The sequence below is a fragment of the Balaenoptera physalus genome, assembly GCF_965194825.1.
Source record: "Balaenoptera physalus genome assembly, chromosome: 11".
Classification (NCBI taxonomy): domain Eukaryota; kingdom Metazoa; phylum Chordata; class Mammalia; order Artiodactyla; family Balaenopteridae; genus Balaenoptera; species Balaenoptera physalus.
The window spans coordinates 97,883,440-98,027,618 of NC_138896.1; the positions used below are offsets into that span (position 1 = coordinate 97,883,440).

General features: G+C 41.9%; 4 protein-coding genes across 19 annotated transcripts in view; 2 read left to right on the forward strand and 2 right to left on the reverse strand.

Annotated features, from left to right (window-relative positions):
• Positions 1–384, forward strand: part of CNTN4 (contactin 4) — a 928,656-nt gene extending 928,272 nt beyond the window's left edge. Inside the window, exon 25 of the mRNA XM_082412135.1 lies at positions 1–384. This exon is cut by the window's left edge and continues 2,281 nt beyond it. The gene's annotated coding sequence lies outside the window, so the exon portion shown is untranslated.
• Positions 385–7,176: 6,792 nt separating this feature from the next.
• Positions 7,177–47,981, reverse strand: IL5RA (interleukin 5 receptor subunit alpha). The gene is made up of 12 exons (XM_082412354.1): positions 43,307–47,981; positions 39,243–39,327; positions 37,568–37,713; positions 36,128–36,266; positions 35,284–35,437; positions 35,022–35,209; positions 32,785–32,930; positions 29,334–29,472; positions 16,662–16,758; positions 15,316–15,400; positions 9,080–10,735; positions 7,177–8,978 (listed from the first exon to the last, which is right to left on the reverse strand). Exons 1-11 carry the CDS (start codon positions 43,367–43,369, stop codon positions 10,649–10,651), a joined length of 1,329 nt encoding a protein of 442 aa, XP_082268480.1. The 5' UTR covers positions 43,370–47,981; the 3' UTR covers positions 7,177–8,978; positions 9,080–10,648.
• Positions 47,982–63,634: 15,653 nt separating this feature from the next.
• Positions 63,635–84,776, forward strand: TRNT1 (tRNA nucleotidyl transferase 1). 9 transcript variants are annotated; one of them, XR_014250570.1, is made up of 10 exons: positions 63,776–64,193; positions 64,835–65,009; positions 70,328–70,521; positions 73,315–73,453; positions 77,324–77,450; positions 78,720–78,913; positions 79,561–79,814; positions 80,009–80,298; positions 81,249–81,427; positions 84,673–84,776. XR_014250570.1 is itself a non-coding variant. In XM_082412335.1 (9 exons), exons 2-8 carry the CDS (start codon positions 64,862–64,864, stop codon positions 80,255–80,257), a joined length of 1,305 nt encoding a protein of 434 aa, XP_082268461.1. In that variant the 5' UTR covers positions 63,776–64,193; positions 64,835–64,861; the 3' UTR covers positions 80,258–80,298; positions 81,249–81,448. The 9 variants fall into 9 exon arrangements, 8 of the variants coding, with proteins under 8 accessions (XP_082268458.1, XP_082268457.1, XP_082268460.1 ...); XM_082412335.1 differs by lacking the exon at positions 84,673–84,776 and having other exon boundaries at positions 81,249–81,448; XM_082412329.1 differs by lacking the exons at positions 81,249–81,427; positions 84,673–84,776 and adding an exon at positions 64,420–64,521 and having other exon boundaries at positions 80,009–81,242.
• CRBN (cereblon) lies at positions 79,898–111,523 on the reverse strand. 8 transcript variants are annotated; one of them, XM_082412292.1, is made up of 12 exons: positions 108,581–108,908; positions 103,500–103,612; positions 101,385–101,587; positions 100,392–100,541; positions 96,065–96,224; positions 88,194–88,256; positions 86,953–87,037; positions 86,158–86,273; positions 85,618–85,682; positions 84,708–84,839; positions 83,047–83,236; positions 79,898–80,147 (listed from the first exon to the last, which is right to left on the reverse strand). In XM_082412292.1, the coding sequence occupies exons 1-11, from the start codon at positions 108,891–108,893 to the stop codon at positions 83,056–83,058; spliced, it is 1,581 nt and encodes a 526-aa protein (XP_082268418.1). In that variant the 5' UTR covers positions 108,894–108,908; the 3' UTR covers positions 79,898–80,147; positions 83,047–83,055. The 8 variants fall into 8 exon arrangements, with proteins under 8 accessions (XP_082268418.1, XP_082268417.1, XP_082268421.1 ...); XM_082412291.1 differs by having other exon boundaries at positions 79,898–80,150; XM_082412295.1 differs by lacking the exon at positions 79,898–80,147 and adding an exon at positions 111,458–111,523 and having other exon boundaries at positions 81,597–83,236; positions 108,581–108,704.
• Positions 111,524–144,179: the final 32,656 nt, after the last annotated feature.

A 144,179-nucleotide genomic window follows, 5' to 3' on the forward strand; every position in this document is an offset into this window, starting at 1 on the left:
TGGGCATCTGGCTGCCCCTTCCTGAAATACCCCCCACTGTTCTTTATCACCTGAATCCCCACTGTCCTAGGGTAGGCTCGTCTGTGAAGCCTTCCCACACTCCAGTCCTCGGTGACATCCTTCCTCTGAATGAGCTGTAAGCCCTGTCGATACCCCTCATTTAGTAATTGATCAGGTACTACTTTTGGAAATCTCTTGTACTGTTATCTTGCATTTTAACTTAACTCCTGTATTGTTACCTAATTTTCCTTGTATGTATGCCTTGTCTTCCCAACTAGATTGTAAGCTCCTTGAGGGCAGGGACTTTGGTCTTATCTTCCATGTACTCTCCATAGTGCCTAGCACAGTGCCTTGCAATAAATAATCATTGATTAATTGATCAAAGGGGTCTTTGAAGTAGCATTTTGCATCAGTTGCCTACCTGTGTGCCCTAGTGAACCAATCAGAGGAGACTGTGTCAGTATTTTGCAAGGTGGCAGAAAGTGTCAGAAGGCCTGGCTTCTGACTTGATGCCTTGAAAAAGTCCTTTAATCTCTCAGCTTCATCATCTGATAAATGAGGCCCTGGATTAGCTGAGTCTGACCGAGCTCAAGATGATTTTTAAAAGTGCCCCATAGACACCTTCACCCAAACGTGTCTGATTTGTTGGTTTCCATGGTTGTTGCAGGTTAGCTCATTGGTTGCAAGCAACAGAAGCAACTCTGGATAACCTGAGCAAACAAAAAGGAATGACCCTGGTCCGATAACATGAGCCAAGGAGACACTGAATGCCCAAGCCTTGGCGAGAATAAGAAGCAGGCCACTCTGAGGATCAAGCCTGCAGGAACTTTGCAAAGTCTTTTTGGGGAGCTATTGTGGGGATGAATTGGCTCTGTTTCTGATTTTGATGCCACTCTGTTCAGTATCCAAATTCCTAGAAGAGTCTGATCGATCCAATTTGTGTCATACTGCCAGAGCATCTCGATCATGCACTCATAGGGGAGAGAGAGTTTGTTAAAGGAAAATTGAGATGATGTTTCTAGAAGATGGGATAATAAACGCTAAGAAGGTCTAAGCAGCACACTTTCTATGCTTAGCCCTCCAGGCAGGATTCCCCAGCCCCTAGTACCAGTTCATATGTGCAGGGGGAATGTATTACTGCTTGGGATTTTTGCACGGTGTCTCTGAAGGAGAAGCACTAGAAAAGTGCCTATTTGCTTTGCTTATTTAATCTTTCCCAGCACTTACTGTGATGCTCATTTTGTGTGTGGATAGTCCACCTGTGATTTAACTGTATAAAAGGAGATTCTCTTTTGCCAGATAAGTGGATTCTCTCAGCATTCCTGAGTTTTTATAAAGCCCGCAAACCCTGTGTACGAAACAGCATCTTTCCACGGGGGCAGAAGACCTGGGTGATAAATTTCATCTTCAGGTGAGCTCGGAATCCTTCCAGCCTGAGGTGGGAGCTGCCGTAAGCTTTTATCTTAAGATAATGATTGAGTTATTCCTACCGTCAGTTTTTTGGTTATTTACATCTGGGAAGCAGCCTTCAATCCTGATGAACCTTTTCCCAGTCTCTCCCACCAGCCGTGCCTTACTGCAAATATGCTGCAAAAATGCTGAATTCTAAAAAGTACATAAATAGTACATAATTAGCTACTAAAATGTCATGTAATTTTTAAAGTATTTTAATGTAATCAACCACCAGGTGATTTTTGCACACCATATCGGATTATCAGTGCTACCTCCATTAACACAGATAATCAAGAATTGGCTGTATTTTCTTTTTTTTTCATTTTTATTTTATATTGGAGTATAGTTGATTAACAATGATGTGTTAGTTACAGGTGTACAGCAGGGTGATTCAGTTATACCCATACATGTATCCATTCTTTTTAAAATTCTTTTCCCATTTAGGTTATTACAGAATATTGAGCTGAGTTCCCTGTGCTAAACAGTAGGTCCTTGTCAGTTATCTATTTTATTTTATTTTTTATTCAAACAGAAAGTCACAAAAATTATAATCATCCTCATCAGTTCACTCAGTCCCATGTAATTAATTTTTTTTTATCTTGATCTTTTGTTAGCACTTTTATGAGTTCATCAGTTTTCCATTAGAGTTCTGAAAATGCTTATTCATTCGGTTCAGCAGTATAGTCAGTTACCAGAAACCTGTACTTGTCAGAGTCTTTTCCACGAATAGTTATCTATTTTAAATATAGCAGTGTGTACATGTCAATCCCAAACTCCCAATCTACCCCTCCCACCAACCCCACGCTTTCCCCCTGGTAACCATAAATTCATTCTCGAAGTCTGTGAGTGTTTCTGTTTTGTAAATGAGTTCATTTGTATCATTTTTTTAGATTCTGCATATAAGTGATATCATATGATGTTTGTCTTTCTCTGTCTGATTATTTACTTCACTTAGTATGATAATCTCCAGGCCCATCCATGTTGCTGCAAATGGCCTTATTTCATTCTTTTTATTGGCTGAGTAATATTCCATTGTATATATGTATCACATCTTCTTTATCCATTCATCTGTCGATGGACATTTAGGCTGCTTCCATGTGTTGGCTATTGTAAGCAGCGCTGTAATGAACATTGGGATGCATGTATTTTTTCAAACCATTGTTTTCTCTGGATATATACCCAGGACCGGGATTGCTGGATCATATGTAGCTCTATTCTTAGTTTTTTAAGGAACCTCCATTCTGTTCTCCATAGTGGTTGTACCAGTTTACATTCCCACCAACAGTGTAGGAGGTTTCCCTTTTCTCCACACCCTCTCCAGCATTTATTGTTTTTAGACTTTTTATCATGGCCATTCTGACTGGTGTGAGGTGATATCTCATTGTAGTCTTGATTTAAGAATTGGCTGTATTTTCCTATGTGACAATTGAAGAATCCTCTGGCCACCCAGCCTAGTACAGTGGCTAAGAATATGAATGGAATCTGATCACCCGGGGTACATTCAGACAATTGCCACTTATTCGACAGGATAACGTTTGTGAAGTTCTAGAATCACAGCTCTCCAAATACTAGCAAATTATTCTATAAATCAGCCATTGTTCTTTTTCCCAAGTGACTTGAGACAGTCACAAAAAAACCAACATAGAATGTGGGTGCGTTCCATAACCAAAATGAGTTGAACTCACCTGACACATCCATTATCACCTTTTTCATAAGTATTTTCACTTAGTGTAAATATTAATATTTAATCATTTTAATAATAAAATTAATAAAATTAAAATATGTAATAATGTTAATAAAAGAAGTTAGGCAGTAGGGCCCTCAGTCAGATGCCAGGTTTTCCACAAAGCCTCTCTCAGTTTCCCTATCTGGCATTGACCTCTCGTCTCTGATTCCAGAGTGTGTCATGAATACTCATGATACCAGGCTCCTATGCCCCCATCTCTGACCCTAACAAAACTAGAAGGTGGAGAATCCATGGCACCATTTGGAGTGATTTCCCCAGGCTCTGCCCTCCTGCCAGGATATGATTACCATGTGCCAGTCAGACTGCCCATTCTGAAAGGAGGCCCCTTTCCCCTCGTGCTAAATGGGCCATGCAGAATAAATGTTCCAATTCCACAACTCAAGGATAAACTACAACACTCAACAGAGCTCACAATTTCAACAAAATCAGCCTCTGTTCTTTATCACCAACAGTCTGCTCCATTGTAGATGAGAAGCCCTCCAATAATATAGACCACATGGAGAGAAAGCACTTTTTAAAAAAGGTCAACCAAATGATAGAGCTGAATGTCTGGAAACGGCAAAGCCGAAGTAATTTAAATGTGATATTCCCAATCTCTGTAAATTGGACTTTCACTACATATTCTTACCTGTTGTTAGGAATAACAAAACCATCCCAGGAAGTGTGTATATCTTAGGATTTTAACTAACAAAGAGTTATAACTTGAATTTTTTTTATAGTGTTCAAAGTGCTCTTTAAGAAACAGGAGATGCAGGTTTTAGCCCTTTTTCACTTATGAAATGGAGGGAAAGAGGTGATACGATAAGCCCATGGTAACACAGACAATTAGAAAGTCAGGACAAGAATTTAGAACTCTCAATTCAGTGCATTTGAATGCCTAGAAACAAGGATTTACTGAGAGGAAGGACAAGAGAGGGTAAGAAGCTGGTCTCTTAAATTCAACCAGAGGGCAGTCAGGACACTGAGTCAGCAAGAAGACAGTGGTGAAGGGGGAGGGGAGGTGTGTGAGGTTGAGGTTGGGAGGTGGAGGGGTTCTGAACTAGGACCAGGCACAGGACAGCCATTCAGAGGAACCTGGTGCCCTCTGTGTACCAGGCCCTGTTCTAGGCACAGGGGAGTGGCTGGCAGTCAGGAAGGGGGACCCCACAAGGGCCACAGAATGGAGGAGATGGGGACACTCTAAGGCTGGTGTGAAATCACCTGGTTTGGAATGAGACTGGGTGGGGAAGGCAAGGGACCAGCCACGGCGTTTGTCACAATACAGAGAAATGCAATGATAATAATAATCGCGGACAACAATGATGCTCTTAGTATGTGCCAGTCTCTGCAAGTCAACCTGCTGGTTTAGTTCCCACATAGTATTCGTATTTGGTCCATGGGGGACCAAGGCTGGGAGGTTCGCAGGTTTGTTCCAGATCACACAGCTGACCAGGGAGGCCAGGAATTCAGATGCTGGTGGCTTGTGACTCCAGGCCTCTCTCCAAAAAGTTAGATATTTATACCAATGGGGAGGGAGGGAGGGAGGGAGATGATAGATAGATAGATAGGGATACCGGTTCCCGACAAGAAGGGTAGTGAGCTTCCTAGGAAGTTGTACACGGGGTTGTTGAAAAGTGACCAGGGGCACGGGCGGGGCTCCCAGGTGTAGGGTTCCTGCAGGGAGAACCCATACAGCTCAGGTGTGGTGAGTTCTTTGCTCCACGGCGGTCTAGCTCAGCTGCTTGGACTTCTTTAACTACAAAGGATGGTCTTTGCTTGTTTGTTTTACTTGGCTTCAGGTGTCTCAGAGTTGTTTTTCACACTCGGGCTATCCTACAAGATCAGGGTAGCCAGATAAAGTACGGGAGGCCCAGTTAAACTTGGATTTCAAAACTAGTACTTTTTTAGTATAAGCATGTGTCATGCAACATTTACCGGAAATTCAAATTTAACTGGGCCTCCTCTATTTTTATTTGCTAAATCTGGCAAGTTTATGCAGGGAAGAAGTTGCCTGCTCATTGAGGCAATTCATTTCTAGTGCAAAATTCCAGGGTCTTGCTGATGTGTGATCAGTTCTTTGAAGGTTGATGCCGCTGAGGGTGCCAGCACGAGTTTGCTGTTTTAAGCTCTCTTTGGTTTGCTGAACTCTCCCACCCCTTTCCGAGGATGGCGTGTGTGTGTATCCAGGGAGCTAGGGCCCGATGGCTCTCACAGCTGAAAAGGTTTACTATCGAGCCCTTTAAGAGGAAGCTGGCCGACCTTTGAACTATGACACCAGTTGCTTAAGTGTTGATTTCTTTCCCACAGTTTTCCCCCAGGCTTATGCATTCTTTCATTTTATCACCTGGCAGGGACAAATCTTGGGTTTTCATTTTAATAAATGAAAGAAAACGAATAATACACCTTCATGGGGAAAAGAGCCCACTGGAACTTTAACAAAAGGCACGTGAGTCACGTGAGTAGAAGGGGCGGTACGGGCTCCCGGAAGGTCGGTGGGCGGTAGAGGCTCCGGGAGCCCGGGTGCAGGCCGGCCGCTGAGGTCGAGGAAGGGAGAGCCGCGCCAACCGTGAGTTCTTGTAACTTCTTTGTTAAACTCTGGTGATATTTCTACTGTTCGCACACAGCGTTGATAAGTGAGCGCGCTGACTAGAGCTCGGTTCTATCTGAGATGAGTAGAGTTGTCTAGTCTGGCTTACACTTAAGAAACTGACTTTAATTTTTCATGGTCTAAGTTCACCCAGTTCCTACGCAGTTGTTGAGGGCGCAAAGATAAACACGGCCGCCTTCTCGATTTCGGAGTGTTTCCCCTTTAAAGGAGACCGAAAATTTTTAAATAATAAGTGATAAAATAGAATGCAACAGAAGGTACTTGGGGAACATAGACTTCCTGGTGGCAAAGAGCCGAGGTTTAGAAGCTAAACTGTCTACAAGATGGGGAAAAAAAAAAAAAAAAAGATTGAAAGAGCTTGTCCGTCAGAGAAAGCTTCAGGCGTGGCTTGGAGGGATGAGGGACATGGTGGTTGTGATACGAGGTGCTCCCCGGGGACGTGGCTGGAGCGCTACGGAGAAGCCAAGTCAGAGGGGACTTGGTTTTAAAAGGAGCTTGAACTTGAAGGTGCTGGAGTTATTTAAGGGTTTTGCGCAGGGGTGATCTAGGTAGATGTGCTTCTGCTGAGATGCTTCAAAGTAAAGGAAATACCGGCGGCCAGGATACTGAGAGGCTGCTGCATTGGTCCTAGCTGAGAGATAATGCAGACAGTAGTGTGGACAAAGAATGAGAATATTTGGGGGGGAAATGAGAAATGTGCTCCTGTTCAACGTGCAGACAATTCACTGTCAATTCTGTTCGGCGTTTCTCGTTCTGAGCTGCATTTACATTCGTATCTATTACCTAAAAGGGGGATACGGGGGAAAAAAACAAGGTTAATTTTTTAACAAGAAATAGTTTTTGAAAACTTGGTACCCTGGAACTTGGTCTGTAGGCTGTGGAAGCAGGAATAGCTGCACAGGGGTCGTCACAGAGACCCTTGGGCTGACACGAAGTCCTATTCTAATTAGGTTTTTCACCTTTAGTCGTGCCATCAAAGACTGTTTTCGGTTCTCCGTTCTCGCTTCCAGATATCTACTTTTTCTTTAACAAATTAGCGCCTAAGGATTATTAATTCCACCAGCAGATGGTCCTGACACAGACAAGCCTCCCCCATGAAAACGTTTGGGTTTTTAATCAGGATGTTCTCGGCCCACACGGAATTCCTCCCCAGCCTGCATCAGTAGCTCCAGGCCTTAAGGCATTTCAGTGAGGCTCAGGTGGCCGAGCTCTTGGCAAACTGCCCTTCCCCCTCTGGTCTCCCCGGCGCACTCAGCGCATCGCAAACACTGCATTTCAGGTGGGGCTGAAATCCTTATTGGAAAGGCTGTCGTTCAGAAGCACTGTTTGTTCTGAGCATGAAGGCTCTTGGGAGGGAGGTGGCCGTCCACCGTGTCCTGGTGGGAGATGGGAAGAGGTGGGTTGCCTACATCAACCTGCTGACGAGGGTATTTGCTGTGAAGCGTTCACACTGATTTGCCATGGCAGGGCAGTGAAAGCAGGACACACCACTCAAAACCCAAGTCCTTTTACATAGTGACTTACACATTGCAGCGTAGCCACAGCATCAGCAGAAAGAGACCCAGGCTACACCAGCCAGATGGCCAGGCACACATGAGCCTCCTGGTTATTTCCAATCATGTTCTCACTAGACACCCGTCTTCCTCTCCGTGCTTTCAATTTAGACCTTGATGATCTCTGCCAAATAGCATTCAGTTCCACTGTTTGCAAGGAGCTGTGCCGGGGTGAGAAGAGGGTTTAAGAGTGTCCAAGAAGCATTGATCCCTTCTAAGAGTCAGGGACTGTCCCAGAGGCTGCAGATAAAAATGCACTTCACATGAGCCCCATCGTCCTGGATGGCCCATCCTACAGGGCAGCTGCTCCAAGAAGGGGGCTGAGGCCCAGAACAAGGCCCCAGAGGCAGGATCAAGCAAACTCTGCTTTGGAAGGTTTCACGAAGGAGGAGGCGTGGGGTAAACGTTCCCAAAGACTGAGTGTCAGTTCCACAAGCCAGAAAAGGAAGGGCCTAACCCTCTGGGGAGACACGGGCTGCTCTGTGCTGCCCTGACACTCATATCCCCATATCAGGCGGTGGGTTGGGCTCAGTACCAGGGTGACGGCTGCTACTGAGGTGGAGGCAGGTGGGTGTGAAGCCAGCACCTCACCAAAGAGAAAGAACTGCCACACTGGGGATGGCTCTCTCCTTGTCGTCCAGCCTCCTAGGCAGAGGCAGTTTTCACAGTCCTAGGTTTCCGGGCCCCAGTTTGAAAGAGATCAGATGTGGAGTAATAAGTCGAAAAAGGGGTAGGGTTTTTGTTGGGTTTTTTTGGTTTTTTTGCAGGGCTTTTCCTGCAACAAAACAGTTGGTTCTCAAATTTTGATATTCACCAGAATCACCTGGAGCAGCTGTTCTCAAAGTGGGGTCAGGAGACCAGCATCAGCATCACCTGAGAGCTTAGGAGAAAGCAGATTCTCAGCCCCCCCGGACCTACTGAGTCACAAGCTCTGATCTGCTTTAATGAGCCCGCCAGGTGATTCTGATGCACTCAAGTTTGAGAATGCCTAACCTAAGACTCTTACAGATTCCTAAACACCGTTCACAGAGCTTCTAGATCAGGTGATCAGATACTTTGCCGGTCATTGCAGCCATGCCCTCCGGTCCCAATCCCTAAGCGGACTTCAGCTTGTTTCCTAGCCATCCCCTCCACATTTCCGGGGTCACTTGCGCCTGTGTTCAGCCCCTCACTGTCCATTTCATATCTAACGTGCTCTCTGAGCCACAGTGATTGCATCTGTCAAACAGGGGCAATAGTAGCATGTGGGCTTCTCAGGATTAGAGGTGATGTCTGGGAAGCGTCTGGTGCAGCTCCTGACACTTGGCATCTTAGCTCAGGCTGCTGTAACAAAGCACCACAGTCTGGGGGGCTTATAAACAACAGAAATTTATTTCTCACAGTTTTGGAGGCTGGAAGTCCCAGATCAAGGTGTCAGCATGCTGGGGTTCTGGTGAGAGTCCTTTTCCTGGGTTGCAGAAGGCCAACTTCTCATATCACACGTGGGAAGAACTCTTTGGGATCCCTTTGTAAGAGCACTAATCCCATTCATGAGCATTCCAACCTAGTCACCTGCCCAAGGCCCCACCTCCAAATACCATCACATTGGGGTGTAGAGTTTCAACACGTGAATGGGGGGTGGGGCGCATTCAGTCCATGACTCTTGGAAATAGGCAATAACTGACAGCTGCCAGACTGCTGTGCCTACTGTCCTGGGCCCAAGTCCTGCTATTTGCAGTGGATGGTTATCAGAAAAGCAACCCCTGGGGACTTCCCCAGTGGTTAAGAATCCACCTGCCAATGAAGGGGACACGGGTTCGAGCCCTGGTCCGGGAAGATTCCACATGCTGCGGAACTAAGTTGTGGCGCAACTAAGCCCGTGCACCACAACTACTGAGCCCTTGTGCCACAGCTACTGAAGCCCGTGCACCTAGAGCCCATGCTCCGCAATGAGAGAAGCCACCGCAGTGAGAAGCCTGCGCACTGCATTGAAGAGTAGCCCACACTCGTTGCAACTAGAGAAAAGCCCGTGTGCAGCAACGGGGACCCAACGCAACCAAAAAAGAAAAGAAACACAACCCCTGGAAGTATTTGGTAGTCAACATGCCCCATTCCTGGATCAAACTGACTAAATCAACTATGAAAAGCATGTAGAGTCTGCCACAGTAGAGGTTCGTTCTGAGCACTGTGACCTTTCCCTGTCCTAAGCTTCCTGCTCCAGGGCCGTGTACAATCAGCCCTGTTTGGATCCCTTCAAGTACCAAGTGTCCCTCCTACCCCCTCTCGGCCCAGGCCACACCTGTACTTGGTTCTACCTGTAGCCCATGGCCCATCACAAGGGCCACCGATCTAGTTGCAGACTCATACAGGAGGATGTTAGAGGAGGAATTCCTGTCTAGATTGGCATGTTTGTTGGGATACCTGTAGGACCCCTTGCAAACCTCCAAGGCTAGGGCTGATCCAGCACTACTTGACCAGATGCCCAACAAGTTGCTCTGAAGTCTTTGCAGGCAGACGTCTTTTCAGAAAACTCATTCTTAATTAAGTGATCCCCTTCCAACACAATTCCACCCAATGCCTTTCTCAGTATAATCCCAGAATATCAAGGCTGGCTTTGAGAATATAATCTTCAAACAAAATCCTGTCCCCTCCTTTGGTATGGACTGATACGTTAGCTTCTTATGTTTTGAAATTTGTTTGCCTCAAATGATGCTAACTTGATTGTGCCCATAGAACTTGAGATTCTCTCTCTCTCTCTCTCTCTCTCTCTGTCTCTCTGTCTCTCTCTGTCACACACACACACACACACACACACACACACACACACACACACACAACTTGAAAGAAAAAGTATTCCAGAACTCAGAATAAAAACACCATGGCTCCCACTTGCTATAGGGAAGATAGTCTTCAATCCAAGTTCACTATTCACTCCAGGATGGTGCAAAATGCCTTCTTCCTGAGATTTTAGCTGATCGTTACCAGTGGCAGCTGAACCAGTCAACCTGGCACTACCAGAGTAAACACAGTTGACGTTAGCCTTAATAACTGTCTCTCGCGCAGAAGTGTTTGAGGTGAGTGATGCAGATCAGGAGACTGGCAGGTGAGGAGGTGCTGCCCTGTGCAGAGATCAGACCTGGCAGGACAGTCAGATGAAACAATCAACCTGTGTGAGTTAGGAGACTGTGTTGAGGGATTTGTATGCGTGTTTTTCCCCTTGCAGCTAAATTGAGTGTCCGGTAAACTCCTCCTAGCCAAGAAACAGTTGTTCCCATTCTTATCACTGGGGCTCGTGAGCGTGAGTTGGTTTTGACACTGCTCCAGGGACAGTCAAAACACGGAGTCCTCCAGGGTCTCAGATCCATCCTCCTCCACATAGCTTATGACTTCAATTTCTGTTTCACCAGAACAGGTTTTCTGCAAAACAAACCATCCTTCCTTAGATGTCTTCTAGAGAACTTTTTGAGTCTTTGAATTTCTTTACAATTGGTTTCAAGTCAATTTTGCTTATGAAAATAGTAAATGGTCACTGAAGAAAATACGGAAAATGAAGTAGGAAAAAACCCAAAAAATACCAATGAACTTAACTCCCAAGCACAGCCCACTGTTTGTCTTCAGCCCTTTTTTCTAGATAGAAAGTTATCTTTACAGTTATATGAAGAGCTTTATAAGTGGATTTCTTTCTGCGTAGCATCACATCCTACTTTAAATTACATACAGCTAGCCCTCGGTATCCACAGGCTTCACCCTTTTACATAATGGACTCGAGCGTCTGTGGATGTTGGTGCCCGCTGGGTCTCCTGGAACCATGCTGCCTGCAGATGCTGAGGGATGACTGTATGTTCTTTGGCTGCCTCATTTTGAATAGTTCCATTGTTGACTATAGTCAACACAGTTGACTATAGTCTTCCCTTAAATAGGGGTATTATGGCCAATTTTGGCTATTATAAATAATGCTGATATTAATTACAAAATTCATGACCAAAAAAATACCTCCTGTAAGAGATTGTATTCCTTGACCCCCTTTACTCATTTGAGGTCACTTGACCTCACTTTACTCATTCAGCACATCTTTTTCATATTTTTTTAAGTGAAGTATAGTTGATTTACAGTGTTGTACTGGTCTCTGCTGGACAGCAAAGTGACTCAGTTCTACACATACATATTATTTTTTTTTACATTCTTTTCCATTATGGTTTGTCACAGGATATTGAATATAGTGTCCTGTGCTATACAGTAGGACCTTGTTGTTTATCCATCCTATATACAGTAGTTTACATCTACCATCCCCAAACTCCCAGCCCATCCCTCCCCCCAACCCACCCTTGACAGCCATAAGTCTGTTCTCTATGTCTATGAGTCTGTTTCTGTTTTGTAGATAGGTTCATTTGTGCCGTATTTTAGATTCCACATATAAGTGATATTACATGGTATTTGTCTTTCTGACTGACTTCACTTAATATGATAATCTCTAGTTGCATCCATGTTGCTGCCAATGGCATTATTTTATTCTTTATGGCTGAGTAGTATTCCATTGTACTGTATATACGAACCACATCTTCTTTATCCATTCATCTGTCGATGGACATTTAGGTTGTTTCCATGTCTTGGCTATTGTGAACAGTGCTGCTGTGAACATAGAGGTGCATGTATCTTTTTGAATTATAGTTTTGTCCAGGAGTGGGATTGCTCTATCATATGGTAATTCTATTTTTAGTTTTCTGAGGAACCTCCATACTGTTTTCCATAGTGGCTGCACCAACTTACATTCCCACCAACAGTGTAGGAATCATTCCACACTTTTGTTTTTTTGGCTGCACTGGGTCTTAGTTGCAGCCCATGGGATCTTTTTTAGTTGTGGCACATGGGCTCTCAGTTGCAGCATGCATGTGGGATCTAGTTCCCTGACCAGGGATTGGGCCCGGGTCCGCTGCCTTGGGAGCACGGAATCTTAACCACTGCACTGCCAGGGAAGTCCCAGAACATTTTTTGCACTGGACACCATGTGATGCGTTGAATACGCAGTGATGAACACGGCAACTGTGCTCTCTGCCTTATGTACTTTTAATAGGTTGTTGTCTACTTAATCTGGGAAGGAACCCTCTCCGGTTACCAGCGTAGAAACAAAGAATGGCTGGAAACCAGTTTGTACCAAATGGAAAGCTCAGAGTAAGAGTTTTTTCAGTGAGTCTTTTTGATCACTAAGCCAGCTCATCCCCCTCCTTCTTCCCTCCCTCTCCTCCCACCAGAACCTGTCTCTTGAGTGTTACAGAACAATTTCTAACTCAGGCCTGGACAAGCAAAAACATGCTTAACAGCCTCTCTGGGTTGGCAGCTACCCTCTGAATCCCAGGATGCTGGGTACCAACATCAAGCTGAGAGGTGTGAGCGGTGATGAAAAGCAGAGGGTTTCCTTTCCCGCCAGCGGGAGGCTTCCCGGCGGTTTGCCCATAACTCTAATGGACCCCCTCGTTGTCCTTGTAGCAAAGGCCCCAGAAGTGGGTTGCACAGGCTCTGCCTTTGAAGGTAGAGGCTGGGGCACTGCCACACGTGGCCCAGCTATGGTTAGCTCCGTACTGAGGCACCTACTCCTCCAGGTGGAGGTGGTAGAACTGAGAGCAGGAGGTGACACTTCATTTCCCCAATTCTCCCCACTCTCCCCCTCCACCCTGCAGGCCTCCTGCCCCGTCCCTCTCAGTGATCTGTTTTTCCTGACCCGCTGAAATGTGAGAGGAGGGTGTGTTGTCCAGAAGAGCTTGGCAGTGATGGGTTTTGACATGAATCCTTTGCTTATTCTGAAACCAGCCTGTCTACCCCAAGAGTTGTTTTGCACACATGACTTGATTTTTTTTTTTTTTTTTTTTTGATGTATCGGGTCTTAATTGTGTGGGCTTCTCTCTAGTTTTGGCATGTGGGTTTTCTCTTCTCTAGCTGTGGCCCGCAGGCTCCAGGGCGTGTGGGCTCTGTAGTTTGTGGCACATGGGCTCTCTAGTTGAGGCGCTGACCTCAGTAGTTGTGGCGCTGGCTTAGTTGCCCCGCGGCATGTGGGATCTTAGTCCCCCAACCAGGGATCAAAGCCACGTCCCCTGCACTGGAAGGCGATTCTTTACCACTGAACCACCAGGGAAATCCCCATGACTTGATTTTAATTAACAACAAACCGCAAACTTACACAGTAAGCTGTTAAGCCAGTTTCTTTTACCAACCTCAGAATGTGCAAGGAAATCTTTGGGGGCTGTGAAGGAAAATGAGATACCGGCACTAAGATGTGCTGTTAAGAAGCTGGGACAGATGACTTGAGTCTGCTGCTTAAACCACAGGTGCTTTCCAGGCATGAGTGTGCCAGATCCAGGAGGGATCCACAGCATGAATTCACAGGAAGCGAAACAAGTTTCACAGTGGGGCACACTTTCCTTCCAGAAAAGCTACGGGTTAACAGGAGCAAGCTGGCAGTCCCCCTGATAAAGGAGACCACAAGGGTGGAACTGAGGGTAGGGGTGACTATAGGGCTAGCCTCGATTCTCTGCTTCAGTAGGTCAGTAACTGTCATCCGCTAAATCATCCCAAACACCCGAACTGCAAACTCTAGAGAAAGGTCACCGCTTACTGCAGTGATCCATTTTGGTGAGTGAATGATCGACTCAAACGCCCCTACAACCAGGCACCAGTTGACTCCTCCTACCATGAGTAACTTTATCAGAGAGAAAATGAAATTTGTTAAGAAAATTGCTTGATGAGGGTCTGCAGTCTGCAGCCTGTGGGCTGAGTCTGGCTCGTTGCCTGATTTTGTAAATAAAGTTTTATTGGCCAGAGCCATTTGCATATTGTCTGTGGATGTTTTCCCACTACAGTGGCAGTGTGATAAAGCATTTGGCCCTTGAATGTTTACTATCTGGCTCTTTACAGAAAGTCGGCTGGCCCCTGATCTAAATAACCATTCAATTTAAGGACAGATTTGACAAGCAACATGCAATACACTGAACATCACAAGACCTTGCTGACAAAAATTAAAGAAAACCTGCAAAAATAAGGTGAGATGTCATGTTTACAGATCGGAAGACTCGTTATGTTTAAGATGTCACTTCTCCCCAAATGCACCTATAATACAAGACAATCCTGGTCAGGATCCCAGCAGCTTTTTTTGTTGAAATTGATAAACTGGCTCTAAAATTTATATGGAAATAAAAAGGACCTAGAATAACCAAAACAACTTTGAACAGTCATGTTTGGAAGCCTTACACTACCTGGTCTCCAAGTTTACAATAAAGCTCTAGTCATCAAGACAGTATTATATTAGCATAAAGATAGACAAATAGATCAATGAAACCTAATAGTCCAGAAGTAGACACAGATATACATGGACAACTTATTTTCAACAAAGATGTCAAGGCATTTCACTAGGGAAAGGATGACTTCTACCATGTGATGCTAGAACAATTGGATGCCATTGGTAAGTGAGCATTCAGTTAAGCCTGAGTGCTCTGAATGGTTAACAGCGCCTAAGAAAACATATTTGGGGAAATCATTTGCCTTTTCTATGGTTCTTTATACTAAGGAACTAGGGAAAATCCCTCTGAAAAACTTTACTGATTGGGGTACCCATGTGTAGAAACATTGATTGTTAGAATGTCAGAGCTAAACAGGTCATTGGACCATCTCATCTGTGCCCCTTACTGTGCAGAAATGGAAGTCAGGGCCCATGGGGTTGAAGGAATTGCCCAAGGTCACTTAAGAGCTGGGTGATAGAAAATAAAAATTCAAGTCTGACTGTTGAGATCACTCATAATTGAGTAGGACCTTTGCAATATTCAAAGACTGTAATGAACATATATTAAAACAATCAGCCAAAGAGCAGAATGACTAAAGCAACATGAAGGCACCTGGCCTCCTGGGTAAAGACCCTGCCTTGTAACCTGGAAAACGAATGACCCAGTGACAGATCCCTGGGGACCCAGCCCTGGGCAGATATGACATATCATAAGAACCTTCAATATTACCTCATAGTTGATGGTTACAAAGAATTCTTTAATATTACTCTTTGGTGCCGGAACAGGTGGAAACAACTTGGTCCATAAGTGGCATCTGAAAACAGAGTAAAGAAGGGAAATAGCTAAGCAAGAACAGCCTTTCTTGTCCTTAAATATCTACTCTAAAAATTGACCTAGTTAATCCCTGAACCTGCTGTTTTGTAAATTCAAAGTCTTCATTGACTAAGACTTCCAAATATCTACATTGTAATGATAGTTGAAGACCTCGGGGGTACTGCAAGACTCTGATGTGACTTCTGGATCATCCAAGAAAGACGAAATGGCAATTGCTTCATGTTGGTGCGTGTTGCCAGGCCTGATTTCTGAAAATGATGTACATCAAGTGCGTGGGGCCCCAGGGTTACCCACGATGCTGGTAGGCGGCCCCTCCCCCTAGGCGCCAGCTCTCAGGGTTTACTGTCTTTTTCCTCTCCTTTGAGCTGCCAACCGCCCCCCAGCCTATAGATGCCATCTGATGAGACATTTATAATAGTGAAGCTGTTTAAAATAAAAGTCACTTTCTAAATTGTGAAGAAGCTAAGATAGAACATGTTCTGCAGCCTCCTAAGTGGCACTTGGCCTTCCTGGACGCCAGAAGGGATGAGAAGTTCTTATGGGGCCATTTGCAAGCTCTAGGTTTGGCCACCAAATCTGCATGACACTTCTAGAATCTGCGTCTGACCTGGGAACGATCAGCCACTAAGGGACTGGATGACCGAAGGGCCAGGGTAGGAGTTGGTACCTCATAATTGGGGATCATAACACAGGTGGCACCATAGTGACTTCAGCATCCAATGGGATGCCTTCCTTTACCCAAGACGTAACAAGCATGCCCTGGGGGCTCAACAGAGGCAACCAAGTTTGGAGTGGAAGGCAGTCAAGGAATCAAAAAAACACAAATGTAAAAACCTTCATAGAGGGGCTTCCCTGGCATTCCTGTGGTTAAGAATCCACACTTCCACTGCAGGGAGCACGGGTTTGATGCCTGGTTGGGGAACTAAGATCCCACATGCCACGCTGTGCAGCCAAAAAAAAATCCTTCATGGAAATGAATAGACTGTTGGCAAATTCAGGAAGGGGGTATCTAATGCCTGAGGGCTGTGTTGTGCTCTGTGTCCAGTTTCTGCAAATCACCTCCTGTTTCCCAGTTTTTTATTTGGTCTACACTCATCTTGGAAAGGCTGTCCAGGAAGACACAAAAATGTCATAAATTCCACCTGATAACAAGAACCCTCCATCCGGTGGATGCATGGCAAGAAGGTAAAAATCCAATATTTCGATCCCAGTGAAAGCACCCAAATAAAAAGAATACCTACATTCTGCAGATGAGTGAGAAAATTAACAAGATAAAGCAGATGGTCGCCGTAACTGCAATAAGGAACCATTTTGTCCAGGGCTTCTGCTCATTGTTTCCTAATGAAAAAAAGAAGAAAAAAAGCAAAAGAAATCAGAACTCGAATCATCAGCAGAAAAGAGAGAGGACTGCACTAGGGCATCAGGGGGCTTGGGTCTGAGTTGAAGGTGCTGGGTGATGCTGGGAAAGTAGCTTAACCTCCCCGAGCTTTAGATTGTTCATCTGTAAAATGGGGCAGGGTGGGCAGGGAGCGTCCATCTCACAAAGTTGATACAAGGGTGAAATGAAATAACGGCAATGACGATGAGGCCACTTTTAATCTTGAGGCATTATTTAATCAGTGAGCAGATATTTATGGAGCATATTCTAGGTAATATGCCAGCTGGATCTTGGAGCTTAGCAGCTTTTGGTGAGTACTAAGGTTTTTGGATGAAAAAGGTACAAAAATGTAAGCCTACTCAGTAACCTAATTGCAGTACAATCAAAACATTTTACAAAGTTGGACTTTTAGAGGAAGTACAGTGTGGGATAATACTCATAGTTCACAACAAAGGTATCAGACTCGGTTGTAAGTTTACAATCTGAATTATCCTCACAACACCTCTTACGATTATACCTGTTTCACAGATGGGAACGTAGATGCTAACTTGATTCAGTACAGAAAGTATAAATATGCCACATGCTGCCCGACTATCTAGTTAAATTTGCTTCTAATCTATACTCAAGGATAGCTTCTTGTATGGGCTTTGATGATAGCTTTGGGGTGTGTGTGATTTTTTTTAAGGTACTGGAAATGCCTTCAAGAAAAACCCAAGGCCATTTACCAAATGGTGTTTAAAGGGTAACCCGCTTGCTAAACTGCCTGATTCATTTTTAGAGAAGAATGCAAATCTTGAGTTATCTCCCTGAATGCATGGGTCCTTTCTGTGTTCATTCATTCCGTTATTCACCCATTTAGCCAGTATTTATTGGGCTCCTATTATGTGTGGGACATTGTACATGTTGCTGGGAGATGGTTAAAAGAAAGCATGTGAACCCTCCCTTCCTGCAATTAAGGGAAGAAGTCGATAAGCCAAATAAAGACACAGGTAATTTAGTGACAGCAGCTCTAAGTACAGAGGTGAGATATACACCCGACACCAGGAGAAGCAGGTCCTAATCCTTGGTTTGCCATTAACGGTTTCTATTATAAAATGAGAAGTGAATGTAAATGGAATTTTCAAGCCCCTTGTAAATATCTTAAGACTTCCAAAAGCCCCAAAATACTTAAAACTCAAATCTTTCCAGGTATCAGGATGGAGAGATGTCTTGAGGATTTAATGCTAGTGATTCCAATGTTGCCTTTATCTCATGAACTTTTTTTTTTTTTTTTTTCCCTTTGGCCTCCTGAGACTCTTACTTGAGGTTTATCTTCTACCTCCCAAAAGCTTTAATCTCTCCTCCTCCATCTCTTCCTTTCTGCTTTCAAATATTCATAGAGTCCTTTATCTTGAATAAGCCATTACTTTGCTCTGCCATCTCTCCCAACTATCATCCAATACCTCCTTACTTTATTTCCCAGCCTCATTTCTTGAATAAGGGATTCAGGCAGCTTCATTTTCCCATCTCAGAAAGCACTTTAAAAAATTGCTGGTGGCTTCCTCCTGGTTGAAGCCAAAGGACGGTCAGTTTCTTTTTCCAACTGTATTTTTCCTGACCTCCCTCCTGAATTTCAAACTTGATGGTTGCACCCACCTGGAAACCAAGCCACTGGCTCCTTTACCCAAATATTCCTCTTCTTCAATATCATTTCCTTCCCCCCTTTTTAATTTCAACTGCCCCTCACCGCTCAGCCTTGACCCTCTGGTATTTTCCACTATGGTCTATTCTTTGAACTTTGCCAAGTTTGTTGAGCACAGCTTCGTCTTTCAATTCCATGGCATCCTCTCCCGAGTCTTTATCCCTGCCCAGCTCCCAGTCTGGATCTCAGACTGCCTGTAGGTGGAACCCACTGGGATGTGTCTCAAAGCTGACAACATTCAAAACCAAACTCACACCCTTCTTCACATCAAAACAACTTCCCTCATAACTTCCCCCTTCTGATCTCCCCTCTTCCAAGATCCCAAACTGGAATCCTTGGAAGGCACTTGGATTCTTCTCATTCTCTGCAGCCCCTCCCTCCTTTCCTCATCCACTTGGTTTACACCAGTACATCATACCCAACCATAAATGCAAGAGAACCAGCCACATGTATACACATATCCCCTCCCTTTTGGATTTCCCTCCCATCCACGTCACCACAGAGCACTGAGTACAGTTCCCCGTGCTATACAGCAGGCCCTCACTAGTTACCTATTTCATACCCAGTGGCGTATATATGTCCATTCCAACCTCCCAATTCATCCCACCCCCCTTTCTCCCCACCCCCGGTGTCCACACGTTTGTTCTCTACATCTGTGTCTCTATTTCTGCTTTGCAAATAGGTTCATCTGTACTATCATAAATGCAAGATATGCATGCTTTTGTCTCATGACTTTGCCTAGTCTGGAAACCTGGGTTCTATTCCTAGCTTGTTGTGAAGGTGGCCGTTCTGGGCCTCAGTTTCCTCATCTGCAAAAATGAGGAAGTTCAACTCTGACCCTTAAGAACGCTCTCAATCCAGCACATTTTTTAGTACCCCTGACCCAATCCAGGGCATTGTCATTTGGTGTATACTGACCTCTCACAAAATTGACTTTAGTATATTTTCATTGGCGAAAGTTGGAAATTTGTAGAAAAGAACAAAAAATAAAAGTTATCAGAAACCAGCAGTCACCAATAGCTTATCTTCTATACATGTTTTGACATTCCCTTTTCAGGTACCAGGCACTCCGCGAAGTGCTCACCTTGCAATCTCACTTGAATTCTCACAGCAGTGCTTCAGGGTGGGCGCTGCTGTCCTAGTTTGATGGATGGGGGAGCTGTCGCAGAGAAGGGCGGAGGGGGTCAGCTGAGGACCACGGCTAGTAGCTGGGGGTGAAGCCCAGGACGTGCTGAGCGGCCGTGCTCTTAACCACGGTGCAGGGACCCCATCCCACTGCCCACCACCCCCAAACCCAGGACCCACTGCGTGGGCGGGCGCTTCACGGAACACCCCCCCCGAGTGTCCTCTTCCCGGCTGGATACCGCTTCCTTCCAAGGCAGCCCTGTCTTGTTGTTGTGTCTCAGCTGCTGGACGTGGCTGGGTTCGCAGGCTGTGTCTCCAGGAGAAGGGGGCTGCCTTGTAAGCGACCCCTCCTCCTGATGCTCCCTAGGCTCTAGCCAGGACTGAATCACTTTATTTAAAACCTCTGACCATGGCGTTGAAAACGAAGTTTCATGTATTTATAGCTATTTTACAAACAGGTGGTGGCCACACTTTGGCTCTCTGAGGCTCTGCTTTTCATCATTTTACAAACCTTTTATTTTCCCAAATCCCATAGACACTCAGTGGTTCTAGGATTAGTATTCAGTTCTCTGGATTGTCACCGAGTGTCCCGTTACACCTAGTTTTTACTGCACTTGCACGTAGCTAATATAAAGAGCAACTGGGGCGAACTACTACCGTGAAATCAAATACCAGCTCGCTTTATTTGCCACTCTGACTTCCTGCATAAGGGATTCTGCCTGCCTCATTGCCCCATCTCTGAAACTCACTGTAGCACACTTTGAACCATTATGCAAGTCCCCTAACAAGTACATTCAGAAACTCTAGACTCATATACGTGGATTATAAATTTAGCAAGGGTTATGCCAGTAGCAAAATTATTCCTGTTTACAAGTAGGTTAAACAGGTGAAGCTTGAGTTCTGCAGAAAGAATGATGTTACCAGTATTATCAGGGTGGCACCCTGGGTCCCGTTGGTGTCTCAAATTGTGCAATTCTCTGCAGGCTGTTATGTCAGGTCCTGATAAAAGTGCCGTTCACTTCTGAGCGTGCTTACACAAATCTTTTCAGTTAAACCACTCTCTAGCTGTTCACTTGAGCGCTCACATTGATAAGTGAAGATTCTCTCTGAATTAACAAAACCTCTTTGGAGAGGCAACTGATTTTATTTCTTTCGATCAAAAAAAGTTAGCGGTGCATGCAAGGTACTATGTGGAAAGCAAAGTCACGGTCACTGCCTGGAGGGAGGGGCACATGAGTCATTTCTCCCCACCTGGCTTCTGCAGTGTCCCACCTTGCTTCAGAACTATTCCCCTACCGCCACCTGAGAACAGAGCTAAGCCCCCAGACAGCAGAGCCGAGGTCAGCTTTACTGCAAAGAAAACCTAAACTGGCAGGTAAATTCAGTGCAAGAAAAAGCTTTCACATGTTCACTACCAAATGGAAACTGCTTGGGGATTATCTACCGTTACGTTATTTACTAATGCAAAAACGAAGTTGAGAGTCAGTTATGTAAGTAAAATGAATTGAAGACAGCACCTCCTCTGATTTCACTGAAGGTAGAACAGGGGTGCAGTTCCCCCTGACAGTGTATATCCTTCCGGTCAAAATGGTTAAGAATTTTAATTCTGTAAAAGTTGGGAGGCCCCTCGGTACATCATTAATTTGAATTCTGGGGTCTCTGACTTTGGACATTTTCTTAAGAACAAGTGTTTCAAGGTAACTTGAATGTTTTCTCTGACTCAAGAATGACTTTTCTGCCGTCAAAACGGAAGCCACAGATGTTTCTTTTCAAGAAATTGATGGGCGCCACTGTTTGGTTATGCAGAGATGAGCTTTAGAAAGACGAAGTCGCAAAGCCTGTCCTGCCAAGGAGAAGAAGCCCTTCAGACTCTGCACCTCCTTCTAGGATGTTCTCCCAATATTGACAACTTGGAGCATTTGGGAGCTCAGCTGTCTGTTTTCTTGGTGACCTTGGCTTCCTCAGTTTCTGACGTCTCGACCATTTAACCTTGAGAATTAGCCAACTAATGACAATTCTGCTCGTGTTGTACGTCCTGGGAGTGTATGGTGGGAAAGGGACAGAGGGGGACGAATAGCATGGTGGTTAAAGAGAATCAGGCCCTGGACCTAGTCCCAGCTCTGCCTCTGGCTTCCCTCAGAGCTTTGTCAAATCATTTTCCTCCTGGTGCTGCAGTCCCACTTGTTCTAGAATTGTATGATCTTTGTAGTTCAGACTAATAACTCTTAGGAGGTCAATTTGGTTTGGAGGCTTGTTCCACCCTTAAGCTGTTCACACAAGTATGACTTTTAGGTATTCCATATTGCATTTGAATCTAATTTCAGACTCAACAGTAGGTTCTGCAGGAAAAGAGCTCATTAGTAAATTGATGGGGCTCTTCCAGTGAAGCAGCCCTACTCTGTTAAACCAGCAGGCGCTGGGAGGAGTTCTGAGGGCACTGACAGGGCTGGATAACTGAGAGGATGCAGGTGCATCAGTCTACAAAGCCTCCTGCACTTGTCTTTCATTAGAGGGGGAGGCCGCGGCATCGTCTGCGAAGGGACCCGCCAAGCTGGTCACAGGCTCACAATGCAAGCAGAAATCATAAGCAAGCCCTTTGGGGGGGTGAGCTTTGTAAGGCAGCTGTCAAGTGGATTGTGGGAGGTTTTTTTTAGGGGAAAAAAATCCCTTTACCTGATTTCGGGAGAGTGAAAGAGAGGGGTCGGCAAATGCAGCCTCAGTGGACCGAACATAGGTAGTCCAGGGTCCAGAGCAAAATGCACAAAACGTGTTCTGTGTTCATCTGGGGAAATTGGGCTCAATGACCCAAAATATGGAAAGGACATGGAGATGCTTGGGATGGGGGGGGGGGGTGTGTAGGTGTACCTTCACGCGCTCAGGATTCCCTAGAGAGATCACTGCCGTACTGTTGGTCTGCATTTGTCCCCAGTAGGACACGACTTGATGAAGCTAAATAGAGAACTCCTCTTTGCCATCTTCTTCTTTGCAGACTTCTGCACACAGCACCAAGAGGTGTGTGCCTTCTGGGGCCCTAAGCAACCCAGAACTTTCTTCCCTGTAAGGGGTTTCCTGGCCCTGTCCTACCAACCTGCTAAAGCAACTGAAAGCTGCAGAGGCTGCAGTCTTCACATAGAAGTAAGAAACAGGGGTGAAGCGCTTTCATCCTGGTTCTGCCACTTACAACAGAGGTGACCCTGAGCAGGGAGCCCTCAGGAGCTTCCATCACCTGCCTTGTTCAACGGGGATAAGAACTGGCTGAGTTATTCCTGTAAAGTGATTGGCCCGGTGCTAGTTCATAGTACGTGTTCAATGAATGTTATTATAACTGTGATTATGATTAAACACATCGTGTCAGCAGTAAGGCATCAAGATAATTTCCCTAAATCATCAAAGCCAGACTAAGATTGGAGCCCTTTCAGAATCCTCAGAAGGCAGAGTCATAAGCTCAGGCCTGGAGGGAAAGAAAACACCAAATATTCAAGATACTAGGGAGTAGGAAAGGGCATAGAGCATGATGGCCCTCACCCTCAAGGATGTTTGTATTAAAATGAACGCCATGGACAACTCCTAAGGGGATATTTAGAATAGAGTAGCCTGAAGAGGTCAATGCAAGTGTCCCCATTGCTTGGGCTCCATGGAGGCTGACCAGCTCATGAGCTGGCAAGGCAACCCTTTCACTGCCGCCAGTCTCCACAGCCAATCCTCCTGCCTCTGTCTCCCTGGCTGGCACTGTCACCCAAGGGGTGACAAAGCATCACAGAAAGAGCACGGCGTGGACCCAGTCCTGTGGCTGTGTTCTAGGTCCGGGTTCATCACTTCCTAGCTCTGTCACTTGGGGTAGTTCCTTAACCCCTCTGCGTCTCTTTGCTCATCTGTAAATTAGGAAAATCCTGTGTTTGTGAAGATACATAAAATAACGTAGGTGAACACGCCAAGCACAGTGCCTGCCCCAAGAGGGGAGTCCGACCTTCCTCCCATCATCTGGCGGGGCTGTCTCGAGGCAGAGGTCACGCGTGGAAGTCTGGTGTGGACACCACACCTCCAGGCGGCCGGGCCTGAAAGCACAGGGGAGCTCCCTGCTCCTGACATTTGGGGACAGAAGTTGAAAGCTCCCTGCTGGCCCTCCCTTAGGCCACGGGGCTGAGGCGGCCCTGCTTCCCCTGTTGGGAATGAGTAAGCGGTAGGGCTGCCAGGCGTGGGGCTACCAGGCTGGAAACCACAGGAGCCTGGGGAAAAGGAAACAGTGGGTCAAAGCGGCCACCACATTTACCAACCCGAAACCCCCCATTTACAAAGAAAACCCAGCATCGTCACATGTTATATCACCCTCAGGGAAGCCAGGTGGGTTTTTCAAGTTCCTGACTGGGTCAGCTTTTTGTTCCTCAATCAGTTTTTGTCACTAATGATCCAGAAGCCCGCCATTTCTTCATAAAAGCTTCTGAATTTGCAAAATTCATTTGGAAGACCCAGGGAAAGTGGATCTGAGCCCTCTGCAGTGTCTCCCCTTCACCTTTCTCCTTCCTGGTTTTCTCCCTGTTTCACGACAGTGTGAGGATGTAAAAAGAAAGATGGTGACGAAAGGAAAAGAAAAAGAGCACAGGCACAGAGTCTGAGGGTGGAGCCGGCAAGGTGTAAAATGTAGGAGGTGGGCTGGAGGATCTTGAAGGTGACACCAAGCCCTCCAGGTTTTGATTCCATGTGCCCTGGGGCCGGTGTGCCGGGTTTCCTCACTCATTCACAGCCCATGAATGTCACATCCGAGGAAAAAGGCACCAGAGTTTCCCTGTGGGAACCTTGCTTCCATCCCAGCCCCAGTTCTTACTTCCCTCCCTGATTTTCTGCTTCCAACTCTTTTCATGAAGACCTTACCGATTCTAGAATGTGTGATGTGACGCTAAGGCTCCCCCCACCCTAAACACACACACACACACACACACACACGCAAACAAACTGTGACAGAAAGCCACGGCCAGGATTTCCTGTGAATAACAGGTCTCGAGGAAGATGCCCCGAAAGGAAGCCGCCGCCCGTGTTGACCTTGACCGCACAGCTGAGCCATCTGAGAAATGCGGTGAACTTTCCCCTACTCCCCGGGGTGTAAGTGCTACACATCTCAAGCCTAAAGCAATGTTTTTTTTTTTTTGTAAATACATTTTAATTGGTACCTGGTACCATCGTCGAATAGATCCTGGCCTTCAGATACGGACTTCAGTGAGGTCAGGGCAAAACCCAGTGGTTTGTTTGAGGGGCAGGGCCTGTGCTGGGGGGGAAGACCCGTCACTGATACGCAGGACTCGGAGCCACTGAGCCTGACCGGCAGCACGGCTGGGTGGACACGTGTGTAACGCTCTTTTCCACGGGGAAGGGCGTTATTGTCGGAAACTTTGTTTTCATTATTGCTTGTTTCCTGCATGATACTTGAGCTTCCGGGAGGGGAGAGAGAAGAGAAGATGATGGACTTGAGAAAAGGAATATCTTCACTCAGACCAGAAACCACTCAGGAGACACCAGGTTTTAGTAAACAGGAGATGGCCCAGATAATAAGGGAACAGAAGAGTCCGGAAGTTAAGAAAGTTGCAAAAGGAGGAAGAAGTGTGAAAAGTGGAAAGTTCGCCCTTCAGATAAGGCAGAGAAACCAGCTGAGGAAGGGCAGCTGATAACGAGGGCTGATAAGATGAAACTGCTCCTTCCATCTGAGGAAAAAAAAAAAAAAGAAGTATTCCATGTTCTGGAAATCCCAGCACAGGAGGGCAGAGTTTCAGGGCAGGTGAAGAGCCCACTGTGGCTGGCTGGACCCCTGACGGCTGCCCCTGTGCCTCTTGACTGTCCAGGGACCTTGCCCACCGGAGCAGGACAGCAGTCCTGTCTCCTCCGCCCTCCCTTTTCATCAGTCAAAACTTAGTCGTCTCGTGTCTCTCTCTTGATTCAATAACCCTGGGTGATGATGGGTTAATTAGTAAATTGAATCTCTTCCAATTCGCTAATTGACTCATATGTCACCTATTTGAGAATATTATCCATTAATAGCCACTTCTTGGCTGTTTGATAACTACTGAATTATTTAATATCTCTGGGCCTCCGTTTCCCTCAAATAAAGGAGGTGGACTTAATAATCTCTAACAAAGAGGTGATATGTGAGTCGGGCCTTGGTGTGAAAGTGGAAGGGGAGGGCTCCAGGGTGCCATTTTTAAGACAAGGTAGGAGTGGAGGAAGGATGTCTAGAGGAACTGAATGGAGCGGAGACACTGCCTGGTGGGCTGCAGGCAGAGCGTTATTATTGCTGCATCCTCGCCGGGTAAGGAAGAGCCACGTGGAATGTCCCAGGGGAGCCCGGGCTTCCTGTGATGTTTATTAATCATCCTGATGACAGTAGAGAGCCTGCATTGATTAAATTCACTAATGATCCTAAAGTGAGCAGGGAAGTCACTTCCAGAAAGGATGGATTTATAAGGTGCGTGGTAATAGGAATCAGCTCGTCTTCACGACCGGGCTGGCAGCAAATGGAATGGGATTTGCCGTGGATGCTGGCAGTGAGGCACACCTGAGAGCAAACGATAATGAGCCCGGTTCCGAGCTAGGAAGCTGTTATTTAGAAAATAATCATGGGGCGCCAGCTTTAAAGTGGAGAGTGAAAAATAAATTAAAAACAGGCTTAAAATAAACTCTCAGCACAGGTCACGATCTCTCTCTCAGCACTTTTGTCGGCGGTTGATGGGGGTAAGAGAACATGAAAGGCAGAGTAGGGAAGAACTTACAAGTGAGGAGACTCACATGTTACAGGTGAGGAGACTGAGACCCAGAGGGGTTAGAGGCGACTGACGAGGTCGGGGGCAGCCAAACCCTGCCACGCTGGTCACCACCCTGACCCCTGCAGGGGTGACAACAGACGACCACACCTTCGGATGTCCTGAATGTACCCTGAGATTCCCTCTCAACACAGCTGTCAAAGCAGTCTCCGATTACTGGGCTCATGAAATATTATCTCCGCATCTCTAACATCAGTCAAAGAGCTAGACACTGGCAGAGCCACGACCAAAACCTAGATCTCCTGATTTGTCTCTCGCTTTCTTCCGCTCTCTAAGTTCTAAACTCTCAACAGACAACACTGATGAGAATTCAAATCCCAAACACTAAAAAATCAGAACTGGCTCCGTAGCCAAGGTTCCCACCTTGGTCTCCAAGTTAGTTTGAGGTCCTCAAACAGAATTTTTAAAAAAGAAGTAAAAAAAAAACTCTGAAACTGTATGCGCAGTGATGTTGGGAAGACACTCAGAAATATCAATAATTGGGGGCCAATGAGTTTTGGGCCTTTGGGGAATAACAAAGCATTAAAAAAAAAAAATCCACCAAATGCGGGTCATGAAAATTAAGCTTCTACCGCAGGCATTTGAAGAAATTCATAGCCTTGTTGAAAATTCCCTGCGACGGATTCACGTTTCTTCTGCTGGTCCCCCTCTCGGGGCGTAGAGTGGATTTCGTCTGTGCAGATAAAGCGGTGTGGAAGGGGTGCCTGTGTGCGGTGGGTCTGTTTCGTCAGGTTGGGGCCTGGACCTGGGGAGGATGCAGGGGGGAGGGGGAAAGTCTGGCTTTGGCAGAAACATGAAGTAGGTGCAATTGGCCGGTCCTCAGTTCCTTTTGTCCTTTCGGTTCCCTCTCCCAGCAAGGCTCATGCTGGTCCTCTGAGTTCCAGTGGGGTGATATGGCGGCCGTGCCATAAGGCTGTGCTGGTCGTGTCACACAGCTCTAGGGGCTCCTTTCCCCTTTGGAAACTCAGCGACTCAGTAAGGCCAGTCCCCTTACAGGCTCAGAACCCAGCTCCATTTCTCGGGTCTTTCCTTGTCTTTCCCAATCTCCCTTGGAAATCTCCCTGCTATGCATCTGGGCTGACTTACATCCACATGGGCCCATGGGTCACTGCCCAGGAATGTCCTGCAGAGACACCCATTAGCCTAAGTGAATGAATGAAATGATAGAAAATCCTAGCATATGCCACAAGAAATCTCTCCTTAGGTACACCCTTCAGTGGAGCGTTAACTACCTCGTAGGACGAGGGAGAGTGATAATCACGTGCTTGACCAACCATAACCACAAAGTTAGCTACCAGGATCCCTTAAATACGTCTTTAATTTGTTTAGCTCTTTGCAGCTTGTAGCGTCCCGGCCCCCATGCCATAGAGCTAAGGTCTCTGGTGCTGGCGTCAGTCAACTTGGGTTTGAATTCCTTCTCTGCCACTTACTGGCCATGCAGAGTTAAGCAAACTGTCTAAACTTTTGAAACCTGTTTTCTCATCTGCAGAACAGTTTGGTGGATAGGATTAGTGAAGCTAGTGCACGTGAAGCACTTAGCACAGGGCTTGGAGGATAGTCAGCAATAAATGTTATGTGCTGTCGTTGTTTGTATTTCACAATAACCTGTGAGACAGGAGAGGTGGATATTGGTTATCTCCTTAGTCCTGGGAATCCACGGATGGGCAGAGAGAAGTGGTTTGTTCAAGGGTATGTAGTCAGTACGTGCTAAGGCTGGCATTAAACCTGAGCTTTCTATGGAAGACTCCAGAATTCTTCCCCCCTCTTTGTGTCCTTGTAGCTCTTATGCAGCACTTAGCCACATAGGTCTGCATCCCCAGGCTGCATGTCTGTGGCCCATACATGAGACACACTAGTTGTTTTTTTAACTGGCCAAGATACGCAGATAATAACAAACAGAGGGTGTGCATGTTCTAGCATCATGGTGCAACGCCACCTCTCCAGGTGAGGGAATTGCCATAACATAAACATATGTCTCCCTGACATAAAGGGAGAATGGAAATTTGCCCTTTCATTCAGAGCCACCATCATCACCCTTCTCCAATCCCAGAGACACATACAATGATCATATTATTTGCCAAGTAAGCTAGTCCGTTTAATCATAAGTAAAAACGGCTGCAGAACCAGTGCCGGAGCCCAGGTGATGCCCAGTCCTTTGGATCCTCTAGGTCTGTTATGCTGAAGGCCCAGGGCTGGATCCAGATTTTGTGGGCCCTGAGCTTATTCAGTTTTGGAATCTTCTTTATGAAATGAGACAAAAGTATAAATTCAAAATTAGGTATAGGAAAATTATAGAAATGGAGACCAGATTAGTAGTCGACAGGGGTTAGGAATGGAGGAGAGGAGAGAGAAATGCAAGTGCTTAAAAAAGGGCAAAAGGAAGGACCCTTGTGGTGACCTATACATGAACCTGCACATGGGATAAAATTGCATAGAACTAATACACAAATGAGTAGATATGAAATCGATGAAATCTGAATAAGATCAGTGGGTTGTAGCAATGCCACCTTTTTGTTTGCCATATTATATTACAGTTTTGCAAGAAGTTACTCTTGAGAGAAACTTCTCTTGACATTATTCCTTATGACTGCATATGAATCTACAGTTATTTCAGAACAAAAAAATTTAACTTGGAAAAACTGAATAGAAGTAGAACCAGATAATCTGGGGAAAAAAAAAAAAAAAAAAAACAGTACCAGACTTTGGAAGGGCTCTTACTAGTGAGAAGCTTGAACACTGGAGCTTCATTGGCCTCATGGTAAATCCACCTCTGGTCGAAAAGGCAGCAGACTGCCAGAGGATGAGGCTTAGTAGGGACGTGAAAGCATTTCAAGAGTCACAAGTGAAGGTGTACACTTTCCAGGAGGGTCTGTTATAACCACAAGTAAGGTCACTTGCTTTAAAATAAACACGGGATACTCACCCACATAAATAGGCTGACTCCACTCACTGGAGGGCCCCCCCGCTCTGCACGCAGAGCTCACTGCTGCTCTCACTTGAATGGAATACTCAGAAATACCGTCAATTATGGAGATGAATGTATTGGTCGTCATTTTTTCTGTCTAAATGGGAAAAAATAGCATTGTAAGAATCCCTGGACACGCAATTTAAATTATGCCAATCATCAGGATGGGAGGTCGTATGTAAGTAATGTGACTCAGTATTCAGTGACCCATTTAAAATCAGTAAGACTCACGTCGATTAGTTTATTCTAGACCGCTTCACTATGGAGGTGTTGGCAGTCACCCTTCGGGGGAAAGCTATGTAGTAAGCAAAATAAATAAAACAGGCAATTGTAAGATCTAGATGATCCATCCGGGTCCAACTGATATTTCCAGAGTGAAAGACTGGAGTGGCACATAGCAGAATGCATAACCTCCCTCATCTTGTTCCTGGATGTTCTCTAATCATCTAACTAACAATATCGCATGGCTTCCGTCATATTCAACAGGATCCAGCAAACTACAGTTTATGGCCAATCTGGCCTGCTACCTGTTTTTTTAAGGACTGCAAGCTAAGAATGACTTATATATTTTTCAGTGTTTGAAAAATATAAAAAGAATAATATTTTGTGACTCATGAAAAGTACATGAAATTGACATTTCAGTGTCCACAAACACAGAAATTACACCTATTTGCTTGTATTGATGGCAGAGCTGAGTAATTGTGACAAAAACGGTATGATCGGCAAAGCCTAAAATACCTACTCTCTGGCCTTTTACATTGAAAGTTCGCTGATCCCTGATACAGTGTCTCACCCCAAGCCAGGGGGCAAGGAGACAGGGGTGGAGGGGGCATAAGGAAGCAGAAAGAGCAAGGACCTTGAATCTAGGAAGAAGGGGGTTTGAATCCCAGGTCTACCTCCAACTAACTGCAGGGCAATTTCCTTGACCTCTCTGAGCCTCAGTTTTCTCATCTGTAAAATAGGAACCATACCACCTAATGGATTATTGAATTAAATGGAATTAACATTGTAAAGCCCAAGTTTAAAGATATATTGGGTTGAATCATATGAAAAGTGATAATATTCAACAACCCATTTTTGACCTGCAAAAACAGCCATTTTGGGCAGTTCAACCTAATAATAAGCACTCAGTAAACGCCAGTTTGCCGTAGGCAACACAGGCTAACATTGTCTAGTGTTGAAATGAGGCTGTTTTCTCACAAACAAACCCTTCTATATTCTCTCTACTGGTCAGTGTCCCCACCATGCAGCTAATACCCCAAACCCGAGATGTGTCCCTGGCCTCCCGTGTCTTACATACGCCTGAATGTGTTTCTCCTTTCTTCGTCCCTGCCCCAAAACCACTGCCATTTTAGGTCTCATCATTTTTTGCTTGGACCGTTGCAGTAGCCATGAAACTGGTATTCTATGTGCACATGTCCCCTCTCCATCCATACCCAGTTTTCATGCTGCTACCAAAATAATTCTGCAATTCTGCAGATGTGTTCACATTTTTCTATCAAGCTAAACACTTTAGTGGTTTCCATTGCCTATGACCATGGTTTTAAAAAGAGAAACCATTTCTTTTTATAAACAAAATCTTAGAGTCATTCTGGGAGAAGTCCCAGTGTAAGAGCTAGAGTTATGATTCCAACGTTGGCCTTACGTCCAGGCTGACTAAATTACTGCCACTTGGCTGAAGGAACCATGCTCACTCATGCTGTGGAGTTGCTCCTTCTGCCTAGAACCCCTGCCACTCCAAGGGTGGTTGGAGGACTGGTGTGAGTCAGGAGCTGTTTATTGCTGATCCTTGAGAAGATAAATACAGAAATGGAGACAACAATTTGGGAGCTTTCATAGCAACCTGGCATTGCCATGGCGTCCAAGCCCAGGATCACTGGGCTTGTCTTTGGCTATATGCGATTTTTTCTAGCAAATCATTTTTATTGTATTTTACAGAAGTACCAATGTAGGGTGGATTAGAAATTTAAAAAAGAAAGCCAGTCTTTCACCATGTGAGCTTAAATACATGGGGAAGTGCTGGCTAAAAAAAGTCCTTCTCTGCTTCTCCCACTAGGCAAGTTTCTATTCATCCTTCAAGAGTCCGTTCAATTCCCCTCCCCTGGGTGGAGGCCCTGGCAGCTTGCTTTGTCCACTCCCTCCTTTGTATCCACGTTGACATTTACGATGGTCAGGCAGCTCTGAGGCTGAGTGAGTGCATCCAGTAGACCAGGCCCCTTGATAGCAGAAACAGTACCTATTTATCTCTGTATATCCCACAGAGAAGCCGGCTCGTAAATATTTATTAACCCGAATTGAATTGAATTGAATTGAATTGAATTTGTAAGGCAGAAGTTTGAATCCTGACTTCTATTGTATTCTTGCTTTGTGACTTTGGGCAACTTACTTAATCTCTCTGTGCCTCACTTTCCTGTAAAATGAAAATGATCGTTACATAATAGAGTAACTGTGAGGATAATAAAGCATAATGCATAGCTGATGCTCAGTAAATATTGACTTTAATTCAGTTCCTTTCCCCTTGAACTTTTTGTCCATTAGGGCTAAGGAGGCAGGGTTTTTTTTAAGTTGTGGTAAAATGCACATGACACAAAAGTTACTATCTTAACCATTTTTAAGTGCATGATTCAGTAGTAAAGTACATTCACATTGTGCAGCCCATCTCCAGCACTCTTTTCATCTTGCAAAACTGAAACTACTTGTTAAAAACTCCCCATTCCCCCCTCACCCCAGCCCCTCAAAGCACCATTGTCCCACCATTGTCTTGATGAATTTGACTGCTCTAGGTACCTCATATAAGTGGATTCATACAATATTTGTCTTTTAGTGACTGGCTTATTTCACTTAGCATAACGTTCTCAAGGTCCATCCATGATACAGTACATGTCAGGATTGTCTTTCTTTTTAAGGCTAACAATATTGCATTGTATGGATAGACCACATTTTGTTTATCCATTCCTCTGTCGATGGACACTTGGGTTGCTTCCTTCTTCTGGCTATTGTGAATAATGTTGCTATGAACACGGATGGACAAAGATCTTTGAGACCCTGCTTTCAATTCGTTTGGATATGTACCCACAAGTAGAAAGCTTGGGTCATATGATAATTCTATTTTTAATTTTTGAGAAATCCCCGTACTGCTTTCCGTAGCAGCTGCACCATTTCACCAACAGTAGTGCTAATGAACTTTTACCTGATCTGTTGCATTATTTTCAACCAGAAGTAATAGATCCTTTCAAGACAAAAAGGCAGTAAGGTTTGATTTATTTTCATAAAACCCAGGTAGATGTAGATTAGACTACCTTTGACCTTGTTAATTCCAAGGTGTAACCAGCGCAGTCACTGACGATAATTTTTTAAATGTCTCTAAAAGAAATCTATCATCAAATATCAGAATGAGCTGAAGCATTACCTGAAAATACCCCTTCCTTGTGTTGTAAATTTTCACTTCGTAATCAAAGCAGTGGACCGGAAAAGCAGAAACTGGTTTCTCCCACTGGATAGAGAGACAGGTTCCTTCAATCTCTGCTGTGACTTTTGCTGGAGGATTTACTCGATCTAGGTTAAAGAACCGAGAGGTCGGTGATCACGATTGATAAATTTAATCCACCCACATTTCTCAAGGCATCTCTAAGCTACGTCTTCTCGAGTACTGTACACCAGGATTTAATCAACGAATCTGCAAGTCATAGGTCTCCAGCGGCTCACATCTGACTCCCATCTTGTGGTGCTAAAGGAGAGATCTCTCCCATAAACCTCAAGGATTCCTACTTCAAACGGCATCGAATGGTTAAATGCCTTTTCCTTCAGCTTACTGCAAGACCCAGCCCACCATCCATTTTTACTTCTCGAGTTGGACTGATCTGAGGGTAAACCTGATCCTGGAGAGAAAATGCCCTGGAGCCTCCACGAAGCCCTGCTCTACGAAGCAGGTGTGTGGCTGGACTGATTATTTCCTCTTTCTGGGCCTCAGTTTTTATTTCATTTTGTTTTGTGTATCTTGTTTTGGTTTGTTGTGAGGATTTAGTTTTCTCTTACAGAAGAAGAACGGATTGGGCTAAACTTGTCTTTACATATAACTCCACAGTTCTTCCCCCTGAGATCTCACATGATTGTTTTATGGCCACTTGATGTGGATAGAAATTATTTCTAAGTGAGTGGCCTTGTCTTAAGTTATGTGTCTTAGATCTCACAGTTACTGAGTCATAGGGACGAGCTAAGAATGGGGCCCACTGGCTCCAGAGCCTACCATCCCCTAAGCCAAAAAATTTTTCATCAAAAGAGCATTTATTTCTTTTAGTAATCTGAGAAATTGGTCTCAATAAAAGGAATAGCACACAAGAAAATGCCCATGGTCTGTCCCAGGCTGTGTCCACTGGCATCTTAATATCATTGTTTCTCAGGTCCCCCTCAGCATTTTTTATTACCTATTTTCATGAAAGTGATATTTTTAGGTCATCTAAGTAATACTCTATTGAAGAGAATTATATAACCTCTTTAGCAAGTGCTGTGATTCTTTAAACAAAGTTATACTCCGTTTGATACACATATAGATGATAGAAACATAGAAACAGATATAGATGTCACATGCCAAACCATGTCCTTTGAATAATAACATTTTGCGTATTTATTGGGCACTTAGGCCAGGCACTCTTCTAAGCACTTTATAATTATTAACATACTTAATTGTCACAAAGACCTTGTAGGAAGTATTGATTTCTCCCCATATTTCAGATAAAAAGACTGAGGCCCAGAGAAGTGACCAGCTTGTGTAAGGTCACTCAGCAAGTCAGTGGAGGAGCCAGGATCCAAGTCCTGGCAGCCTGGCTCCACAGCCCACGCTGATAAGCAGGCCGCCACTGAGACCTTGAACGTTCAGAACCAGAAACGTTATGTGACAGGCTCCTGGTGAGCTGCATTAATACAAGTATCTCGGATGAAGGAGAAGGTCTCTAGTTTTGAGAACTGAGCAAGTGAAAGCTTAAATAATATGCTTAGATCTGAGAATCACATGGTAAGGGGGACACTCTAACTCAAGAACACCCAGAGGAGAAAGTCCAGAAGGGTAGAGGGTCATAAGAGGAATGCATGAGAAATTGGGGGCTGGTAGCCCAGGGAAGAGAGATCTCAGGATGGGAAACCTGGCTGGCTGCCTTTGGATAGCTGAGGGACCATCTTGTGGGGAAAAGAATCAGACCTGTTTGGGGGTGGCACCAGCCCATCACAGGACCCATGGGCAGAAATGTTACCAAAGCATCCAGAGCTGCTGAGAGATGATATGGGGTTCTTTCAGCAGTGAGTTTACTTTCCCTGGAGCGGTGATCCTCAATGAGGGGAGATTTTATCCCCTAGGGGACGTTGTTATTGTCACAACTTGGCGGGGAGGAGGTGCTACTGGCATCTCGTAGGTGGAGACCAGGGCTGCTACTGAACACCTGGTAAGGCACAGGATAGCCCCCACACAGAGTTCTTTCGCCAAATGTATCAGGAGCGCGGAGGCTGAGAAACCTTGACCCTGTGGTTCTTAAGCAGCGGGCAGATGGTCACTTAGCATCAGACAAGTAGCTAAACAAGGTGATCCTTATAACCCCTCCCAGTGCTGAGATTCTGCGATTCGGTTATTTTGGCTTTGAGTCAAGCCCATCTTACCAATGGCATGAAGGGCAAAGAGCTCATCGAAAGGCTTGATCGCAGCTTCCTCGCTTGAGCCGTTAACATACACTGCAAGCGAGTCACGCCCTTTGCTATTGATAAAAGTCCTGGGAAACCAGCAGGCGATATTCCTCTGCAAGGTGTCTTTGCTGTATTCTTGGCATTCTTCAGTCCAAGAGCCATACCTGAATTGGAACACTCATAAGTTTTTAAGGCTGGAGGAAACAACCCACTCGCGAAAGTGAAAACAGATACTAACCTATAGTAGAGAAAATACTGCGTGTCCTCAGGGGCACCCTTGCCAACAAGCCAGGTGCAGTGAAGAGAAACTTGGTACGGCCGTAAGTGTGTGTAATTATTTGCCTTGGTGTTCGTCGTGCAAGTTAAATTCACAATTGAGGTCCCAGGAGACCCTAGATGGTCAAAAAGATTTTTTAAAAGAGTGGATATATGTATATGTATAACTCATTCACTTTGTTGTACACCGGAAAGTAACACAACAGCGTAAATTAACTATCCTCCAATAAAAATTAAAAAAAAAAAAAAAAAAAGAACAAGACATTGCCATGACAGCTTCTGCTTGTTTCTTTAGAAAGGGTGGTGATTGGGGAACATCAAAAAGGGCTTCACAGAGCAGGTACGATTTGATTTGGGCTATGAAGTATAGGAAGGATTCAGAAAAGCAGTCAAGTGAGCCCAGGAAAGCGAGGGCTCCGAGGCAGGACTGTGCCGGTGTGTAGGGGTCATGCCTGGAAATCCATCTGAGAAGCGGAGGAATCACGTAGGGAGTGGTTGGAAAGATGTCCTGGAACCCAATTATGAGAGACCTGATTGGCCCAGATTTTGTTTATGACCCTCTGTCTTTTGAGCTGGGGAGTGAGAAATATCCGCAGTGCTGGCAGGGACGTGCCAGACACAGTTGGCTGGGTCATGACACTGAGAAGTGATCATGGTCTTGGTGAGGGTGTCGATGAGGTAAAAGAACACCGGGCAGGAACTGGTGACTAACAAAAGAAGAGGAAACTGAGGTGTGTTTGTTTTCTGACTTCCCTGTGTTTACAAAGCTTGAAATATAAAACTGGGCTCTTAGCGGCCTGCCTTACCTGGTGGGGCTTTAAGCTCCGCGGAAACCCAGCTGCTTGGCTGGAGGGAGCGGTCGTTCCACGGGACCGTCTGCACACTTGCTGAGAAGCCTTTATGAAGGATGGTTATGCGTCTGCTCTCAGTGTTCCTGGTTTCGTACTAAAAATAAGACCCACAAGTCACGATATGCAAAGGGGAAGTGGCCCTGAGAGAACTATTTTAATCAACTAGGCGTTTTCTTCCACTTTTAAAATGACACGTAAACAGAATGCAATGAAATCGTTTTGCTAGAAAAAATTAAACCCACTGTTTCAAGGTTATGTCCTTATCCCTAAACTCATCAAGTTGTAGACATTAAATAGGTGCAGCTTTTTACAGGTCAGTTATATCAAAATAAAGTGGTTTTAAAAATGAATAAATAGGGCTTCCCTGGTGGCGCAGTGGTTGAGAATCTGCCTGCCAATGCAGGGGACACGGGTTCGAGCCCTGGTCTGGGAAGATCCCACATGCCGCGGAGCAACTAGGCCCGTGAGCCACAGCTGCTGAGCCTGCGCGTCTGGAGCCTGTGCTCCGCAACAAGAGAGGCCGCGACAGTGAGAGGCCCGCGCACCGCGATGAAGAGTGGCCCCCGCTTGTCACAACTAGAGAAGGCCCTCGCACAGAAACGAAGACCCAACACGGCTAAAAATAAATAAATAAATAAATAAATTTAAAAAGAATTCCTTTAAAAAAAAAAAAAATGAATAAATAAATTACCCAGTTCGAGATGTGTACATGTTTTAAAAATACATAATAAAAATATAAAAATTAATTCTTCAAGGATACCTGAATAAATGCTTCTTATAAAAACAAACAAAATGTTACAATGAAGGCTCCAGTTTCCTTTGACCACCACCTCTAGTTCCAGTCTCCTCACCAGAGGTAACTTTTGACAGAAAATTCTCTAGAATTCCATATTGACTGGAATTTAATTTGTTTAATTTTATTGAGCATCTACTAGGGATCTGGTGCTTTAATGTATGTCTGCAGTGAAGTTGGGGCTCTGAGAGGTTAAGTGACTGGTCCGCGATTCTAAAGTCAGGAAGTGGCCGAACTGGGATTCGAACTTGGCCTCTTCGATTAGGTACCCTGCCCTCCTCCTCTTTTATTCGGCTTTTCTGTTCTTTTGGCTATTTTAGAGGAAATTGTATAAAACCAATATCTGAACCATTGTACCTCAGAAGTTACTAAACTTGATTTTTAAGTGGAAGAATTGTCCCAAAGTTGAAATGTTCCGAGCTGCTGTTTAATGCAGGTGTGGCACTAGTTCTCAGTCATTTCAATAGAGACATTGCTCTACTGGGAATATAACAAAAAGCCCTTTAGTGGTTTTCTATTTTTTTAGTTAAAATTCCTTTGATAAGGAAGATGCAATCAAAATTAAAATTTAAATAAGGATTGCCGTCAGAATAAACACTTACATCTTCTTCTTGTGGAGCATTTATTTTCACGTGATACCCTAGCTGGACATTTCTTTGTTCTTGATCAGTATTTGGTTCCCAGCGTAAAAGAACTTGAGCTAAATTGATAGCTTTAATGGTGAAATTGACGGGTGGGAGAAGTAAAACTGTAGATCAAAAGAAAAAAGCCACACAATGTTTAATTATACATAACATTTTAAAGTTGTTAAGTATTTTGTTGTGTAGTATAGTATTTTATTATGGCTATCAGAATGTAGCCTGAAATAATCTTGGGAAAAGTTTCCTTAGAACTGTTTTTAACTCATTTTTTTTTTTTTTACTTTGCCCAGGTATTTACCTATAACATCTATAGGTATTTTATTGAAATCTGAATATTTTACTACATCATTACTCAATACAAGCATAATTTTCAAAGGGTCATTATCCATTAATGGACTACAATAATGTATTAGTTTGTGGGTAGCAATGTGTTTAATGACATGGAAGAAAATAGAATAGAAAATACCAGGTGTATCAAATATATAAGAAGTACTGTTTCGTGAACCTCTTGTTTCTGTTATATAAGTGTACTCACATATTTGCATATGTACTGGTTCATGATGTTAAATGGATTTATTTCTTATTATTCAAGGTCAAAAAAACTTGTGAGCAAAATTACTCAGATAGGCATTTATAGAAAGAAAAGTGTTCTATTCCCCCCGTTAATGAACCGCTCTCTAATGTTGCCTTGAAAATAAAAGCTTTCACAAAATAAAAGATTTCATTTAAATTACAAAATCAATGCCTGTTCTTCTTAGAAATCTTGGAAAGCACAAATGATCAAAAACGAAAAGGAAAATTTACCCACACTTCTATCACCGAGAGTGACATTAACATGTGATACATTCATTATCTTTTTTCTTGGGCATATGTTTATACGACTTTATAATTTTTGCTAAAATTACAATATTGTACAATTATGAAACCTCCTTTGATTAATTTACTACATGTGAGGATGTTTCCACTGACCTTTAATATTCAGTAGCCTTCCCCAACTCTGCTTCCACACCTGCCACATACAGTATTCTGAGGCTCTGTACTGCACTGCCCATTATGGTAGCCACTGGCCACATGTGGCTATTTAATTTAAATAAACTCAAATGTTCATTGTCTTCGTTGCATGAGCCATATTTCAAGTGCTCGATAGTCACTTATCACTGGACAGTGCAGATACAGAAGATTGTCGTGGTCATAGCAGGTCTCTTAGACAGTGCTGATGGGGGAACCATGTGACAGTTCTTTTTTTCTTAAACCCATTGATCAACAAGTTTCTGAAGCAAACGTACTGGAAGCTTCTTCTTCTTTGGTTGTGAGGACTTGGAACCGTTCCCTTGCCTGGGAAGACGTTCCAAATACGGCCATCAGCTGCAGCATTATTCTGAGTGCCCGTTTACCCACACTTGGAATATGAAGTGTGGGTAAACTGCAGCATAAAGTGTGCATTTCAGCCGACTTTGCTTTCTTAAAATATAGCAGGTTTAAAGAGTTTGCATTCTGATAAGAATAAATGTTCCATCCCTTTTTTAAAAATGATCATTTCCTAGTTAAGTATTATTTAGGAGAAAATAATGCTATCCTTTTTGTAATGTACTTTTTCTCAAAAAAAGAAATATTGAATTTAATAGACGGTGCTTACATTTTTTATCAGGAAGTAAGTCTACTTGCAGTATCACTGTGGCCGCCAAAAGAATCAGTGATGCAGGTGCCATGATGATCACATCCTGCAGAAAACAGAGACAAAAATCCAAATTGCCACCTGTTGCCATTTTAAAGAAAAACTGGCAGCTCCTTTCTAAAGAAAAATGTAGTCATTTTGCCATTTAACGAACATTTATGAACTTTCTGTTACGTGTTAGAAATACCAATATGAAAAAATCTTAGGCTTTGTCTTGCCAGTGTGGATCCGTAATCTGAGGGGCAGAATGAAGTGTAACTCGATAATTGTAATTCCAGTCCAAAAGCTGCTCCCATAAAGATGTTTATGGGGCACAGTAGGAGCAAAGGGACTTCTGAATCGAGTCCTAAATGATGGACTAGAGTTCTTGACACACACACAAGTGAGGAAAGGCATCTCTGGTGGCCTTGCACACAGCCATACAAAGCCAGAAGAGAAGAAAGAAAATAGGAGAGGATTGCTATTCAGCGGGAGACCAGAGCAGATCTTTGAACAGTAAAAGTTCTAGGCAGAGTTAATCAAATTGAAAGTAAATACCATTGCCAGTTTCATTAGTAAGTATTTAAATATGAGCCAACATGGCAAGAAACTTAAATCTAAAACAGTTTTAATGTGGGAAAGAGAAACTTTGTATCACAAACCTAGAATGTGTGTGGTACTTTGAACTGTGAAGAGGCTGAATTTTTTGATGAAGCCAGAAAGGAACAGACTATAAAAGAAAATGAAAACATAGTTATAGGCCTGGAGAAGATAAAAACAATATTTCTATTTATTTGAAATAAGCGGACAATGAAAAGGAATCTAGAGTAGAAAAGTTAGCATAACTCAAGTGTGGCCATCTGAAAAAGTGGTTAGGTCATTTCAGCAACTTGTTTTTACATGTGAAAGAAAAGAGTGGAGGATCTCTTGTTGGGAATTGTAGGTTAGAAATCTTGAGTGTTTCCTCCGAAAATTTCAAAAGGCATTTTTCCTATGAACTTAAAGAACAAAAATAACATTCCACCTGCTGTGTGCTGCCCTCGCTTTTACAAAGCAGTTCTTCCTGTTTTCTCTCATGAGCTACCTCCGGCGCCTCCCCACCAGTGAAATGGTGTGTGATTATTATCCAATTTACAATGGTGAAAAGGTGTCTAAAAAGTTAAATAATTTGCCAAAAATCTCGTGTCTGGTAAATCATGGAGCATAGACCCAATCTCAGATCTTCCAACCATAAAACCTTTGTTCTATACTAATTTAAATGACATGATTTTCAATTTAAAGATTTATTTAAATGGTTTGGTGTTTTCCAAACATAATTCTGGTAGAACCACAGAAGATAGAACTTGGCTAAATGGATACGTTCAGGAAGTACAAAAACCATGCTTTCTTCACTTTTATGACTTAACTTACTATTATCACTGCTTAACTTGCTAATGAAATTAGTAAAATGTCACAACATAGAAAACAGAAACAGCATACAAAGCATTTAATTCCTTTTTCAAATAAACTTAAGTACTACTAATCGGAGTTATGCCGCTTTTGATAAGAATAATCCTGTTTCTTTCTCTCTGATGATTTCACACCGTGTAGAAAAAGAATTTTTAAAACAACAGTGACAATAAAAGCAAGTATTCTAGTATTTTTAAAGGTTTCAATAAGTGAGAATGTTAAGGAATTAAAGGGAAGCATTAGTAATTTAGTGAGCCTGAGAAGCAAAAATTAAAAATCCTTAACAGACAACAAAGATAGCTTCCTCTTCAAGTTTAGAAGGTGATGTCTTTGAAATGTCAGCATTTCCGGAAATAATATCACATGTGTTCTAACTTGGCAGTAATCATCATTAACAGGAAGAATTCTAGGTCAGAAAAAAATGTAACATTGATATTCCGGAGTGACTTTTACTGCCTGGCAGAGTAAGTAGTAAGTTATAACCATACGTGTAAAAATAATAAATGTCTATCCTTTGCAATTAAATTGTTGAAGTAATAAACTATTGAATGTCTCAGTGGGGAGATAATTGAATATTTTATACAACCAAGCAGTCTCCCCTAGAATTTGTTATGTGTTCTGATTTTATAGCTGTTGAAAATAGAATTATTTTTCAAATTTAATCATTCAAAAATTTTTTGATGATTAATTATTTGGCCATAAAACAGCCATACACTGTTTTTCCCCATCTTATTGTGATATTTTCTCTTAAACAGGATGATAGGTTGGAATGAAAAATGATTGTCTTATAAGTAACATAAGATACTCAAGTGGGAGTATAAATTTTACCAAAAATGACAATTTTTTGTGGGCCAGATAAATTCCATACAAGGCTGGGTATTACTGGAGTTTTGACAGTTGATCCCGTATTTTCTATAATTCTGTTTGCTGTGCTTGTTCCCTGAAAGCACCTTCAGCCTTTGCTCATGTCGCCTTAATATTTCTGGTTCCAGGCATAGCAATCACCCTTACTGGAAAAACAACTTGAATCTCTTGGGGTCATCTCTTTAATCCAAAGATATACTGCTATATAGATGTCAACTGGGTAATATTTCATTGTGCAATAGGCTATTTCACTACCTTAAAAATATATCAGAATGACATGTTCAATGCATTCTTTTCATGGCTACCAATTAAAATCCAGCAGAAAACCGTTACATTGTTAAAATAAGATTCAGATTCAGCAGAATGCAGCAAACATGGGTTTCCTACTTACGATTGTCAGAAATGCACGCTCAGGCTTCCCTGGTGGCTCAGGGGTTAAGAATCCGCCTGCCAGTGCAGGAGACATTGATTCGAGCCCTGGTCCGGGAAGATCCCACGTGCCGTGGAGCAACTAAGCCTGTGCGCCACAACTACTGAGCCTGCGCTCTAGAGCCCACGAGCCACAACTACTGAGCCTACAAGCCACAACTACTGAGCCCGCGGGCCACAACTACTGAAGTCTGCGTGCCTAGGACCTGTGCTTTGCAACAAAGAGAAGCCACTGCAATGAGAAGCCCGCGCACCGCGAAGAAGAGTAGCCCTGCTCCCCACAACTAGAGAAAGCCCGCGTGCAGCAACGAAGACCCAATGCAGCCAAAAAAAGAAAAGGAAAAAAAAAAAATGCACGCTCAGTGTCTTAGAGAGCCCATGGGCTACCTGTTCGTGTGACATTTCGCTGAGTCAATCTAAAATTTCTCGAGCACTCTCTGAGAATCTGGCTTCTAGTAGGTGTTATATTCTTTGAAATTTAGAGGAAACCGGAGCACCATCTCTTGCACTACAGATGTTTCTAGAAAGTTGGGTGAAGTCCTGACAATTGGCGACAAATTTCCCCAGTGTTCCTGAGAATTCATCAGATTCTACTGAAGTTCAGATAATATTTTCCCCACTCTCTTTCCCACATATTTTGCTGCCCGGTACATTTGTTTTTTATAACCAAAGTTGAGTTTACCCTTTTTAAAGAAACTTTTTGAGTCAACTGTGGTGACAGTGAATTCAAACTCAATCTCAGTGCACAGAAATTGAAAAGCAACTGAGAGGATTCATGGTCTGTTAAGCCCTTAAAAGTAGAGTTTACTTTTTACTTCGTCTTTTCTTTTCTTTTCTTTTTTTTCCTGTACAGTGTAATCAGCAATAAAACCTATCTCTTGGGGGATGAAGAATAAATAAATAACCCAAGGTGTAAAATGCAAATGACATGTTTAGCTAGGTAGCTAGATATGTTGCCTTACCCCCAAATGAGAAATCTACACACTCCTAAAAACACAAGTGAGTAATAAGGACCATATGTAAGGCAGGCAACTTTTTTTTTTCCTGCTACGGAACTTCTGATTAATTTTCTGAAATAGTCCTAAAATGTAACTCAGGGATTCAAATTGTTGCCACAGTCATAAACACTCTTTAGCCAAGGCAGAAAAGGTGCTGCCACCCTGAGTATTTGGAAACTGCTGGCAGAAGGAGTTTGCTGCAAATCTCCCAGTGGTTGGATGTCTTCTAGCGAATTGCACGTGGTGCACTGTCATCCCACATCCATGCGTTCCCTTCCCCAAACCCACCCCCTTTCCCGGGCTTACCTGTCTCCTGCGGTGCTCCTGTTTCCCACGACTGTACTCAGTAGCAGAAAGCCAGGACCACATCCATCAGCACCTAGCACAGTGTCAGGTGCAGGGCAGGTGCTGCATATGCCTGGCCCTATACAGAGTAAAGGCAAATTAACACACAACGCTTAACATGTCAAGCTCTTTAGGGTAAAACCTAGCATAGGGACAAGTTAGATGAGAGCACGGCAGGCTGGGAACATGTTACAAGCCTGGTCTGTTTGGGGGGAGGTGTAATACTTTTGGTAACTTGCCTAAAAATTTCCCCAAGCAGCATTTCAAGTAATGAAAACAAATGAGGTGATTTGTATTCCAAAACTTTCTTATGTTTGAAACGCAAACTTTGAACCAATAGCTACATACATTAACATAGTTTGCAATAACTGTGAAAGAGGGCATACCCTTTTACAAGAAGTAGACGTTGTACCAGGTAATGGAATTTTCGGCCTGATAATTCATTAAATTGGGTATCAAATACAGTAATCAATATAATAAAAGCAGTCATTTTACATGTGTTGATGAATTTTAGGCTAATAGATTAATAAGAGATTCTGATTTTTCTTTGTCTTCCTTTCTCCTTTTTTCTTTTTCATTCCATCCATTTCTTCTGTATACATGGAAATATGTTTACATTGCTTTGGGTGAAAATTGAATTAGTGAACATAAAACCAAGTGAGATATTTCAGCAAGTTTTTGTACATTTTATATACAAATCCTAGAAAATCCTTGAAAATCCTAGAACCCCCAGAAGAAACAAAAAGCAGAATGCCTTCAGTTAGAGGCAGTGCAATCATCTCCTTCTTTGTTGTTTTTGTTTCTTAATTTGTAGCTTTCTCAATTAACTGAAACTTCCTCAAAATATTGAGATATTTTATTATATCCTGTACCCTATTTTCTAAATTCACATATTTCCTCAGAAATCTTGGCAGAACGCCTGTTCTCATTTTAATCCCTAAAGTATCTGCAACGGTGGGAAACAAGCCTCTTACACAAGCATCAACAAAAACTGTAGGTGTTATTTTAATGTGACTCACCTTCGCACGGATTTGCACACCTCAGTTACTTAGCCAACACACAGGAATAGAATGCTACACCCAGAGTCTATATGACCTGCCTGATACCATGTCCATAGCACCAGTATTAGTTCTGTCCCTGCTAGTAATAGAGTCTCAGGGGGTTTTGCTTTCCCCTTTTCTTTATTTAAAAGTTTGCCATATATTTATAAATCATTCTCTGTCACTTTTCCTATCCCCCCTCCGCCCCCACCATGTAATGAAATTATTAGGAGGTGGAGCCCAGGGTATTATTAGAGAGACAGAGACACTTGCTCACTCACTCTGAGATGAATCAGCCTTGGATCCCCACTTACTGAGCAGTGCAGTGCCATGTCATCAGAAGCAGCCGCAGGGCATTGAAAGTGAACCTTATCTCTGGGTGCACTTTTTGACTTAGAGACGGATCTCCTTCACTGTTTCATCATCGCAGCTGTAATGGTTAAAAACTCACAGCCAGTTTCCTTGACGATGGGATGGCAGCAGGGCTACTCCAAGCAAATATCAAGGAGCATTTGTGAGCGGGCAATTCTGGACGAGCCTTAACTGAAACTCCCGAGGACTAAACTGCTGTCAAGTGAAGGATCTCTCTTGTCCTGATAGCCACTATCTGATAACTGTCTCATCTGCATTTTCATTCTCTTTCAAGATGCTTTGTTCTATTCAGGAGTTGAAATGAACGTTTGCTCCTGGGTGACAAGGTAATCAAGTTTTCTCTGGGCACTTTCCAGCACTGCGTTTCTATTTTCTTTACGTGCTTCAGTCAACTAGAGTATGTATAGCGCCTCTGTTACTTACACAATACCAGGCACATGATTTGACAGAAAAACGGGGCATCCACTATTCCCTACAAGCTGAGCAGCAATTCTCAGTTTTCTGGGGATGCATTAACCCTTCTCTGCTGTGTTAGCAGGTCCTGCGCCCTCAGATAAATGGGTGTGGGCCATGGGAGGGGGCAGAGGAGGGAGAAGGAGTTTCCGGGTGCCATCAGTTGCTGGCATCTGTAGCCTGGACGCGCCCTGAACAAATTGTGATGGTGGCCATGTCAGTCTGCGTGCACCCTGGGACCTTCCCTTTTCTGTCATCTCCCGGTTCCCAGTGTAGCACCTCAGCTGTCCTCTCCTCAGTACCTTCAATTTAAGTAAACCTAGCTGGGTTTTCCTGTCCTTTGTTCCATTTCTGTCTGGGGAGTCTCCAGCCCACTGACTTGCAAAGCTGACTTTTTAAAAAAAATGTTGCCCGGGTGTGAATAGACAAGAGTGGCACTTAATGTATCAAGTGTCTGAGCCAGGTGGGAGTCTTTGCCTTTGAAAGGGGACCTCCAGGCTTAGCCCAAGACGGTGAGTGACGGCAGGCCCTTCGAAGCCACTGCACAAGTAGGAACCGAGGGGCCTAGGTCCCCACAGAGGAGATGCAGAGAGGTGATGGCCAGGTGAGATAAGGGCTTCAGTTTGCAAGATGACAAATGACTGGGACCCTCAATGAGATGTCCTGCAAGTCAGTGAATGTCATGTGCAAGGACAGCCATTGGGATCCCCAAGGTAATTGTTTTTGCAGTTGCCAAAAAGGAACCAGATCATTTGTTATTAGATGAGAGAGACCTTCAAGATGGCAGAGGAGTAAGACGTGGAAATCACCTTCCTCCCCACAAATACATCAGAAATACATCTACATGTGGAAGAACTCCTACAGAACACCTACTGAATGCTGGCAGAAGACCTCAGACTTCCCCAAAGGCAAGAAACTCCCCACGTACCTGGCCGTGTGGCTGACAGGGTCTTGGTGCTCCGGCCGGGTGTCAAGCCTGAGCCTCTGAGGTGGGAGAGCCGAGTTCAGGACATTAGTCCACCAGAGACCTCCTGACTCCACGTAATATCAAACAGCAAAAGCTCTCCCAGAGATCTCCCATCTCAACGCTAAGACCCACCTCCACTCAACGACCAGCAAGCTACAGTGCTGGACACCCTATGCCAAACAACTAGCAAGGCAGGCACACAACCCCACCCATTAGCAGAGAGGCTGCCTAAGATCATAATAAGGTCACAGACACCCCAAAACACACCACCAGACATGGTCCTGCCCACCACAAAGACAAGCCTCATCCACCAGAACACAGGCACCAGTCCCCTCCACCAGGAAGCCTACACAACCCACTAAACCAACCTTACCCACTGGAGGCAGACACCAAAAACAACAGGAACTACAAACCTGCAGCCTGCAAAAAGGAGACCCCAAATGCAGTAAGTTAAGCAAAATGAGAAGACAGAGAAATATGCAGCAGATGAAAGAGCAAGGTAAAAACCCACCAGACCAAACAAATGAAGAGGAAATAGGCAGTCTACCTGAAAAACAATTCAGAGTAATGATAGTAAAGATGATCCAAAATCTCGGAAATAGAATGGAGAAAATACAAGAAACATTTAAAAAGGACCTAGAAGAACTAAAGAGCAAACAATCAATGATGAACAACACAATAAATGAAATTAAGAATTCTTTAGAAGGAATCAATAGTAGAATAACTGAGGCAAAAGAATGGATAAGTGACCTGGAAGATAAAATAGTGGCAATAACTACCACAGAGCAGAATAAAGAAAAAAGAATGAAAAGAATTGAGGACAGTCTCAGAGACCTCTGGGACAACATTAAATGCACCAACATTTGAATTATCGGGGTCCCAGAAGAAGAAGAGAAAAAGAAAGGGACTGAGAAAATATTTGTAGAGATTATAGTTGAAAACTTCCCTAATATGGGAAAGGAAACATTCAGTCAAGTCCAGGAAGCATAGAGAGTCCCATACAGGAAAAATCCAAAGAGAAACACGCCAAGACACATATTAATCAAACTATCAAACATTAAATACAAAGAAAAAATATTAAAAGCAGCAAGGGAAAAGCAAATAACATACAAGGGAATCCCCATAAGGTTAACAGCTGATCTTTCAGCAGAAACTCTGCAAGCCAGAAGGGAGTGGCAGAATATACTTAAACTGATGAAAGGGGAAAACCTACAAACAAGATTATTCTACCCAGCAAGGATATCATTCAGATTCGACAGAGAAATTAAAAGCTTTACAGACAAGCAAAAGCTAAGGGAATTCAGCACCACCAAACCAGCTTTACAACAAATGTTGAAGGAACTTCTCTAGGCAGGAAACACAAGAGGAGGAAAAGACCTACAATAACAAACCCAAATCAATTAAGAAAATGGTAATAGGAACATACATATCTATAACTACCTTAAATGTAAATGGATTAAATGCTCCAACCAAAAGACATAGACTGGCTGAATGGATACAAAAACAAGACCCATATATATGCTGTCTACAAGAGACCCACTTGAGACCTAGGGAAACATACAGACTGAAAGTGAGAGGATGGAAAAAGATATTCCATGCAAATGGAAAGCAAAAGAAAGCTGGAGTAGCAACTCTCATATCAGACAAAATAGACTTCAAAACAAAGGCTATTACAAGAGACAAAGAAGGACACTACATAATGATCAAGGGATCAATCCAAGAAGAAGATATAACAATTGTAAATATTTATGCACCCAACATAGGAGCACCTCAGTACATAAGGCAAATACTAAGAGACATAAAAGTGGAAATCGACAGTATAGTAGGGGACTTTAACACCCCAATGGACAGATCATCTGATGGACAGATCATCCAAAATGAAAATAAATAAGGAAACACAAGCTTTAAATGATACATTAAACGAGATGGACTTTATTGATATTTATGTCCAATGAACAGATCATCCAAAATGAAAATAAATAAGGAAACACAAGCTTTAAATGATTAATTAAACAAGATCGACTTAATTGATATTTATAGGACATTCCATCCAAAAACAACAGAATACACTTTCTTCTCAAGTGCTCATGGAACGTTCTTCAGGATAGATCATATCTTGGGTCACAAATCAAGTCTTGGTGAATTTAAGAAAATTGAAATCGTATCAAGAATCTTTCCCGACCACAACGCTATGAGACTAGATATCAATTACAGGAAGAAAACTGTAAAAAATAGAAACACATGGGGGCTAAACAATACGCTACTAAAGAACCAAGAGATCACTGAAGAAATCAAAGAGGAAATCACAAAATACCTAGACACATGACAATGAAAACACGATGACTCAAAACCTATGGGATGCAGCAAAAGCAGTTCTAAGAGGGAAGTGTATAGCAATACAGTCCTACCTCAAGAAACAAGAAACATCTCCAATAAACAACCTAACCTTACACCTAAAGCAATTAGAGAAAGAAGAACAAAAAACCCCCAAAGTTAGTAGAAGGAAAGAAATCATAAAGATCAGATCAGAAATAAATGAAAAAGAAATGAAGGAAACAGTAGCAAAGGTCAATAAAACTAAAAGCTGGTTCTTTGAGAAGATAAATAAAATTGATAAAGCATTAGCCAGACTCATCAAGAAGAAAAGGGAGAAGACTCAAATCGATAGAACTAGAAATGAAAAAGAAGTAACAACTGATACTGCAGAAATACAAAGGATCATGAGAGAATACTGCAGGCAACTATATGCCAATAACATGGACAACCTGGAAAAAATGGACAAATTCTTAGAAAAGCACAACCTTCTGAGGCTGAACCAGGAAGAAATAGAAAATATAAAGAGACCAATCACAAGCACTGAAATTGAGACTGTGATTAAAAATCTTCCAACAAACAAAAGCCCAGGACCAGATGGCTTCACAGGTGAATTCTATCCAACATTTAGAGAAGAGCTAACACCTATCCTGCTAAAACTCTTCCAAAATATTGCAGAGGGAGGAACACTCCCAAACTCATTCTACGAGGCCACAATCACCCTGATACCAAAACCAGAGAAAGATGTCAGCAAAAAAGAAAACTACAGGCCAGTGTCACTGATGAGCATAGATTTACAAATCCTCAACAAAATACCAGCAAACAGAATCCAGCAACATGTTAGAAGGATCATACACCACGATCAAGTGGGGTTTATCCCAGGAATGCAAGGATTCTTCAATATATGCAAATCAATCAATGTGATGTACCATATTAACAAACTGAAGGAGAAAAACCATATGATCATCTCAATAGATGCAGAAAAAGCTTTTGACAAAATTCAACACCCATTTATGATAAAAACCCTCAAGAAAGTGGGCATAGAGGGAACTTACCTCAACATAATAAAGGCCATATATGACAAACCCACAGCCAACATCGTTTTCATTACTGAAAAACTGAAACCCTTTCCTCTAAGATCAGGAAGAAGGCAAGGTTGCACACTCTCACCACTATTATTCAATACAGTTTTGGAAGTTTTAGCCACAGCAATCAGAGAAGAAAAAGAAATAAAAGGAATCCAAATCGGAAAAGAAGAAGTAAAGTTGTCACTGTTTGCAGATGACGTGATACTATACATAGGGAATCCTAAAGATGCTACCAGAAAACTACTAGAACTAATCAATGAATTTGGTAAAGTAGCAGGATACAAAATTAATGCACAGACGTCTCTTGCATTCCTATACACTAATGATGAAAAATCTGAAAGAGAAATTAAGGAAACACTCCCATTTACCATTGCAACAAAAAGAATAAAATACCTCAGAATAAACCTACCTAACGAGACAGAAGACCTGTATGCAGAAAACTACAGGACACTGATGAAAGAAAGATGATACAAACAGATGGAGAGATATACCATGTTCTTGGATTGGCAGAATCAACAGTGTGAAAATGACTACACTACCCAAAGCAATCTACAGATGCAGTGCAATCCCTATCAAACTAACAATGGTATTTTTCCCAGAACTAGAACAAAAAATTTCACAATTTGTATGGAAACACAAAAGACCCTGAATAGCTTAAGCATTCTTGAAAAAGAAAATGGAGCTGGAGGAATCAGGCTCCCTGACTTCAGACTATACTCCAAAGCTACAGTAATCAAGACAGTATGGTACTGGCACAAAAAGAGAAATATAGATCAATGGAACAGGATAGAAAGCCCAGAGATAAACCCACGCACATATGGTCACCTTATTTTTGATAAAGGAGGCAAGAATACACAATGGAGAAAAGACAGCCTCTTCAGTCAGTGGTGCTGGGAAAACTGGACAGCTACATGTAAAAGAATGAAATTAGAACACTCCCTAACACCATACAGAAAAATAAACTCAAAATGGATTAAAGACCTAAATGTAAGGCCAGATACTATCAAACTCTTAGAGGAAAACATAGGCAGAACACTCTACAACATGAATCACAGCAAGATCCCTTTTGACCCACCTCCTAGAGAAATGGAAATAAAAACAAAAATAAACAAATGGGACCTAATGAAACTTAAAAGCTTTTGCACAGCAAAGGAAACCATAAACAAGATGAAAAGACAACCCACAGAATGGGAGAAAATATTTGCAAATGAAGCAACGGACAAAGGATTAATCTCCAAAATTTATAAGCAGCTCATGCAGCTCAATATCAAATAAACAAATAACCCAATCCAAAAATGGGCAGAATACCTAAACAGACATTTCTCCAAATAAGATATAGAGATTGCCAACAAACACATCAAAGGATAGTCAACATCACTTACCAGTAAAGAAATGCAAATCAAAACTACAATGAGGTATCACCTCACACCAGTCAGAATGGCCATCATCAAAAAATCTACAAACAGTAAATGCTGGAGAGGGTGTGGAGAAAAGGGAACCCTCTTGCACTGTTGGTGGGAATGTAAATTGATACAGCCACTGTGGAGAACAGTATGGAAGTTCCTTAAAAAACTAAAAATAGAACTACCATACGACCCAGCAATCCCACTACTGGTCATATACCCTGAGAAAACCATAATTCAAAATGAGTCATGTACCACAATATTCATTGCAGCTCTATTTACAATAGCCAAGACGTGGGAGCAACCTAAGTGTCCATCATCGGATGAATGGATAAAGAAGATGTGGCACATATATACAATGGAATATTACTCAGCCGTAAGAAGAAACTAAATTGAGTTCTTTGTAGTGAGGTGGATGGACCTAGAGACTGTCCTACAGAGTGAAGTAAGTCAGCAAGAGAAAAACAAATACCATATGCAAACACATATATATGGAATCTAAAAAAAAAAAACAAAAAAAAACAGGCTCTGAAGAACCTAGGGGCAGGACAGGAATAAAGACGCAGACGTAGAGAATGGACTTGAGGACATGGTGAGGGGGAAGGGTAAGCTGGGACTAAGTGAGAGAGTGGCATGGACATATATACACTACCAAATGTAAAATCGATAGCTAGTGGGAAGCAGCTGCATAGCACAGGGAGACCAGCTCAGTGTTTTGTGACCACCTAGAGAGGTGGGATAGGGAGGGTGGGAGGGAGACGCAAGAGGGAGGAGATATGGGGATATATGTGTGTGTGTATATATATATATATATATAGCTGATTCACTTTGTTATAAAACAGAAACTAACACACCATTGAAAAGCATTTATACTCCAATAAAGATGTTAAAAAAAAATAGAGTAGAATTAAGGCATTAAGCCTGAAATTTTATACTGCTTAATATTAACTACAAAGGGGTTTGAGTGAATTAATTGAGTATATGAATCTCAATAAAGCTGTTAACAAACAAACAAAAATTGTTATTAGATGATCTGAAAAAAAAAAAAAACGTGATTTTTTTCCTTGGGGAAAGGAAGGTTGAAGAGGGAAGAGAGAGAGATACATTTGTTTGCTGAGAAGGACCCAGAAAATTTCAGATATAGTATCAGCCATGTGGTCTGCTCTTTAGAGTCCTATATCTAATTTTAGTTGTAACATATTTGTCACTCTGGAAGCCTTAAAACTAGTTATTAATCATTGTGAGGGCAGTAATTTCTGGTCTGAAGGGCCGTTTTAACATTTTCTATATTTCTTACATACACTTATTCAACGAATATTTATTGAATGCACCTATGCATTATGCCAGGCACAGTTACAGATATAAAGAAAATTAGACCTGGCTTGTACCCTGGATACCATCACTGTAGGTATATGACACTCTATCAACTATGCCAATATTAAAAGCAAAAACAAATGAGCTCACATTTTGTCCCATGCCCTATTTCCAAATAAGCCCAAAGGAAAATAAGAAAGGAAGGGCTTTGTATAGTTGTTTTCATGTTTGTTTTTGTTTGTTTTTTGTGGGAACGACTCTTCTTTAGAATAAATTGTAAATGTCCAAAGACAGTATAATGGAACATGCTAGAAGAATTCACAAAAATGGTTTTTCAAAAAGTGAAATCAAATTTGCCTGTATTTCTTAAGAAGCAAAATAGTCTGGGTTTAGCTGAAGAGTGTAGGTGAAAATATGAATAGTAGTAACATGGAAATCTGGATGCAGTGGTTCTACCTTGAACCCTGGTTAAAGGTGCTTATTAAAGGTTTTACTTCTAGGAATCCATTCCTTGGAAAACATGTGAAATATAGAGGAAGATTTATCTGAGAGAGGGAAAGTAAACACAATTCATTGTACTTTTACTTATAATAATAAAAGTAATATAGAAATGGTTAAGAGAAATGTATGGCTTTTAAAGGTTGAAATAGGTGGATAGTAAAAGGAGTGTTCATCAAGAACTTTTAAACACGGTATTATGGGAAAATGTTAAGTAAAAACAACAGGAGTGCAAATATGCATATATAAATATATAATTGTTTTTCATAATCTCATTTTCTGTCAAAAGACCAAACTGATAGGAGTGGTTATCTCTAAGTGGTAGGCGTTTTAGTTAGGTATTGCTACAGAGCAGCCAACCACAAATGCTGTAGTGGGAAACAGTGATAAGCATTTATTTCTTGCCCAAGCCTCTGAGTTCTGGCTGGGGTCTGGCTAAACTTGGCTGGGCTCCCAATCACAGAGCGGGTTCAAGATTGTTCCAAGCATCTGTCGTTCATTTGGAACCTGGGGCTATGCAGGGCATGTTCTTTTCATGTGATTCCCAAAGTGCAAGAAAGTAAGACCAACTATACAAGAACATTTGAAGTGTCTGCTTATGTCACATTCACTGACATCCCAAGAGTCAGAGCTAATTGCATGGACAAGCCCAGGGTCAGATGGTCCACACTCACAGTACATTTCCCCCACCTTGATAAGGCAAGGGCATGTGTGTATATAACCATTAGAGAGGAGTGAGAATTGGAACCAGTAGCTTGTTCTCCCACAGGGGGATTGATATTTCCTTTTTTTTTTTTTTAATTTTCTTTTTTTTTGAATTTTATTTATTTTTTTATACAGCAGGTTCTTATGGTATTTCCTTTAAATTTCTTCTTATACTTCTCTATATACCAATGTTTTATTCTAAGCAAATGCCGGAATAAAAAATATTTTAAAAATATTAGAGACATAGAGATCAATGGAATAGAATTGAGAGTCCAGAAATAAGCCCTCCCATTAGTTGTCAACTGATTTTTTTGACAAAGTTGCCAAGATGATTCAGTGGGGGAGAAAATCAGTTTTTTCAGTAAGTGATGCATATACACATGCACAAGAATGATATTCAACGCTTACCTCACACCATATACAAAAATGAACTCTACAGGGACCAAAGACCTAACAGTGAGCTAAACCTATAAAATTCTTAGAAGAAGACGTACATATACATCTTTGTGACCTTGGATGAGGCCGTGGTTCCTTAAATATGACGCAGAAGCATAGGCAGTGAAAGGAAAGAAAAGATAAATTAAACTTCACCCAAATTAGAAGCTTTTGTGCTACAGAGGACACCAGCAATAGTAATGCCATTTGCAGCAACATGGATGGACCTAGAGATTATCATACTAAATGAAGTAAGTCAGAGAAAGACAAATATCATCTGATATCACTTATGTGTGGAATCTAAAAACATAATACAAATGAACTTATTTACAGAACAGAAACAGACTCACAGACATAGAAAACAAATTCGTGGTTACCAAAGGCGGTGGTGAGGAGAGATAAATTAAGAGCTTGGGATGAATAGGTACACAGTACTTTATAGAAAATAGGTAAACAACAAGGTCTTACTGTATAGCACAGGAAACTATATTTAATATCTTGTAATAACCTATAATGGAAAAGAATCTGAAAAAGAATATATGTATCTATGAATCACTTTGCCGTATACCAGAAACTAACACAACATAGTAAAGCAAGTATATTTGAATTAAAAAATAAAAACAAAGCACACGAGCAAGAAAGTGAAAAGACAACCCACAGAATAGGAAAAAATATTTGCAAATCAAATACCTGATAAGGGGCTTGTATCTACAAAAAAAAAAAAAATCTTACAAGTCAACAGTGAAAAGAGAAATAACCCAATTAAAACATAGGTGAAGGATTTGAATAGAAATGTCTTCAAAATAGGTACCAACAGCCAATATGCACATGAAAAGCTGCTTGACATCATTATCCATCAGGAAAAAAAATGCAACTCAAAAGCACAGTGAAATACCTCTTCACACCCACTAGGATGGCTAAAATAAAAAAGATAGACAATAATAGCATTGGTGAGGATGTGGAGAAATTGGAACCCTCACAGACTGTCGGTGGGAATGTAAAATGGTGCAGTCACTTCGAAAAACAGTCTGGTAATTTCTCAAAACAGTCTGGTAATTTCTCAAAAAAGTTAAACATAGAGTTGCTATATGACCCAGCAATTCCACTCTTCGGCAAATACTCCAAAGAATTGAAAACATACATCCGCACGGAAATTTATATGTGACTGTTCATAGCAGAATTATTCATAACAGCCAAAAAGTGAAGCAACAGAAATGTCCATAGCTGATGAGTGGGTTAAGAATATGTGGCATTTATGTTAACGCATGTATGTGGAACCTAGAAAAATGGTACAGATGAACCGCTCTGCAGGGCAGAAATTGAGACACAGATGTAGAGAACAAACGTATGGACACCAAGCAGGGAAAGCGGCGGGGTGGTGGTGGTGGTGGTGTGATGAATTGGGTGATTGGGATTGACATGTATGCACTGATGTGTATAAAATTGATGACTAATAAGAACCTGCTGTATAAAAAATAAAATTCAAAAAAAAAATCCAGTTCACAAAACACCATATATTGCATAATTCCACTTACATTTAATGTTTGGAATAGGTACATCTATGGAGATAGAAAGTGGATTAGTGTTTTCCTAGGGCTGGATGGGGAACTTGGGCAGAATGGGAAATGACTGCTAAAGGGTTCGAGGTTTCTTTTGAGGTAATGAAAGTGTTCTAAAATTGATTACAGTGGCAACTGCCTACTCTGTGACTATACTAAAAACCATAGATGTATTTTATGACATGTGAATTATGTCTCAATAAAACTGTTATTAAAAAAATAGAAAGATGGACTAACGGTTTAAATAGAATCCCAGGTGTTATTAGAACAATTCCAGTGTAAAATCTATCTGGATTTACTGTGTACAGCTAAAGTTAAAAGCATGTGTTTTTTCAGTAGGGTGCTTTTTCAGTTCTTTACTCAGTGATCAGTTTTATTTTACTCTTTTATTTTTTCCAGTTTTATTGAGATCTAATCGACATGTAACATTGTATAAGTTTAAGGTGAACAACATAAGGATTTGATATAAGCATATAGTGTGAAATGAGTTTGCAGGGACCAGCTCTTTGGTCTCAAAGCCAGATGCAGGAAATGAACTAGAATGTAAAAAAACTAAAAATTAAACTTACTTTACTAATGTAAATTAGTGTTCCCTTTTAGTCTAGAAGGAACCTCCTATGTGCTTGGGACTGTCCATTGCTTTACACACATTCCTATAAACCTATTTTACATACATATAAACTGAGGCTCAGAGAAGTTACTTAGCACAGCTTCTTTATGGTGCTTTCCAAAGTCACAATGCCCAGGACGGCAAAACCTTATATAATTGCCATAATTATTTTAAAAGGAACAGTAGAACAAGTACTTAACTGGGACTAAATATCTTATTTGGTGTTGGTGGGGAAGGAGGAGGAGATTCGTCTTGAGAAAGTTTTAATTATTTTAGGTTAAGTCTGATTTCCTATGGGAAGACCTCTCTGTCTCTACTGTCTTTACTTTGAGTGTATGTTCAATTGCTGCATTTACCTGTCAATTTTATTTTTATGCTGCACTGAATATTATGTTTATATCTCTGTTTCTACCACTAGATGTGAGGACAGGTGTTAATTTTATCTAGCTTGGTCTTGTCAGAATCCATCAGAGTATGCAGTCTTAAGGAAAGAAGAGGGGGTTTGTGTAATTACAATAGGGAATTCCATAGGAATTTCTATATTTAAAAGTAATAAATGCGATGGAGAACATCACAAGAAAGCTGGTTTAGACTCATCTTTTTTCTTTTTAATATTTATGTGTTTGTTTATTTTTGGCTGCGTTGGGTCTTCATTGCTGCGCGTGGGCTTTCTCTAGTTGGGGTAATCGGGGGCTACTCTTCGTTGAGGCCTGAGGGCTTCTCATTGTGGTAGCTTCTCTTGTTGCGGAGCACAGGCTCTACGGTCGTGGGCTTCAGTAGTTGTGGCGTGTGGGCTCAGTAGTTGTGGTGCACGGGCTTAGTTGCTCCGCAGCATGTGGGATCCTCCCGGACTGGGGATCGAACCTGTGTCCCTTGCATTTGCAGGCAGAGTCTTAACCACTGTGCCACCACTCTTGGTTCTGATCTGAGGCTGCTGCTAAGTCAGAATTTTGAAGGTGATTATTCTCAGTCTTTACCCTTGGGCCTCTGTTCTTTTAACTATTCCTGAAGTCCCATCTTTTAAAACTAATGACCCAGTATGAAATTTCAGAACTGCTAAAATTGATTTGTCTATTTACTTAACCTGTTTTAAATGTAAAATAAAATTGCATCTGTGTGGAAAATCCCCTAGCACCAATGAAAATTGCGATTCTACATTTGCTGAGAAATATCTTTATTTGTCCTCTGGGACATCTTAAACTTTAGTTGGCTTCTATTAAACTTTTATGAGAACAAAACGAGTGAATGACTTTTTCTTCAAACAGGTGCTTTTTGTTGTTTCAATGAAAGAAGGCACTCTTGAAACAGAACTTGTTCTTTTAAACAAATTACTCAGTGTGCCTTACAAAGAAAAAAAGAAAAAAGAAAAGGGTGGGGGACAGGTTTGAGTAGATCACTACCACCACTACAAAACTGCAGAATATTAAAATTTGCTCATAATTATGTTTTTATTCTGCCTTTGTCTACATATTACCTCAGATATCTCCAAGGGGCCTAACATGCTTTCATTATAAATTCATATCTTTATGCAAAGCATTAGTCTCCCTTCTCTGTCCTATTTTAGAATGCAAATGCACCTGGGAGCAGTGATTAAGGAGGGCTTTTGCTAAAGGGTCCTGGAGTGAGGTGCTGGCAGGGGGAATGCAGAACTACGATCCGAAGGCTATCACCCTGCCACTTAATAGCTCTACCTCTGTTCAGCCTTGTGTTTTTACTTGAAATAAAACCACCTGCCTAAAGCCCAGAAAAGAAAAGAAAAGAAAAAAAAAAAAGGAGAAAGTATTCTGCATTAAGATCCATGAAGTGAATGTCCCAAGTTGAACAATCAGTTGGCTTGTAACTTCATAATCCTTGGTGTTCCTATGTCTTCCCATCCCCCAGTCACTAAAGCACACACTTGGGGTTGCAGTAGATTGATATACGGTCCCCCATAGATATCCACATCCTAATGCCCAGAGCCCATGAACACATCACCTTACATTGCAGATGTGAATAAGGTGAAGATCTTTGGATGGGAAAATGACCCTGGATTATCCGGGGGCGGCCCAATGTCATCGCAAAGGTCTTGTAAGAAAGTGGCAGGAGGATGAGAGAGGAAATAAAATATTACGCTGGTGGCTTTAAAGATGGAAGGAGGGAACCTCTAGAAGTTGGAAAAGACCAATAATAATAATAATAATAATAATTCTTCCCAAGTGTCTCCAGAAGGAATTCAGCCCTGTGGACCCATTTGAGACTTCTGACCCCCAGAACTGTGAGATACTAAATTTATGCACCAGACCCTTCTAGCCATTCTCCATGCTACAGCCAGACCCATCCGGTGAAAACACAAATGGGTTTCTAGAAAGCCCTATGTAGAAAACCTTTAGTTTCTTTGTATTACCATTAAAAAGAAACTAAATGTCATCCTGTGAAGTGCCCTGCCCTGCATGATCTGGTCCCTGTCTGTTTTTCCAGCTTTATCAGAGGACACTGGTGATTTTTGAGTCAGAATGTCTGAGTTTGGCTTCAGCTTGTACCACTTACTACCTATGTGACCTTGGACAAGTTAACCTCTCTATGCTTCAGTTTCCTCTTTGGTAAAATACCTCATTGGCTGTTTGTGAGGATTAATGTGTTAATACAGTGCCTGGCCCTGTTCTAAGCACAATATAAATAGTTAGATAAACTTATCTTTATTGTGAGTATTGACGCATGTCATTGGTCATAGTGGACACTAAACAAACGTTTGATGGATGGATGGATGAAAAGAAGAAAGAAAACAGTGTTACATTCATAACTGCTATACATACACCATTACTTCTCTCTAGTTGGCAGAAATGAATCCGTTTCAGAGGAACACAACCAAAACTTAGATGAGTGAAGAGACAACTAGACATTTGGGAGCCAAATTTTGGCCACTTAGATACATAGACTGGAATCAAAGATCTGATTTCCTGTGAAGAAAGATGGAAGCTGTCCACTCTTGAGAGAATCTTTAACCAGCACTGAACTTATATTGCAACAAGCATTAGTGAGTTTTCAAACGAGCATTGATAACTGTTAAGACCTGAAGTTGGTATATATAATAAATATTGATACATGTTTCTAAACTGTTCTTATCTCAATTTATTGACATTTCTTTTTAATAACACATTGCCTTCTAACTGCAGAATCATACTCATGGCTGTGGTGTTTCCAGAGTATAGATACCTGCCGAACCCTAACAGTACTCTCTGTTCACAATGTTTACTTTTGGGTATATACTGTACAAAGAGAAAACTTCCTTTAGGATTTCAGTGTGGTAAATCTCAGCTCCTTGGCAGGTAATGTTTATGGTCCTTAGGATGGGTCTGTATTAAGAGATAATAGTAAACATCCTGTGTGGAGGACAGAGGATGTCTCTAGAGCTATGGTTAGCTTCACTACACTGGGGAGGAGCGTTGAGGGGCATTTTATCTACAGAGTTCTTCCCCCTTTAGTTTAATACCCTCCAAGTTCTTCGTTCTACTTTTATATGTCAGTGCTTTAAAAATTGAATCCATTTGAATAAGCATTCCTTGAGAGCCTTTAAACATATATTTTTAAAAAACTTCATGTTCTAGGTGTTTTTTTGCTAATATATAGAAAGACAGTATTTTGGTCAGGTTTATTAAGGTATAACTTACATACAGGAAAGTTGACCCTTTTTCGTGTACCTTTCTGTGTGTTTTGACAGAGGCACACAGTCATGTGATTGCCACGATCACCAACATATAGAACCATTCCATCACCCCCCAAAATCCTCTCCTGCCCCTTTGTAGTACACCCCTCCCTCCGTCTCCAGTCCCCGGCAACAACTGATCTGCTTTCTGCCTCTATAGCTTTGCCTTTTCCAGGATGTCGTATAAGTAGAATCATTCTGAGTGTAGCCTCCTGAGTCTGGCTTTCTTGATTGGAGTTGTAGACGTGTTGTGTGGACCAGCAGTTAACTTTTTTGTATTGCTGAGTAATATTTCTTTGTGTGGATCGACCACAGTTTACTTACCCATTCATCTGTTGGAGGAGAGTTGGCTTATTTCCAGGCTTGAATGATTATTGATAAAGCTACTGTAGCCATTCACATACATTTTTTTTAGTATGAACATAAGTTTTTATTTCTCTCAGGTAAATATCTAGGAACAGGATTGCTGGGTTGTATGGTGGGTAGTATATACATAACTTTACCAGAAATCATCAAACTGTTTTCCAAAGTGGCTGCAGCACTTTGTATTCTCACCAACAATGTATGAGAGTTCCAGGTGGTCTGCATCCTCATCAGCACTTGATATTACCAGGGTTTTTTTTGTTTGTTTCTTTTTGATTAAAATGTTCTATAGGTATGTAATGACATCTCACTGTGGTTTTAATTTGCATTTCCCTAATGCATGCTGATGTTGAATTACTTTACCTATGCTTGGTTACCAACCATATAGCTTCTTTTATTCTATTTATTTCTACATTATACTATATATCTATATATATATACTTTAGCTACTCTTAAAATTTGAATTTAGAACTATTTGCTGCTACTGTATAAAAATACAAATAATTTTTCTTTATTAACCTTGAATCCTAAGACCTTGCTAAGTTCACTTACTAGTTCTAGTAGTTTTGTCAATTCCTATGATTTCCATGTAAATTATTATGTCATCTGAAAACAAAGACAATTTCGCTTCCTTCTCAATTATTATATCTTTTATTTCTTTGCCTTGCCTTATGTTAACGGCTTGAACTATGGTAAAATGTTGAAAAGAGGTATGGAGAATGGGCATTCTTGTTGCTGATATTAGGGAGAAAGTAGCCAATATTTTACCATTAAGTATGATATTAGCTGCTCATTTTTCAGAGATACCCTTTGCCAGATTGTGGAAGTCTTCTTAATTTTTGGAGTTTTTATCATGAATGTGTGTTGAATTTTAAGTGCTTTTGACGCTGAAAACTCGGCCTCTGTGCACTGGTGCCGAATCAAATCTCAGAGACAGAGTTTTGGGTAAAGTAGGAAAGAATAGCTTTATTGCCTTGCCAGGCAAAGGGGGACACAGAGGGCTTGTGCCCTTCAAAAACTAAGTCCCAACCGGGGAGGATTTGGTGAGGAGTTTAACAGCAATGGTTCAAGCGTGGAGTTGCTGATAAGGATCAGGGTGTGTGCAGGGCCTGCACTCCTTTAATCTAGCCTCAGGTGATCTCCTAATGAGCTTCTCCTGTTCCTTTAATCTGGCCTCATATGGTCTCATGATGAGCTGCTCTGCAATGAAAAATGCTAACATCTTCCATTTGTTGGGGGGGGGGGTTTAGTTCTGTAAAAGAGCTCAAAGATATTGTTATGTGTATCGCTTGAGGCAGAACCAGGACCCTGCCCCAAGGCTGCACTAATGTTTCTTGATTGCTCCTCCCTTGTCTCTGCATCCCCTCCCTTCCCTGATTAGCAAGTGTTTGAAAGGCTTCTGTGCCCAGGAGCCCCACAAGGTCCTGCTAGGTTTCATCTTGTCTGCATCTATTGGGATGATCATATAGTTTTTATTTTTTAGCCTGTAATATGGTGAGTAACATTGATTGGTTTTTAAATGTTAAATCCACCTTGCATTCCTGGAATAAACCCAACTTGATCCACCTGGCTGGATTCAATTTGCTAAGATTTTATTAGAGGTATTTCTTTCCGTGTACATGTGGATGTTGAACTGTAAATTCTTTTTTGGGTAATATCTATTTCAGTTTTGTTATCAGTGCTATGCTGGCCTCACATGAGGGAAGGAGTGTTCCCGCCTCTATTTTCTGAGCAAAAACTGTTCACAATTGGTGTTATTTCTTCCTTAAGTAGTTGATAAATTTGACCACTGAAACTATCTGGGCCTGGAGTTATCTTTGTGGGAAGTTTGTTGAACAAAATTTGATTTCTTTAATAGTAAAGGGCTATTCAGACTTAAAAGTTCGATCCTGTTTCAGTTTTGATAAGTTGTATTTTTCAAAGAATTTGTCCATTTCGTCTATAATATCAAATTGGTTGGCATACAATTGTCCATAATGTCTCCTATTATCTTGTTAATGTCCATATGTCTTCAGTGATGGGCTTTTTTTTTTTTTTTTTTTTACTTGTAAGCATGGTTCTTTTTTTTTAAAATTTAATTAATTAATTTATTTATTTTTGTCTGTGTTGGGTCTTCGTTGTTGTGCGCAGGCTTTCTCTAGTTGTGGCGAGCGGGGGCTACTCTTCGTTGCCATGTGTGGGCTTCTCATTGCGGTGGCTTGTTTTGTTGCAGAGCGCGGGCTCTAGGCACGCGGGCTTCAGTAGTTGTGGCTCACGGGCTCTAGAGCGCAGGCTCAGCAGTTGTGGTGCATGGGCTTAGTTGCTCTGCGGCATGTGGGCATATGGGATCTTCCCAGACCAGGGCTCAAACTCACGTCTCCTGCATTGGCAGGTGGATTCTTATCCAGTGTGCCACCAGGGAAGTCCCCATTGATGGTGTCTTTTACATTAAATGCTCTCTGTATTTTTTTCTTGGCCGGCTTAGTTAGGAGACGTATACATATGTATTTTCAGTACTGTGTTAAGAAGTTGGATTGAATCAATGCTTTGTCTCTGAATGGCAACTTGGAAGGCTAGTCATATGTGCCTCAAAATGGAACACTTAACCCCTCTGAAGATAAGAGGTCTCATCAAGGGAAGCCACAGAAATACCACAGCATATGAATTTTTCTAGGACAATTTTAGGGACATTAAAGTTAAAGCAAAAAGACTACACTTACAATATTAAAACGACATTATACGATGCAGATTTTAGTTATTTTTTAGGTTATTGGAAAATTTCTTGGAAGTTTCCCATGTTAAGAATTTAGGGCTGTCCTCCCACTCTTTGGCCACTTTCTTCATTCTTCTCTGCCCTCCGAAAAACGAAAGCACTGAATCAAATCCAAGTTCTTCACTCTACAGCTGCAAAAGTCTCCAGACCGTGAAAGCCAACGGTTACAAAAATCAGATGGGAAAATAAAATATGCCCAGTAATTTCAACGGACCGGAGGCTTTTAATTTAAAACGAATGTCTCTGGAACCCTCTGCCTAGGTCTTGTCGAGGTACGTGTATTTTAAAAAATGTGTTCTTACTCCTGGGCAGAGATTAGGGTATAGAATAGTAACATGAGTCAAGTGCGAACCGGGGAGCAGGCAAGAATAACAAGTTCACATTTACTGAGCACTTCCTCTTTACTAGGGAATAACATGACATTTAAGCCTGGCAAGCCCCTGAGAGAGGTTCTAGTGATCGTCTCATTTTACAGAGGAAGCCGGTGTCACTCGACCAAGGTCACACAGGTATGCAGTGCAGATGGGCGCCTAACTACCTCAGGGCCAGAGAGAGGCGCGGTAAGATGTAATTAAAACAAACGTACAGCCCCCGGTCCTTCGGGTCCCCCCAGGAGCAACGACTGGCTGCGCAGCCCTGGGAGGAGCTGGGGAACCGCGCTCCAGCGAGCGGCTTCCCGCGGGGAGGTGGGAGGGCCGGGGAGAGCCTGCCCGGGCCCCGCCCACGCCCTGCTGCGACTTCCCATTCGCCGTCGACCGGCGCGCGTCAGTGACGTCCCCTCGCCTGCCGCCGGGAAGTGCGCGCGGCGATGACGGCACAGCGGGGCCGGTGAGCGGGCGCGCGGGGTACCTGCGGGTGCGCGCCGCTGGAGGGGGGGAGCGGCGGCGACGACGCGAGATGCCGGAGGGCTCTCGCGCGGGCCCGGTCTTGGGGAAGGCGGTTGCCGGGGGCGGTGAGAGGCCTCTTCCGGACTAGGGGACGGAGCCCGACGTGGAGGTCGCGGGGCCGCGTGTCCGCCACGTCTCGCCTACCGCGGGCTGATTCATCGGGCTTCCCCTGGGCGCTTTCCCTTCCTCGCGGCCGGGCCCCTGAGGGTCTCCCTTTTCTGTCCAGCACCTGTCGTGGGAGGGGCGGGACACACCGTTTCCTGGGACCTGGCTCCCCCCCCCGCCCCGGGTTTTTCTGAGTTGAATCGGAGGTGGAAGGAAGCGCGGTGTTTGTCCTCCCCAGTGGTCTGGATGAGGGGAGCTCGCCCCCTGGTGGGAAGCGCCGCTCTTTGAAACCTGCTTTCCAAGTAAAGGAATGGTTCTTCTCTAGTGGTTTCCGTCAGGGATCACTTGAGCTCTGTTGTTGCCGCCTCACGGAGGCCCACCTTATGTGGAAAGCGGGGTGGGATGACGGAGGACGGAGGGTGGGGTGTGGGTGGGTGGGATTCAGGCGACGTGATGGGAGGGGCGGATGGTGAATGAGGAAGAAGCGGGCAGCAAGGACCGGTCATGGGGAAATACCTTATTTTACAGTGCCTAGGAAATATCCCTGGGTCATAAGTCTCAGGTGCGTGTGGGCAAGTATGTGACCGTGCCTTGTTCTGGAGGAGACCAAGTGTTCCTGCAAGTCTTTGAGTTACATTTTATGGAACCACTGTTCTCGGCAGCCCTGTACCCCTCACGCTCTAAACCACCTCCCGGAAGAGCACCCTAACAGTAAAATTAATATGCGGGTGTCGTATCAGTAGTATGTCCTTCATGAGTGCAAAACCAGATAACGACAAGCGTAGATCCAGCTGTAATTCTCCCTCCCATTGTCGCTTTTTTCAGTTTTTCCTCTGAACAGGAGATGAATGTCTCTCTCTGTTGATAAGTAAAATCGCAGACTATCCCTTTGTTGTCCTTCACCCGGAAGTTTCATTGTTGGGCATGCTTGCTTGTCTTGTAGGTGCGTGGTTGGTGACTTTCTCTCCAGATGCTAAGGTGCCTGGATCCCTGGCGCAGGCAGTTGCTGAGCTGCAGCTGGAGTAGACTGTGCCTTCTGAAGCACTCTCTGTTTACAATGAAGTTGCAGTCTCCAGAGTTCCAGTCACTTTTCACAGAAGGCTTGAAGAGTCTGACAGGTGAGAGATTAGGATGCCTCTTCTTGCTTTGGAAGCCTGTAAAAATGGAGAGGCAGAGGGTTAACGTTTTTTAGCCAACATTCATGGTTTTTTGTTGTTGTTAAGCTAATGAAAGCAGGGTTTACCATGGGTAATCCAAAACTATAGCCAAATCATGAGAAGAGGCAAATAATGATTGCAGTTAAAATGCATGGCTTTTTTGTGTGTCACCCCAGGTACTTCATATGCATCACAGAATTGGGCCTGCTAACTTAAGGAGTAGGTACTTTTTCTCTTGTTTTATGGTTGAAGAAACAGAGGCTTAGGAATGTGAAATGCTTTTCCAACGTTTTTATAGCTAATAACTGGAGAGCTGGGTTTTGAACTTGTGCAGTCTGGTTTGAGAACGCAGCTTGTAACCACTAAGCTATATTTCCGCCCCAGGTATAAGTGCTTTGTGAAACAACTGAAGGTAGAAGGAAGTGGGAGTTACGTCCATTTGTGCACATGCAAAGCTTATCTGGAAGGACCACAGGAAACAACTTGAGCTGAGTGCCGGATTACAGCAGCTTCATCTTGCTTGCCGCAGTTCTGTCATCTCTTATGTTGGTTCTCAGTATCAGCTAGTGCTGTTGCAGTGCACACAGCTGCATTTCAAAGCCTATGGTATCTCAGTCACGCCGTCAGAAATATATTAAGGTGTAGGGATGTAGAAACATGACCTTAGCTGTTGGTTTGCCACCCTGGCTGTCCATTAGATTCACCTGGGGAGCTTGTTATAACATACAGGTGCTGGTGTCCCACTCCTGCCCTACTGAACTGGAATCGGAATCTCTAGGGAGCATGGGCATTTATAAATTTTGATGAAAACTCTACCCTCTTAATTCTCATGACCAGAAGGTGGAGGAACCATTGCTTTAAAATGACTTTCCTTGCATTAGCTTATTGACAAAGCTACTTTCCTATTCTTGAAATAAGGTGATTTTTTTAGGTGTATGTCAGAGGTAAATGGTACAGAACTTGTTGATTTTTGTAGGTTCTTCACATAGTGTTGAAGTGGAGGGCCTAAAGCAGTTGCTTTGCTGTGAGTTTTAATTAGAGTGAAAAATGCTAGAAACTCACTGGCCCACAGAAGTGAGTCACATATGCTACATAAACTCTTCTGGTAACCGCATTAAAAAAATAGAGAAATGGGTGAAATGAATTTTAATAACTATTTTTGGTACATCAACTTATTTAATTCAGTATATCTAAGATACCATCATTTTAATGTCAAATTTGTGTAAAAATTATGAGTGAGATAATTCCTACTCTTGCTTGAAAATCTTTGAATTCTGGTCCTTAGCACGTACCGACCGTCTTGATTCAGACTCGCTGCATTTCATAGTGCTCAAGAACCACGTGTGGCTACTGTTCATATGGCTCACGTCTAGAAGCTCCAACTTTGAGTTGAATTCTAGCTTGTTCTTTCTTTACATGCCTTTCCCAGCTCCCACTCTTCCCGTCTTCCATTGTAAGGGCCAAATGATTAGATGTAGGGAGTTAACTCTTGGGGGCCTATCTCAGATCCTTCTGCATTTTTCTTTTGGAAACAAGGCTGTGGATATTGATTACTGTAGGTCCTTGAACATTTTTTATTTTAACAGTTGCATTTGGCTTACTAACCCTGACTTCAAGAGCTGAGTTTTCTCCACCTTGAGAGGTCAAGTCCTAAGGAAGTTAGAGACGGAATAGTATGGTAAGAGAGTGGTAGTATTTGCCCAATGGTCTGGTCCTTGAAAGACTGGCAAATGGGAGCATGGGCATCTTCTAAGATTGCGTTTTTCTAGGTTATAGTGGAACGGGCAAGAATGGAATCTTTTAGTGCAGTGCCTAATGGTTAGAAAATCAACTCATTAGTTTTATTTGATCTTTGCTACTTTCTAAAGACTTGAGTATCCTGGTAAAATATAATGTTCTGTATGAAAACAATGCACAAAAACACACAAAGGAAAAAACAGATGGCTGTTGCATGGTGATGCTGTGCAGTTTCATACGGTACCAGTTCTTGAATCCTGATAGCTGTTTTGCCGAATGTAAAGTTAGTTCCCAGCGTGCAAGAATTTGGGAGGTTAGGACAGTGTATTATGCTCATACAGCGTTTTATAATGTCAGTTTATGTCATGTAATTTATGTTTCCTTTTGCTTAAGGACAGCCATATAATACCAGTGGCGTATAAAATTATTTCTTCATTGCATACATGAGACTGAAGTTCCAAACCTAGTGCTTTTTGCATAAGTTACATGGTTAGTGGACGAGCCAGGGTTGCTGGGAGATGGTGCTCCGTGGTTAGCTGTCCGCTGCTTAGGTATGTGATGTCACCAAGTCGTATTAACATTTGGGACAATTGGAGTAGCTGATCACTCTTGAAGTTTGGGAGTTCCTAGAAACGCTGAGGAACAGATAGTTTCTTTTCTGGTAGTAACGGTTGTGCTGTGTAGTGGTCTTTTTACTAACACTTCCTGCCCGCGCTCCATCCCTACAGCCTCCAGCACTCAAAACTCACAATTGTAAAGTGAAGCAGTTAATGAGAATTTGACTGAAAGTTAAAATAAAATTTAGAAGATAGAGGACAATTATAAGTTTTCTGACAAATTAATGTCATGGTCTTTAGGTTGCTCTTCAGACTGATTAATAATAGCCTGCTGTCAGATGTGGCAGCTGACACAAATTAAGACCATTTGGAATGATGAGACCCTGCGTTTCATGAGTTTTAAGCTTGAGTGTACATTAACTTTAGTTGTATGAGGTGTTATGTTCACTTGAATATGCATGTAGTTTACAGAGTTTGTTGGAGTGTGGAATGTGTCCTTGTTTCTGTAAGATTGAAGGTGTCAGTAACTGAGGGGAAAAAGGAGCCTCTTTAAGCTGGATAATCCTTACTGTTTTGGGTCAATATAAAATCATGCCTTTCTTGCAGTTTTTGTGACTGCTGTTTCACACAGGCACGTACTTATGCCTTTACGTGCCATTCTCATTTATATCAAAATGTTACAATTGTGAGAATTTTTGGACATAGTTACCCATTTCCATAGGGCTAATCAAAATGATGAATAGATTACTTCGAGTTCTGGAACATTTTTTTCTGTAATGTAGTTAATACACTGGATGACTTTGAACTTACAGTTTTATTTTAGTAGAGGCAGCTTGAGAATCTCAAAACAGTGGTTATCTTTGTGTTCAGCCTTGACCTTCATCCTCTTAAAGTAGGTTCAAATGAAAGTAAAACTTGCCCATTTTTTGCATTCCAACAGTTTCTTATGTACTCTCAAGTTGAAGGAAGAAAATCTTTTTAAAAAGTACACTTTTCAGTGCAGTGACCCTTCTTTTTTTCTTTTCTTTCTTTTTCTTAAGCTTGTGTGTCACACTTCAGTTCCATCGTGAGCCAGTTTGGTATAAAGTTGAGTGAGATAGGTTTTCTACCCTGAGAAGTGGGGAGACAAAGACATAAACAGGTAATTTTCATGTAATTAAAGATAGGCTGCTCTCGTAGCTTAGGTGGAATTCACTTTACTCCACCACGAGGAGAGACTTCCTAAACTGAATCGCAGGAGTTGAGTAAGGGTGAGCTGGGTCAGTGTGTGTTCCCCACTGTGTGACCGGTTAGTGGGTCATAAAGTCAGCTTAGTGGTCATGACCAGCCTTGAAAAATAGAGGAAAAGAGATAAAGAATGGAATAGATTAGATTGCATGGTATGTATAGTAAGGGTAAGTACTATTTCATGAAACTCTTGTTTACCTTACCTCTCTAAGTCTCAGAAAAGCTTTGGACTAACAGATGATTTTTACATTTTATTTTAAGGGGCCATGGACCCCATTTTAAGGACTCATTGGGACTTGAATGGAAATGTGGAGTTAAAGGAGTTTGCACACTTGCTCTGGGAGGGGGCTCACGGAAGTGGTAACCCTGTGGGAGAGCCTTTAGTTAAGGCAAGAAGGTAGAGGGAGGGAACCATTGTTATTTTTTCGCAGATCATTTTAGGGCGTCTGCAGAGGTCTGCAGCTGGCAGGTCTGGGAAGCACGGGTGGGGGAGGAGGATGGCGGAGAGCACAGAGGCTGGCGTGGGGGTGGGGGGCGGCGCTTTGCGCTGTGGTCAGTGCGGCTAGAGCTCTGACGCGCTTGGCCGAACGCTCGGGTCGGCGCCGTCCTGCCGCAGACCAGCAGGAGCACCCCTCGCCGAGACGGGGCGCCCCGACCATGCGGACCCTTGGGGCCCCTTGGGGCCTCCGCGGACCAGGGCTGTAGAAAGGACGCCTTGTAGGACTTGAGCTTGAATCACGTGTTTTGGGGGCAAGTGGACGAAGCGGGGCTTCGCTGTGCATCAGGTGGTGTCAGGAAGCAGGGGTTAACCTGTGATTGTCTTAATAATTCTTACCTGGAAGGTGGGAACACAGTGTGAGGCTAACGCTGACTGGGAACTAGGAGTATCACACGTATGAACTGTTACAGGGTGCTGTCTGGACAGTGGTTGTGTCTCATCTGTGTTCAGACATGATGACAGGTTGTCTTGATCCTGGTCGCAGCGTGGCCTTGTCTGCTGTGGATGTCCTCTGCCACGGTGACGTTCACAGGAGGACACCTGGGCCTCATGTGCATGTCCAGCTCACAGCAACACCAAGGCTTGTGTGGTGGTGGTGTCAGGCCGGGTCCTGGACGTCATGCTCACTGGGTCCCTGTGGTGTCCCTGAGTCACATGGGTGGTTGTGGTGGCCTCGGCCTTGTCCTCTGCCTGCTTTGGGTGTCCTGGACTCAGGTCCTCACGGTGGCCCCGTGTCATATGGCTTCTCCATAGAAGAGCTCTGAGCTGGTTTCGAACATCAGATGTCGGTTGTTTCTTGAAGGGTTCTCAGCTATAACGTTTATCGTGTGTGGTGTGATAGACTAATGTTTGACGGCTTCCTGCATGAATATGTTGTCTCAGCATAACACACAGAAATATGTGCGAGAACACTGCACATTTCTAAAGTATGCACATAAACCCGGAGAGAGAAAGCGGAATTATTCACTTTACTTTTTAGTAGTAATTCACATTTACATTGATGACCTTGAAGCACTGTGGAATTCTAAATGATCTTCCGAATTAACCTAAAAGAAATTCTGCACATTCCCTGCTTCTCATGGTTGTTAGAGGCATTCCGCTGTAGGCAGGTCGCTTCATTGCTGTGGGCCTTGTTCTCCTAATTTTTATGTAAAGAGGCTGAGTTCAATAATCTCTGCTATCCCAAGTAGATGGGAAAACTTGTACTTCTGTGCTTAAAAGAAACACACTGAAACAGAAAACGTTCTTTTTCACCTCAGAATTATTCATCAAAGAAAATCATGAGTTAAGAATAGCAGGAGGAGCAGTGAGGGATTTATTAAGTGGAGTAAAGCCACAGGATGTGGATTTTGCTACCACTGCTACCCCTGCTCAAATGAAGGAGCTGTTTCAGTCGGTCGGCGTTCGTATGATCAACAACAAAGGAGAAAAGCACGGGACGATCACTGCCAGGGTGAGTGAAAAGTTTGACAGGAACTGCATTGCTTTTTTTGGTAAGTTAAAGAATTGTTATAGATCATTTCTAGTTTTTAAAAAGCAAATAACAAAAAGCCTAGTTAAAAAAAAAAGTCAGTCTCCTCTACCCCCTATTAAATCCTGCATCCTCCTTTGTTGAAGGCCCTTTTATTTTTATAGTAGTTACTTTTTCCCTCCACATTTCTAAAAAAGACCTTTCTACGCTCCAGTGTTTCATTTTCGTTTTTAATTTCCAGTCTTAAGATGTTGCTCGTTGAGGTCCTGCAGGGAAGATGATTGGGCCTTCTTATCACACCCTCCTCAACAGCAAGCACACACGATGCTCCTTCCCTCATCGTCTCAGTACATATGTGCCATAATTTTTGGTTAAATAAGCGCGTAACTGTTGTTTGTGGCTGGATCGTGCGGTGTGTCTCGACTACATTCCTCGTGTTCCGTGCTTTGGGTTTTCCCTGCAGTTAACGGCGTAGTTCTGTGACACAGCTCTCGTGTGCTGCTCATTCATTCATCCTGTGCTGTGCAGTTCCTCCCGGTGGCTTTCACCATGTCAAGTTTCAGTTCCTTTTTCTGGAGCCAGCTCACCGGCTGCAGTCTGTCTTCTCCCATCTGTGCATCCTAGGCCGGCTCCCCACTCTCATCCTGGCGTTTCCCCGCACCAGATCTTGGGAGCTTCCTTGGCCTCTTACTTATCAGACCTCCTGGTTCCTGATCCCGTGGTAGTCTTTCCTGGATTATGCCCTCATTTTGGTAACCTGAGAGAGCTTTACATGTGTGAAATGTTTTTATTTTACCTTCACACTGATCTGATAGTTTGGTTGGCTGCGGAATTCAAGGCTGGGAATTATTTTCAGGCAGAAATGTAAAGGCTTTGTTTCTCTGCCTTCCCGTGCTGCCACTGAGAAGTCTGAGCTCGTTCAGATCTCTCCTTTGTTTGAGACCTGATTATTATTATTTTTTCCCCCTCTTGGAAGCCTTTCTGATCTCTTTATCTCTGGTGTTTTTAATTTCAAGATGACGTGCCTTGGCTCGGACTTAATTTTTCATTCATTGTGTAGGGCACTTAGAGCCCCCTTGTGTTCCCCTCTTGATGTCATCCCCTTTGTTAAATGTCTTTCCCTTTGACAAATCCCGTGATGTTGGACGTTGGACCACGGGGACTGATCTCCTAGTTTTATCTTTTGTCTCTTACTTTATATTCTCATTTGTTTTATTTTACTTTCTCTGAGATTGCCTTAACTTGATCATCCAATTTTCCTATTGTATTGGCAACTTTTGCTGTCTTCTGAATTTTCAAGAGGTCTTTCTTACAGTATTTTTGAAAGCTTCCTGTTCTTGTTTCAGATGCAGTATCTTCTCTTATTTCCCTTAGGGCATCAATTATAGGTACTTCGACAATGTCTTTATTTCCTCTGAGCTTGTTCTGTCTTTGCTGTTGGCTTTCCTTCGGTGTGGGTATTTTTCGGTCTCTCTTTATGTTTGGGTGATCTAGTGTGTGCAGAATGACCTGAGCACTTTACTGTAGTTCTGTGTGGGAAGCGTCAGCCAGTTAGTTATGGGACCACCACTGTCAATATCAGGAGGACTTTTCATTAGGAGACGTCAGAGGAATCCTCCAGTGTTACCCAGGTTAGAATAAGCCTGCTTGTTAGCATTTTGAAAACCAAGTGGGGAAAGGGATAGGGGTCATGTTGGTTTTTCTTCATGTTATTTTCATTGTGGTGCATCACTCCCATGGTCATGTGTCTGGTGCCCCAAGTTCTGATTATTTTGGGGTCAGCCTTTCTGGTTAATCTCTGTTTCTCTGCTTGGGTGAGGGAGGCACTCTGGAGGTCTAATTGTTTCTTACACGGATTTTCAACAGTCTTCATATTTCATACCCTTTTCTTTGGGATAACTTGTGCCTCAAATTCCTGATTCTGAAATTCTGTAGTGAGAACTAGTTTGTTTGTAGAGAAGAATATGTATGAGGTTGAGAGAAATTCTAGAACAGACTTTTACGGATCATTAATGACTTTCAGTTCCTAATGAAGAGATTCCAAACTCCTGCTTGGCATGTAGCACCCTTTGCTGTCTTCCCCTACATGCTGATACGCTATTTGTCCAGTGTGCTTTCTCTTACACGTATCCCTCTTCCTCTCCATTGTGCCTTTGGTCATCTTTTCTCTTCATCTGAATGTTCTTCTTCCCACATCTGCATGTGCATATCCTACTTATTTTTCAAGGCTAAGACCACATGTCCCTCTAACATGAGGCTACCCAACTTTTCCCAGCTGGAGGTAATCTCTCTTCCCAAGATATATGTGGCACTGTATTTTAACCTCATTGATGATTACCAGTAAAGGAGCTGCAGGATGTGGTACCTGTATTTCTTCCTCTGTCAGTCCTTTGCTCAGTGGTATATATTCTGTAAATTGATATTCAGCTCTTTGCAAACTGGAGCTGTTAAAAAATATTTCAAAGAGTAGCCTGGTTTGAAATTGAAGAACCAGAATATACTGTTTTTAAGGGCTCTTCCCTTCTGCCACATGATTTGTCAGACATGCCATTTTTGTATGTCAGACTCATCTTTTTTAATTAAGATGGGTTTATTATTTCTTAAAAATTATTCTTTGGATCTATCTTTGAATACTGTGGGTGTCTTCCTGTCTCAAGGTATATGTGCACTAGTTGACTGTAAAAAGAAAGAAGATACCTGTCAGGACTAACATGTTTTTTTCAATTCATCCAGTGATGCTAAAAACGAATTTTAAAAAAACATATTTACTTCCAGCTTCATGAAGAAAATTTTGAAATTACTACACTACGGATTGACGTTGCCACTGATGGAAGACATGCTGAGGTCGAATTCACAACTGACTGGCAGAAAGATGCTGAACGCAGAGATCTCACTATAAATTCTATGTTTTTAGGTAATATATGTAGATAATGTTTTAATTCAGTCAGTCCGAATGCCTTCTTTTTGAGTGAAACCTGCATCCTGGAAATGTTCCCCAGCTTGAGGGGTTGCATTAGTTTCTTCTAAGAGACGGCCTGTTGGTTAAAGATGACCCTGGAGCCAAGACCCCTGGGTTCCTCGGACTCCATCATTCTCTCGCTGTAAAATGAGGAAGGTGATATTAGCTTCCTTTGCAGGGTTGTTGTGAGGATTAAAGGAGCTGGTCATGGCGAATCCCTGGCACAGTGCCTGGCACCTTATTAATCGCATCTAAAAACGTTAGGTTTCGGGTCAGAAACGCGCACACAGACACACACACGCCGTGCCCCTTCTCCCCTGTCGTTGCTGTGCGCACACTCCACCCTCTCCTCTGCCGGAGCCGGTGGTGCACTTGGTCTGTGACGTCACCTCTTCCGCTGCCCGTTGCTCCGTGTGCCGAGCACCGCTTCACCGTCTTCTGTAGCGTCGCGTTTCAGGAATTGTCTGTGCTCCGTCAGAGTTGGCGTGTGTGAGGGAACCTGTTTATCATCTCAGCTTAACTTGTTCATGAAAGGAGTGGGAATCATAATGGGAGTAGATGTGAATTACGTTAGTGTTTTGGTGCACAATTGAAGCATTGTTTTTTGTCCTTTAAGTTTTAGACAAGCTCTTCGGCTTTAAATCTCTGGATTAGAAAAGAGAGATGGAGCATCCACTCTGCGTAACCTACTTTGGGGCACGGTAACTGTGAAAGGATGAAGCGATGGGGTCCACTTCGTGGGATGGGGAAGGGGGCTGTAGGCCCAGATGGGGTCTCTCGCTAATTACATTAATGCCAAATCACATTTCTACAGCACCTACTCGGTTCAAAGCGCATCAGTGCTCACCTGATACACTTTGGCTCATTTAATTCTCAGAAAAATTCCATAAAGTGGGTATTAAACTCATTCGACAGATGAGGAAACAGAGATGTTAAGTACTTGAGCTCAAGTCATGGAGAGCCTTGATTGGTTTCCAAAGCCTGGGTGATTTATGACCAAAGGCAGCCCAGCTGGAGGCATGTTTTCTCTCCATTAGGGGGTGGAACTCCAGGTGTTAATTTCTTCTTACATCGTTTTTATTTAAACTGCTCCAACTACTGCAGTGTATGAAAAACCTTACAACTAGCTTCTCATACGCACACATAACTAAAAGAGAGAAACTAATAGCCTTTTTCAAGAGACTATTTTATAAAAATAAAAGCTGTTCTTATTGGTACTACTGTTTTCTAACATTGCTGAACCCTCATAATGTGCCAGCCAATGTTCTAAGCCCATCACATAAATTTAATCTTCCCACCAACCCTATGAGTGGTTCCTGGTATTTAACTCACGATAATTTGCTCCAAGTCCCGCAGCTGGTAAATTGGAGAATTAGGATTCCAACTTAAGCAGCCTGGCTCCAGAGGTCACATCCTTAACCACCACATTATGCTCGGCAACACAGCTTTATTTCTCATTTTTATTCATCATTTTTTTTAAAAGGGTATTCAGAGCAAAACAAAGTACACGCCTATATATACTCAGTAATCCTTACCTTTAGCCCATTTTCCCATCCAGACTTTTTTCAAGCCTTATCAGATAAAGCATTCCTGGTTCTGGGGGTGAGGGTTACTTTGCTTTTCAAACCCTTATTTTCCGTTTTGTCACACTATGTTTTTTTCTTCCAAATTTGATCTTCTCTTTACTGGAAAAGATCTTATTATTTCCACATTCCCCAGGGAGTTAAGAGTCTCTTCATTAAGAGAAGTAACACGAAGAGACAGATATATACCACATTTATGTTCTACTTTGTAATCGTTATCTTTGTCTCTTTATGTAGTTTGTTTATTTTCATTTCCTGTTATATCTTTTTGAATCTGGAGCCTTATAAATTGGCTCTAAGTGTCAAAATGCCCTGTCAGCCAAAAGAGCTTGGCAAGTGTTAATTAAGCCTGAGTTTACCAGTGTTGTTGCATTTGGGATAATCAAAGAGCATTCAGGTTCAAGAGAATTAAAATGACAAGTGGTTATCTTTTGTAGTAGTGGCAGTGCTTCCTTTCGATGATGCCACGAGGTGAAGTCTCTCTTAGGCTCACAGAGCTCCCAGTTTGGGTGGTTGAATGGTGCCTGTGTCTTTGCTCAAAGTGTTTCTCTTTTTCCTTCTTAGTTCTCAGGGTGACCATCTGTCTCAGTTTGCCTAGGACTGAGCTAATTCCTGACATGCGATTTCCAGTTTTAAAATCAGGAAAGTCCTGGGATAACTGGGATGAATTGATCACTTTACTCATACCTGAGGTTTTATGTGCTTTATATTAAAATTGTTTTGTTAGGTTTTTTCATTTTGTTCAACATGTGAGAGAGCATATTGTGGTAGAAATTGGTTTACAACATTTTGAATGGATATTAGGTTCACATGGTTCAAAATTCACAAAGTTTAAAAGGCTGCTTGGTGAAGCGTCACCATCAGATTTACTGTCCTCTTGCTGACAGTGCAATAAGACTTGGATCCTTGCCAAGCTGATGCAAATCTGGAAGACAGTATCTCATAAACTTGCATTTCTTATGACTAAGGTTGAAAATCTTCATTTTTAAAGAGGCTTTTTGTATTTCCTGTATATATTTTTAGCTCATTTTTCCATTTATGTGGTCTTTTTCTATTTAAGAGCTTTTTGTAGATTATCGAAATTAGTCATTTGTCTTTATGATACAGACCGAAATGTGTTTTTCCCAGTATGTCATCTGTCTAATGCTTTGCATTGTGATGTTTTTTGCTATGCAGGCATATCTGATGTTTTATGTAGTTGGATTTATTAATTTCTTTGAAGGCTCTGGTATTGTGTTTTGTTGTTTTTTTCTTGATAATTATATTTTGAAAGGTCGTCCCTATTTCAGGATTATAAAATTTTTTCCTGTGGTTTATTATTTATTACTTTTAGTACTTAATTTCTCCAGATAGTTTTTACTACTGTGTATTTTTTCCGGATTATTTTGATAGTTCTTGTTTATTTTCCATTATTCACTTGAAAATCAGCTTGTTTGACGTTGTCTCAGCCCACTTCATACTGGCATAGGTCTTATTTAGTTTATTGAGTGTATTGTCTTTTAATTGCTGGTGTAAATGCAGCTTTTTATTCCATGATATCTTCCATTTGATACTGGATATAGATGAATGCTATTCATGTGTCTATTTCAACCTTGTAACTCTTCACTTTGCTTAGTTTTTACTGTTTGTGATAGATTTTAGCTAATTTTCTTGAGTTTTCCAAATTTTTTCTCAGTTCCTTTTAATTTTTTGAATTGAGGTAGTAATTGAAATACAACCTTAGTTTAAGTATACAATGTGATTTGCTACTTGTATATATTAAGAAATGATCACCACAAAAAGTCTAGTTAACATGTGACACCATACATAGTTGCAGAATTTTCTTCCCCTTGTGATGAGAACTTTTAAGGTCTAGTATCTTATATGTAATACAGTATTGTTAACTGTAGTCACCATGCCGTGCATTACCTCCTCAAGACTTGTTTACTTTATAGCTAGGAGTTTGTACCTCTTGACTCTCTTCACCCACTGCACCGGCCCCTGGCCTCAGCCTCTGGCAACCGCCAGTCTGTTCTCTATCTGTCAGCTTGTTTTTTTAAGATTCTGTGTAAAAATGAGGTCATATGGTATTTGTCTTTCTTTGTCTGGTTTATTTCACTTAGCATAATGCCCTCGAGATCCATCCATGTTGTCACAAATGGCAAGATTTCATTCTTTTTTATGGCTGAGTAATATTCCATTGTATATGTGCCATTGTTTTCCAGTTCTTAGTGATTTTTCTTCCCTCTTTTCTAATGAATAGGTTTCGATGGTACTTTATTTGACTACTTTAATGGTTATGAAGATTTAAAAAATAAGAAAGTTAGATTTGTTGGACAAGCTAAACAGAGGATACAAGAAGATTATCTTCGAATTTTAAGATATTTCAGGTAAGGATTTCTATAAATTACATTAATGATACAGTTTTGAATACTATTACCAGAGCACAATTCTGATCATGTGAAATGCACAGCAGGTTAGTGTACACAATGGTGACATCCCAAATGTCTGTCTCCAAGAGACAGGGTACTGTGGCTCATGAGATAATACTTAGATACTGCATCTTTTCATTGTCCAAAACAGTTACTTGCTCCTTTCTGTGATGATCTTTTAAATAATTCAGCTTTAAAAAGGTCTTTTTTCTTTTTGATTATTTTCTGCACCAGTCATTCATTACACAGATATTTGAGGGCTTATCACAAGCCAACCCTTGTGCTAGGTGCGTTGAACAGAGTAGTGAGTGAAAGCATGCCTTCATATGGCTTACCGTTTTAGGTGGTCATGGGAAATCTGTCCGAAGAATTGGGAAGGTATGAAATGCATTTGGATGGTTTTGTGGGTAGCAATGCTTTTTCAACTCTGAACTCTAACATTTAAAAAAACTATTGTAACTGGCTAATTTATGTCTACTAATATTAATTTTTCACTGGTTGGGATCACTCTCAGAATATTCTTTGACAGAGTCTACATATTTTGTCAATAAATGCTATCCCTTTAGACTTCAGTGTTTGCAAACCGTCTCTCTTTACAAATAATAGGACACAGACTGAGGCACAGCCATAGCCATTTAGTCATTTAATTTAGATCACTAATGAACTGAATTTTGAAGATATGAGTGGTAAAAACAGGTATACTTTAATGCTTCCAGTTCTGAGAGCCCATGATACACTCCCTTGTCTGCAGCGATGCAGCGAGATTTGTTTTATTTGAAGCTCTTAATTAAAAGTATTGATGTGTACAGACAGGCAATCTTTGAGGGGTTAAGACTCCTCCAGCATGGCATTTCAAGTCTCGTTTTAGTGCCTGGACAAGACTGCTCTGGTTTATGCATCCACCGTCAGTACCAATTCAGAGACCTCTTTTGCTGGCCATTCTAACGTTTCAGTCAGTGATGTGAAAGTGCACTGAGGAGGGGGTCTGGTTCCTGCTGACTTTAAGAAGGTTACGTACACTTCATTGGACCTCAGGTTTTCTCATGTGAGAAAAGAGAGAAGGTGAACTGACCAGATGATTGTTAAGGTCCCTCCTAGACCTAACTACTTCGCTGTTGTTTCTGTGATTAAATAGATGTCTGCAATAGTACTGGTAAAATGAAAAGCAGATTTTTCTGGTGAAACACCAGCATAGAGGTAGTACACTCTGAGACTTTTGCTTTGTAGGTTTTATGGGAAAATTGTAGATATACCTGGTGACCACGATCCTGAGACTTTGGAAGCAATTGCAGAAAATGCAAAAGGCTTGGCTGGAATATCAGGAGAGAGGATTTGGGTGGAACTGAAAAAAATTCTTACTAGTAACCACGTACATCATTTGATTCACCTCATCTATGACCTTGATGTGGCTCCTTACATAGGTGAGTCCAACTTGAAAAATGTTTGCCTTTTTGGCCATGAAACACGTCTGGTTTAAAAATTTCATAAGAAAGAAAACGTTTACCAATTCTAAAAGGAAAAATGGAGTATTTTAAAAGATGGTAATAAACTTTGAGGTCAGGAGTAGGACAGTTTTTTTACAGGTAGGGGACAGCACAGAGAGAGCACATTGTGGTGGAACAAAGTGGCCTCTGCAGTCAGTCCATCCTGGGTTTCAGTGAGGCTTTGCCACTTATCAGCTTTGTGACTTGGGTTGTTTCCTTACGTGTTAGTTTCTGAATCTAACAGAGGGGTATGAAAGTGATGGCATCTGTCTAATGGAAGGGCTGAGAGCTTCCGGGAGTTTAATACACGTAAAGCACGGAGAAGACCTGACTTATACATGGAAATAGTTCAGTAGGTATTAAAATTAATATTCAGAAGCAACAGCCGGTGTTTGCGACGTGGGAGAGGACAGCAGCAGTGTAGCAGTGGTTCCTCTGTAACATGGAGCAGCAGACTGGACCCCTAGTGAGCCCTGGTGCCAGGGCATTTCTGCAAACGGAAACAGGGTTTGCTTAAGATGGGAATTTATTTTATTAAAGGTATCCTCTCTAAAAATGGGTGAAAAATGCTTTTGTCCCTACAGGCTTACCTGCTAATGCAAGTTTAGAAGAATTTAACAAAGTCAGTAAAAATGTTGAAGGTTTTTCCCCAAAGCCAATGACTCTCTTGACCTCACTGTTCAAAGTACAGGATGATGTCACAAAATTGGATCTGAGGTTGAAGATTTCAAAAGAAGAGAAGAATCTCGGTTTATTTATAGTTAAAAACAGGAAAGATTTAATTAAAGCAACAGATAGTTCAGAACCTTTGAAACCCTATCAAGACTTCATTATAGATGTAAGTATGTTCTAGGCTTGGTCAGAATATAAATCATCTTTGCTAACTGTGGAACAAATTTATTAATACTAAGACCCACAAAGTATTATGTGAATTTCTTTTATTTTAAATGAAAAATTTCACATTGAGCATTTATTTAAATTTTAGGATAAGATCATTAGCAAGTGTGGTAATGTTTGATTTTGGCCCTTAAGTCTAGAGAATCTGATGCAACTGCTCGTGTGTGTGAACTCCTCAAGTACCAAGGAGAGCACGGTCTTCTGAAGGAGATGCAGCAGTGGTCCATTCCTCCATTTCCTGTAAGTGGCCATGACATCAGAAAAGTGGGCATTTCTTCTGGAAAAGAAATTGGGGCTCTCTTACAGCAGTTGAGAGAACAGTGGAAGAAAAGTGGTTACCAAATGGAAAAAGATGAACTGCTAAGTTACATAAAGAAGACCTAAAATTGATGAGAGCTGGCTACTAAAACAGCAGAAACGTTTTGGTAAGACTAGTTTTTTCCCCTCCGCCCTTAGTGAGATTTAAGAGACTGGAATAGTGAGATTTAAGAGACTGGAATAAAAGCCAGCTTAGAGGATTTCTTCAGAAGAATAAAGGTCTTACTTTGTGGAATACAATTATATTTCAGGCACTAAAGGAAAGTCTACGTCCTCTTAATCTGATTTATATCACTGAACCTTGTAATTCTTTTGGAATAGTTCCTACTGAGGAAAAAAAAGAGTTGGCTTCGCTTAATCTGTCTAGGGTTTTTTTAAAAAGTGGGTTTTTTGGTTTGTTTTTGCACAGGGCAGTACTAAGATTAATCCTCACACGTGGTAATAACTGTTTTGAAAAAGATGTTTCTTAGTATTTGCAATTGAAATACCTGGTTTAATTTTCTACAACGATTGTGTATGATAAGTGTCAGTTTTTATCTGAATTCCAGAATAAACCTGTGCTTGAAAATAGCTGACAAATTTGCATAAAGTGTCGTATATAAAACGTGAAGATCAGATGTGTCCCACGTGGCCGTCATTCCTACACCCAGGACTTGACTTGTTCTAGGGAGCTGTAGTTTAGTATGTAGTTGATACTTTTCTCTGCCATAATGAACGATTTCTGTAACTTCCTGCTAAGCCGGGAAAGATTAGCTTGAGGGTTAGTCTTGAGCCCGTTATTTTAATAAACATTTCCTTTGGAATTTGGAAGATAAATGTGGGTATCTATATATGTGTGTGTGTATATATATATATATATATATATATATATATATATATAACAAACAGGTGCCATAGATACATAGTGACAGTACTCCTGTCACTTTAAAGTAAAATAAGGGTTATGGCCTTTTGCTCTTTAAAGATCTGAGGCCAGATGCTTGCAGTGTGGGTGAAGAGGTGTATCACACACAAGTATTATTTATTCTGACATTTTATAATTTTCCTTTCTGTGTAGCCACTCATAGCATCTTTGTGCGCTACTGGCAAATAGCAATTTTGGACCTTGATAAAACAATTTTGAAAAGCATATTTCTCTTAAAGCCCTGCTAAGAGGAAGTGTGCCAGACAAAACACTCAGTGTACAAACAGGGGCTATGTTGCAAGAAAGGGAGCCTCAGAAACGACTGCACACAGGTCAGTAATTAAACGTCTTATAAAATAACCCACTGAAATATTTAAGTATATTAAGATATATTTGGAACCAACACTGTAGAATTCCTACTGTGCTATGTAGGAAGTATGCAGATTTAGCTAGTTGAGGTCTGGCTTCATCACGTATAAAGAGACTTTTTAAAATAGTATATGCGTGTTTTTATATACCAGGAAATTTTATTTGCAAGTGTCAGTAAATAATATAGAACATTCTGAGATTACACTCTTCAGGGGGCACAATGTTCCCTCACTACACCTGGTTTAGAGGACGTTTTAGTTCAGTGTACGACTGACTATATGAACAAATAGTAGAGTCATTAAAAACCCAAGGTTGTTATTAGTTGTAACAAAGTAAAGGTTAGGCATATCGAATACAGAAGGGGCACATGCTAAAAAACCGACAGCGTCCTTGAGTTGCTTTTCATTTACTCTCTTTTTACATAAATGTGCAACCTTATACTCAGTTGCGGATTCCAGGCTAGGCAGTCAAAACCATTGCATGTTTGGAAAAAGAAAATATTGACAGATTCAAACATGAGAAATTTAACAGTCTGTTTTTGGCTGCATCCATCGTACCTGATTAGGTGAACTTTTCCCAATGAATTATGTAAAGCAGTGAAGGAACATCAAAATTACGCAAATGTAAAAGGATCCAATAAACCCCTTGAATGTATAAGCAAAGAGGTAGGTGGCAAATCAATCAGTCTGTCTAGAACTTTATCTTAAGAATTATTTCTTACACCTAGATTATCTGCTTATGAGTAGATATTTTACATTATTTAAACAAAGAACATGTTTAATTAATTTAGTTTTGCTCTTACAGTTTACTTACAGAGTTTCTTTAGTTTACATTGAACAAAATAGCCTATAAAATACATTAGCACATCTCACTTGTAGGAAGGGGACGTGTTTTAACGTCTGTGTTCCACAGTAGTCTAGGTTCAAATGAAACTTTGGAACAAAATAACCAAACACACAAAATACTATTTTCACTAACAAACAAACATGTTAGGAAAGGAGAACTTTTATTTTGGGGCTCAAACTGTGTACTTTAGTTTCTCTGAGATACTGATTTGTAAATTTTGAAAGTATTAAAGAAAATCAGAAAGAACAAAGCCCTTTTAAAATAATACACACTGCCTTGCCTCTTTCAAAAAGGAACAGTACTAGTGCTTGGCACCCTAGCTTTTGGAAACTTCTGCTGTTTTGAGCATTGATAGAAACGTGCCATTCTGGTTCCATGTATCAGGATCAAATGAGGAACCCTCACATTATAAGAATTTATAGGAATTTCAGGTATGTTCTGTGCAGGAAATACTCTCACCAGTTTCACAGATGTCTTCATGTCCTATCAGATCCCACAGAATAAGAGCACCAAGCTCCTAAAGTAGGTAACTCCCGAAACCAAGTATTCTAGACTGCTTTTCATCCTCTTCAATAATGTATTTTAGTCTAATCTTCAAATACTGTTGTTTGTTTGACTAAGAAACTGCAACCTTCCATGTAATGTCGCTTTTTACTTAGGTATGCATCAAAAGCAGTAATTTCCAAAGCAGACCTGATGTTAGAATACTGATTTTGCTAAGGAACCTTATCCCTACCGTATTCGTTTATAAGCAGAGTATTATTTTGTCTGGGCTTATGTCATCTTCAGTGTCTGGGATCGTGGGCAGCAGAGCAGATCGAGTCAAACCCCAGAATTTTTGAGGTAACATGTCTTTTTTGGTGGCTGTAAATTTCCATCCAATATGGCTTGCACAGATCCTGCACTGGGCAATGGTCCAGGCGAACCTATAAAATTAAGGAAAGGTATCAGCTGAGGCTGTGTATCCCAGCCTATCAACCAGTTAGGAAGACAGATCTTAGAGCCAAATTCTAAGGATGGGGAAGAAGGAATACTCTTGAGTTCGGATTTATACAGTTTCCTGAAACGAACCTCACAAAAAGATTTTCTAGTTCAATGGTTCAGCATGGTAATGCGTCAGTCTCTATATATATGTTACTTGATTGTGCTCTTAAGCTGTGCTTAAATTTTTTTCTCCAATGCCAAGAAAGAAAAAAAGAATAATCTTATTAATACAGATGTTTTTATACAAGTTGCTGGTTGCCAGGACCACACTCTAAATTGCATCTGCATTTTCTTTGTTTTGTATTGCACTCAAGTTAGAAAACAGCAACCACCAGTAGAAATACACACTTTTGTGTGAGTTACAACTGGGGATGGGGGAGGTAAGTGTTTTTCTCACGTAAGAAAGATTTCAGGACTACTCTTCTAAAATGAGAATGATTTGTCAGGTAATTCATCCAAAAATACAAGCCATGGAGAAAGAAAACCCAAACAAACCAAAAGCCCAAACCATGTAATGGTACTTTTTCCCCTGGATATAGCCCCCATTTAGTATTTATGTTATGTTAACACCTTAATTCTAGTTTTAGTCCTTAAGAAGTATATCAAATAAGACTGGACAATCCAAGTGATATGGTTCTAGGTCCAGAAGAGTAAGTAAGTATAAGCACTAATCCCTACTCAGCTTGCCTCTTTCAAAATAAAAAGGCTGAGCCAGTATTTGGACAGATAATAGGGGGTCTTGAAGATAATATGGCTCAAGGAATCTAACAGGTGGTGCTGTTGGTCCCACAGTCATACTCTGAAGGGCACTGGGCTAAAGCAAAAAACAAAACAAAACATGCAAACTAGAAGAAAAGCAAGCATGGTTTCTGTGTGTTTGGTGTCTATCACTGCTTGGGTAACATTCTCTAGTTTAACACTTTACAGAATATGATACAGATACACAGTGGACCCTTGATCAACACACGGGTTAAATCCGCCTATAATTTACAGTTGGCCCTCATACCTGCGGTTCCTCTGCAACCAACTGCAGACCACGCAGTACTGTAGTATTTTTACTAGTGAAACATATCTGCGTCTAAGTGGATGCAAGCAGTTCAAATCCACATTGTTTAAGGGGTCATACAACAGTTGATTTTCAGATTGAGCTGACAGGAAAATGAGTGTGGATTAAGTGTATAGTTAATCTGAGGAGAAGTGCAGTTGCCACCTTCTTTCTCCCTAACATTACATTCAGTGAGACTGTGCAAGAAGAGCTTTTTCTAGCCGTTCATGAAATGAACATTTAAATAGAATTATTCACTTCATTGTCTATTTCTGATTGATTATAATTCTAGCAGCTCTGCTTAGGACTCTGGGTTTTTCTTCCCAATTTAAGGCAAAACCAAAAAAAAGTGAGCACCACCACATTACCCAGGAAACCAGCTGTGCTCTGTAGAAGGCCGGCCGATCAGATTCAAGTTGCAAGCCTTATACACGGTCAGCGTCTCGTGCACGTACCCGTGAGGATTCACATAAGCTGCCATGGGCCCACATAAGGATAAACTAAGACAGAGAAATCAGCGCAGAGGGTGAGTCAAGTCGAAACGGGGTGGGGTGGAAATCACATATTCTAAAAGTTCACCAAGAAACAAGGTTCTAAGAGCTACAGTTTTTAACCTTTTAGTTAAAACTAATAATAATGAGAGGTTGGCAGTCAGCCCAGTTTTATTTGGTCTAAATGTTTTCCATGATGACAAAAAGGAAAAAATACTGCTAGTTTTAAAAATCTTCCTCAAGATAGACATTGTAAAATATATGGACTCAACTTCCCCTAAAGGAGCCTGAGAGGGGAAGTCCAATGACAAGTTTCCACTTGGTCATTCTTGGACATCTGAGTACTCTGCAAACAGCAGTTCTTCCCTTCTTGATTTATAATGACTTTTTGTCAGAAAAGCATCAGTACATGTTCAGAAGCATGTCCTCCTCTATCTTTGACGCTATGTGGCGAAACTGATATTTGAGTGAAATATCATGGTAGGTAGGCACTAAGAAGATATCCTCTAATTGACAGATTTTCAACAAGGAGGTGGGGTGGGGGGAGGAGAGAACTGCTCAGCTGTTTTACTTCACCATGCTCATTACCTATGAAAAATCCCTTACATACCCCCACTGTTGTTCTGGCCAACATGGAGTTAATTCCCCCCTATTTCATTTGCTGAGTATTTGTAATTTAATGGAGGGAAATATATGGAGAACCGAAATACGGTCTTGCCTGTAATTCTGTTATGGCAGTTGGAAAAACGTATTCAGATCTATACTAAAAATGTAATAAAGATCTCACCTGAATATTTCATTTTTGGTTGTTATTTCTGTTTCTTGACATTGTTTACAGCAAAGAGACGTACACTAAAAAAATGTAAGAGAAAATTAGTGGGAAAGTGCTCCCAAGGTGTTGATCCCTCTGATTATCATATTTTCCTTCCAGCCATTCAACAACATAGTTTTAAAGATGGAACAAGAAAAACACAATCTGAGATCTAACACACATTCACTCACAAGACTAATGACCTTCTAGGATAGAGAATATAAAAACCATACATGGTTCATGTAGAAATCAAGTGTTCAAAGTCTGAATGAAGATCACATAAAGGTTATTATATCTGAGGAATGCAAAACAATTCAAGTTTCTGTCTTATGATCCCAAATGAAATATATAAAATAATCCTTTAAAATATTTTTAATGCCAACCATGATGATGGACAACTAGCTCTCTAATTCCACGACTACATGAATGGACCCTACAGATAGATAGTTCTAACAGCGCACCCTCGCTCTCTAGACTGACTGAACGTGGGCATCCGAACATATTCACTTTACTCACTTTATTCATAATGTCTAGTTCACAGCGAAGTCGTTGGATCGCACTACCAATTTTAAGGAGCTGAATTCTTAATACATCATCAATAGGAAGACAGGCAGCTACTCTGTAAGAAAAATCTTAAAGACATGGTGGGTTTTTCAAGCTTTAAACTTAGGAAGGAGTTAAGTATCAGGATAGCTTATGAATGCGATAACATCCTTTTGAAATAAACCCTTCTCTACAGGGTTCCCAAAGAACACATTTCACACAATTATAAACAGTACTACAGTATACCAGCTCTTAGGAAGTTCTACAGTGTAACTTCTTTTCCCATACTTGTTTTTGTAAATGTCTTTTAAATTAAACGTGAAATCAAACCCATGTTAGAATAAGTCACTTATTTGCTATGAGACTAGAAGAATAGCTAAACTGTACCTAATTAACGGATCTGTAAGTAAGGTAATAATAAGTCGTGGTACTGCACTCACTTTTAATGGCACCTTGAAGACCAGGGAAAGGAGAGTCTTCACACTCAAGTGTTTTTGGATGCAAGCCATTTATTGCAACTTGAACTTTTTTTATGAAAACCTTGCCTAAAATAGGAGTGCTCAGAGAATTTAAGACCTTTGCTACTATTAACTAAAAAATACTCATTTTTTTTTTGTAATTGCTCAAAGCAAAAGAAGTGGGTATGCTTTTCAGAATACTAATTAAAAATTTTTTTTTTGGTTTCATTTTCATTAAACAGAAAACATACAAAAAAATTTCTTTCAGTAAGGCATCACAGGTCACAGGAAGGAAACTGATTTTTCATACCTATTGGATTTGAAGGAAGAGAATCCTCTTTCAGATTTTCATCCCATTCGTGTAGCTGTCTCTTGATTCTCTCCATTAAGGTTTCCTTGTTTTGTTTGAAACAAAAGTAGCCATAATAAGGTTCACAGACTTTTTACACTTTACTGGCAGCTTGTCAACTCAATAAACCTAATATATTAGCAGCAATTTAAGTCATCACTACCTAGTAAAATTCCGAGTTTAAATGTGTCCGTTTTCTTAGGCAGAAGTGATGGGAGACCCAGCTCTGCCCGGCACTATGCTGGCTTTCCAGGCCTCTCCTCCCACGCTCTGGCTATCTCAGAGGCCTCCTCTTCCCTTTTCTAGGAAGCCTCTTCTGTCAGTCCCTGTAAGCTGCACCCGCACTTGCTACCCACACACCTTCCTTGGCACTTACTTACTACATAAGATGCTCACTGTCTTTTCACCAGTGGACGCAAAAACGACTCTTGTCTATTGTGCGTTTGTAATGGCTCAGAAGCTGCTGAAGGGCAGACGGAACTGTAGTTTCCTTTAGTGTTGCCCATGTGGTAAGTGCTCACAACCTATGGGTTTAGTTTGCCCAGGGCTCCATATCTGTGGGCGGGCCGATTCCCTAAGCGAAAGGCTGACATCTGTTGAACGTCCGCGACATCCCAAAGACGATAACCCATTTTATAGATAATCAAGTTTTGCCCCACACCGCAGGAAAAGTAACAGAAATCAGGCTTTGAACACGGTCTTTGGGTCTAAAAGCCAGATTCTCTGAACTATTCCAGCAGTCTCTTAATTTTTCAAGATGTCATGATGCCTAATAAAAAAATCTGAGGTGCAAAAACATTGGTGGATGCATCAATTAGTACACTAGGGATCAGGAAATTGAAGTTAATATACTTGTTTAGGAAAAAAACAAAACATTGTTGAAGGATTCTTTATTTTTCCTAAATGTAACTAGCCCTTGACTCAGCAAAATTTCAAATGCTTAATAAACCCTAAAATGCCTCAATATCTTGTCCTGAGGTTGCAAGCCACTATAAACTGAGGGAAAACTAAAAATCTATCACACTAAGAGCCAAGTCTATCCAGCAGTATGATTCCTGCCTGTTCCACTTAAATGTAATGAATGGCATTAGTTCCAAAAATAAAACCGCACTGGGTATGAAAGCCTATTTTGTTCTAATGACCCTTAATTATGTATGCCATGGCTTGCCCCAGGAGCACAAAGTTCAAGGTAAGTTACTTACAGCATCATATAAGGAATACAGCCAGCGAGGCCATGAAGTCAAATTTGCACAATGAAACTTTCTCTGAAAACAGGAAAAAAAAAAGTCACTTAAAAAACACCACAGAATCAAGATCTGGTAGTAGAAAGGAGCACGTTTAAAAAATGATCTTGGCCCAGGAAGACTTTCTAATTTCAGAAAGATGGAAAAGCTTGCAGATAATCCCATAATAGACGATTATCTATTATATTTGACAATGATGTTTTTACTTGAATTCCTGCAGCATGTGAATGTTGCGAAGACCCAATCATTAAGATGTCAGTCCTCAGAGTATATATTCAATGCAATACCAATGAGATTGGAACTTAGAAGTATAATTTCAAGTTCATCTGAGAGAACAGATGTGTAAAAACAACCAAGAAAATCTGGACAGGGAAGTGTTCTATAGGACACGAAAACAGGATTGAAAGGATGCACTGCGGTTGTAAGCAACCTAACCATCTCTCAACAATAGTTAAATACAACAGAATACTTTGACACCAGAGAAGATTCTGCACCTGACCAAAGAATGTATAGAATATAAAGAATGATCACGTTTTCTTAATAAAACAAAACCTACATATGTACACATATTTGTAATTTTGTACACAAGCTGTCAATTGACAGAGGGCATGACACATGAAACTGGGTGGGAAAGGGGTACGGGAGGTCAGAAAGAACTATCAGAGTGGAACAAGAAAGGCAAGATAACCTTTAACAAAATAAAAGGGAAATCCTACGCTTGCACCTGCAAGACCAAGTGAGTGGGTGCGAGATGGGGAGCGTGGGCACACGGCACATGCAGAGAGGACTTGGGGTCTTAGCTGATGGTTGTAAACTAACCAGCGCACTGCAGAGCTCACCCCCTACTGCCCCCACAATCTTATTCTAGCGCTATTAGAAGAAGACTAGGCACTAAGATGAGACAGTAACGTTGCTCTTCTGTGATGGTCAGAAATGGGAACTTTCCCTGTCAGGGGCCAGGATGCTGAAGATAGGTCTAGAGTTCACACTAGCGATGTGTGTTGTGGAGCTGCCTCTCAAGAGGATGTGATACTTGCTTACGAATAATTCAGAAACTGCTACGTGGATGAGGACACACTTGCCCTCAAAGGCTCGTGGGCTACAGCTCTAACCAATGGCTTCTCATTAAAGAAGAATTTTTGGCTCAATATAATTCTTATGTTTGAAGCTACCCAAAGATGGTCTGGGATGGCCTCTGAGCACATGCTCAGGTAGTGATTTAAGCCTGAGGAGTCAGACCAAAACCTAACGCTAGTAAGAATTTTTGTCAGAGTCCAGTTACAGAATAAAAAATGCTAACGGCCCATCAGGTAACTGAATATTCAGTAATAGTAACGGCAACCACTTTACACGACTTAAAAGATTTCGATAAGATTGGCAGTATTATCACCCCAATTTAAAGGTAAGGAAACAGGCGCAGAAGGATGCTTGCTCAAGGTCACAGCTGGTAAATGGGGGCTGGCTAGGACGTGCATTCAGGGGGTCTGACTCCAAGCGTTACTTATTCAACAAATATTCTGAGCACCTAGGATGTACCTGACATTATTTTTATGCATTTGGTGTATACCAGTGATTAAAAGCACAGCAAAAGAATAAAATCATTGCCCTGTGGAGCTTATGTTTTAGTGGGGAGAGGCTTACTTTCTAGAGGGGTACTTAGCATTACGAAATGACACAGATCCAATGAAGTTTCAGTTTGGATGACTGACACACTCTGAATTCAGTCACTAATATATACTTTACACATCAAAATGATCACTTTTGTGATACAAAAGCAAGTAGTTTGACACCCACAGAAAGATAAAAAGAAATTAAAATTATTTATTTATATATAAACATTACTCCTTACTATAATATACAGCGAATAGGATATGAAGGGCAAGGCACCATCAGGGTCAGTGTCATGACCATCCGATCTGCCCCTACCAGGCTTTGTGAATGTGAACAAGCTGCAGCCTCAGGTCTCTGTTCCCTACTTTTCAACGTGAGGCGGCCTCTAAAATTCTTTATCAGGATTACCCTGACAGATGCTACAGTTCTATTTACAAGTCAATTAAATATACGTACTACAACCTTAATATTTCACCCTTTAGAAAGTCAACTGTACAAACTGAAGAGAAGTAAACCAGAAGAGATCAGCTAGCTTTTATTGAACTGCCAAAATTTAAGCCACTTCAATATCCTCAAATTTAAGAGTTCCATTTAGATTCCTGGCACAATAGGAAAGGCCCGACTTATATCTGGGTAATACTGATGATAAGTCCCAGCAATTTATGGGCATTCTTCAAGTCTATCAACACCATGATTTACTTCCTAAAAGGGCTATACTTCAAGAAAATTTTAATACTAGCCAAAAAGTTAGGTGCTTAAAAGTGACCAATGACTGATTCTCCAACGAAGTAGTATTTGCTCCAGGAATAGGATTTACTCCTGAAAGCAGGCAGAAAGGCCCTTCAAATGACTGTCTGTTACGTGGAGGTAATCCATCACATTTTTTCCATTTTTAAGCCTCATAACTATAGCTTCGGCTTTGCCTCCCAACAATGTAGAACGTTCAAAAAATGTCAAACTCCACTTAAATGGTTCTTTGAAGTGCAATGAAATTGGAAGAGTAATGTGAAAGGCTAAGTGTGAATAGTAAAATGTTACCACTGGTTTACATAGTGACCAAAGGTGGTCGCTTGTTGTATTAACACCTATCACAATCAGCAATGTAAATGATAAAAACAATTTATCCAAATAATTCAAGCTTTTGAATTTTTGAAACAAGTTTTTGTTTCCTTCCTTCCTTCATCAAATCCTACTTGCTTATAAGAACTGGAATGGAATGGCGAGCTTTTTCTTGATCCCGAGGCTTATAAGCTCACAATGCCAGATGGGCAACTATAAGCTTAAGGTGTATGCCAGGGAAATCACTACTCTGGTTTGAGGAAGTCCCTGAATACACACAGCCACGATTTCAAGACTTTTCTTCTCTCTACGATAAAAATAGACAACAAATATCATTGCTCCTTCTGCTACTATTATTATCCTGGAACAAGGCAACAACAGATTCTAATGGCCACGTGCAAAAGTTAAGAAGCAGTAGTAGCCAAACAAACCTTGAATAGAGAAGAGCAGTGAGGGGTTACTGGTCATATTTTTACTTACAAAATTATACACTCTCCACAGTTATAGCAGTATCCTGGTGAGGCATAAACAAACTGATCACAGAGCAGAAGAAAAAATAAAATAAAAAACATGAATCTGGTCTATAATAAGGTAGCATCTCAGTGAGGGAAAATATGACCCTCTCAAAAAATGGTCAAAGGACAACGGGGAGCTACCTGGAAAAAGGAGCACTGAAACCATAGCAGGACAAACTACACTTGGATCAAAGCTTACATTCTGATGATTAAAGACAACGAAATCAGCAGTAAAAGATGACATGTTTTACTTTTATTAAAGAATGAAGACTCCTTTGCACAGGGAAGTATTTCTAGTTATGATTCAGAATATGGAAGTATTAAAAAAAAAAGATAAATTCAACTATGTATGACAGCACACCAAAAACAAAGTTAAAAGACAAAAAAAATGACAAACTGAAGGAAATGTTTGGAACTCATTAATCACAGACAAAAGGATAAGCTTCCTAATGTGTAAAGAACTCCTAGCAATCAATGAAGGGCAAAGACTATGAAGACAATTCCAACTAAAGGAAATATGAATTGCTCTTAAACACAAAATGCCACACAGCTCACTCATATTCAGAGAAATTCAAATTAAACCTCCAACAAGATACTGTATTTTACTTATCAGATCAGCAAAAATTAACCTGGATACTCTAAAGCCTTGGTGAAACACTGACAATCAGGACAGAGATAGGAACAACCTCCTTAGGGAGGTACTTTGAAAACACCTGTCAACATTACAAGTGCAGTTGCCCTGACATCCGATAATCCCACTTCTCAAAATCTGCCCTATATATTCACCTGTATGAAAGGTCATTTGTACACAGCACTTAGTGCAGGTCTGTTATCCAGAGGGGACTGGTTATATAAATTATAGTGCATCCATACAGAGAATACTGTGCAGCTTTCAAAAGAAGGAAGCAGTGCTCCAAAAACGAATACAGAGAATCTCCTACACTCTTAAGAGAGAAGACGGTGCAGGACAGTATGGATCCTTTCACGTAAGAAAAAGGAAAGAAGTTAGAATATTTATCTGTATTTTCATGAAGAAACTTGGGAAGAAGACTGAGAAGCTAACCTGTGAACTCCTGTTTGGGGCCTCCCCCTTCTGAGTTAGCTCAGTTCCTCCCTGTTCTGTACGAGAAGCAGGAGGAACCATGGCTTATAAATTTAGCAGAGACCAGACGGATACGCTTCAGTCACTTTCTTAATATGTTCCCACATTTGATTTCTTTCTCTTTTTTTTTTTTTAACAAATTTATTTATTTATTTGTTTTTATTCTGGCTGTGTTGGGTCTCCGTTGCTGCTCGCGGGCTTTCTCTAGTTGCAGCAAGCGGGGGCTACTCTACGTTGTGGTGTGCGGGCTTCTCATTGTGGTGGCTTCTCTTATTGCAGAGCACGGACTCTAGGCGTGCAGGCTTCAGTAGTTGTGGCTCGCGGGCTCTAGAGTGCAGGCTCAGTAGTTGTGGCTCACAGACTTAGTTGCTCCATGGCATGTGGGATCTTCCTGGACCAGGGCTCAAACCCGTGTGCCCTGCGTTGGCAGGCAGATTCTTAACCACTGCGCCACCAGGGAAGCCCACCCACATTTGATTTCTTTTTATACTGCATACTCTTTTTCTGATTAACATAGAAGGGCTTTATAAATGAACAAGTAGATAGATAGTATGGGCAAGCAGGGAGTGTACTTAGAAACATTCACATTGTACTCCAAGTAGGTGAAACAACACTTTCCTCTCTTTCAGGGAATCCCACTTCAGTAAACCCAGTGAAGAGAGAAAGGCACTGTGATAAGAAAGGAAATAAGTAAACATGAGTTTCAAAGATCAAATCACTGAATGAGGAAGGTTTCCAGATAGAAGTGGGTTTGGAAGAGTGCTTCCTGATAATACTGGCCTAACTCCTTAATCATTAGGGACATCTTCTCCAATGTTCCCTTGTCAGGATGGAAGATAACAGAAGCGTAAATAATTTTGTCATTTGGATTTTTTAGTTTTCAATGGCAAATGTTAAGAGAGGTGTGCACACAGTTTCAAGGTTAACTGAATACATGTCAGGAAGACTCCACTCCACTCCTAGACCCTTTAAGTATCTTCTCTGGTGGAAAAGTGTGTGGCAACCCGATTACTGCGAGTTGGCTTAAGAATGAACTAAGCATCTCCCAGTTCTGGCCCCGTGAACCACTTCTCAGACACAAAGATGCACAAGTCAGATGTAAATAAACTCTGCAGAGAGGGCTGACCCGAGCCCCAGATCTGCCTGAAGCCAAGTGCTGTGACGCAAGTTAGCGTCCGGCTACGGGTGCAATAGGACGACCCACTGAGACGGCACCAGGGCCTGTGGAGTTCCCACTGGTGTCATCTGCCATCCCTTCCCTCTGCTCCACTCCACGTTTTGATGCCAGCAGGATGGCTCTAAGTGGTCTCTCTAAAGTAGAACAGAGATTGTAGGGCACCTGGAGTCCAAAATAGATCAGCTAGCAATTTTTCTTGGCCTAGTGATCTAGCTCCAAATTTCAGAACCTAAGAAACTCTACCCAAAGTTTAAGCAAGGGAACCCCTTGAACGATCTGAAAAATACACGGGATGAGGCATTTCTATCTCTGAAAACCTTTTATGTCTCTCTCATTCCTTAGCACCTTCTGTTTAGTTCTTGGCAACTCTGAATGTGAAGGTAACTGAGGGCTCATGTTTGAGAGTCCAGAATTACTGGAGAAATAAGACAACAGGGCAAGGTCAAAAGATCTGGTTCCAAACAAAAATGTGCTTCCTTGGCCTTTGCACATGTGTCCTTCCTTGCTGTTGTTGAGCCAGTGACAACCCAGCTGCAAAGGCCTAATTCTGAATTCAATGTGAACACGTGGAGGTGCTTTAACCACAGACTAGGAGGAGTTTAATCAGTAATTCACACAAAAATTACACGTACAAAGTTTTATCTGCCTAACCCAAGTTCAGGTTTAAGATGGCAAGGACCTGCAAAGAGAACGCAGAACTAGTCGTCCAGAGCACTTAAGTCAGGAATTAACTCCAATCACTCTCACTCTATGCTTAGAGCTGTGCAAAGAGTTAACTTACGATTTATAAGCGGTTAAGAGTTTTTAACAAAAATCTTGGTGTGGAAGAACTATGATATAAATCAAAATACTGCCTCCTGAAAACTTACCCAGCGACTGAAATACAAAGCTGTCTAAATACCGAGAGGCTGTGGAGGCACGCCCTGGTGCGGTTACCCCACCAAAGAACCACATCTCGGCACCACCCAGTGCCAGACTCACCGCTAGGCACTAAATGACTCCACACGCTCCAAAACCACCCCATGGAGCCACGTACCGGCAGCGCTATCCTCCACATACTGATTTCAGCAGTTACACTGAAAATGACTAGGACAGCAAAACCTTCCACTGTTCCACTGCTAAAATAAACAAGAGTGAAAGTATAAAGTGCCTATATCAAGTCTGAAAATACGAGTACTGCACAGCTATACAAAAGCTACTGTAAACTTATGGCAGTACCAATATTCTGAAACCTTCAAAAATTTTAGTGTCAAAGCTTGGGAAACTTTAAGCAGTCTAATTAAACTTTCTCATCAGAATCTTCTTAGAAACACTAATTAAGCCACAGTATCTCATGACACAGACTGGTGAGCTGAAACACAAACTAACGAGACCAAGGAGCCTACAGAAAGCCAGTCATGAGCCTGCTGCCCATCAACCACCCATCCTGCACAAAGCTCTCTCTGGAAACTGGACGACTTCTACTGCAAGACCACTAAGAGTGGAGGTACAGTGACTAGTGTATGAGACCCTCTTATGAATGATATATGCTAATCACATCAAATTAGGATCCTATGCTCATCTACATCAAAATTAAAAATTTCACTACTCTACATGACAAAGAGTAAAGGATGATTAGCACAGGATTTTTCAGGTTACTATGAAAATTGTCTTTCCATATTTTTAAAAGATAAATCTCAAAAAGCCAACTGATTCTAAATTTAGAAACTGGTAAATTTTTTCCTTTAGGTAGAAATCATAAATATTAGGTATTTTATACTCATAACTGATACATCTCACAAATGAGTACAAACAAGCTTCATCAGTATTTTTTCTAAGAGAAAGAATGATCTAGCCAAAAGGATATACACAGGAATTAATGCCCCAACAGGCAATACTTTTAAAGAGCACCTAGTCTCAAGCCAATTTTTGTGATGTCAATAGTGTTGTACAAGAGCAAAAAAATCTTCCTTTCACAAGTCCAGAAGGAGCAAAACGTACTTCACTACTGTGTACTCTCCCAAACGCTTTTTCTGAGGTAAAGCGTTTATGACGCAAGAGCCAAGCATCTCATCTGACCACAGTCTAATAAGAGACTCCTGCAGAACTTAAAACCACGAGTTATTAATTAATACATAACTTACAGGCATAATAGCTGGAATACCTCACAGTATTGTAACATTTTAGTACTTTTGCAAACTGCTTTTACATAAACAGCTGCCTATGAAATTTTTAGAAGCTCCAGCACGATCAAACGCGGCTACAGTATTGTCCAGAAGGAGTCTGGGGAAGGAGATCATGAGAGTTGTTTGTGTCTCTTTCTTAAACAGGAAAAAAGCAACCTGTCTTTGTTGTTTTGAAGAGGCATAAAAAAGAAGTTTCTCACCTTCTGGTATTTCTGCCACCATTTATATGAACACTGGTCTTCCCGTGAGACAGGTTTCGAAGGAACTATCTGGCACTTATTGAGGGATTCTAACTGAACTGCAGACATGGTTGAAGGCAACACACACTCAGGAAGAATTTGCACTTTAGCTTGCTGGATTCTGAAATAAAGAGAACCAGGCATGTTGTTCATTTTTTAGATAATCTTAACTCCAACTATTAAGTTTCTAAACATTATGGGTAATTTTAAATACTAAGATTTTCAAAGTTTTCTTTTTTAAACATACTCATCATATGCTATTATGATACAAGAAATTTTCAAAAAATACTGTGTTTCATAAATCATACCAAAGTTAAAACCAAAGGTAACCTAAGATTTTTTATCTCACTGTGGAATGGAAAGGGAGATTTTTACATTTCAGATAGTCTATAAATGAAACAAAGTTAAAAAAATCAATATACAACCAACCCCTATGCATATCTTGATAACTTCTAAATTAATTCCTCAGACATCATTAGACACACCCCGCCCCTCCCCTTGCCCCGTCTCTTACATCTATCCCTTCTCATAAATCACCGAACCTGAGGAGTAGGTAGAGAAAGGAAGAGAAATCAAGAACCCATTTACATGGATAAGATTAGATAAGACTAAAGAATTACACACAGCCTTATTTCTATGTGCATTCCTTTTCTCATTCCTAAGCATTTACCCTGAATATGCAAAGAATCAAAATATCCATCATATTATCTTTTTTTTACTTTAAAAATTATTTCAACTCTCATGCCAGTAAAGTCATCATTCTAGAATGCTACTTGAGAATATCACAATTGCAAGCATCTCATCATGAATTAATGCCAAGAGGAAGGTTGTACCTCCGAACCACAGTCTTATGAGCCATTTAATCTCCTAGCATACCTTTTCAAATGCAGAAGGTATCAACACATCCAAACGCTGGAACAAAACACTGTCAGACTGATGAAGTCAAATATATTACAAAATAATTAGAAAAATATTACAAGTCTCTGCTTCACTATTAATCATGCTTAGGAATTCTAAAGTGGTCTTTCATTGTAACCACTGTCTCAACCCACAAAAACTTACGACACTTTGATGTCTGAATTGCCTCACAGGGTTAAGCACTGGTCTCTGTTCCTTTTGTGAAGCCCGCCCAGGGTCTGCTGCACACGGCTGCTGCTTCTCCCAGCAGATGAGTTTTGGTTGTAACATACACTAGTTTTGTTTCTTCCTGACCTGTTTATGGCAGTTGTTTTGTGATTACAGTTGCATAATTTACATAAATATTTTTTTGAAGTGGAAGTTTTCTTTTAAATTTTATTTTATTCAAGTATAGTTGATTTACAATGTTGTGTTAATTTCTGATGTACCGCAAAGTGATTCAGTTATATACACACACGTACAGACGCACACACACACACATATATGTGTGTGTGTGTGTGCGTCTATGTGTATATTCTTTTTCATATTCTTTTCCATTATGGTTATAACAGGATATTGAATATAGTTCCCTGGCTATACAGTAGAATCTTGTTGTTTGATAGTTTATATAAATATTATAGCAACTGATAAAATATAAGTACAAAATTAAAACTGCTTCAATGAATATTAGGTTGAGCCAAAAAAAAATGCTTTCAAATTAGGTTCAGACAATTCTAATGGTAAGAAAAAAAGTGCACAAATCTGCAAGGCTTCTGTGCTCAGACAGCCTTGTGAGTATCTTCAGAACCTCTCTTTGAAGAAAAACTACAGGTATAAACTGCAGATAGATGATGCACAATGAAAGCTGTTAATGCAAGAAAGACTAGTGCCATCTCTAATCCACAGACCCAATTCGAAGAAAGTATCCTGTCTTTCCATCAAACGTAAAATGAATGAAGGAACATTTATATATTTTAAGTTAAAATAAAATGTTTAAGATATGTGTGTGTAAATTTTTATGACTTCTATTTTTAATTAACCCTTTTCACTAAAAATTATTCATCTCAATTATGGCAGGTAAGAGAGCTTCTTTTGTAATTCCAAATAGAGTATTAATCTCCTTTTCCTCTCTACATGTAAGAAATACTCAGAACTCCTGAAGAGTCCTACGGTGATTCAATGATACACTTCTATTTTTTTTTTAATTAATTTTTCAAATAAATTTCCATGTGCTCAGAAGATGCCACAGAAATAAAGACTCACTCTGGAAAAGTAGCGGTATACTTTTTACATATGAAGAGTCATTTATGTAGAAGACAAATGACTATTACCTGGTACTGCATTACTAAAGAAAAGGAAACTGGCCTGAGGTGCAAACGTGCGATGGAGGAATTCAGGCTTAGTGGGAAGAGCACTGGTTTGGAAGTCAGGGACCTAGAACCAACCAGCTGGTGCCTACTAGTTGTTATGACCTTAGGCAAATTACTTACCTCTCTAGCACTTCGTTTCCTTATTTGAAAAAAGAGGAGCTTGCACTAGATTATCTCCATAGTTCCTTCTGTGTCACCATTTCCAGTGAAGGTAGTGACAGGACCAGAGGGGCAGTGGAGACAGAGGATTCTCACTCCGTGGAGGTCTTTTAAATTAAGACAGACTCACTTTTGTGAGAGGCTGTGGTAGTGGGTCTCAGGGATACTACAGAGAATGGGCCCTTTCCCAGTCCTGTCTGGCCCTATCAGTTTCACGCTCATCTCTACTAGAGTCAAAGGTATATCCCTTGACTTGCTTTCACAGTTAAGGGTCTATTGCCACCTTGTGTTCAAACTAGTTGTCCACAATCACAAGTCACTGATGTCGACAGTCTCAGAAGTATACTTTTCCCCAAGTCAATTTGCCATTATGGTTTCTGGAATACAGTATTCACAAATACTCAAAATTTTATAAGCATGAGGATACTAAGTACTTTAAAAATGGAACTGTTAGTAAAATCCACAGCAACAAAACAGCTTGCTAACTGTCTCAATGCAGAGCCCTCAGGGGGACACTCTTTCATTCATTCACGTAACACTGATGGTCCTAAATGCAGAACGCATAGAAGTCTCAGCCACTGTCCTGAGCAGCTCGCCTCGAGGGAGACACACACAACCCTATAATGACAGTACACTGTGTTCAGTGCTGGGAGGGTTTGCGCAGCGAATGCTCTGGGTGGGGGTCACCAGGAGGGTAGCACTAACCCCCCCGAGGGCTCTGGCACCCTACCCCTCATTCTTCTATGCTCTCTCAAGCTCCAAAGGGTGGCTGACCCCTCAATATTTTCATAGTTCAATAATATTTATGAATGCCCACTATGTGAACAACACAGACAAAAAGTTATTGCCCACAGGCAGCTCGTATTCTTTTTTAAATCTTTAAAGATCCCTCTGAGTGTCCATGCGTTGGGAAGACGTTACCTGTGCAACACAGAGACCTGACAAGATTTTCAACCGTGGCTACAGATAAGAGACCAATTCACTAGGGCTGGGGGGACCCAAGAATCTGTTTCTAAGACTTCACTGGTGATTCACTGGTGATTTTTAGGTACCATAGTTAAGAACCACTCCTATAAAAGGAAACATGCAGTGTTGAGGACAATATGCTGTGTGGTTTTTTTTGGAGGTTTGCTTGTTTGTTTGTTTTAAGAGTAAAGGTGAACTGCATTTTTTAAAATGAGGTATTCCTTAAATTTGTGAAAAAACCCTAACCACGAGAGCCACGCCAGAATAGTGACTGCTGAAACAGAACACTCAGAGAATTTCTAAACTGTACAAGGCACAGAGATGACAAGTGCTTCCTGGTCACTTACTAAGTATGTGATCCGTTACGGGTGAGAGCACACGCACGGTGGAGACGGGCACTCAGTGTAAACGCTCCTCCACAGTCCACAAGGAGGTGGCGGGCTGACCGCCATGGCTCCCCAAGCACAGGGATGCCACACACAGCTCACCAGGCTCTGACCTCCCACGCTTTTCAATCTGAAGAGAGGTCTTCAACCCCAAAGAAGCCCTGCCCCACATGACACTGCCTGTAGGGTTTACATTACTGTTCCCAAACCTAGAGGGACGTTAAGAATCACCTGGAAATCCTCAGAAAAGATGCTGTGGCCTCACTCCCAGACTGATGGCTCTCTAGGGATGGGAGGGGAGGTTGGAACTCAAGCATCTATAGTTTTAAAAACTTCCCAGGGCATCTGATGCACAGCAAAGTTGGAAACCCCTAGGCTATACTTTCAAAGGGAAAAGAACAACTAGTTAAAAGTCACAAAATGTGAAGGGTCAGCAAAACAGAAAAAAAATAAGAAAACCATTTCATTTTATGATGTTCAAGGAGCTTTAAGACACATGGTGTTTCTTACCCGTCTGACTGTGTCCTGAGCTCAAGGACTTTGAATCTTTGTCTTCCGATTGCTTTCACTTTCACAATCTCAATTCCAAAATCCTGTTCTTCTCGATAGGCGTATATCTCTGCTGTTGTTCCAAACTGTGCTTCCCTTTCCTGTACGTTACTTCCAAGGTAAATTTTAAAAAGGAAACAGTTTTGAACATTTAGTTTTCAGATATGCAAAGTTGACAAAAGCAATACACATGGGAAAACAATTTATAGCAATCGGCTCTCATTGCAAAGCTATTTAATTTTATTTATTTTAGAATCACACAGGGAATTGAGATATATAAAGGGGCTTCAGGAAGTACAATTAGAGCCCATTAGGAAAAGAACAGATCGCTAGTCATTGAAAATGACCTAGGACTGATAGGACTTTAAACTCTCACTTCCCAAACCAAACATTCTTTTTATTCAGCAGACCATCCTTTCTGCTGCTTATCGGCAGCACTGTACTGGGGGGCCGGGGCGGGAGGGGGACCTTCCTGTATGGATATCCTGCCTCTACCACTGATTTCCTCTAGTTGTCATGGGATACTTCAAATTCAGCTTCAATTTAGCGCGGGTCTGTAAAAGGACTGCTTAGGAATTTTGAGACGGTGAAATAACTAGTTGCTCTTTTGTAAAAGTAATCCTTTACGTTACAATGTAAAGCCCTCTTTTTCTTTAAATAAAGATAGTTCTTGAAAATAAGATTCTAGAAATGTTCTTCATTAAATATTAATGATACAAAACCTTTCAAATACCAGAAAGTTCAAATGTGTATGAAAGGTAAAGCCTGATTTAGATGGTAATGATCATACCGAAATACTCCAACTTGCACTTTCACACTTTTTATCCGAATGTTTTACTTCCCAACCTCATCCCATCTCCTGTGCATGCAGAATAGGAGTCAGTTTTGGCTTTAAAACCACCTCTCCTGGGACTGCACGAGAGACTGTTAAGTCAATTAGCTCTAAGATTTTACCTGTATGCAAGCACCGCAAAGGTTCTATCCTTCTGAATTAAGTTCCGCACCATACTGACTTCTTGGGGACTGAAAAGCTGAAGAGGTAAGGTCTGCCCGGGTATCAGGATCATCATCACCTGCGGCAGAACTGGAATCACCGGGCAGCTGTCGTCATCGTGCAAAGTCCTGCCATGAAATTCCTCCATATCAGAGCCCAGATACTACAGAGGAACACACACGGGGTCAGTGTCGTTACAGATATGGAACAAAAACACAAGCTCAACAGACTGAACAGCAAATCCGCATGAGGAAACATACACAGGGGGTACAAATATTTAAATAATAAACTTGCTGTATCAGCTCCCACATGAAAATCTATTTTTGACTCCTAGAAGTAGAATTTCTAATTTCTTGTGGAGAATCTCTCACATACATAAAAATTCAAGAGCATTTTTTAAGTTCAAAATATTGGGTTGGCCAAAAGGTTCATTCGTTGTTTTCCGTAAGACGGCTCTAGTAGCGCTTAGTTGTCTTCAACTTCACTCAAAACAATCTTGTTAGACTGTATCGTGACAGCTGTCATATCAGCGTGCATTTTAAAAAAAAACTGATCAAAATTGGTGAATTTTTGTCTAGTCATTTAAATATTGAAGATGGAAGAAAAAAAGCAACATTTTCATCACAGTATGCTTTATTATTTTTAAGAAAGGTAAAAATGCAACTGAAACGCAAAAAAAAAGATTTGTGCCGTGTAGGGAGAAGGTGCTGTGACTGAGCGAACGTGTCAGAAGTGGTCTGCGGAGTTTCGTGCTGGAGATTTCTCGCTGGACGATGCTCCACGGTCGGGTAGACCAGCTGAAGTTGACAGCGATCAAATCGACAGTAACTGAGAACAATCAACATTATACCACGTGGGAGATAGCCGACATTATCAAAATATCCAAATTAAGTGCTGAAAACCATTTGTACCAGCTTGGTTATGTGAATCATTTTGATGTTTGGTTTCCACATAAGTTAAGTGAAAAAAACCTTCTTGACCATATTTCTGCATGTGATTTTCTACTGAAACATAATGAAAATGTTCCGTTTTTAAAACAAATTGTGACGGGCGATGAAAAGTGGATACTGTACAAAAATGCAGATGGAAGAGATCGTGGGGCAACTGAAATGAACCACCCCTACCACACCAAAGGCCGGTTTCATCCAAAGAAGGTGATATTGTGTATATGGTGGGATTGGAAGGGAGCCCTCTATTATGAGCTCCTTCTGGAAAACCAAACGATTCATTCCAACAAGTACTGCTCCCAGTTAGACCAACTGAAAGCAGCACTCGATGAAAAGCGTCCGGAATTAGTCAACAGAAAACGCGTAATCTTCCATCAGGATAATGCAGACTGCATGTTTCTTTGATGACCAGGCAAAAACTGTTACAGCCTGGCTGGGAAGTTCTGACTCATCTGCTATATTCACCAGACACTGCACCTTCGAATTTCCATTTATTTTGGTCTTTACAAAATTCTCTTAATGGAAAAATATTTTCAATTCCCTGGAAGACTGTAAAAGGCACTTGGAACAGTTCTTTGCTCAAAAAGATAAAAACTTTTGGGAAGATGGAATTATGAAGTTGCCTAAAAAATGGCAGAAGGTAGTGGAACCAAAGGGTGAATACGCTGTTCAATGAAGTTCTTGGTGAAAATGAAAAATGTCCTTTACTTTCACTTAAAAAACAAAGGCACTTTTTGGCCAACCTGATATTTGATTTTGACTAAGCTAGACATCTCTATGTCCAAAGAGCATAAATGACAAGTATAAAATGCTAGAATGTTAAACAACACCCTGGGACCCAGTAGTACAGAGAATAAGAAGTACTTTAGTAGCCCCACTACTAGCAAAGACGTAAGAAGAGCACCAATTGTTCAAAGAATTACAGCTAGTAACAGACATGGTATCAAACCGCTTAAAAATTACAGCTGAAGACTGTTTATCTACTGTCAAGAGCCCACGTCCTCATCCACAACTTCTGGTGTGAGGTAATTTCCAGTAATGCTAAAAGCAGTCATTCGCTTTCAAGAACTCCCATCTACAGTTAAATGTACGTATTTATCATACTAGATCTGTTACAAAATTACATACTGTATGTGATGTCGGAAGACTAGTGTCAAAATTTATGATGTTTGGTTTCTTGGGTTCTTTGCTATCCTGGTCTTCAACTTCCATTTCAATTTCATCTTCTTCCTCATCCTCTGCTGTAAAAGTACAATATTATAAGGAAAACAAAACAAAACAAAACAGATGCATGAACATGTAAAAGCTATGTTCCCTTTCAAATACATAATTCCTTCATGAGGATTCTGGGCCCATGAAAAGAGAGGTTCTTGTAAACACCACACACACTTGGGAATCTGGACAGTACTGTGAAGAGGCAGCTGGAGGGCTGGGGTCTAGGCTGGGCTCTGCCACCAACTACTTTTTTTAAAATCAATATTTAATTTTAGAATAGTTTAAGACTTACAGAAAAGTTGCAAAGATAATAGAGAGTTCCTGTATACCTCACATCCACTTCCTGATAGCTAATGTCTTGTATTAGTGCGGTATATCTGTCACAACTAAGGAATCAGCATTGGCACATTACCGTTAACTAAACACATTTTATTTGGATTTCCTTAGCTTTTATCTAATATCCTTTTTCTGTTCCAGGACCCCATCCAGAACACCACATTACATTCAGTTGTCATGTCTCCTTAGCTTCCTCTGGGCTGGGATGGTCTCTCAGCGTTTCCTTGTTTCTGATGGCTTTGACAGTTTTGAGGACTACTGGCCAGGCATTTTTGTAGAATGTCCCTCAATTAGGATTTGTGTTTTGGGGAGGAAGCCTAGGGAGGTGAAGAGCCATTTTCATCGTGTCCTATCAAGGGTGCACACTACCGATGTCACTTATAACTACTGAAGCTGACCTTGATCACCTGGATGAGGTAGTGTTAGTCAGATTTCTCGACTGCAAAGCTACTTTCCCCCTCCTTTCCCCATTGTACTCTTTGTGAGCAAATCACTAGGGACAACTCACATCTAAGGAGCAGGGATTGTGTTCCACCTCCCTGAAGGGGGACTACCTGCATGAATGATTGGAAATTCTTCTGCAGAGGAGGTTTACCTCTTCTCCCTTGCTAGGAACTAATTTTGACACCTCAGACAATTCATCCCACCTGATTAAACCTTAGTTCCCTCATTTGAACAATGACAGGCATGAACAAGAACAATCTCTAAAGTTCTTTCAAACGTTTAAAGAGCTTCTGGAGAAGACAGGAGGGAAGGAAGGAAAGAAGGAAGGAGAGAGGGAGGGAGAGAAGGAAGGAAGGAGGGGAGAAGGAAAGGAAGGAAGGAAAGAAAGAAGGAATAAAGCAAGCAAGCCCCCAAATAAACTTCTAAATGGATAAAATGTCTTTACAAAATAGTTATTTTCCTTTGTGCATATCATTATTTAAATCAAACCACCTCCAGCTAGGTCCCTGACAAGAAAATATAAATGTTTTTCAACATGGCAACTGCCTTGGACTCTCTATTAATTCTTATAAATTCCTTAGATATAAGGTTTTGTCAAAGAGAACATAATTGTTTCAATTTAAATTCAAATGTTCAGTGGTTTAACGCTTCATACAAAATTTTCCTAAGCACAAAGAAATTTCATTAAGAGACCAAGAGATAACAAAGAAAAATCTAAACCGATGAAATATTCTGAATCTACTTCCTTGCATTCACAATTCTGACACCATGGTTTTCACTAAGCATTTTGACACTCTATTGCTCTATTACACAGAGTTTAAAAGGTCAAATTTTAGCTTAAAGGCTAGAATTCATAACTTTAAAATTTACATGTTAACTGTTCCAACTTCGTCTCTAAATGATCTCCTTACACAAAGTAGTCTTTCTCATAGATAGGGCAGAAACCCACTTCCCCCACTTGGCTGTGTATCTATTAGTGTTTTGTTTGGTTGGGACAGATTCTTCGAATCTTAAATATTAAGCTAGTTCCTTAGCGTTTAAAGTGGATTACTCTTCAAAACAATTCATTCTACATGGATGTATGGACAATCCAATGTTTCTACAAATAAAACTCATGTATGCTTTGCAAAAGCAGGATTATCGTACTGACAATCTCTCTGAGCCCTTTCGCACCCGATCTTTTTTTGACAAAACACACTGAGTGTTCAGAGCTTCCAGGGTGAAGTGTGATGACTCATCCCACGCAGGGGCACCCTGTGGATGCCAGCAGGACATCAGCACCTTCCCTGACACGCTGGCTTCGGCACAGACAGAGCGGGGCTGATGTCTCTGAAAAAACAGCTCAGGTCTTCAGTCAAGTTCAATTCGGCTAGGTTGCCTCCGCATCGACCACTGAGTCTGATCCTGATGTATTTCTCTGGAAAAGGTCCCTCGTATATGGAGGGCATGCCTTCAGTCTCTTCCTGTTCCAACCCACGCCACTCCCAGTGGGCAAATTAGTCCTCCAAGCACAGCTTCTCTTAGGTCTGAAACCCACAACTGTTTCTTTGCAACCCACGGAAGAAACCCCCAGTCTCACTGGCAAGAGATGCAAGATTCCCAGCACTCCGACCCAAGCTTCCAGGCCTTATCTTCTGCAAGCCTATCCTAAGTTATATGCTTTTGGATGTCTCCAGTACACCCCACAGGGCTTTCCCCCAATCCGTTTTGGCCCTGAACAATCCCTCCCTCTGATGGAGGGTAAGAGCATTTGCTTAACTGGCCTAAATCAACGGTCTTCTGCTAGTTATATTTTCAGGAGGCTCGTACAGATGATAAACCCCCTCAAGTATCAGACTGTATATCATACCTTACTTCCTGACACACAGTGAAGGGACTCAGCTAATAGTCTCAGTTTGGCTGATACACCTCTTGGAAAGCATCTCCTGTCTAGAGCCTTCCACGACAAAACTGTACAATTATTCCAGGTTTTTTTTCTACCCAGTATTCCAACGTTAAGTCCAAAGTATAAATTTTCACAAAACATAAAAGAGAGAGAAAACTGAGTTTAACATCACAGTCCTAAGTATCTCTAATTAAGCTTGTTCTACCATGTGTTTGAACTATGTGCCTAAGAACAGACCAAATACTGTCTTGGCCGTGAAGTGGTTGAGAGACACCAGCTATGCAGACAGACTCGGATAGGAGTCCTGGCCCTGCAACTGTGTGACCTTGGGCAAGTCACACACTAATCTGCCAATCCACTTCTCACCCACCAAATCAGGATTAGAAAAGAAATGTGGGGAGGATTAAACGGAGAAACGCATGCAAAGCGCTTATGGCAAGGCCCGTGACGTGGCAAACAGTTAATACATGGTAGCTGTCACCCTTATCAAAGGGAAGAAGTCGAGGAAAAGTCTGGGCTGCTGAGCTCTATCCCAGTCCCCCGCTCTTCCCCCGACCCAGTTTCAGACCATTTCCTGGGAGCCAAGTTCTGGACACACGGAGGATGGAGAGCATGGGGTCCCTGCCTTTTGGGGGAGACCCCCCTCCCCGGCCTCCAAACCCTCGTCCCCAACCCGGGGGACCGAGCCGCTGGGAGAAGCGCCGCTACTGGGTCCCTGGCCGGCGGCCCGATGCGCGGCCGCTTCCGGCGCGGCCCCGCCGGCTCCATAGCGCCCGCCCGCCTCCCCGGCCCCGCCGTGCCGCTCACGGCTCGGGCCTCGCCCCCTCCCGCCGCCAGGGACCGGCCCCGGACGGTTACCGGGCAGGAGCGGCAAGTGATTGCCCATGTTGTTCGCAGCGTCCTGCGGATCTCCCTCGCCGGCCATGTCTGTTTACCCGCAGAGGAGCTTGGGACAGGGCGGCGGCCGAGCCGCCGGGGGAGGGTCCGCGCCGCGCCGCCGCCGTCGCGCCCCGGGCCACAGCGCCCTCTGGCGGCGCCCGCGGGGAGGACCGCGCGCTGGCCCGCCCGGAAAGGCGCAGCGGGCGGGAGGGCCGTCGCCACAGGGGCTGAGCGCTGTGTCCGCTGCCCTGGGTGACCTGGTGCCCGCCTCGATGGGTGCAGAGACCTCGCCTGTTCCCGCCCCTGGCACGACATTTTACACGTGGAGAAACAGGCTCAGATTCTTCAGTCTCCACCTCGCTCTTAACGAGGGGGCCGGGGAGCAAATAGAAACCCAATTTTACAGCAATTAGCTCCAATTTTTAAAATAAAAACCGTACACATGGAGACTGGGCCAATGCATCAATTATTCCAAGGGCGGTTGGGTTATAGCTGATTTTCTTTTCAACAGTCTTAAGTAGTTTACATATATAATTAACATGTATTGGTCAGAAACAAATACTAGAAATGATGATAACACAGAATACAAAAAGGCCTATGATTGGCAAGTGAGATTGTCAGAATATAAAACAGCTTACTCATTATTACTTTAACAGAAATGAGTCATTATATAGCCAAAAAAAAAAAAAAATACTGCAGAATGCAAAAAGATGCATAATTCTGTTGACTGGTAAGGTTCCTGTTTTGGAGGATGGACAAAAGTTCCCTTAGTATCTTTTCAATGTCATCTTTTCAGCGAAGGAGGAAACTGAAAAATCCTTAAGTGCAATAAAACACCTAAACACGGTGGGGAGGAGAAGGGTGAGAGGAAGAAGCAGCATTGCTCTGAAGAAAACAATAATGAATGCGATATTTTAAAATATGTTTGTTCCAAAAGTTTGCTCACTGAAAAGTTAAAAGCCGAAAGAAAACCTCGGGAGAGAGGCTGATGAATCCATTCAGAGTCACTCTGCCTTCTGTCCCCGAACACACTCTCGGGCCTTGGTCGAGTCATTTATGGCCTCAGTTTACCCATTTGCAAAATGACAATGGGTCAAACAGCATCTCAGATTTGTTCTAATTAACAATGGCTGCAGTATTAATGATAGCATTGCCTTTTATGGTTATATATAACAGTTACAGATTATAGGTTAATAACAATTACATAGCATACATTATTGTGATGGGTTAGAATTAAGATGGTCACTCTAGACAGGTGAAGGATGAGAGAAAGGAGAATACAGGAGAGAAAGAGAACAATGAGAGAAAGGTTGGGCTCTGTGTGTGTGTGTGTGTGTGTGTGTGTGTGTGTGTGTGAGAGAGAGAGAGAGAAGGGTGATAGCAAGTACACATATATATATACATTAGCAGTGTTACTATGGTTTATAGAATTGCAAAGAACTGTGCTTACCTGCAGCATAAGTTTCTTTACATTGCAAACATCTGGCCCCTAAACAAGGAAGCTCTGACCTTCCCGGGTCCTCCCCAGAGGTGGTACCAGCACTGTGCCCTGCACCCCGGGTCAACCAAGAACCCTGTGGGCAAGAAAGGACAGCTGTGAGCCTGGCGGGGTCAGCAGATGTGGCTGGAAAAGCACTCGCTCCTCTTTCTTCCTTTGTGCTCAGCCCCAGGGTCACTGATGCTACCATCTGTGTACCTTTCACTCCCCATTCGCCTCCTTTCCCTCGCCTCCATTCACATTCACCATCTGCTCCCGCCTTCATCTCATTACCCTCCCCCCCTCGCTGGAGTGTGCCCAGTCATCCATAGCTTTGTCTTTCAAGAGGGGTAACAACAAATGATCACTGAACAAAAGCATCTCAGCAAGCAGGTTTCTTGAATTAAGCCCTGGTTATTAAAACCAGAAAGGAAAACATGATCATTCACCATTTATTTTTAATTGGGTAACTTTATCTTGAAGTAAGGTATCACACTGAGTGGCTTACATTGCTTCTTGTTTGTATGAAATCTATTCATTGATAAGGAGCTCTGCAAACCAGTGGGAAAGGAAACTTATAAATTCACAGATCTTTGTCTTATAGTTCGAGAATTAACTTTAATAGGATATAATTAAGGCTAATATTAGATGAGAGAAAATGCGAATCAAAAAAGCCCCACTGCACTTTTAATTTCTGGCTTCTACACTACGTTAGCAGCAAGGGATACACATACTGGGAAGAGACATTTTGGGCTCCCTTCTGGCTTTTGTATTATCTGCAAATATATTTTTAATGTGTTAAAGAAAACTACCGCCTTGGTCTAAGCAGCCAATGATCTCTTGCCTGGATTACTGCACTAGCTTCAGTGATGGTTTTCTGGCTTCCACCCTTGGTGCCCACAGCTCATTCTCAACAAAGGAGCCAGAGCCAGACCACGTGACCACCCCGCTCACAGCCCCTCCTTCCCCCCCCACCACACTGTAAGCCACTTCCTCCCAGTGGCCCCCACGTCCTGCTCTGACCTCCCTTCACTACCGTCCAGGCTCTCCCACTGCTCTGGCCCCTGTGTTACACAACCAGACAGGGGCCGCTCCCACCTCAGGGCCTTTGCACTGGCTATTCCCTTTGCCTGGAATGTTCTGCCCCCGTGTGGGCATGTGATTTGCTGCCTTACATCTTCCAGGTCTTTGATGAAATGTCCCCCCTTAGGGAGTCTTTCCCAGATTACCCAATATCTAACTGCAACCCCACCCCAGTCTCATCACCCTCTATCCTCCTTCTCTGTTTTATTTTCGTTCAGGGCACTGCATCACCTTCTAAAGTACTGTGAAGCTTACTTTTTAAAAATATCCTCCCCACTCCAAGCATGTAAACTCAGTGGGGGGAGTCAGATATCTATGCCCCTTGTGTCTGCTCCTGTGTCCCAAGGGCCTGTCACTTAATAAGTGCTCAAAAAAATGTTTATAGAATGGAGGAATGAATGAATTGCACAGTTATGGGAGACATTGCTGATTGACCCGACACCAATTCCTCTCTTCTTCCTGGCTAAGAACCCTCATTTTGTTTGGGGCAATGGTGTGCCCAGCCCCACAGAGTCACATTTGCTCTAAGCCCGTCATAGCCCACTCCCCTTCCCTGAGATCTTTTGCAGCTCGTGGCAGCCAGGAGACACAGTTCTGGCTGATGTAACACAGAGAAAGTTGGCTTGGCAGCCATGGAGAAGAGTGAAAAGGGAAAGTTTTTCCTTCATGATTAAAGGAAGAGATTTCATTCCTACTCACTCCTGCAGGGATGAAGATTAAGCTCCATATTGGTTTGCCCAATAAAACCAGCCAAGCTAGTCCAAACAGCCAAAAAGAGTTTTTAAAGGAAATCATGAACTTCAGAAAAATCAAAGCTAGGTTTACTTGTAGTTATATTTATCATTTTTAAATGAAGGGATTAATTCATTAATTTTGGAACTGTGTAAATCTTCTGACTCCTTACCTTTGTGTGCAAAAGCACATTTAAGTGACAGCTTTACCTCATCCCCAGAGCCCTTTCCCAGTCTTCCAGGGTGACAGTTCTGTCTACCACTCTTAAGACAGAGGTCAAAAACTGGTGACCCCCAAGCGACAATTCGAAGGAAGTGTTTGGTCTTTGTGGTATTTTGAGTTTTTGAATGAATTGACAACATTTAGAAATTGAAGGGTACACATACAGATATTGATTTCCTTTTAAAAATGGGAACATTTGGCAACTGTAGTTTAGATTCATGTGTGGGGACAATTGCCTTGAGCCAACTGGCAGCTGCCCTTTTAGATGGGGTGGCCCTGCCTGGATCCGTCGGCACTGTGTTTGCCACCTGTTGTATAGGCACGAGTAGGGAGAGTGACACCAACCCCAACTGGTCCACGGCAGCCGTGGTGTGTGTCTAGTGGACCAGAGCACCCACTGCCCCATTCCCCTCTCCACAGTGTGTCAGTTTGGACAATGAATTATATGCCCCTGAGGAGCCTGGAGCACTGTGCCGGGTCTATGCAGTCTTCAACAACCACTGTGGAGGATTCGCAGTCATGTTTCGCATTCCTTGACAAGAAAGGGTTGGAGTCAGGGATCTTCAATTCTTTGTAGCTCTGCGACATTTTCATGAAGTAGTGCTGTTACTAACTTAAGAAAAAAATCTTTGGAATTAAAATCCTGTTAATTCTCATGTTCCTAATTTCCAGAAACCATAGCTAGTTTCCAAAACTTGCCCAAGTGGAGAGATCTTTTTAATTTGCGGGGGGGGGGGGGGGGCGGGGCGGGCACCCTGAATATCAGGAAAAGTAATACTCTAACCGGCAATGCATCTCTTCTTTACTTCTCACCTTCAAGCGCTGGGTCTGGAAGCCATTGTCACGGGATGTGCATTTTGGCATCTATTATCCTGTAAATCCCAGAGTTAAAAGGGAATGAAAGATGGATCTTGGCTGTTTACGCAGACCTAGAGGGGAGAGCAGGCATAAAACCAGATGTATAAGGATATTTCATGGCCCCTTCAAAATGCTGACAATTTTATTAACTACTCACTTTCATATTTCAGTAATATGGTGAATAATTTGGGATTTGAAAAATACCTTTATATACATCTTTGACTGCTACGGTAATATTTTCAGATACACCAGAGCCTATTCAAGTCCAAGCAGGTTGGATTATTTGCAAAAATGATTATTTGTGATGATACTTAATGCTGCAATTTACTGAGACTTCCTGCCATCCCATCCATCTCTGACCTGACAGGTAAAAGAGGGAAGATCGTGCAAGATAGCAAAGTGTTGGGCAATTTATGGTTTTAAACTTGTATACTGTCTTCATGACTCATCCAGGAGCTTTTCCTGACGCCACGTGCTGTTTCCACTGCAGCTAAAGGCGTCCAGAGTATCACAGGGAGATGAATGCAAAGCAAGGAGTGCAGAGTCCTGGGTTCTAGTCACTACCTTCTTTCCAGCTGTGGTCTTGGCTGGGTCATTTCAATGTCTCCCCCGCTGGCCTTTCATTCTTGGCCTTGCGTGTAAAGGTTTACAATGGCCAGGACGTGTGAAGTTTTGCAATCAGAACAGAATCTCAGTGGCTTAACACAAGTTTTTCTTTTTTCTTTTTCTCCCAAATCAGGTCTGTTCTGGGTTTGGTGATTCTCTGAGATGGATCCCCAGTCTAATCTGCTTCTTCAGCCTTGTGCCACCTCTTTACAGGTATATACGTCTACAATCACTGATTGCCATGGTACAGAAAACGGCCTGAAGAATTGAGCACTGCCTCTTAAATGCTCCTGCCTGCGGGTGACACCTGTCCCCTCCACGCATATGGCACTGGCTGAAGTGAATCCAAGCCTGACTTCAAAATACCCTGTACTTTGGTTGCACCAGTAACATCTGCCACAGGGTGTGTGTACGTATACGTGAATGTCCATATGTGTACAAACATATATACACATATACACACACATATTCAGATATATACCCATATATGTTTCAGAATACTTTGCCCAGATAAAATTTACATGGATGCATAAATAAATAAATAAACAAAGGAAAGTGGAACGCTTGAGGTTGATGCTTTTCGTCCCTTCACCCTTCTACACTTAAGGGGCACCACGGTTCGACAATCCATGGACATTTCTCAAACGCTGTGATGTGACCCAAGGCCAGGAACTGAGTAATTTCATAAGCTACTAGCTCAAAAATAAGAGACCAGCACGATGACCAGTGCAGATGTAATGAGAATAAACTACCTCATAACATCTGCACTATATGAGAAAGTCAAGCAACTCATGAGGGAGATGAGAAGACAGAAAGGAAAAACCGATCAAATTAGGGTCTGAATAAATATGATTCCAATAGCATGAAGAGGATTTGGGTCCCCAAATTCTAGTACATACATTCTTAGCTACCACCGACTTTACCATTCATATCAAGAAAAGGCAGAAAAGCTTAGATCCTTGGTGTTAATTGGGAAAGGTATGTCATGTGAAGTTATTAATGGATGCATGAGAAATGTGGCTTTCAATGAAAGAAAAATAGAAAGATGGATAAAACAGTCTAATCATGTGTTCGGGAGAGAAACTAACTGGAAGACGAAGTAGACAGCAAAAGGCTTAGATGATTTGTAAGCCAGCTCCAGAGCTGAGAACAGAACCTGGATGTGGTCAGAGACAAAAATCATTCTAAGACTCCAGACTCTGGATTACTTGGCTCTTCTTCAACTCAGATTAATAAGCATGTTCACTGTTTGTGTGCTGTGTGCGAGGTGATGTTACAGGAACCAGGGAAACTGACAGCGTGAGAAAACACACAGGAGTGCCTGTCCTCGGGGAGCTTACATCCTACTGGGAAAATGAAGATAATGAGTTAGTTAGAGAAAAAAGATGACTGAAATGTAGTCTTTGCCCTTGGCTGAGTTGTAGTGTGAAGGTGAGGGGCAGGGGGAAGCAGCATATAAACAACCTAACAAAGAACCCAGTGCAGCGGCCACATTATACACTGCTTTTTTTTCCTCAAAAGAAATTGTATGTAAACCATGATGGTTGCTGGAAGGAGGGGACGCGTGTCTATACGGAGTGCAGGGACCTTCTAAGAGGAGGAGGGTCCTCTCCACTCGTATTAAACCGCTGGACTCGGCATTGACACAGGGCTAGTTAGCGTGGCAGTGGCAGCACGAAGAAGCTTCTCCTTCAATTGTCCACATTTCAGTGACGACATCAGACCGCTGCATGTGGCTACAGCGACGAGCAGTCGGTAGGCCTTAGAGTGTAAGCATGTTAGATCGGCAAGCACTGAAGGGGTGTATCACTCGCTCAGTTTCCTTCATAAAAATTACTGACAGACTTAACATTAGCCATCTGAGAGCTTAATCAAAACTAAGGACCCAAGAAGAGGGATCTTAGTATGTAAAAGGATTCACCTTTAGTCTTTACATCTAGAAATTTATCCCACGGAAATAATTCACAGAGCAGACAAAAATTTACACACAAAGATGTTCGCATCAGCATTATTTAACACACGCAAGGTGGAAACCAAGTCAATGTCCAGTATTTTCTGAGTCATTTGATCTCTTCCTTACAAATTGTTTCTCTGCTTGGATGAGTCAGTGTCAGTTTCTTTTTGTTACTGAAAATCCTGACTGATATATATGGAATGTAATGGACAAACAAAATAATACACAACCAAAATAATGAAATATTCTGTCATACTGGTTGCCTCTGGATACTGGGATTCCTCCCTCCCCCCACTGGCTTCTAAAACCTTTCTATTTTTCCAAGATGTCATGATTACAATAATTTATGAGTAAACATAACTGTAAGTACTGTCATAATTTAAAAAAAATTAAAAGGTGTATTTTTTTTCCCAAAGGGATCACAAAAGTAGTTGAAATAAGACACACATAGGTGAGAGCCCAAGCCACAATGTGACAAGCGCTATCTAGAGGAACTTCCTGCCGTGGGAGAGTAGTGTATAAAGAATTACTTTACTAGATGGAGTCATACACTGGCCTCGAGGTTCACTGCTATCCAAACAGAAACATATAAAATCCACCTGAGTGGACCAAGTGCTGGGCCCAGAATCATGCTCTCGAGATGGCCCTTGTTTTATTATGAGTTTCCTGTGTGCTTGGGCCTCCTGGCAGCCTGACAGAGCACTTCCTCTAAGTTAGAAGACTTAGTTCTGGTTCTGTTACTTGCAGACCAGCAAAAACACGTTAAATGGTTGCTCTGATCCAAAATTGATACGCATGCTATCCTTTCATTGAATTTACAGCAATCTTGAGAGGCAGGTGCTATCATCCCTATTTTTTATGATCACAAGTCACCTTCTCCCTATGAAGTGGGAGGTTCAGGCTGAATGATTTTCTAGGTCCCAATCAGCTTTCATTTTCTATGACTTGGTGAACTCAGATCTTAGCTCACAGTGTGTACCTTAACCTTTACCCTATCCACTTGGTCCTTGCCTCTCCACTGCCTGGATCTACCTCCAGATTTGTCCTTTTACTATAGATTTGGAGCACTATTCTTGCTTCTTTGGACACCCCTCAGCTTCCCCCAAGACAGATGGCATGGAGAAGCAAGTCCATGGGGCGGGAAGATGAATAATGCATGTAGGTTTCTCTAGAGTAGTGTTTTTAGGTGTGGCCTGGAGTCCACTGCAGGCTGTAGGGGTTTTCCTGGATGGATGGTAAACGTATCCCAGGATGAAAGTCTTTTCTTTGGAGACAGTAGACACAAGCGCATAGATTTTCATTTTGATGCACAAGTAGGACTATTTATTAATAAAGTTTAAAAACAAGGGTAACTGAAACTTGGTTTTCATAAACTAAACTTGGGGTATTATTAGACTTTGCTAAAGACTTTAATTTTCTATTCTATCAAGATGTCTGGAAACCACCCAATGCTTTGGCAGTACGGCAAGTATGGCAGTATGAGAATGTGGAAGCATGAGGTGAAGGGGTTCCCAGGACTTTCTGGAAGGGCTCTGTATTACATGGACTGCATCTGTGCTGTCTCAGTCGGTCTTGGTCCTGGACTGTTGCTCTCATTGTTTCATGAATTAATGTAATTGAGAGATTATTTTGGGATTTGCCCTTGTTGATCATTATGTTGGTTGACTGAAGCATTTTCAGAGATGTGATTGTTACTGTGTTCACTCCATCATCTAGCCATCGTGGAGTTCTTTTGTTCTAGAAAGCCAGAACACATAGGATGGACAGAGGTAGGGCTTTTGCACTGCTGTAATGAGTCAAGATCTAAGAAGTCAGAAAGCCACTGATTCACAGTCCAGCTTGATGTCTTTTGTGCTTTATCACATGGCTACGGTACTCTCCGCAGGAGTCTCTCTGTGTTGGCTAAGATGCTCGGGCAGTCACCATACTCCAATCAAGCAAAGTGACTGTTCTGCTTTAAATATACGTCCGGCCTGTCCCTGGAAAAGCAGAGCATCCTGGGATTAGCCAGGCCCTCAGCACAAGCTCTCACTGTGCCGGGCTTGGGCTTAAAAGACCAGAGTGGTGAAGCTCTTATTATTCTGAAACAGTCAAGTGTAAACCTTGCTGATGATGGTTTGGCCCAATGCCTTGGGCAGAGATGTAATCTATGAATATGAAAAGCCATAACCCTTTTCCTGCAAAAGTATTTCCTACCTCACTCAGCTCAAGTGTCCCTTCATCCAAAAGTCTTTCCTGATCTCTCCAAGCAACTATGGCATTTGCCACTTTGTTATGAAATTTTATTTTTATCTGTCCCATCGTCTGCGAGTGTCTGCCGAGGACAGAGAACATGCCTCACTCATCTCTGCATGCTCCGTGAATAGCCCAGTGCTGGGATGGGGTTGATAGACAACTGTTGGACCAAATTCAGCTTGAAAAAGAACGTGACAGACAGAAGAGTCCAGCCTCTGTCTATCCAGGCATAGTATGTGCTGTTAGAGGGATGGCTCACAGACAGAACCCAGCGCCACTTGCAGCAGCATGGATGGACCTAGAGATTATTATACTAAGTGAAGTCAAGTCAGACAGAGAAAGACAAATACCGTATGATAGCACTTATATGTAGAATCTAAAGAAAATGAATTAAATGAACTAACTGACAAAGCAGAAATAGACCCACAGACATAGAAAACAAACTTATGATTACCAAAGGGGAAAGGGGGGAGGAATAAATTAGGAGTCTGGGATTAACAAATACACACTACTGTATATAAAATAGATAACCAACAAGGACCTACTGTATAGCACAGGGAACTCTACTCAATATGCTGTAATGACCTATAAGGGAAAAGAATCTGAAAAAGAGTATATATACACACACATATATATATATATGCATAAATGAATCACTTTGCTGCACACCTGAAACTAACACAACATTGTAAATCAAATACACGTCAATAAAAAAAGGTAGTATAGGCCTCCAGGCCCCAAGTTAGGACAAAAGAAAGGGGGAACACATGGAAGATAATGATTGTAATAATCTATCTTAGCTGAACGCTTTCTACTTGCCAAGCCCTGGGTGAGAGTTTCCATCCATTATTTCAGTTAATCCTCCCAATAGTCCCAAATGTAGGCATTTTTAAGCCCACTGGAAGGGAACCAGAGAGTTGAAGTTTGGTTATTAAGCCTACAGAGCATGGAAGCAGCAGAGCTGGCAATTCAAATTCACACCAGTTTGTCTCCAAAAAGAACTTAGTCACTCTAGTTGAAGACCATGAGAGGCATGGTCTGACCACAGGTGGGACACACCCTGTGGGACGAGGGGCAGAGCAGAAGGGAGGCGGGTGTGGTGAAAGCCTTGGCAAATACGAGGGACATTCAGTCCTTAGAAACAGGAGGAAAGGAAGGATGCTGGGGGGAGGGTTGGGGCATATGCTGGGCGCAATAATGATCCTCCAAAGAGCTCCGCAACCCAAGCCTGGAACCTGTGACTATGTTACCTTATGTGGCAAAAGGGACTTTGCAGATGTGTGAAACTAAGAATCTTGAGATGGAAAATTACCATAGACTATTTGGGTGGCTCAGTATCATCACTAGGGTCCTTATAAGAAGGATGCAGGAGGGTCAGAGTCAGAGAAGATGTGATGCAGAAGCAGAGGTGCGGTGAGGAGGGACCACGAGCCAATGAACTCGGCGGCCTCTAGAAGCTGGAAAAGGCAAGGAAACAGAGCCTCCCCAGGGCCTCCAGAAGAAGCACAGCCAACACCTAGATTTTAGCTCACTGAGAGACTGATTTTGGACCTCTGACCTCCAGAACAGTAAGACAATAAATTTGTGTCCTTTAAGGCACCGAGTTTGTGGCAGTTTATTACAGTGGTGAAAGGAAACTAATGCAGGGCAGAATGTTGAAGATACAGAGGTCCCGAAACGGAGACAAGATTTCTGAGGTCAGGTTGGCTTGGGGAGGGGATGGAGCAGTGTGTGGCTGGGCCAATGTTTTCAAGCTAAGCCCAGGATGCCTGCGGTGCTTGTTAAATGCAGATCCCTGGGCCCCGCCTTAGAACCTCCCAATCGGACCGCCCATGCAGGGCTCCCCACAACCTGTGTGTGTTGCTGTGACAGAGGGTACATCAAGCTATAGCCTACCCAGACAGATAAAAACAAATGAAAGCAGCTGACGGGAGAATACTGCTTTGCAATGGCCTTTGTGGAGAGGAAAATTCCGAGCAGACCTAGGATAAAGAGGTTGCTCACTAACCCCCACCAGCGGTGCTCATGGAGGTCAATTACCCCTTCACGACATCTTTTTTGAACGATGACCATGTTCCAGTGAACTCTTAGGTGTTGAGGACACACGGTGGTGAACAAAACCGGCCTCCTCATCCTCCCCGAGAAGCTACACGCTGGTGGGAAAAACAGAACACACTTGGATTTGATAGACATGCAAGCACCTATCACAAATGATGGGTGCCGGAACGGAAAACTCCAGGGAGCTGTGAGCCTCTCACCGGAGGCGCTGGCCTGTCTGGGGAGGGAAGCCCAAAACCCCTTCCCCAGGAAGGGATCCCTGAAGCGTGAGCGAGGGCCAACTACGGGGAACAGGGTGTCTGCGGGGTAGGGGATGGCATAGCGGGAAGGGCGTATGTAAGAGCCCCGAGGCAGGAGGGACCCAGGGGGCTGGAGGACAGGGCGGAAGGTGAAGGTTGCTGAGGTGAGGCTGCAGGGAGAGCACAGCCTGAGGACCACACTAAGAATTTCCCCCTTCCCCAGAGCAGGGCGCACGTCACCAGGTTCGGCAATTAGCATCTGGCTGCCAGCTGGAGGGTCAGGTGACATGGGGAGGGGAGGAGTAGGGGACGCCGATTTGGAGGCTGGGAGTGACCGCCCCAGCGCCCGAGAGCCACAGGCTGCCCAGTGAGACTTAGCTCCCCCAACTAACTCCACAAGAGCACCGCACAGGTTCAGCCTTTAAAGGAAGTCAGGTTTTTAGCTCACCCTACACTTCAGCCCGACGATAAATGAATAAAGGAGCTCTCACAGTTTCTCCAAATCTCAGCATGTGGACGCAGCGTCCACAATGAGGAAAGTGCAGTGGCTGTGTCTATAGGTGCTTCACCTGCATTCAAACAACTGTGTATAGGAAAGGAATAAACCAGACACTTTTCCTATTGGTTATGGCTTGGGGAGCAGCGTGGGTCTAGGTTTTGATTGTAGAAAAGGCATAGAAGGACTGTTCTCACCCAAAGACAATTACCATCTGCGAGAACAAAGTACAGAAATCAAAGCGACAGTCAGTAAAAGTAGCTTCAAGCACATCAATAGGATCTGTGGTTTTTTTCACCACAGTGACAAGGACGCCTGAAAGACCAGCTGAAAGAAGATAAGGACTTCAAAAAAAGGTAAAGAAGGAAAGATACTGATGTTATCTGCCATATTTTTATGAGCTAATCTGACCAGAAAATATTGATGACTGTAAAAGTTCCCTGGAGTCAGGAGACCTGCTATGAATTTTCCTGTCTCATTTACCATAATCCTGTACACTCTTACAGTAAATCCTCTTTATTTTTGGATTGGAATATGAAGATAAAAATGAGTTAGATTGATCTGAATTGTTATCTGTTCTACCTGGCACCTCCTGGCTGGATGACCTTGGGCAGGTTACTTAAACTCTCTTGCCTTTATTTTCTCATCTTTTCAGTAGGAATAGTGAGAGTTCTCACCCTAATGGGCTGATGTGAGATGAGGCGTGATGATGTGGTGAAGCTTTACAGCAAGTGGGTACACGGCAAACACGTGCTTAGCTGAGCCATTTTAACTTTTAAAGGTTAGCTATTTTGAACTGCTACACATCTCAAGCCTAGATTCAAGCCCGTTGTTGGTTGTATCTTCCCCACTCTTTGCCTTCGTGTTCTCTTGGTAAGTATTAAGCTCTCGTCTCTCAGCTCCGACCCCGTTCTTCTCTATTTGTGGTGATGGGGCCCCCCATGGCCGACCAGGCTCGGCTTGGACAGCCGCCGGTAGGGAGCGCTAGCGGGACACTGCGAGGCTGGAGGAGGAGGGCACTGAGCCTTCCGGCCTGCTTCTTGTTCCCAAGGCACCAAGCACTTCATTGCAACAGCGTGAGTTTGTTGCCAGAGCAGCAATCAAATCCAGTTTGGAGCTTTTGCAGCACTCTTGCGTCCCGTCTCAGAGACCCAGCACCAGCTGGCTGTGCCTCTTCCTCAGAGGCCCAAATCCCTGCTCAGCAAGCTCAGCGGAAGCCCCTTCTCAGGGTTTCTGAGTTTAATAGTGTCAACATTTCCCTTTGCTCCTCCAGTTCTGGGAGGCAGGTCGGGGTAACTCTTTCTGGCAGTTGCTACCTCCGCGAGACCTTAGTGTTTTCTTTTGGTCTGATATTCAGTTACAGAGATGGCAGTTTTGTATCTAGCTAATAATTCTTTCTGTTAAACTCTCTCCTTCCAAGTAACCTGGGATGGTTTATGTCTGACTGGACCCTGACGGAAGCACTCTTGTGGTGTCTTTCGATGAAAAGAAGTTCTTACTTCGAATATAATCCAACTTATCAAAGAACTTGTACAATTCTTTTTTAAAAAGTCCAAAAGAAAAATGAGCAAAACATTTGAACATGTACTTCCCCAAAGACGATATCCGTATGCCCAACAAACATGAGAACTCGTTTGACTTTCTTAGTAATTTAGGAAAATGCAAATTAAAACTCTAGGGCACCTACGAGACTGATTACTATTAAATATACTAAGAATACCAAATCTTGATGAGGATGTGGAACAATGGGAACTCTCCAACTCTACAGGCAGGAGTATAAATTGGTTCCAGCCACTTTGGCAAACGTTTTGGAAGTGCTTACATAATGCTCACGTGTGTGACCCAGCTATTACATCGTAGGGATGTCCCCAGTAGAGATGCATGTACAAGAACGTTCATAGAAATATTTTCGGTGACAATTCCCATCTGGAAGTAACACAAATATCCTCCAAACACAGAATGGATAAAGAAATTGAAGTCTATTTACATAGGGTGATACTATACAGTAACAGAAATTGGACGAACTATAGCTATATAGAACAAGAATAATTCTAGCAAAACTATTGTTGAGCAAAAGAAGACAGATAGAAAACAAAAAATGTAATGTGACTCCATCGATATAAGTTCAAAAACTGAAAAAAAAAAATTTGGTGTTGGAAGTCAGGATAGTTGCCACCCTTGGGGCTGATGTGAGACGTATGGATGCGGAGGAAGATAGAGGGGTTTTTGGGTTGGTGATGTTCTATTTCTTGACCTGGGTGATGGCTTCAAGGATATAATTACTCTGTTCATTGTGTGTTAATGCAGTGAGCCATGCATTTTGATTTAGGAAGTGTGCTCTACTTCAGTAAAAGATTAAAATATTTACAACCTGAAGTTTCCCATCTTTATTGGGTATTTATTTTGAAAAATTACCAGCTTCTCCCTTACTATGCTTTAGCTTGCTTTAGAGAGTCATCTCTATCTTGGGTTTCTTGGAATCCCCTGAAGATCTAGAAGCCAAAACAAAGTTGCTCTAACCGTTGGTTGTGGTGCCAGATATTGCGTACTAAGAGAACACTCCTTCAGAGCAGAGTTTTACTTGGTTTCGAATCTCCAAGACTGAGTGCATTGTCCGCCTCAAGTAAGTGCTCAGTAAATGTCTCTTGAATGGATGCTGGGGGACTTTTGCCTAGAATGTCTCATTACTATTCTCACCACTCTAATACAGTACCTTGCATAAAAAAGGCATCCAAACATATATATTGAGTGTATAAAAATGAATTTCAAAAGCATGATTATAAACTACATGGTGCCTCACTGAAAGATCAAATTCTTTTGAACTTTTCAATAAATTGTCACCAATTTCCTAGGTAATGTACATCACCATCCAAATATATTTTCTGCTTTGTTGTGTTCTTTTTTTTCCCTGCCAAAATTTTTAGATACCCAAGAAACTGTTATTTGATTTCCTATCTAGAAGTCGTGGGTTGATATTACAGAGATGGCATGCTATGATAAAAATAGCAGTGGCCAGTCCTGCTCGACCACAGACCAGCTGGTTGATTGTGACCAGTCCTTTGAACTATGCTTGGCCTCAGGCTATTCATCTTTAAAATGAAGAAGTTGGACTTGTTAAGGACAGAAAATATGTGCTCTGCTAGTGACTATTCTTTCCTCCTGCCCAGGGCAGACATTGCTAATCGATCACATAACACTTGTCCACTGAGCCCCAGTAGCCAGAGTTCTTCTCAGCCTGGCATACCAGAGCCATACCAATCAATTGTAGTTGGCAACTATACAAAACCTAGTTATCAACCCTCACCTGAATGACATAAAGTCCTGTTCACTTCCAAAGTTCTATGGTTCCATGATCTATAAAAAGCAATATTCTCTGCAATGACTCCAAGGCACTGCATGATTTTAAAGTGCATTCAGAACGATCAAAGTAAGATTACATTTTATTACTCACAGTTTCAAAGTTAAGAGTATTTTGTGGCATTATCAGTCTTTGCAAATGGATAATCCACATACAGTACTCATTGAACACAACTCATCTTACATATGCATTTCATGTCTAGGATGAGATCTGAAAGTAGCACAGGGACACCCATCAAGTATCAGAGTAGAATGCAGATACCACAAATCTGAAATCCCCCCAGTTCCTTAAGCATTAACAGTAAAATGAATTTTCCTAAAATGGTAGCACTTGACAGGTAAGCATTTTGGGTGCCTCTTCATTCAGAGAGTGAATTTAGAGAAATCAGGAATAAAGATCTGGGCAATCTGAGCAGAGGCCTGAGGTCTGAAGTATTTGAATAATATCTTCAAATTAGGTTTCACATCAAATTCAAGTTTATCTAATGACTCTGGATGGACATCTACTGTTAAGTATATTAAGCTGAGTGTCTGGATAATCGCTGTGTAATAACACTGTTCACATAGTGCTACTTGGATGAGAGGAGAGTGAGGAGTTTGTGGGTTTCCCAAACACTGTGGTGATTAGCGTATCAAATCACTGGCGAGTAACGAGTGCTTTCCATCCCAGTCTCCTTGAAAAAGCTGTGTCCTCAGCCTAGAAGTGGAATGCCTTTTATTAATTCACCCAAGAGTTGGGATTACAAGTCCATTTTTTCCCCCTCTATCGGAGAACATGACTTCTGACCTCAAGAGAGACAGTTCTCAGACTGACAAGATAGTACATGGGCTGAAACTAAAACCACTTTTCATGATGCTTCACGGGTCTTCACTCACAGGAAAGCATCATGTAAGTTCCAGTGAGCAGAGGGCATGAGCAAGTGCCTGGGGGTTGATGAATGGGGCTGAAGTGCTGGCTCTGCCACTAGGATGCAGCCCTTAACCTCTGGAGTCCGTTTCCATGTGCATGAATCGAGGAGTGAACTAGACACTCCTAAGGTTTCCTCCAGCTCTATCATTCTAAATGGTGATCATTAATGTTAGTTAAGGGATCAAACAAACTACTGATGATTTCCAAATTTTCCAGATAATTTAGGCCAAAGCAGATTGTAGACCACGTTAAAGCAGAGATTCTGTTTATTATTTGGAGACGTGTCTGCCAGTCTCTAGTCAGCCTGAGCTGACAGCTTGTGTGTCAGCTCGTACATCCAGCTGCCTCGCCTTCCACGGCTGCCCCCTCAAATCAGGGTCAGTTTCCTGGTTTGGGGAGCAAGACCTCAAAACGTGATGCACCCGCTGACTTGCAAGGTAGGCTCAGGCAACGCGGATTCTAAGATACTGTGATAAAAGTTTACTCTCCAATCCTGCTTTCTTCTCATGGATGAGAACTTCTGCTGTAGCAGAAGGAGTACTTCAGGCTTTGTTTTGGAGCAGTTCCTGATCCTTCGAGCCTCAGTTTAGTTACCTGCAGGTGAAGGAGGCGGCCTGGGAGATCTTGACGGTCCCCTTCTGCTCTACGACTTCACATGTATCTGGATGCTATTTTTGGCTTCCAACTTCCTCACACCCAGACTAATTACCTTTATGATCCAGAGCTACATGATAGAGGCTACTTGCCTCAGAAGGTCCTTTTCCTATTTATACTGGGTGTACCCACCGCAACTGGCTTAGCCTGAGTGGCATTTGTTATGAGTTATCAAGTGTGTTTTTAGACCGTTCAATGGTTTTCCGAGGGGTGCTGAAAAATCGCTCTGGCTGAACATATTAGTGTATGTACATATACGCACACATAAATGTACACACACAGACATTTCAAAGGAATTCTTGAGAGGCCAATGTCAAAACGTCTAACTGTGAGGATCCTGATGAGTGTGAGGCCCAGGCCAAATGACCCCCATGACTCCTCTCCCAGGAGGTCCTGGTTTTCCCACCCAATGAGCTAGGGAAAGTGCCAAACTCCTGAATAGCACTTGGATTCTTAGGGCATATTTGCTAGTTTTCTATTGCTGCCACAATAAATTACTACAAACGTGGCAGCTTAAACAATACAGATTTATTATTTTACAGCTCTGTAAGTCAGAAGTCCAGTTCGGGTCTGGCTGGGCTGAAACAGAGGCGCTGGCAGGGTTCCATTCCTCTCTGGAAACTCTAGGGAAGCCTTGAACCTTGCCCTTCGCAGCTTCTGAAGGCGGCATGGGCTCCCTGGCCCCTGGCTCCCTTCCTGTGTCTTTAGAGCCACCAGTGACCTCTCTGACCCCCCTTCCATCATCACATCTCTCTTTCTGATCAGTCAGGAAAGGTTCTCTGGTTTTGAGGACTTGTGATTAGACGGAGCCTACCTGGATGATCCCTTCTAACCTCCCCATCTCAAGGTCCTTAACCTAATCGCATTTGCAAAATACCTTTTTCCATGTAAGATAGCACATTCACAGTTCTGGGGATCAAACACAGACATCTTTAGGGGGGCATAATTCCGCCTCCCCAAACATACTCAGTGGAGGCCTTCAGGAAAGTCTGTTTTTTGCTCCCAAGGACGAGGCATGAGGGGAAATCTAAAGCCTCAGGGTGATTCTAAAAAACATGTACAGCCAACAGGGCCTTCGAGACCATCTGGTGAAACCTCTCACCTTACTGGTGAGGAAACTGGGGCCCAGACAGGGGCGTGACTTGCTCAAGGTCACACGATGATTACAGAAGAGGGGCTGTCGGTGGAATCCAGCTGTCCTGGCTCACAGCCTACTCTCTTTCCACTGCCCCCGGTAGCCCTCCTGACGGGACTCTCATGGCAAACAAGCATTTTGTTTTTATAAAACCACTGATGGGAGGCTTTGTTCTACTTGGAAGAAGAGTTTTGAGTGAGAACAGGAATTTGTTAAAAGGTTTGTTATGAAATGTCAAGATGGTTTGCCATTTTACAAAAATATCATTTTTAATCCCAAGTGACAAAATTACTCTGTTTCTAAAGAGAGATGGTATTTAAATAAAGGTCAAAGAAAATCAGGGGGCAAATGCAGCATATGATGTATCAGAAATTTAAAGATAAATTCAAAGAATCCATGGGAACCTTAGAAATTTCACCATTCTCTCTTCTACTCTGGTTCACCCTGTCTTTAAGTCCCTGAATCTACATAATCTTGCGTCAGTCCATCCAGCATTCCACCCATCCACCCATCCCTCATCCCCACCCTACAAGCTATCCATTGCATACCGACCACGTGCCTGGGGCGCTTGGGATACAGTGGTGAAGAAGACAGAGGCCACACACTCCTAGGGCTGACAGTAGTAAACAGCGGTGTCCCAAGGTGTGTTCTATGCCTCACCTGGTTACCAGACTCCTGGCTCCTACACATCTATAGACGTAGAAAGAGCTGGACCCAGGACTCTGCATTTTAGCAAGCTTCCCAGGTGATTTTAATAAACATTAAGTTTTGGATCCTACTATTGTTGTAAATAACAATAATTCAGCTGGTAGAGCCCCACTTCCTTACTCTCTCCAGGGTTCACTGGGATCCCCAGCAAGGGTTGAGGGGGCAGGAGGAGGAAGAAGGGCCAACCAGAGCACATCCCCTCCCCTAAATATGAGCAAAACTTTACTACGGTGGTTAATTCCTCTGCACCCCATTTTCCTTTGGGAGGTTCTTGAACTTTCAGTAAAGTGGATAGTGCCCCTAGAAGGATCTTCGGGAACCTACAAGATTGCTCTCTAAATTGAATGTACTCAACTGAACATGAAATCTGCACCATGTCCACCTCAAATCCACGTGCAATTCAGTTATCTTTCCACCATTTCTTCTGCTGCTCAAGTAGGTTTGCATGATAAGAATATGTATGTCAGGAAACACTTGGCATTTGTCAGAAGTCAAAGTACAAGTGTGGTACAATGATTGAAAATGAATGCTTCACATGACATGACTAAGTTCATGTCCAAGAAAGCAGAGCCCGAGCACTTTGCTTCCAATGCGTTGACATCTACAAGCTTAGCTAGTTATGAAGCTCCCAATGGTGGGGCTTAAGTCAGTTATCTAAATGTCACTTAATAACCCAGTGGAATCTGGCAAACATCAAAATGTGTATTTCCAGCTGTTCTTTGACTTGACTGTTGATTCTGAAAGGCACCAGTTAACTGCTAAAGACCCCAGCCTAAATAAGGGGGCTTTTAAAACGAATGCCACTCCACTGAAAAATGGATGCATGCTAGCAGTTTTATTGTCAGAAGCATGGCCTCAAAAACTGCAGTTTCTGAAACTACCGGGGATATATCCATACCACTTGGACTGAATTTCTTGAAAAATGTTAGTCTACTTCACTCAGAGAGATTTTTCTAATTTGGTTGTTCATATAACTGATTCTCTTAAATTTCAGGTTTTATTATGAAGTATTTTTAGTTCAACTAAATTCATTGACAAATATTTATTGAGCATCTACTATAAGCACTGGGGGTACAAGTGTGAAAAACACAAAAGCAATCCCTAATCTTGTGAAATTTACTTCATTTTAAAAGCAATGCTGGAGGAAAAAGCAAATAAAAATAATAGGAAATTATAAAAAATAAATATGAAAGAAATAATAAGGGGCTGAAGTAGAGAAGGATGAGGGTTGAGGGGGGCCCCCTTGACTTTGGGTGGAAAATAAAAGCCTTCCCAGCTGTCATCACAGACCTGGACAATTTCTTAAGCTTTGTTTATGGGTAAGAACCTGATAAAAGTTTTGTATCTATTAAATTTTTAATTGCCCTTCATTTCATAACAAATATTTTACGACAAGCATCTAGTTAATTTTCACTTTGAATCCTACTTAATATTCAGGACATCAGAATTGGTATCTAATGATTGAAGGTAATGCGAAATCATGATATTGGTATTTTTCAAATTTGATGTGCATCTTTCAAAGCGAAATTTAGGCCAGGTGCACCAATACCCATTTGCCACCAGATGGCGCAGTTGACATTTACAGAGAGTGCATGGGGGGAAATTGGATCTCTCGTTCGCGCTCTCTGGCACATACACTCGCGCGCGCGCACACACACGCTCTCTTTCTACTTAATGAATAAAGAAACGAAAGCAGATGGGAAAAGAAAGGCATTAAAAATTGTTCAACTAAGTTTTTAAAAGTGGAAAAATTTTCCCCTAACCTTGCCTGTGAAAATTAGTAAGTGGGTCAGTAGCCCCTCTTAGGAGGTCTGACTATACATACTGAAGCTAATGATTTGAATTCATCAGTTCCCAAATCATATTTACCACTAGAATAAACTTATTCCCTCTCACCAAGACAAAAAAAAAAAAAAAAAAGAAACAAACAAACAAATAAAAAGAAAAGAGAAACCAAGAAAATATTATCTTGGTTACTTTTAAAGCCCCACATTTTAATGCGTTAGACCGTGGTGAGAAATTTCTACATTTTTCTCCTACTTCTTCACTGGATCACCCTCCCCCTCCTTGTCTTGCCCCACCTGCACCTCTATACACTTTCCTGTTTATTAAATCATCAACATTTTCATCCTCTGTGTTAAAGGAAAGGAAATCCTGGTCTTCATTCTTCAGCTAGCTCTCACGGTGAACACTTTTCTTGTATATTTTCATTCCTATAAAGAAATTTCAAGAACTCCTTGGGTTGGCTCTATAATTTAGCATCTGGATTTTCACATTATTCTCATAACCCCTCTCCTTTGTACAGGCAACTTCTCACTCCCCCATCCACCTGCCCCAGCAACTGGCTTCAGAAACCTCAAGTACCCCATTGATTTTCTAAAATTCTTACCTTTGCTTTCAAAGGGTTTTTATTTCTATAGAACTAGAATGATTTCTTATGCCTACTCTTGCTCTGGACACACCTCAGATAGATTTCAATTTCATTCTGCTCCACATTACAGCCAATATCTTCATCTTCACATTTTGCTACCTGATTTCCCTCACAGTACGGAGCCTTAATGAAAATGAGAGCAGGTCAGAGTCACCTTGTTTTAGTCACGTTTCTTTGTTTTAGGTGAAAACACTTCATACTTTTTATTTGTCTTGTAGGCGCTACGTGACTGGCATAAAATCAGCGATCTGGGCCGCTAGTACTGACTTCCGCACATTAACCGTGTGACCTTGTGTGTGACCTCTTTGGGCCTCAGAGTCCTCTGTAAAATGAGAGCCTTGGAAACATGCTCTCGGAGACCTCTTCTGGTTGTAACATTTTCTAATTCTGTAAATCAGTGGCTTCATACTTTACCCCACCTCCTCCAACAACGTGTTTTTTGACTCATAACTAATACATGCAAGGCTGCTCCGGTGGAGTGGAGAATGGGGTGGTAAAAAGGAGAAAAGGGGTAGGGCCCTCCACTGCCCTCTCCTCAAAACCCTGCCTCCCCTGCACAAATATCCCAGAGACAACAAAACTGGACTAAAACTTCACCTACTTAAGATGACTTAACTGGATTTTGTAAGCCATCTTAAACCCCACTTGGAGCAATGCAGGGAATAACTATGACACATACATAATGATAGTCAATCTTAAAGAAATTTAGCCTCTAAAAAACTTAAAGACATCTTTCCTTGACAGAGAATACAGGAAAGACAGCTGCTCCCAAGAGCATGAAAAGAATATCAATCTTTGATTCCCCACATCATTCCCCAGGCTAGTGGTTCTCGGACTTCAGCGGTGCGTCAGTATCATCCTAAGTGTTCGTTAAAATACTGATTGCCGAGCTCCATTTCCCTAGAGTTTCTGATTCTGCAGGTCTGAGGTGAGGCTGAAGAAGGTACATTTCTGTCAAGTTCCCAGGTGCTGCTGGTCCAGGAAACACACTCAGAGAACAACTGGTCCAAGCAAAGCAGAGAGCCCGCGGCACACTGCTCACTGTTCAAGTCGCTGTTACCTGCTTAGGACTCCGGGATGGAATAACGGTCCCCACACGTGTCTACAGGCTAATCCTCACAACCTACGAATATGTTACCTTACATGGCAAAAAGGGACTTTGCCGACGTAATTGAGTTAAGGATCGTGAGGTGCGAGATTATCCAAGATTATTTGGGTGGACCTAATCTAATCACAAGCATCTTTCTAAGAGGGAGGCAAGAGGGTCAAGGGGAGAAAAAGGGAGATAGGACAACAGAAGCAGAGGTTAAACCAATGTGCTGTGAAGATGGAGGAAAGAGGCCACAGGCCATGGAAAGCAGGAGGAATCTAGAAGGTGGAAAAGGTAAGGAAACAGCTTCTCTCATCTGGCTATTCATCTCTGTCCTTTATTACCTTCTTTATAATAAAGCAGTAAATTATGTTGTCCTGAGTTATGTGAGACATTCTAGCAAATGATCAAACCCAAGGGTTGCAGGAACCCCGATTTATAGCTGGTTGGTTAGAGCGCAGGTGACAACCTGGGACTTGTGGTTGGCATCTGAAGTGGGGCAGTCCTGTAGATCTGGACCCTTAACTTGGGGGTTCTGGCCTAACTCTAGGTAGTCAGGGTCAGAACCAAACTGAACTGTAGGACACCCAGCCAGTATTACAGAATTGGTTGGTGTGGGAAAAAGCTGACACATCACGTCACAGAAGTGTTCTGCATGAATAGTAGAGGCGAAACACAGAGTTCTTCCTATGTATACATTGTCTCCCCTGTCTGGCTATCTCATTTTAATAGATTTGGGAAATTTCACCACTTTCATAGAAGTGGGGAAAAGCCCGGGCCTGGCATGAGAGTGAACTTGGAGTCTATCATCCCTTTGGTTACCCCAGGCATTTCAGAACATCTGTTTTCAAAAAGACATGCCAACCTGCTGCTCAGGGTGTGAATTTGTAAGCCTACCTGCCTCTAATACCATCCAGCAAGGTCTGATTTACAGAATTTACACAATTAGAAGCACTTAATATATGTTTTCTAAATCATTCATTATCACATCCCCAATAATGGTACACTTAGGAGGAAATGCATTTGTTTGTATCTAGTACCTCTTAAATCATGCCTGCTTTAAGGACCAATGAGTGGAAAATTTCAAAAAGTCCCTGATTCTTCCTAGTTCATAAAATGCACATAATTATACTCTGTAAGAACAGAAAGCTTAAGGATTTTCCCCATTCCTTTTTCAGGGCAAGGAACTGGGCAAATCTTTACAACTTAAGCTGGAGTCTTTTCCAGATACATCCAAATTATCCAAGTTCTAGTGTTCAAAACTGAAAAACAAAAAAACCAAATATCTGCAGTCAAACATACACTCCCACCAAGTTGCAAATACATCTCTCAAATTAGACTCCATGGCCTGCATTTCTTTTTTTGTCCTGCACCACCGTTTGCTTAGATGCTAGAAATTTGCACTTTCCAATATGGTAGCCACTAGCCAAGTGTGGCTATTTAAATATGTTATTTTATTTATTTACATCTTTAGTGGAATATAATTGCTTTACAATGGTGTGTTAGTTTCTGCTGTATAACAAAGTGAGTCATCTATACGTATACATATATCCCCATATCCCCTCCCTCTGGCGTCTCCCTCCCACCCTCTCTATCCCACCCCTCTAGGTGGTCACAAAGCACCGAGCTGATCTCCCTGTGCTATGTGGCTGCTTCCCACTAGCTATCTGTTTTACATTTGCTAGTGTATATATGTCCCTGCCACTCTCTCAATTCGTCCCAGCTTACCCTTCCCCCTCCCCGTGTCCTCAAGTCCATTCTCTACGTCTGCGTCTTTATTCCTATTGTACCCCTAAGTTTGTCAGAACCATTTTTTTTTAATTCCATATATATGTGTTAGCATATGATATTTGCTTTTCTCTTTCTGACTTACTTCACTCTGTATGACAGACTCTAGGTCCATCCACCTCACCACAAAGAACTCAATTTCGTTTCTTTTTATGGTTGAGTAATATTCCATTGTATATATGTACCACATCTTCTTTATCCATTCGTCTGTCGATGGACACTTCGGGTGCTTCCATGTCCTGGCTATTGTAAATAGTGCTGCAATGAACACTGTGGTACATGACTCTTTCTGAATTATGGTTTTCTCAGGGTATATGCCAAGTAGTGGGATTGCTGGGTCATATGGTAGTTCTATTTTTAGGTTTTTAAGGAACCTCCATAATGTTCTCCACAGTGGCTGCATCAATTTACATTCCCACCAACAGTGCAGAGGGTTCCCTTTTCTCCACACCCTCTCCAGCATTTACTGTTTATAGATTTTTTGATGATGGCCATTCTGACCAGTGTGAGGTGATAGTTCATTGTAGTTTTGATTTTCATTTCTCTGATAATTAGTGATGCTGAGCATCCTTTCATGTGTTTGTTGGAAATCTGTATATCTTCTTTGGAAAAATGTCTATTTAGGTCTTCTGCCATTTTTGGACTGCGTTGTTTGTTTTTTTGATAATGAGCTAGATGAGCTGCTTCTAAATTTTGGAGACTAGTCCTTTGTCAGTTGCTTCATTTGCAAATATCTTCTCCCATTCTGAGGGTTATCTTTTCATCTTGTTTATAGTTTCCTTTGCTGTGCAAAAGCTTTTAAGTTTCATTAGGTCCCATTTGTTTATTTTTTATTTTATTTCCATGTCTCTAGGAGGTGGGTCAAAAAGGATCTTGCTGTGATTTATGTCATAGAGTGTTCTGCCTAAGTTTTCCTCTAAGAGTTTGATAGTGTCTGGCCTTACATTTAGGTCTTTAATCCATTTCGAGTTTGTTTTTCTGTACAGTGTAAGGGAGTGTTCTAATTTCATTCTTTTACATGTAGCTGTCCAGTTTTCCCAGCACCACTTATTGAAGAGGATGTCTTTTCACCACTGTATATCCTTGCCTCCTTTATCAAAGATAAGGTGACCACATGTGTGTGGGCTTATCTCTGGGCTTTCTATCCTGTTCCATTGATCTATATTTCTGTTTTTGTGCCAGTACCATACTGTCTTGATTGCTGTAGCTTTGCCGTATAGTCTGAAGTCCGGGACCCTGTTTCCTCCAGCTCCGTTTTTCTTTCTCAAGATTGCTTTGGCTATTCGGGGTCTTTTGTGTTTCCATACAAATTGTGAAATTTTTTGTTCTAGTTCTGTGAAAAATTCCATTGGTAGCTTGATAGGGATTGCACTAAATCTGTAGATTGCTTTGGGTAGTAGAGTCATTTTCACAGTGTTGATTCTTCCAATCCAAGAACATGGTATATCTCTCCATCTGTTTGTATCATCTTTAATTTCTTTCATCAGTGTCTTATAGTTTTCTGCATACAGGCCTTTTGTCTCCTTAGGTAGGTTTATTCCTATGTATTTTATTCTTTTTGTTGCAATGGTAAACGGGAGTGTTTCCTTAATTTTTCTTTCAGATTGTTCATCATTAGTATATAGGAATGCAAGAGATTTCTGTGCATTAATTTTGTATCCTGCTACTCTACCAAATTCATTGATTAGCTCAAGTAGTTTTAGCTCGGTAGCATCTTTAGGATTCTCTATATATAGTATCATGTCATCTGCAAACAGTGACAGCTTTACTTCTTCTTTTCCAATTTGGATTCCTTTTACTCCTTTTTCTTCTCTGATTGCTGTGGTTAAAACTTCCAAAACAGTGTTGAATAACAGTGGTGAGAGTGGACAGCCTTGTCTTGTTCCTGATCTTAGAGGAAATGGTTTCAGGTTTTCACCATTGAGAATGAGTTGGCTGTGGGTTTGTCATATATGGTCTTTATTATGTTGAGGTAAGTTCCCTCTATGCCTACTTTCTGGAGGATTTTTATCATAAATGGGTGTTGAAGTTTGTTGAAAGCTTTTTCTGCATCTATTGAGATGATCATATGGTTTTTCTCCTTCAGTTTGTTAATATGGTTTATCACATTGATTGAATTGCATATATTGAAGAATCCTTTTATTCCTGGGATAAACCCCACTTCATCATGGTATATGAACCTTTTAATGTGCTGTTGGATTCTGTTTGCTAGCATTTTCTTGAGGATTTTTGCATCTATGTTCATCAGTGATATTGGCCTGTAGTTTTCTTTTTTGTGTGACATCTTTGTCTGGTGTTGGTATCAGGGTGATGGTGGCCTCATAGAATGAGTTTGGGAGTGTTCCTCCCTCTGCTATATTTCGGAAGAGTTTGAGAAGGATAGGTGTTAGCTCTTCTCTAAACGTTTGATAGAATTCGCCTGTGAATCCATCTGGTCCTGGGCTTTTGTTTGTTGGAAGACTTTTAAATCACAGTTTCAATTTCAGTGCTTGTGATTGGTCTGTTTATATTCTCTATTTCTTCTTGGTTCAGTCTCGGAAGGTTGTGCTTTTCTACGAATTTATCCATTTCTTCCAGGTTGTCCATTTTATTGGCATATCGTTGCTTGTAGTAATCTCTCATGATCCTTTGTATTTCTGCAGTGTCAGTTGTTACTTCTCGTTTTTCATTTCTAATTCTGTTGATTTGAGTCTTCTCCCTTTTTTTCTTAATGAGTCTGGCTAATGGTTTATCAATTTTGTTTATCTTCTCAAAGATAAGCTTTTAGTTTTATTGATCTTTGCTATCATTTCCTTCATTTCTTTTTCATTTATTTCTTAACTGATCTTTATGATTCCTTTCCTTCTGCTAACTTTGGAGTTTTTTTGTTCTTTCTCCCGTTGCTTTAGGTGTAAGGTTCGGTTGTTTATTTGAGATTTTTCTTGTTTCGTGTTTCTTGGTGGTAGGATTTCTTTTTCCTTGAGGTAGGATTGTTTTGCTATAAATTTCCCTCTTAGAACTACTTTTACTGCATCCCACAGGTTTTGTATAGTCCTGTTTTCATTGTCATTTGTCTCTAGGTATTTTCTGATTTCCTCTTTGATTTCTTCAGTGATCTCTTGATTATTTAGTAGTGTATTGTTTAGCCACCATGTGTTTATATTTTTTAGTTGTTTTTCCTGTAATTGATATCTAGTCTCATAGAGTTGTGGTCGGAAAAGCTACTTGATACGATTTCAATTTTCTTAAATTTACCAAGGCTTGATTTGTGACCTAAGATATGATCTATCCTGGAGAATGTTCCATGAGCACTTGAGAAGAAAGTGTATTCTGTTGTTTTTGATGGAACGTCCTACAAATATCAATGAAGTCCATCTTGTTTAATGTGTCATTTAAAGCTGTGTTTCCTTATTTATTTTCATTTTGGATGATCTGTCCATTGGTGAAAGTGGGGTGTTAAAGTCCCCTAATATGATTGTGTTACTGTCGATTTCCCCTTTTTTGGCTGTTAGCATTTGCCTTATGTATTGAGGTGCTCTTATGTTGGGTGCAAAAATATTTACAATTGTTATATCTTCTTCTTGGATTGATGCCTTGATCATTATACAGTGTCCTTCTTTGTCTCTTGTAATAGTCTTTATTTTAAAATCTATTTTGTCTGTTATGAGAATTGCTACTCCAGCTTTCTTTTGATTTCCATTTGCATGGAATATCTTTTCCCATCCCCTCATTTTCAGTCTGTATGTGTCCCTAGGTCTGAAGTGTGTCTCCTGTAGGCAGCATATATATACGGGTCTTGTTTTTGTATCCATTCAGCCAGTCTATGTATTGTGGTTGGAGCATTTAATCCATTTACATTTAAGGTAATTATCGATACGTATGTTCCTATTACCATTTACTAAATTGTTTTGCGTTTCTTATTGCAGGTCTTTTCCTTGTCTTGTGTTTCCTGCCTAGGGAAGTTCCTTCAGCATTTGTTGTAAAGCTGGTTTGGTGGTGCTGAATTCTCTTAGCTTTTGCTTGTTTGCAAAGGTTTCATTTCTCCATTGAATCTGAATGAGATCCTTGCTGGGTAGAGTAATCTTGGTTGTAGGTTTTTCCCTTGCATCACTTTAAATATGTCCTGCCACTCCCTTCTGCCTTGCAGAGTTTCTGCTGAAAGATCAGCTGTTAACCTTATGAAGATTCCCTGGTATGTTATTTGTTGTTTTTCCCTTGCTTTTAATATTTTTTCTTTGTATTTAATGTTTGATAGTTTGATTAATATGTGTCTTGCGTGTTTCTACTTGGATTTATCCTGTATGGGACTCTCTGTGCTTCCTGGACTTGATTATTTCCTTTCCCATATTAGGGAAGTTTTCAACTATAATCTCTTCAAATATTTTCTCAGTCCCTTTCTTTTTCTCTTCTTCTTCTGGGACCCCTATAATGTGAATGTTGGTGCATTTAATGTTGTCCCAGAGGTCTCTGAGACTGTCCTCAATTCTTTTCATTCTTTTTTCTTTATTCTGCTCTGTGGTAGTTATTTCCACTATTTTATCTTCCAGGTCACTTACCCTTTCTTCTGCTTCAGTTATTCTGCTATTGATTCCTTCTAGAGAATTTTTAATTTTATTTATTGTGTTGTTCATCCTTGTTTGTTTGCTCTTTAGTTCTTCTAGGTCCTTGTTAAACGTTTCTTGTATTTTCTCCATTCTATTGCCAAGATTTTGGATCATCTTTATTGTCATTACTCTGAATTCTTTTTCAGGTTGACTGCCTATTTCCTCTTCATTTGTTTGGTCTGGTGGGTTTTTACCTTGCTCTTTCATCTGCTGCGTATTTCTCTGTCTTCTCATTTTGCTTAACTTACTGTGTTTGGGGTCTCCTTTTTCGCAGGCTGCAGGTCCGTAGTTCCCGTTGTTTTTGGTGTCTGCTTCCCGTGGGTAAGTTTGGTTCAGTGGATCGTGTAGGCTTCCTGGTGGAGGGGACTGGTGCCTGTGTTCTGGTGGATGAGGCTGGATCTTGTCTTTCTGGTGGGCAGGACCACATGCGGTGGTATGTTTTGGGGTATCTGTGAACTTATTATGATTTTAGGCAGCCTCTCTGCTAATGGGTGGGGCTATGTTCCTGCCTTGCTAGTTGTTTGGCATGGGGTGTCCTTCAGCACTGGAGCTTTCTGGTCATTGAGTGGAGCTGGGTCTTAGCGTTGAAACGGAGATCTCTGGGAGAGTTCTCTTCGATTGATATTACATGGGGCTGGGAGGTCTCTTGTGGTCCAATGTCCTGAACTCGCTCTCCCACCTCAGAGGCTCAGGCCTGACACCCAGCCAGAGCACCAAGACCCTGTCAGCCACACGGTTTTCCCTCTTGGTGCCGGACTCTGTGTGGACCACTGCACCGTCCTCATCACAGACGGATGCTTTCATGTAGGTAGATGTGGAAGGAATGCGTCACAACTGGTGGAGAGGCGGGGGGCTGGCCAGCCCGATGAGCTCCAACAACAGGTGAAACAGCGCCACTGAAACACATTGCAAGTTCTCCTAAATATAAGTTATTTTAAATTAAGTAAAATTAAATAGTCAACCCCTCAGTAGCACTATCTGCATTTAAAGTGCTCAGTAGCCACATGTGGCTAGTGGCTGTCATAGTGGTCAGTACGGACACAGAATGTTTCCATCACCACAGGATGTTCAGTTGGATAGAGTTACTTCCGATGTTTCTCTACACTACTAGGTGCAAACCATTCATGGACAATGGGAAGGATTCCTTTTTTTACGATTTGATTCCAAGAATTTTAGCGCTAGAAGAAACACTGGAGTTGGCCTAGTTCCTTCATGGTGATGTTAGTGATAGTTTACAGTTTCATAGCATCTGGGCCTGGAGTTGGTCAGTAAATGTATGCTGAGTGACTGAATGAAGGATTTAGAGTTTATGGTGTGCTCATTTACAGAGCATCTCACTTGATCTTTACCAAAACTTTGGGGTGGGCTGGGCTGCTGATTCCATTTTGAAGACGAAGACACTGAGGACTGTACAATTTGGCCAGTACCAAACCAGCAAAATCAAAAGATGAACTGAAAATCATGTTTCTTAATCTAAATTCAGGGAGGAAGATGAGGTGCAGAACAGACAGTTTCTGCTACAGTTTCAGGAACACACAGCAGTTGACAGCAGAGCTAGGACTAAAATCCTGGTCTCCTGAAAGTGAGTCCAATGTTTTTCTAATTTACCATGACATCACGTGTAACTTTAGAACATATTTCTTATTTCTCTATGCCAGAATTCTTTGTAGCTAGTTCTTAGCCTCTTCGACACGGAATTTATGTCTTTGGTAATAATCTTCTAGACACTGCCTTCAAACTACTTGTACATTATATTAACAATAACAACATTTATTACTAGATCTTACTATATGCTAAGCTCTAGTCTAAACACTTTACATTAATAATATCATTAAATCCTTTTCAGAGCCCTCTGAGGTAGATTCTATTATCATCTTGTTTCAAAGGTGGGGAAACTGAGACATCAGGGGTTTGGGTAACTTATTCACAATTATCAGTGTAAACCCCTGTGGTATTATTCCAGAGCCTAAGAGAGGGAATCTTATGAGACTTGATGAAGAGAAATATCCCTGCGGGATAATTGGAGGTTCCTAGAAGGGAATCACTGAGAAACCTACAAAAGTAGTCAACTAGAGAAAAAATGCACCAAAGAGAAAGAGATAGATTCAAACATCCTCCAAGTGCAGAGGGTCCTGATGCCAAATCATGGCAGCATCAGCCACATGTGACTGAGCTCTTTCATCTGCTTGCCTCCCCCTGGTTCCAGGCCTGGAGGGTAAATCAGCTGATGAGGACCAGGAGCCCAAGAAGTAAACCACGGGGCTCCCTCGATCTCCTCTGGCTTCAGCCAAACTAAGAGACTCAAAGCACTTCTGAGCCTGGGGCTGAGAATCTTTACTATCAGATAAGAGTTTAGAGTTTTGATTCTTGCACTGGAATGAAGATTTTAATTCCTTGATTTGAGATTGTTTTGAGGATGAAAAGTGATGGGGAGATTTTATAATTATCTGCAAGTTCTGAGATCCGACCAAGATTTCATCCAAGTGGTGAATTCGAACATATAATGGGAGACAAAGTTGTCTTCTGCCTGCATGTCATTGAGCCCAGCTACGTAAGAAAAGTGTTACAGAAGTTAAAAAGTGAAGTTTGCTGCCATCCAGGCTTTAGGACTTTCTAATTTTATCCATATCTCTACTCAGCTCAATTTGCCAACTCTCAGACCAAAGGCTGGGCTATTTTAAAAGCCAGAGGGGAAAATCTTTCACAATCTATGCTGCCCAACTTCTTCCTGGAATAGTAGCGAGGAAATGGATTTCTCCCAATGAAAATGTCGGGAGAGAATTCGTGAGGGCCTGGGGCCTATGGCCAGACCCTGGTGAGGAGCTGTTTTGCCAGGCAACATCCAACTTCCAAAATGAACCAAACCCACAAGGAACAGAGGAAGGGCTCTCATCCCTCAGGTATTCTGAGACCCAGCTCCTGAAGCAGAAACTTCCTCTACCACGTCACTCGGTGAGTACATATCCATCAGTAAGCTGAGAACAATGAGCTATATCAGGTATTAAAAGAGATAAGAGCTGTGGAGCAACAGGAACTTCATTCACTGCTGGTAGAAGTGCAAAATGGTACAGTTTGGCAGTTTCTTACAAGACCAAACATAACTATACAATCCAGCAATCTCACTCCTTGCTATTTAGCCAAAGCAGCTGAAAATTCATGTCCACACAAAAACTTGCACTAGATGTGTATAGCATCTTTATTCATAATTGCCAAACGTGGAAGGAACCAAGATGTCCTTTAGTAGGGGAATGGATCAATTCTGGTATAACCGGACCATGGAATGTTACCCAGTACTAAAAATAAACAAACTGTCAAGCCATGAAAAGACACGGAGGAAACTTCAATACATGTTACTAAGTGAAAGAAGCCAGTCTGAAAGGTTACATACTGTGTGACTGCAACTATGCGACATTCTGGAAAAGGCAAAACTATGGAGAAGGTAAAAAGATCAGTGGTTGCCTGTGGCTGGGGGGAGGGAGGGATGAAAAGGCAAAGCACAGAGGGTTTTAGGGCAGTGAAAATACTCACTGTGATATTATAATGATGGATTTGTGTCATACATGTGTCTAAACCCATAGAATGTAAAACACCAAGAGTGACCCTAGTGTAAACCACGGACTAATGATGGGTCGGTGTAGGTGCCTTGATTGAAACAAATGTGCCTTTTTGGTTCTGGATGTTGACAGTGGGGGACACTGTGTGGGAACGGGGGGTACACGAGAACTCTCTGTGCTTTCCACTCAATTTCGCCGTGAACCTAAAACTGCTCTAAAAAACAAACTCTACTAAAAATACATTAAAAAATCAAAAAGAAGACAGAGATAAAAGTGGAGTGGGAAGAGCCCAGGATCTTAACTGTTCTCTCTCCTTCTCTTTATCTCTGGCTGTCTCTCTCTCTCTCTCGGGCTTTCTCTCTTCTTTTGCATCATTTGGTCGTTATGGAAGATGGAAGTGGGCAACAGCTCTGACCTGCTGAGTGTCTGCCTCTGTCCCAGGACTCCCAGAGTCTCTCTCCCACCACTGCGCCTGCCCTGACCAGAGCCAAAGGAGAGAACTGGAATAATTTGAAAATGTAAAGCAGAGATGGAAAACCAGCAGCCTGAAAACAGGCCAAATTCTACCTGTAGATCTGTTTTGTTGGCCAACATTTTGTTTTATTTTTTATTTTGAAACACTTGTTACAATTTTAAGTAGATGATTTTCACACAAAAACATTCACTTTTGGCTTTCTCCTTAAAAAAAAAATCAGAACTAGTAACAAGGGCTCAGATTTCCACAAAGCAGTAGTTGGCTAAAGCTGAGCAGTTTCATGTGCAGTCCCTCCCCGGCCCTGGAGGCAGGGAGGCTTGGGACCGCTGCTCTAAAGGGTTGCATCTATTTAAACAATTATCTAGGGGCAGATATGCATTTTTTAAACTGTAAAATTCATCTAGGATATGAAAAGCATAAACTAGGATATTACCAATCTGTTGTTCCCTATAGAAAAATTCTGGAATCTTCTAAAAAGGGAGCATTTATAAATGTGTCAATATCAGATGAGCTTCTGCCAATAGGCAGGCAGTGACTGAGCAAGAGAGATTGGAGAGCCGAGAATCAGGGAATCTGAGATTTTATTTCTAGTTTGACCTTGAGTCACTTGGGTGTCCTCAGAAGAGTCTCTTTAATTTCCTGGGCTACAGTTTTATTATTTTAATAATGGGGACTGGTGTAGCCAGTGTTCCCCAAAGAGCATTTCTTGGCACACCGATCTCTTGAGCCTCTGCGAAAACAGGGTTCCATTTCCACATAGTTTGGGAATGCTTTTATCTGGCTTTGGACAACTCTTCAATATCACCGTATTAAAGAATGTTCCTATAGGAATAAAACTTGGTTAACTTTGTTTAATCTAGTGCAATTTTGCAAACTGACTTGACAAAAGATAGCATTTATTAACTGCCCAGAACTTGCATCCAGTGGCTCACACGTTGATGAGTCACAGCTACACTGGGATCGATCCAGCCTGTGTGTCCAAGGGTCCTGGGAAGGTTTTTAAGTATAGGTTTAGAATTTGAGGGATTTGCATTTCAGGATGTTTCTAATTCACTTGCATTTTATCCAATATTTTTTTTCCTGGAGCGAGCACTCTATTTTTCTCCCTTGCTAAGGTAACTGCGAAACAAATTAGCAATGGAAAGTATATTCTTTGCATTATCTGAATTTGATTTTCCAAGGTCTTCCTTCTCTAGATACAACGGGTTTTCATCCCTTCCAAAGTGACCATTAGGCTGCTAAAATATTGAAGTCTGGCAAAAGCAGAGCTGTTGTGGAAACATTAAGAAAACATAATTACTGTACAATGGTACCACCTAATTTGCATATTGTTGAAATGCATCTTGATGGGAAAAGGAAACAGTTTTCAGAAAATGTTTTCTGTGTCATGATTTCTATTCTCTTTGTCTCTCTTATCCACATGGGGTCGAGCAGAATGCTTTACTACACAAATCTGAAATAAATCAGGATTAAAAAAAAAGCTACTTCCCATGAATGAGGCAAGCTTAATCTTTTATGGTACCTCAGGGGTGAGTTTGGGAGCCCCTGAAAAATATAGCTCCTTCTGGAGCACTAAATTCCTTGAAAGAGCTTATGGAATTGCCATTTCCTTCCAGATGATGTGATACTCGCACGCAGGCATGGGGGAGGGAGTTAGCCTGTGAGCCGGGTGTGCCAGATATTAAGCAAACCATTCAGTGTTGTATGGATGAACTTAGATTTATATCTTTAAAACAGTCTGAATGGGAATGTTCAAATTCTTCATAGAGAGCTTCACTTTTTTTTTCCCTATAAAGGCAGAGTTTGCTGCAGGTATTCTTTTCAGTGTTGAACCTCAACTCTTCTTGTTCCCTTTTCTAGAGTACTCCATGGTGAGGGATTTGGAAGTGACAGCACCTGACTTCTTATAGTTCATTACTTCACATTTGGCAGACCAGAGGGTCTGCTAGGGTCTGGCATCTAAAAAGGATTTTGATACTAATAAACCACAAATCAAGAGTCCAATTCATTAAGATAAATCTGATGGGAAAGCACATATATATATAGCCTTTTACTAAAGTTTAAAGAAGAAGATTGCACAAAGACACACAGGATATCTGGACCAGAGAGCTCCAGTTAAGCATATGCTCATCGTGAGCTGGCAGGTTCTTAGGTTTCATTACCAAATGAATAATGTTTAACACACAGGGAAGGTTTCTGTCCCACTACCTTCCAAACTGGTCAGGTTAGATAAACGCTACTGGTTTTGATCCCAAATGCCGCATTTCACAGAACAATGATACATCATAGAGTATGTAGAAAAGGCTCTTGGAAAGGCAGGGGAGGAGGGTCTGGAAACCCTGACAATTTGGAGACTGTGAACTTTCTAAGGCAGAGGTTGAGTCTTGATCATCTTTGAATCCCCAAGTAGCTGGTTGCCTGGAAGAACTGAGAACATATGGCCCCATGAAGAAAATGGAGATGTGAGAGCTGCAATGTGGAAGAAGCATCTGACTTTCTCTAGGGGGAAAAAATAGGGCTGGTAGGTGCAGATTACTGCTGTGTGATACCGGAGAATATCAATGTCCCCTTCACCCTATTGTCTGCCAAAGACCTGAGATATTTCTCAAGGCAAAAGGACCTTAAGTGGATTTTCAGGAATTGATGTAGAATTACAAGATGGCTTTTGTGATGTGTTTCCCCTTCCTGTTGCTTCAACTAAATGCTTTAGAGTATCTCTGTTTTTTTCTACAGTATCTCTCGCCTTCTCTCCCCAGCAACTCCAATGATAAGCAAAATTTGGATTGTCAAATCACAAGGAGGTGAGTTAATCTGATATTATTAATCTAGGAAAACCCAAGAATGAGATGAGGCCCCTAATCAGACTCCCCATCCACGCCCTTTTTGCCACGTGGGACGCTGTGGTGATTGGGGAAAGCTACTGCAAATATCATAAAATTCAGCTTAAAAATATTTGTGAAGGTTTTCCTTCCCCAGTCATGCCTGAATTTGAACACAGCACGGTTCCTATTCCACAGGAATGTGATGTGTTAATAAAGTCTCCCAAGATCCTTCTAAATAGTCTTCTGTCTTATTTGTAGGCAACCTTAGGTCCTGAAGGGATCACAACCATACGAAAACGGCAGTGGTCAGGCTGGTGTTTACACGTACATAGCAGCCCATAGCTGTGACATAAAAACCACAGAGGAGAAAGGTAAAAGTTGTAGAACTTGGAAACAAATAGAATCATCCAATAATGTCAGGGCAGTGATCTTCTGACCTTGGAAATCTTCAAGCAAGGAGCCTGAAAGTCTAGCCAAAGCAGTGAGGAGTTTTAGGATGTAAGAAACATTGGACTAGTGGTCTGTTTCTGAGTTTCTATTATTCCAAGTCACTAAAAAGCAATAATCAAACAATGAAACCACAGAAAGGGTAGATATCCTTCTAGCTGTTACCCATACAGGAAATCAATTTTCAAGTCCATTACCAATGGCTGGCTCCATTCTCTGTCTAAACCTGAGAGGACTATCCATGATATTATGACCCAGAAAGACATAGGTTTGCTTTATCATGGGGACCAATTGACTTCTATCCTCTAGGGAGCAGAGTTTCTGGGAATAGACAGCAAAAATGCTGTGGGATGGGATGAAATTCAGCAAACAATTATTGAGCTTCGACTTTGTACTAAGGACTATGTTAGATACTTCAGGAGATACAGACACGAACACAGAGTCCCTTCCCTCTAAGACTTAACAGTCTAGTTGGGGAGAGAGACACACATACAGGAACATGCATCTCTAATTCTTCATTCTCTTCTCATCCCTTTGTAAAGCTAACTGCTAAAATCATGGAGTCAGCCCCCATAGAACCATTTTCCTCCTCTTTATCCCCTCCTCCTACATCTTGACTAGTTTAGATTTATACCTCTGGGCTGTATACTAAGAGGCTTTCAAACCTCCAAATTTTCCACTTCTAATGCTTCAACACTATGCCACCACTAGACTAATGATGTTACTCTCACCTGAAAAACGTCCTGACTCCCTACGTCCTCCTCAAAACCCTAAGCTTGGCATTCAAGCCTTGCAGTTTTCTCTTCCAAATTATTTTCTATCACTACCTATCGCTGCCTCTGTGATATTAACTATGGCTGCCCTCTGTGATATACATGCACACATGGCCACCTCTAGGCCTTTTCTGATTATATTCTCCAGCTGAAATGTCTTTCTCCCAACCTCTAAATATTTAGATCTCACCATCCTTCGGGATCAGTTCAAACTCCACCTTCTCCATGAAGTCAGTCTCAACGATCTCACCTGGAAGTAACCATTCCTTTGTTGTAAGGGGCTAGTAGCACTTGAATGTCCTTGTCTTATAGCAGTTTTCACACTCTACTTTGAAATATATTTAAGTGTACAGAGTAAGAAA

Excerpts from the sequence above, each read along its gene's own strand:
- IL5RA (XM_082412354.1), bottom strand. The coding sequence starts at position 43,369 with ATGTGGTCCTGGCTTTCTGCTACTGAGTACAGTCGTGGGAAACAGGAG. Across the intron at positions 37,714-39,242 it reads CTTACTTCCTGATAAAAAAT|TTTTACTTCTCCCACCCGTC; the intron begins GTAAGCACCGTC and ends TTTGATCTACAG. Across the intron at positions 15,401-16,661 it reads TTCTCACTCATCTGCAGAAT|ATGCCACTTATGGACCAAGT; the intron begins GTAGGTATTCTT and ends CTCTGTTTTCAG.
- TRNT1 (XM_082412332.1), top strand. The coding sequence starts at position 64,862 with ATGCTAAGGTGCCTGGATCCCTGGCGCAGGCAGTTGCTGAGCTGCAGC. Across the intron at positions 78,914-79,560 it reads TGATGTGGCTCCTTACATAG|GCTTACCTGCTAATGCAAGT; the intron begins GTGAGTCCAACT and ends TTGTCCCTACAG. Across the intron at positions 79,815-80,008 it reads ATCAAGACTTCATTATAGAT|TCTAGAGAATCTGATGCAAC; the intron begins GTAAGTATGTTC and ends TTGGCCCTTAAG.
- CRBN (XM_082412292.1), bottom strand. The coding sequence starts at position 108,893 with ATGAAGGCGGGAGCAGATGGTGAATGTGAATGGAGGCGAGGGAAAGGA. Across the intron at positions 100,542-101,384 it reads TTTGCGGTGCTTGCATACAG|TAACGTACAGGAAAGGGAAG; the intron begins GTAAAATCTTAG and ends TTACCTTGGAAG. Across the intron at positions 87,038-88,193 it reads TGTATTCCTTATATGATGCT|GAAACCTTAATGGAGAGAAT; the intron begins GTAAGTAACTTA and ends AAACAAAACAAG.